Source organism: Anolis carolinensis, chromosome 4 (assembly GCF_035594765.1).
Source record: "Anolis carolinensis isolate JA03-04 chromosome 4, rAnoCar3.1.pri, whole genome shotgun sequence".
NCBI lineage: Eukaryota > Metazoa > Chordata > Lepidosauria > Squamata > Dactyloidae > Anolis > Anolis carolinensis.
In genome coordinates, this window is record NC_085844.1 from 5916727 (window position 1) to 6060905 (window position 144179).

Below are 144179 nucleotides of genomic sequence, written 5' to 3' on the forward strand. Positions count from 1 at the left end.
CGACTTAGACGAAGGGTTAGAAGGCACGATCATCAAGTTTGCAGACGACACAAAACTGGGAGGGATAGCTAACACTCCAGAAGACAGGAGCAGAATTCAAAACGATCTTGACAGACTAGAGAGATGGGCCAAAACTAACAAAATGAAGTTCAACAGGGACAAATGCAAGATACTTCACTTCGGCAGAAAAAATGGAAATCAAAGATACAGAATGGGGGACGCCTGGCTTGACAGCAGTGTGTGCGAAAAAGACCTTGGAGTCCTCGTGGACAACAAGTTAAACATGAGCCTACAATGTGATGTGGCAGCTAAAAACGCCAATGGGATTTTGGCCTGCATCAATAGGGGAATAACGTCTAGATCCAGGGAAGTCATGCTCCCCCTCTATTCTGCCTTGGTCAGACCACACCTGGAATCACACTGTGTCCAATTTTGGGCACCGCAGATGAAGGGAGATGTTGACAAGCTGGAATGTGTCCAGAGGAGGGAGACTAAAATGATTAAGGGTCTGGAGAACAAGCCCTATGAGGAGCGGCTTAAAGAGCTTGGCATGTTTAGCCTGCAGAAGAGAAGGCTGAGAGGAGACATGATAGCCATGTACAAATATGTGAGGGGAAGTCATAGGGAGGAGGGAGCAAGCTTATTTTCTGCTGCCCTGCAGACTAGGACACGGAACAATGGCTTCAAACTACAGGAAAGGAGATTCCACTTGAACATCAGGAAGAACTTCCTCACTGTGAGGGCTGTTCGGCAGTGGAACTCTCTCCCCCGGACTGTGGTGGAGGCTCCTTCTTTGGAAGCTTTTAAGCAGAGGCTGGATGGCCATCTGTCGGGGGTGCTTTGAATGCGATTTCCTGCTTCTTAGCGGGGGGTTGGACTAGATGGCCCATGAGGTCTCTTCCAACTCTACTATTCTATGATTCTATGATTCTATGATTCAAGCCATGACCCTGAGTTTGCAAGGCATTGAAAGCATGAAGATCTTGGATGGCCATCTGTCAGGAGGGCTTGGATTGCATCTTCCTGCATGGGAAAATGGTTTAACTGCATGGCTCTGGGGATCTCCTCCAACTCTACGAATTTATGATTCTCAGTCATAGCATTGCTACAAGTCAAACATGACAAGAAAATATTAAGAACAACAAAGTTGCGTGACTCAACGAAACCGAAGACCACAGATACCCAAAAGCTCTTTGAATTAGAGAACGACTTTTTTTTGTCCTCCAAATAGATGGGAGGTTTTACTGGCAGCGTAAAAGGAACTTAGTTATTGTCCAGTTCTTTTTTAAAAAACAACTTCTCTACCATCACAAGAAGAGAACCGATTCATTCCCCTTTGTGACATCTCAAGGAGAGCTTGGGCGGGCGGAGGAGGATAAACCCTGGGGGTGTGTCTCTTTGGTTTTAGATAATCTAATCCCTTTGAGACTCCAAGCAAACTTGTTTTTTCAGCAAAATATTGTCTCAGAACGTCACTTCAAGCTGCAAAAGGTAGAGACGGAGCCTTGCCTCTGTGTTGGCAGCAGCTGCAGTGACCGAGGGGCCAAACTGGAAACCTAAGATGGAGAAGAATTTGGCAAGAAGCAAGATGCTCTTCTCAGTATTGTTGGCTGCTATTTCGTATACCACATTTGGTAAGAAGCCTTCTCATTTTTGTCCCTTTTTCCTATTTTGTTCAAAGGATGATAGAAAAGAAAAACATAGGTCGATTGCATGGTGCTTCAAGCTATATGCAATACACCTGGCCAGTTCTGTCTTTTGGATGCATCTACACCAGGCATGGGCAAACTTTGTCCTTCCAGGTGTTTTGGACTACAACTCTCACAATTCCTAACAGCCTCAAGCCCCTTCCTTTTCTCCCTCATCCACTTAAGGAGCTGAGATTGTTAGGAATTATGGAAGTTGAAGTCCAAAACACATGGAGAGCTAAGGTTTGCCCATGCCTGATCAACACTGTGTAAGGAATGCAGTTTGGCACCACTTTAACTGCTATGGAGTCCTGGGATTTGTAGTTTGGGAAGGCACTGGACTTGTTGGCCAAAATAGAATGGCTAACCTCCTACAATGCCATGACAGTTAAAGGAATCTCAGAATGCATCCTTTCCACAGCATAGATGGATTCAGTTTGATCTTTTGAGGAGCTGGTCCCCAAAGGGATGTGTTTGCAAAGCAAGACTTAGAAATGAACAAATTGGATCAGACTCAGAATTAGAAGAGGGCTTGCTCACCTTTATAGACTCAAGGGATACCTAGTACACCCTGGTATTTGCAGTTGCATAAAAGACCTGCATTATATGACATGATAAGGCAATAACTCAATCTTTTTGCTTTAAAGGGAGATTGTATCTACCTGCATGAGATTAAATCGTCAAATGGTATTTGAATGGTATTTGTTAAGATAACGCTCAGTGGGTCTATTCTGATTAGGAGTATGGTGACAGCAGTATGTATGAAATGGATTTAGACACATTAATAGGCCACAAGCTCAATATGAGCAAACAGTGTGATGCAGTGAAAAAAGCCAACATGATTCTAGGCTGCATCAAGTGTTGAGACTGATGGAAGAAATAGTCCTACTCTGTTCTGCTTTGGTCAGTCTTTGGAGTAAACCTGTACCCAGTTCTTGGCTAAACAAGTCAAGAAGGATATTGAAAACCTGGAATGTGTCCAGAGAAAAGCAGCCAAAATGGCCAAAGGTCTGGAGACATGAATCCCTCTAAGGAGGGTCTTATGGAGATATCGGTTTAGCCTGGAGCAAAGAAGGTTCAGATATGAGAGCCGTGTTTAGCCTTCTGCTAAGCTTGTACAATGTGTTTTTATCAAGTATTGTTAATTGTTTTAAATGTGTTGTTGATTTTTAATGAATTTTGTTCTAGGCATTGAATTTTGCCAATTGTTGTAAGCCGCCTTGAGTCCCCTTGGGTGAGAAAGTCGAGGTAAAAATATTGTAAATAAATAAATAAATTCTGGAAGAGTATCATGTTGAAGATGGAAAAAGTTTGTTTTCTGCAGCTCTATAGAGACAGACATGGAGCAATGCATTGAAACTTCAGGAAAAGAGATTCCACCTGAATATTAGAACAAACCTCCTGATGATAAGAGCTTCTTCAGCAAAGGAAGTCCAGTGCAGTTTCCTTCTCTGAACATTTTGAAGCAGAGGCTGGATGGTCATCTGTCAGGAGGCCTTGGATTGCATCTTCCATGCATTGGCAGAAAGCAGTTTGACTGGGTGGTCCTTGGGGTCTCTTCCAACTCTAGACTTCTATGATTTTAGGAATATCAAGAGGATTTTTGCCAACATGTCTAAGGACATTGTTTGCAAAAATGTACACAATAGAAGCAATGCACATGAATGTTCAGATATAATAAGCCTATTTGGAAATGGTATGAATCTGGATAATTCTATATTTTGGATATAAACACAAGAAAGAATTCTGCACAACACTAATTTATGTAGATGAAACAATAATTTAAAGACAGTGTGATGGGCTTGGCGTGTGCAGAACTGCAGATAATAGCAAACCTAATGAAATGAAAGATTTCCAGAACTCTAGATCTTGAAGACCTAGAAAATGGATAGGTCATGAGAAACAGTGCCATGGATACAGTGTGTGTATGTCTCAAGCTGCAGAGGTCCTAGTAAAATTATAACTTCGAAATATCTCTCTCCCTGGGGGGTAAAGATGTTGCAATCCTGGCATTTATGGGAGTTTCCACCTGTGATTTTCCTCTGGCAGTTTGACAACTGTGGCTATGCAGGTGCTTTAGGAGCATGGAAACTATGAGGGTTGAATGAAAAGTAATGCCTCCACCTTCGTAACTCCTCATCAGATGGCAGTTCTGGTCCGCGGCAGGTCCTGGGTTGTTCAGTAGACTCTCCTCTACAGTTCCATTTGGAGGGAAGCCTTAGCATTGAACGGTTGTGTTGTTAAAGTGCGAAGTATGGAACCCTGTGCAGACGGTTGGTCAATGCGACTTAAGCAACGTGCAGGCATTGAATTCTTGACTGAGAGGGAAAAGGAAAGGGCCTGAGGCTGTTAGGAATGGTGGGAGCTTAAGTCCAAAACCCTATGAGGGCCCAGGTTTGCCTGTGCCTGGTCTAATGGAGCCCCCTCTAAGGCCATCCAGTCCAACCCAGTTCTGCATCTTGACAGATGGTCATCCAGCCTCTGCTTAAACACCTCCAGAGAAGGGGACTCTGCCACATGTGATATGCATGTTCACTTGGCTCACTTTGCAACCTGAGAAGCTTGGAAAAATGGAATAAGAAGAAGAAGAAAGAAGGAGGAGGAAATGAAATTTCGACAGCCTGGCCAATGGCTTGGAAACGCAATCCCATTCCAATTTACGTTAGTAGATTAATTTCGTATTGCAGTACATTAGTTGTCTATATTATATTTTATTATTATTATTTACAGCATTTATATTCCGCCCTTCTCACCCCGAAGGGGACTCAGGGCGGATCACAATGTACACATATAAGGCAAACATTCAATGCCTTTAACATAGAACAAAGACAAGACAAACATAGGCTCCGAGCTGGCCTCGAACTCATGACCTCTTGGTCAGAGTAATTTGTTGCAGCTGGCTGCAGCTGGCTGGCTGCTCATCAGCCTGCGCCACAGCCTGGTCTTTCAGGAAAAGCTTTAAAATCTAATGCAAAATTTATTTATTTATTTATTTGCAGTATTTATATTCCGCCCTTCTCACCTTGAAGGGGACTCAGGGCGGATTACAGAATACATGTTTGTGGCAAACATTCAATGCTGATATAGACTGACAGGATAGACAACAGTACAGATAGAGGTATATAGGCTTTTCCCATCTTTGGCGTCTTGGAGGTTGTGCTGTCGGTCCATCCTCCAGGCCTAAGAGCCCTGATCACAGATTTTCTCCTTTTGATCGAATCACCAACATTTTTATGTTACAGTAGAGCCTCACTTATCCAACATTCTGGATTATCCAACACATTTTTGTAGTCAATGTTTTCAATACATCATGATATTTTGGTGCTAAATTTGTAAATACAGTAATTACAACATAACATTACTGCCTATTGAACTACTTTTTCTGTCAAATTTGTTGTATAACATGATGTTTTGGTGCTTAATTTGTAAAATCATAACCTAATTTGATGTTTAATAGGCTTTTCCTTAATCCCTCCTTATTATCCAACATATTCGCTTATCCAACATTCTGCCTGCCCGTTTATGTTGGATAAGTGAGACTCTTCTGTATTTCTTTGTGGTGTCATTAAAATACCTCCCGGCTTAAACAGTACCTATTCATCTACTCACAGCAGTTTTCGATCTGCTAGGTGGACAGTGAGCTGGGATGAAGGTTGGGTGCTCACCCCCACCCAGAGTTTGAACTGCCAACCTTTTGATTGGCAAGATTTATTTTAGCTTGTGGTTAACCTGTGTGCTAAAGCCTGGCTAAGACAGCACCAAATGTTTTCAAACTGCCCCGAGTTCCCTCGGGGAGATAGGGCAGGGTACAAAAATAAAAATAAAATAAAATAACAACAACAACAACAACAACAATAGAACAGAATAGGAGACAGAAGGCCTGATCCTTTCAGCCCAGGAGCAAGCCATCAGAACAAATGCAATTAAGGCCAAGATCGAAAAATCAGCTGATGACCCAAAATGCAGACTGTGCAAGGAAGCTGATGAAACCATTGATCATATCCTCAGCTGCTGTAAGAAAATCGCACAGACAGACTACAACAGAGGCACAACTATGTGGCCCAAATGATTCATTGGAACTTATGCCTCAAGTCCCACCTCCCAGCAGTAAAGAACTGGTGGGATCACAAACCTGCAAAAGTATTGGAAAATGAACATGCAAAGATACTGTGGGACTTCCGAATCCAGACTGACAAAGTTCTGGAACATAACACACCAGACATCACAGTTGTGGAAAAGAAAAAGGTTTGGATCATTGATGTTGCCATCCCAGGTGACAGTCGCATTGAGGAAAAACAACAGGAAAAACTCAGCCGCTCTCAGGACCTCAAGATTGAACTTCAAAGACTCTGGCAGAAACCAGTGCAGGTGGTCCCGGTGGTGATGGGCACACTGGGTGCCGTGCCAAAAGATCTCAGCCGGCATTTGGAAACAATAGACATTGACAAAATTACGATCTGCCAACTGCAAAAGGCCACCCTGCTGGGATCTGCACGCATCATCCGAAAATACATCACACAGTCCTAGACACTTGGGAAGTGTTCGACTTGGGATTTTGTGATATGAAATCCAGCATGTCTATCTTGTTTGCTGTGTCATAATAAAATAATAATAGAACAAAACCAAATATAGTATGCTTTGTGATAATCTCTTCTTGCTTCTGTGGCAAAAAAGAGTATGGAGTCACAGTATAATTTTGGCCCCTTCTACACTGTCCTATAATCCAGATTATCAAAGCAGATAATCCACATTATCTGCTTTGAATCGGATTATATGAGTTCACTGCCATATAATCCAGTTCAAAAAAGATAATCGGGATTTTTTATGGCAGTGCAGAAGGGACCTCAGCTGCCTCCTATTCTTGTTGATTTATAGTCCTGGAGGGCTACAAACCGTAACGGCACCAGACCCTATCTAATTTTGGAGCTGGTCTATGTTAGTACTTGGATGGGAGATAGCCAACAAATATCAGTTGCTAAGGGCAATATTTCAAAGAAAAGAACTACCTCTGAACATTTATGGCCACAGAAAACCCAAATGTGAGAGGGTATGTATGCATGCAAAGGATCTGATCCTGGTCCCTTTTCTCCAAATGCTGCAGGCTAGATCTTCCAGAACATAATAAAAGGTGCATTTTTGAACTCTCACTCCCAGCTATGCTAGCTGAGGGTTTCTGGGAGTGGCAGTCCATCAAGAAGGACGTTCCCCAAGCTCCAAAGGACTGCCAAGGAACCCCAGGTGCTGTAGGCTGGCTTTATTTCAGAGGAAGGAATTCACAAACCTGAGTCCCTCATGCCTAAGAAAATGAATTCATGAGGTCATCATAAGTCGATAGGTGGCTTGAAGGCACATAATCAATCAATCAATCAATCAATCATCAATCAATTTTTATTAATATCTGAATTAGAAAACCTTAGAAAAATTGGTTTAAACCACAACGGATGTGGAATTGTAAAAGGCATGTATTAGTGTTTGCAGTATTTTGAAGGTCTTAAAACAGGATTGGGAAACATTTCATTTCCAGAGCTTTGACTACTTTGACCATCCTTTGGATGCCTTCCATCTTGTCCATATTCTTCTTGAATTGTGGAGCCCAAAACCAGACACTGTGTTATTCCAGGTCTAATGGTGGAGGCTCCTTCTTTGGAGGCTTTTAAGCAGAGGCTGGATGGCCATCTGTTGGGAGTGCTTTGAATGTGATTTTCCTGATTCTTGGCAGAATGGGGCTGGATTGGATGGCCCATGAGGTCTCTTCCAACTCTATGATTCTATGATAAAGCAGAAGAGAGGGGGACTTTATGACTTTTCTCAATTCGACACTGTCCTCCTATTGATGCAATCTAAGACTCAGGGCTGTTTCAGGTGAGGTCTTACCAAAGCAGAAGAGAGTGGGATTATGACTTCCCTCAATGTAGACATTATACTTGTATTATTGGAAGCTCCTTCTTTGGACACTTTTAAACATAACTGGATGTCCATCTGTTGGGGTTACTTTGATTGTGCTTTTCCTGAATGACAGGGGGTTAGACTGGATGGTCCATGTGGTCTCTTCCAACTCTATGATTCTATGATTCAGTGATTCAGCCTAGACTCACATTGACTTCTTTAGCTTCCGTATGACACTGTTGACTCATGTTCAACTTGTGGTCTGCTAAGACTTCTAGATTCTTCAACATGTACTGTGGCTGTTCATAGGGCTCCATGATTTCCAGACCTTTGGCCATTGTGGTTGCCTTTCGCCAGACACTTTCCAACTTCTGGAATTGTGCTGCCAGAACCGGACACAGTTATTCCAGGTGAAGTCTGACCAAAGCAGAAGAGAGTGGTACTTTGATTTTCCTTGTTCTCGAGACTAGACTCCTATTGATGAAACTCACTACATCAGTTCTAAGAGTAGAGCTTCTCCAACAAAAGCTTAAAGACTGGTCATGCTCATGAAAGCCATTTGCCTCCCCAACCCCTCTTTTTCTTACAGTTGAAGCTTTGCAGTGTTACTCGTGTAAAGAGCTGACTACAGCTTCGCAATGCATGACCATTGTCAACTGCTCGGCGGAGGATACCATGTGCAAGACCACCATGTACTCCCTTGAGGATGGTAAGTGTTCTGTCATGCGCTGGGCCTGTAGCTATTGTCTTTGTATAGGACGTATACTTTATGCCCAGCGGGAAGCCAGGGCGCCTCGAAAAGAGGTTCTTGAGGATTTTCCTGAAAAGGATAGTTCTTTGAGTCTTTAATGAGATAACAAAGTATTTATTGTTGAACAAATAATAAATCTTCAAGGAGTCAAATAACACTTCAAGGTTTCCTTAATAGACTGTTGGCCCTTTCAGTCTTGTCCCCAAGGGACAGGCGATTGGCTTTGGATAACTGTGAAAACCCTCTTATAACCTCTCCCAGGCTGTCTGTCATATGGGCCTAGCTGATGTGGGATCCACTACCGATTCCAAGTGCGTCTGGGTATCAAGTGGACCTACCAACCAAGGCTTGTAGATGTTTCAGCTGGGGTTCCATAGATCTGTGGTGCCGTTCTCTCTCTGAGGTTTCTTTGGAAACTTTAAGGCTGTTTCCCTCAGGAGCTGTGAGGCTGAGAGCTTACAGCCTTTGGGACCTTTTCCCCTGGAATTTCCGTTTCTGTTTTCTCGGATGTTCTATATTCCCGGATGTTATTGAGATATGAAGCTTTTCTACAGGACGAGCTGGTCTACGTCTTATAGCTTAGCTTCCTTAGTGAGACTAACTTAAAAAATGGCTCCTTCCCTCCCAGAGCCCTGAACAAGGGGCAGAACCAAACTCGATGATTGACAGGTGGCCTGTCCTATGATTGCAAACATTAGCAGCAAGAAAATAAAGTTGGAGCTTCTGGTACAGCCATACCAGCACAGTAAGAAACTTGGTGTCTGCACCGTTGACTTGGGTTGTAGATTGGGGAGGCATCAATATTCCTTCACAGATAAGCCACATACCTTGTAAAACTATGATTTCCACGGTTCTATAGCATTGAGTCATGGTAATCAAACTGTATTCATTCTACAGTGTAGATGCAACTTTATTTTATTTGTTTTTCCTCGCCAGTTGACATTTAATCCTTCTCCTCTCCACTCCTCTACTATTCCTCCTCCTCCTCTTTTTTCTTTCTGCAGTTTATCCTTTCCTGGGCGATTCCACCGTCACCCGGGCTTGTTCTACAAAATGCGAACCTTCCGATGTGGATGGCATTGGCACAACGCGCCCCGTGACCTGCTGCTTCACCGACCTCTGCAATTTTGATGGCGCGACCAGCATCCAAATGAGTTACATCCTGTTGGGAAGCTCCATAGCATCCTTCTTCATCCTACTTGGGTACCAATGGTGAGGCAGAAGGCCAAGGAGGCAGATATTGAAGTTTCTGATGTCATTTTGTCAAGTTATTTCAACACACAGTCCCCATTCCCTCCTAGAAAGCCATGTCTCCGCTTGGCTTTTCCTAATGTTTTGGACTTTTGTTTTGATCACCAGGGAAATAAACTGGCACAAAGCTAACCTTCTCACTAAGTAGAACAAGATGGCTGCTTCAGGATTCAAAGTGGGGCAAACTGTTTGTAGTAGACTTCATTTTATTTTCGCTACCAGTGATGGGAAGAAACGGTTGCAGGACTTTGTGCTTTGGGTGTCAAAATAGCATAGCTGGCTTTGATCCTGGGCGTCTTTATTTGGGAGGAGCTGCCTCAGGTGGGAGGATACCTTGGGTCAACCGTGCGTGAAAGAGAGCTGGAGTGATTTAGAATAACACAAACATAAAGTTGGAAGGAACGCCCAAGGGAGATCCAGTCCAACCCCGTTCTGTCAGGCAAGAAGACACAATCACTACTTGCTCTGAAAAAAAAAAGCAACTTTGCTTTCTCCAATCAGAAATGTCAACATTATACCATTTGGAGATGACACTACAGTAGTGGTAGCAATGTTAATGGGTTGTGAGTCCATTCTAGGTTTTAGTCCAGATTCTGCAAGATGCATCCTTGTGTAGTTTCAGCAAAATAAGATGCATATCTTGAATTTCTGAACCAACCATAAGTTCAAGCAAAGGAGGTTCCATACCTGGACTAAAAGCCAGAACGGATACGCTGTCCATCTGACATCAGACATACCAGCTACCAATGGGGGACAATGCTTGTTGCTTCTTTTGAACTCTGCATTTCACACCTGATTTTGAAGATTTATGTATATTTTGGAATTTGTGTGCCTATGAGCTACATTAACCATAGCCAAGGAAGAAGATTATATTGTCAGTCTACATGTCACAGGGATGGAGGATTAATAAAGCCAGTAAAACTTCCTTGGTTGTTTCATTGCATCTTACTTTTCTATGTGATGTCTGTCCTACAAATGGATACTAGGGTATAGTGGTGTGCATTTGTACAGAATTGCTGTTCATTCTATGTAGTTTTATTTGTGTCGTCTCATTTTTGTATTCATGTCCCACTAATGAAGATGGCCCACCTATATGACACAAATTTTCATCTGGCTTACAAAAAAAAAATAATTAAAATTTTTGGGCCATCTGTTGCAATGGAAGGGCTTCCGAGGCTCACCCCCCCCCCCCCCAAGTCGGTTTTTGGGCTAGAGGAGTGAAAATCACCACACATGGAGGGCATTTCGACCACTATTAGCCCACCAACTTTAAAAATGTTTGGGTCTTCCCCAGAGTATTATTGTTATTAACATTATTATTATTATTATTATTATTATTATCAAGACCCATTGATACATTATCAAGACCCATTGTAATTGGGAGGCACTGCTCTCCCAGACTCAGCTTAGGGTGCCAGAGTAACTTTTGTTCTTAATATTAATATAAATATTATTATCAAGACCCATTGGTACACATCAGATGTAATTGGGAGGCACTGCTCTTCCAGACTCAGCTTAGGGTGCCAGAGTAACTATCGTTGTTTATATTATTATTAACACCCATTGGTACACATCAGATGTAATTGGGAGGCACTGCTCTCCCAGACTCAGCTTTGGGTGCCAGAATAACTTTTGTTCTTAATATTAATATAAATATTATTATCAAGACCCATTGATACGCATCAGATGTAATTGGGAGGCACTATTCTCCCAGATTCAGCTTAGGGTACCAGAGTAACTATCGTTATTTATATTATTATTAACACCCATTAGTACATATCAGATGCCATTGGGAGGCACTGCTCTCCCAGACTCAGCTTAGGGTGCCAGAATAACTGCTGTTCTTAATATTAATATAAATTTTATTATCAAGACCCATTGATACACATCGGATGTAATTGGGAGGCACTGCTCTCTCAGACTCAGCTTAAGGTACGAGAGTAACTACAATTATTTATATTATTATTAACACCCATTGATACACATCAACTGTAATGGGAAAGCAGCCCTCTGTCAGTACCTGCTTGTTTGTTACGGGGCCGAAACGAAAGGAAAACGAAAGCAAGCATGATGATTGTGCGGCTTTTATTTTTGTATTGCCTCTAGTTTCCTATGAAAATGTTGTCATTCATTTTGTGTAGACGAACGGTTGAAACAAAACAATAGCACAAAGGAAATGAAGGAAGATTTTTCGCACACATCTCTACTAGGGTACCAGTCTGGAGCATGGATTTGGCTTCAGATAATTGAAGTAGTTTGTTTCTCAATCCAAGCAATGATAACGTAGGATGGGCTTAGAAAATGTAGACCTTATCCATATGAGATTATGACTTTTTATTGCAAAAATAACCACTAATTTATAAGTTTATTTATTCATTGCATTTATATAGCCTGCGTTTCTTCCAAATGGGATTCCAGATGGGTGCATATTAAATGCACAATAAAACATTTAACTTAGGATGCATTTACACTGTAGAATTAACGCAGTTTGATACTGGCACAATATAATATGACTAGCTTTGCCCGGCCACGCGTTGCTGTGGCTTATGGGAATCCTTTGTTGGCCAGGTGGAATAGCAGTGAACAGCCTTGCAGTTTCAAAGTCTGGCTATTTTCTGGAGTAGCTGGAGCTTGGATGAGGGGTTGGATGAGGGGTTGTGCTGCCAAGTTTAGTGTTTCTGGCATGTGTAGTTTTGTTGTTTTGTTGTTTTGTCCTAGGCCGAAATTTCATTACCCTTATATATATATATAGATTTTGTGAGCTGTAGTTTGGTGAGGCACTAGCACTCTTTGGCAAAACTACAGCTTCCAGAATTCCACGGCATTGATCCAGGCAGTGTCAAACTGCGTTAAATCAACACTGTAGATGCACTCACTGTCTTTTTTTTAAAGCCACGCCAAATACGTGCAAGCGGACTGGTAGGAACGTATTGTCTTTGCAAACAATCCCCACACCTTATGGGCAAAATATTAAACAAACAGAGACCTCACCCTGTCACACGGCCAAGTGATTGTCTGGAATGGCATTTTAATAGGAAAATACCAGCTTTATCCCCTTTGCAATGTTCACATTATTATGACGAAACAGGACACACCTTGAAGGGATCAACTGAAATCAACTCCTGGAGACGTGATACTGATTGGCTTTGTCAGAAGCCTCCGCCCACCTCTTTAGGACTTAAAATGTTTGAATGAAGGAGGAGATTATGAAATGCACCAGCGATGTGTGTTCGAATCCTCACTCAGCTGTAAAAATCCACTGTGTGGCCTTTGATGAGTCACACTCTCTCATCCTCTGAAGGACGCCATAGAAAAATGTGCGAAGAATAAATTAGGATAAGTTCATTCAGGGTCATCTTAAGTCAGAAATAACTTGAGGGCACATTTTTGAGTGATTTCACCTACTGCAGAAACTGAGTTTGGAAGCCTGGCATGTCTAGCTTTTCGGAAGCCCAAACTGAACACAGATGGAGTGGAAGGCAAAAGCAGAGGTTCATTCTCAATGGTTAAGGAGGATGTCAGTGGAGAAAGCACTCCAAAGTACCCACATACCGCAATTGCAAATAGAGAACATTTTTATTTGAATGTATTGTCAGAGACTTTCATGGCCAGAATCACTGGGTTGCTGTGAGTTTTCCAAAGCTGTATGGCCATGTTCCAGAAGCATTGTCTCCTGATGTTTCACCCACATCTATGGCAGGCATCCTCAGAAGTTGTGAGGTCTGTTGGAAACTAGGCAAGTGGGGTTTATATATCTGTGGAATGAAGTCTAGGGTGGGAGAAAGAACACGGCAAGTGTGAATGTTTACGGCAACTGTGAATGTTGCAATTGGCCAGCTTGATTAGCCTTTCAGCTTCAAAGCCTGTCTGCTTCCTGCCTGGGCGAATCCTTTGTTGGGAGTTGTTAGTTGACCCTGATTGTTTCCTGTCTGGAATTCCCCTGCTTTCTGAGTGTTCTTCTTTATTTACTATACAGATTTTAGAGTTTTTTAAATACTGTTAACCAGATTGTGTTCATTTTCATGGTTTCTTCCTTTCTGTTGAAACTGTCCACATGCTTGTGGATTTTAATGGTTTCTCTTTGTAGTCTGACATGGACATTCTATAGATATATAAATCTCACTTGCCTAGTTTCCAACAGACCTCACAACCTTTGAGGATGTCTGTCCTACAAATGGATACTAGGGTATAGTGGTGTGCATTTGTATAAAATTGCTGTTCATTCTATGTAGTTTTATTTGTGTTGTCTCATTTTTGTATTCATGTCCCGCTAGCGAAAATGGCCCACCTATATGACACAAATGTTCATCTGGCTTACAAAAAAAATGAAAATCTTTGGGCCATTGGCTGCAATGGAAGGGCTTCCGAGGCTCACCTTCCCCCGGTCGGTTTTTGGGCTAGAGGAGTGAAAATCACCACACATGGAGGGCATTTCGACGGCTTTTAGCCAACCAACTTTAAAAATGTTTGGGTCTTCCCCAGATTATTATTGTTATTAACATTATTATTATTATCATCATTATTATTATCAAGACCCATTGATACATTATCAAGACCCCTTGTAATGGGGAGGCACTGCTCTCCCAGACTCAGCTTAGGGTGCCAGAATAACTGCTGTTCTTAATATTAATATAAATATTATTATCAAGATCCATTGATACACATCAGATGTAATTGGGAGGCACTGCTCTCCCAGACTCAGCTTAGGGTACCAGAGTAACTATCATTATTTATATTAATATTATTATTAACACCCATTGATACACATCAGCTGTAATGGGAAAGCAGCCCTCTGTCAGTACCTGCTTATTGTTATGGGCAAAACAAAAGGAAAATGAAAGCAAGCATGATGATTGTGTGGCTTTTATTTTCGTATAGACTCACAATGGATAGATGTGGGTGAAACATCAGGATAGAATGCTTTTGGAACATGGCCATACAGCCTGGAAAACTCACAGCAACCCAATTTTTATTTTATTTGACAGTCATTTAAATAACCAGTGCTAGCTTGTGATAGATGGACAAACTGTCAGGCTAGAATCCGCATCCTGAGTGGCTCCGGACTCCATCAAATATCATCTCTGGTTGGCTCCTTTTATGGTAGGAAAGTCAATAAACTATCATTGGAGCATTTGAAGTGTTAGTCTATTTATCGATCCACCTCTAAGAGAGGTGTAATTTGAGAGGAATGAGGTGTGGTGATACCCAGTGAGTCCTTGATGGGTGTCAGCTCTGGTTAGCACAATAGAGTTAGTCCAATGTACACAATGGATACTCGGGGATGATGATCATCTCAATAGATAAAGTTGGCTTGTGCATGGGTGCCTGATCTGTCCCACAGATAGCCTTGATTTTATCAGTGGGAGCAGGAAACGGACCCCAGGAGTTCTGATGTACATGCATTGAGAAATTTTCCCTTGTCTCCCCTTGTGCATTATAATAACACTTTATTTATATTCTGCCCTATTTCCCCAAGGGGACTCAGGTGGATCATAATCATACATGGCAAACATTAAATGCTGTTTGGACAGACAGGACGGAACAGACAGAAAGGAGCTATGTTGTGTTTGAAGTCCAGCTTCGGTGCCTTGGAGGTTGTGCTCAGATTCAGCCACAGCGGGTGCGTTGCTCCATTCTCTATGATAAAGAGGCATCAGGACTTCCTTTTAGTCACTGGCATTTCTGGTCTTTTCTTTTATGGTGTTGTAAAATACCTCCCTCACGTATTAGGGGTACCTAATTTCTCTACTTATAGACCTAAGCAGTTTTCGAACTACTTAAGTAAACAGTGAGCTGGGCTTGACAGTCGGGTGCTCACCCTGACCGGGTTTCAAACTGGCCACCTCTCGGTTGGTAGATCTTATTACTGCTGGTGATTTACCAACTGTGCTAAAGCCCATCCCTATTCTCCAGCATGGAGAATAAAGATGTTGAGTACTAGGAAATCAATCATTTGTATAGTAGAATTAATGCAGTTTGACACCACTTTAACAGCATGACTCAATGTTATGAAATCATGGGATCTGTAGTTTTTTTAAAGTATTTAGCTTTCTGAGCCATAGACTGCTGGTACCTTGTTAAACCACAGCTTCAAGGATTCCACAGCATTGAGTCATGGCAGTTAAAGCAGAGTCAAACTGCATTCATCTACAACATAGATGCACTTTATATGCGGGTTGAATGAAAAGTAATGCCTCCACCTTCATAACTCCTCAACAGATGACAGTCCTGGTCTGCGGCAGGTATTGGCTTGTTCAGTACTCTCCTCTACAGTTCCATTTGGCGGGAAGCCTTAGCATTGAACGGTTGTGTTGTTAAAATGCGAAGTATGGAACCCTACGCAGACGGTCAGTCAATGCGACTTAAGCAACATGCAGTCACTGAATTCTTCACAGCAGAAGGTGTCACCCCAAAGGAGATCCATCAGAGAATGCAAGCTGTTTATGGTGATTGTGTTGATGTGCGTTGTTGAGTGAGTAAGTTTAAAGATGTTGAGGTGGAAACATCTGCTGTCAAGAATTCAATGACTGCATGTTGCTTAAGTCGCATTGACTGACCGTCTGCGCAAGGTTCCATACTTCGTACTTTAACAACACAACCATTCAATGCTAAGGTTTCCCGCCAAATGGAACTGTCGAGGAGACTCTACTGAACAAGCCAGGACCTGCCATAGACCATCTGTTGAGGAGTTATGAAGGTGGAGGCATTACTTTTCAGTCAACCCTTGTATCTTCACTTAAATTAAAGGAATTCTACCGGAACAGGTAAAGTAGAGTCTCACTTATCCAACATTTGCCTATCCAATGTTCTGGATTATCCAACGCAGTCTGCCTCCTGCCCAGATCCACAGCTTTCTCGAGGCAGCAAGGACGGAACATTTTACACATTTAATTTCCAAAAATGTTGTTACTATATGTTCATTTTATGCAATTCTATCTTTATTTGTAGTCAATTTGTTAGTAACCAAAGTTTTTGTAGCCAATGTTTTCAATACATTGCAATGTTTTGGTGCTACATTTGTAAATACAGTAATTACTACATAACGTTACTGTGTATTGAACTGCTTTTTCTGTCAATTTGTTGTAAAACATGATGTTTTGGTGCTTAATTTGTAAAATCATAACGTAATTTGACGTTTAATAGGCTTTTCCTTAATCCCGCCTTATTATCCAACATTTCCGCTTATCCAACGTTCTGCCGGCCCGTTTATGTTGGATAAGCGAAACTCTACTGTAATACAATAAGACACCCGGGGAATATGGTCCTAAATGGATATGACTGAAGCCATTATAATTAATTTTTGATTCCGGCAGAAGTGCAATACTGTAGTATGCTGCCCGACTTCTGGTATTGAACGTTGTTTTTATCTTTTGAAAATGATGCTTACCCCAGTATATTATGCATTGCTTTGTGGGATGCTGGTGGTGTAGAAACATGGTCAAGAAGAAATATCCTTAGTAATATTCAGCATAAGTGATGATCTAGGGTTCGAGGTCTAGACATTGTAGTCCTATTGATGTCGCATAGAATCGCACTCGCTTTTTCAGCTGCCGATAAAGTCCATAACAAGGACTTCTCATTCACAGGATTGTCATAAGGAAAAGCCAAATTGATAGCCATTAATGAGAACTCGGAGGTGTTTCATTCATAGGTGTTTCATTCACTTTGTATATTGTCTTTTATGACTGTTTTAACTTTAACGTTTTAGTTCATTGTATAACAGTGTAACAGCATCAATTGCCACTTGTAAGCCGCCCTGAGTCCCCTCAGGTGAGAAGGGTGGGGTACAAATAATTGAAATAAATAAATAAATAAATAAATAGGAGTAAGGAGCCGCGGTGGCACAATGAGTTAAACCCTTGTGCCAGCTGAACTGCTGACCTGAAGGTTGGGTTGCTGACGTGAGGGTTGCCAGGTCTAATCCATGTGATGGGGGCCGGGCTGTGGCGCAGGCTGGTTAGCAGTCAGCTGCAATAAATCACTCTCACCAAGGTCATGAGTTCGAGGCCAGCCCGTGTGGGTGTGAACACCCAACAATTAAAATGAAAAATAGATCCTGCTCATTGTTAGGTCGATCTATAATAATAATAATAATAATAATAATAATAATAATAATAATAATACTTTATTTATACCCTGCCACCATCTCCCCAACGGGGACCTGAAAGATAGTTGCATCTATCAAATAAGAAATTTAGGTACCACTTATATGTAGGGAGGCTAATTTACGACACCATAAAAATCATCCAGCTGCCGTTGGAATGAGGAAGTTGCCGTTGCAGTGGATGATGAAGCAGCTGCTCCCCCTGCGGCTGGAATCAAGCATACCCTCAGGAAGCTGGAGAAGGTTTAAATTGCCTCTGTGTCTGTCTCTGTTCTATGTTTATATGGCATTGAATGCTTGCCTTATGTGTGTACAATGTGATCTGCCCTGAGTCCCCTTCAGGGTGAGAAGGGTGAAATATAAATACTGTAAATACAGTAGAGTCTCACTTATCCAACATAAACGGGCTGGCAGAATGTTGGATAAGTGAATATGTTGGATAATAAGGAGGCATTAAGGAAAAGCCTATTAAACATCAAATTAGGTTATGATTTTACAAATCAAGCACCAGAACATGTTAGACAACAAATTTGGCAGAAAAAGTAGTTCTATACGCAGTAATGCTATGTAGTAATTATTGTATTTATGAATTTAGCACCAAAATATCACGATATATTGAAAACATTGACTCCAAAAATGCGTTGGATAATCCAGAATGTTGGATAAGCGAGTGTTGGATAAGTAAGACTCTACTGTAAATAACATCTCTGTAGACGGCTAATTCTCTCACACCAGAAGCAACTTGCAGTATGTTCTCAAGTCCCTCCTAACATGATAAATAAACATAGGAGTGCCACACGCCGAAGTTGACTTGACTGCAACTAAGCATAACAGAGAGTTAGAGAATGACTTAGAAAATGACAGCAGCAACCTGGGTAAAAGTGAAAAAGAAAATGTAGGAGGATGAAAAAGAAAACCACTTTGTTTTTCAGGTAATAGCACCTTATTCAAGAATTGGTAATGTTTATTTTTCACTACACAAACAGAACACAATGGCGTGGTGTCAGAATGGGAGAGGAGAAGCACAACAAAATGGAAAATAGAGCCCAACTTGGTTTTGTATTTCTTTTCCCACAAGAAATCTGAGATAAGACCGAGAAATCGTACTCCTCGGTGGCAAAATGGTTGCGAAACCGCAGGCCTGATCCACCGGTTTATTGGGACCCAGCGATTGGCTCCAATTATCCTAAATCTGTCTCCACTTGTGCTCCTCCAATCCTAACCCTCTGCAACCCGTATTAAATTATGTAAGCACTTGTATCATCAGTATACATCTGTTTTCCCTGCCCGTCTCCTCCCTTTGCATCACGTTTACTTGCTTTTAAAGCACTTTTTAAATTCAGCGTACAAGGGAACAATAAATAAATAACAATAAGGACGCAACTCTGGGTTTTGCTGCAAAATTAAACACAATTACATCCCCTGGGATGTGGCAATAAATAAATAAGTAACGTACAAAGATTTCAAGTGTTGTTGATGTTTAACACAAAAGGTTTATACAGTTGTCCTTCCACACTGGAGGGTGAAGCATTTGTGGATTTAATTATTTGCAAACTGATGTATTTATTTATTTCTTCCTCCATTGCTGTACTATACATGACTGAGAAAAGACGTGTTGATGGTTTTCATGTCTGGAATCACTGGGTTTGCTGTGAGTTTTCTGGGCTGTAATGGCCAGGTTCCAGAAGCATTCTCTCCTGACGTTTCGCCCACATCTATGGCAGGCATCCTCTGAGGTTGTGAGGTCTGTTGGAAACTAGGCAAGTGGGGTTTATATATCTGTGGAATAATGTCCAGGGTGGGCAAAATAACTCTTGCCCATTGAATGTTGCAATTGGTCACCTTGATTAACATTTAATGGCCTTGCAGATTGGCAGGAAGCAGCCAGGCTTTGAATCTGCAAGGCCATTCAAGGTGGCCAATTGCAACACTCACACTTGCCTCAAACAAACAAGAATTTTTTCTTCCACCCTGGACCTTACACGGATATATAAACCCCACTTGCCTAATTTCCAGCAAATGTCACAACCTCTGAGGATGCCTGCCATAGATGTGGGCGAAACATCAGGAGAGAATGCTTCTGGAACATGGCCATACAGCCCAGAAAATTCATAGCAACCCAGTGGAAAAAAGATAGGTTATCAGGTATTTGTAGAATGCCTCCAAGTTTGATTCTTTGGCGAAAATAAAATCATACTGGAGAGCCTATGAATACCTTAAAAAGTGTTTTATCAGGTTAAAACAATGGGGTTTGCAATTTTAATTCATTTTCAAAATTTTTCCCACTTCTGCACCCTTAACAAATGTGGAGGGACAAAGGTATTTCTACTCTAAGAGGTTAAACTTGTTTTAAAACAACTCAGTAATTGAATAGCAAAGACAAACAAACGTCCCTAAGTGCTTTGAGATCTCCCTGTCAGAAACTTCTCAGTACTACTGTCAATCAAACCAGACAAGTAATAGAATACGCCAAGACATGAAAATAACACATGAACAAGTGCGAAAGGTGCTCCTTTGGTACATTCAGTCAAATGAACATCAGATCCACAGCAGGGGTAGTATTGTTCCTTCATAAGCCTGTATAAGATAGATGGTTGGTGGTTTCTGTATCAGAAGTGTGTGCCCGCTCCAGGTTTTAGTCCGAACTTTATGGCTGCTATCCAAGGCCTTGAATATAGCTACTACATACATCATTGTGGCATTGTTTGTTTTCCCTGCATGTGAAAGGCCTATGGTCTAAGCATCGAATAAATTTGAAACTACTAAATACATCCACCACCTTGGGTGACTCCTTTTAAAGTTCAGACTAAAACCCAGAGCGGATTTAATGCCCTGATGAAACCCTTTTGGTTCCCACTCTGCATTTTGTGTTGGGATTGGATGGATACACCCCTGTTCCCATTTAAACGAACCTTCCCCACCCCCTCTAGACTTTGTTTTGATCAGGACAACACCTACCATCGTTCCCTTCCAATGATCAGGGAACAATGGGAGTTGCGATGCCAAAGATCTAGAGTCGAGGAAGGCCAATGTAAAGCAATAAAGAGGTAGCATAAAGGCATCAAGAGTAAGGGCAAGAGAGAGTTGGTCACTTTGGGAATATGTGGGCCTCATTCAGAAGTTGCTGGACTACAAGTCCCAACCATCAAAGCCAACAGTGAGGGATGCTAGGAGTTGTAGTCCAACAACACCTGGAAGGCTATAAAAAATCCCACTTGGTTATTATTAATTTGTTTGGATCTAGATGACCCTTCAAGTCCATCATAATAAGACTAAACTGCATCACTCTGTGACTTCTTCAGTGCTTTGGATTGGTGGTGACCCCTCAAATCAAGAGGATAAGTGAGGTTTCTCCTTCATAGAGCTGAGCCCAGATCTTCTCAGGTGTTGCCAGTGTGGTCTTCAGTCTTTTTGGAGATGCTCTTAACCATCCGTTTCTCTGGCTCTGGTGCTACCACAGTCAAAAGTATGGAGAAGGGTCACTTGTTGACGTCACGACGACTATCGTAAAGAAGAGGCATCATCAAGTATATTCCAAAACGGATCAAGTAAACAGAACACTAGTGGTCTTTGCTATCTAACAGGAGGTCGCTTTCTGCCCGGAGTCGTCGGCTGCTGGCTTCGATGTATTTCATCCAGTAGTGGACTTCTTCGGGAAGCTCTGGAGACTCCACCTGCAAACCAGGCGGAAGGGAGAGAAAATATGGAAATCTATGCATGATCTATATATCTATATCTATCTATATAAAAGGGTAATGAAATTTCGGCCTAGGACAAAACAACAAAACTACACATCCCAGAAACACTAAACTTGGCAGCACAATCCCTCATCCATGCCTCTACGTTCATACAACAAAAAGAAAAGAAAAAGAAAGTCCTAATTAGAGGGAGAAGAATAATTGTTTTTATCCAATTGCTGCCAGTTAAAAGGCTAAGCTCCGCCCACTTGGTCTCCTAGCAACCCACTCAGCCCAGGGGACAGGCAGAGTTAGGCCTCACTTAGGCCTCTTCCCCACTGCCTATAAAATACAGATTATCAGATTTGAACTGGATTATATGGTAGTGTAGACTCAAGGCCCTTCCACACAGCTATATAACCCATTTATAATCTTATATTATCTGCTTTGAACTGGATTATCTTGACTCCACACTGCCATATAATCCACTTCAGTGTGCAGTCGGACAAAACTGGACTTAATGTCAGGAGAAAACCTTTACCCTTTACCTTAACTACCACCAATTCCTCAATACTTTATTTCCCATACCACCAGACTTCGCCACAGCAACGCGTGGCCGGGCACAGCTAGTGTAGTATATATATCCATCTATATCTATACCTATACCTATATCTATCCATCTATATTTATTTATTTACAGTATTTATCTTCCGCCCTTCTCATCCCAAAGGGGACTCAGGGCAAACATTCAATGCCTTAACATAGAACAAAGACAGAAGACAAACGCAGGCTCCGAGCTGGCCTCGAACTCCTGACCTCTTGGTCACAGTGATTTGTTGCAGCTGGCTGCAGCTGGCTGCTCACCAGCCTGCACCACAGCCCGGTATATCTTATCTACCATATATACTCGAGTATAAGCCGACCCGAATATAAGCCGAGGCACCTAATTTTACCACAAAAAACCTGGGAAAACATTGACTCCAGTATAAGCCGAGGGTGGTAAATTTCAGAAATAAAAATAGATACCAATAAAATTACATTAATTGAGGCATCAGTAGGTTATATTTTTTTGAATATTTACATAAAGCTCAAATTTAAGGTAAGACTGTCCAACTCTGATCCAATCATTATTCTCATCTTCTTCAATGTAAATGTGCTTATGTGTCCTTTTAATAAAAGGAGCCCCAGTGGCGAAGTGCGTTAAAGCACTAGGCTGGAGACCGAAAGGTCCCAGGTTCAAACCCCGGGAGTGGTGTGAGCGCCCACTGTTAGCTCCAGCTCCTGCCAACCTAACAGTTCAAAAACATGGCAATGTGAGTAGATCAATAGGTACCGCTCCAGCGGGAAGGTAATAGCGCTCCATGTAGTCATGCCGGCCACATGACCTTGGAGGTGTCTACGGACAACGCCGGCTCTTTGGCTTAGAAATGGAGATGAGCACCAACCCCCAGAGTCAGACATGACTGGATTTAACGTCAGGGGAAACCTTTACCTTTACCTTTTATCCTTTTAATAATAATAGAGTAACATAATACATGTAATAATAATAATAATAATAATAATAATAATAATAATAATAATAATAATAAATACAGGAAAATACAGTTCAATACACAGCAATGTTATGGAGTAATTACTGTACAGGAGAATCTCACTTATCCAACATTTGCTTATCCAACGCATTTTTGTAGTCAATGTTTTCAATACATCGTGATATTTTAGAGCTAAATTCGTAAATACAGTAATTACTACATAACATTACTGCATATTGAACTACTTTTTCTGTCAAATTTGTTGTATAACATGATGGTTTGGTGCTTAATTAGTAAAATCATAACCTAATTTGGTGTTTAATAGGCTTCTCCTTAATCTCTCCTTATTATCCAACGTATTTGCTTATCCAACGTTCTGCTGGTCCGTTTATGTTGGATAAATGAGACTACTGCATTAACAAAGTTAGCACCAAAACATCATAATGTATTGAAAAGATTGACTACAAATACATTGACTACTAAAAGGCAGATTGCGTTCGAGGCCCGCTTGGAGCCTATGTTTGTTTGTCTTTGTTCTATGTTAAAAGGCATTGAATGTTTGCCTATATGTGTAATGTGATCCGCCCTGAGTCTCCTTCGGGGTGAGAAGGGCGGAATATATATGCTGTAAATAAATAAATAAGCAAATGTTGGATAAGTGAGACTCTACTGTATGTAAATAAACCTCCTCTGCCTAGTTTCCAACAGACTCACAACCTCTGAGGATGCTTGGCATAGATGTGGGTGAAACGTCAGGAGAGAATGCATCTGGAACATGGCTATACAGCCTGGAAAATTCACAGCAGCCCAGCTTAGAGTTGAAGCCCAAAGCACCTGGTGGGAGGGCTGAAGTTGGCCTGTGCCTGGTGCAGATGCACCTGAGTCTCCGTCTCCAGCATTACCTTCCTGCCGCAGAGCACCTGCACGGCCTTCTCCGGGGTGGCCCCCACCACGTGCTGCCGCACCAGCAAAACAGCGCAGATGAAGCCGTCCTTCCTGCTGACGAAGCGCTGCTCGAGGAAGAAGGCCCGCTCGTCCCAGCCCAGCACCTGGGTGCGGATCTGGAAGGGCTCCAGGAACTGCAAGGAGCGGCGGAAGCGGCAGGAGGAGGCGGCCAGGACGGTGTGGCCCCCGAGGGCCCGGATGGCCCGGAAGAGGCCGCAGCGGGTCAGGTGCACCGAGCGGGCCAGGTCCGCCTCGCGGGGGTAGCGCGCGTTGTTCATGTGCCGCAGGAAGTCCAGGTCGGAGAGCAGCACCCGGCTCTGGAAGCTCTGCTCCTGCAGCAGGTCAAACACCGTGGGCAGCACCCACCGGGCGTAGATGACCAGGACGGGCATCCGGAGAAAGTACCAGCCGTCCAGGAGGGCAAAGAAGGCGGCCGCGCCCCCCAAGAGCCAGGCCAGGGCCCCCATGGTGCAGTGGCAAAAGCAGGGCAAGGAAGGGTGCAAACGCAAAACTGGAACAAGAAATGCAAATGTACAATTAGAACAAGAAATGGTGCAGATGCAAAAATAGAACAAGAAATGGTGCAAATGCAAAACTGGAACAAGAAATGCAAATATACAATTAGAACAAGAAATGGTGCAGATGCAAAAATAGAACAAGAAATGGTGCTAATGCAAAACTGGAACAAGAAATGCAAACGTAAAAATAGAACAAGAAATGGTGCAGATGCAAAACTGGAACAAGAAATGCAAACGTAAAAATAGAACAAAACTGGTGCAAATACAAACAATGGAACCAGAAATGTAGAAGAAATGGTGCAAATGCAAAACTAGAACAAGAAATGCAAACGTAAAAATAGAACAATAAATGGTGCAGATGCCAAAATAGAACAGGAAATGGTGCAAATGCCCAAATAGGACAAGAAATGGTGCAAATACAAAACTAGATCAAGAAATGCAAACATAAAAATAGAACAATAAATGGTGCAGATGAAAAAATAGAACAAGAAATGGTGCAAATGCCCAAATAGGACAAGAAATGGTGCAAATGCTAAACTAGAACAAGAAATGCAAACGTAAAAATAGAACAATAAATGGCGCAGATGCCAAAATAGAACAAGAAATGGTGCAAATGCAAAAATAGGACATGAAATGGTGCAAATGCAAAACTAGAACAAGAAATGCAAACGTAAAAATGGAACAAGAAATGGTGCAAATGCAAAAACAGGACAAGAAATGGTGCAAAGGCCCAAATAGGACAAGAAATGGTGCAAATGCAAAACTAGAAATGTAAAAATAGAACAAAACTGGTGCAAATGCAAACAATGGAACAAGAAATGGTGCAAATGCCAAAACAGAATAAGAAATGGTGCAAATGTAAAAACAGAACAAGGCAAATGCAAAAAAAGAATAAGAAAAACAGAACAAGAAATCTAGCTAATGCCAAAACAGAACAAGAAATTATGCAAATGCCAAAACAGAACAAGAAATGATGCAAACACCAAAACAGAACAAGAATTCAACCAAATACCAAATAAAAACCCAAGAGAAAGATGGCTTTCCTTTGGTCCAGGCCTCAAAGAAGGCAGGAGGTCAAGCAGAGCAGCCTCCACTGCCGGCTTCCTCCTTGACAGCTTTGACAGGTCGGGAGAAGCCACTTTTGGAAGGCGGAGGGGAGCACAGAGGGAAGGAAACCCTGCTTCTTATCTGCTTGTCATTTTCTCCCCCTGCCTACTTGGTTTAATCCGGCTCTGAATAATCCTCCCCTTGCGTTGCATGGTTTTATGTAAGTCCTGCATCGCTGCCCAACAGCGCCATCTGCTGTCTCTCCTGGATGTTGCAGCGAAATATTTCCTTACCCTTCAACACAGTCATAAAGCTCTGAATATCAAGGCAGATAATCCATAATATCTGCTTTGGACTGGGTTATCTGAGTCCAAACTATCATGTAATCCATTTCAATGTGGATTTTATACAGCTGTGTGGAAGGGGCCTAGGATGCATTTAATATGTATCTAGGAAGAGTGTAAACAAATATGAATGTTGTATATTTATTTATTTATTTATTTATTTATTTTTCAAACTTATATGCCGCCACTCCCCTAGGGCTCGGAGCGGCTTACAAGAACCTGCTAAAATCAACAATTTAAAAAACATTTTAAAAACATCTTTTTTAAAAAAAATCATTAAACATCCTAAAAGCACCTTTTAAAACATCAGATGTTAGGAAGTATTGTATTGGTTCATACATATATGCAGATTTGTTTCATTGTTTAATGAATATGTAAATTGAAAACAAAAACATATTGATTGGTAGCATGCTCTACATTTTTTTATTATTTTGCTTCTTAAGTGTTCGGGTCTCAATTTTGAGAAAGAAATGGAATAGTAAAATAATACAATTAATACTAAATAATAATAATAATAATAATAATAATAATAATAATAATAATTTCTAGATATGAAATCCAGCATATCTATCTTGTTTGCTGTGTCATAATAAAATAATAATAATAATAATAATAATAATAATAATAATAATAATAATAATAATAATAATTACACTTTTACAATTATATTATAATATAATTTACAATTATATTATAATAATAACACTTGTGGGAAGTGTTCAACTTGTGATTTTGTGATACGAAATCCAGCATATCTATCTTGTTTGCTGTGTCATAATAAAATAATAATAATAATAATAATAATAATAATAATAATAATAATAATAATTACACTTTTACAATTATATTATAATATAATTTACAATTATATTATAATAATAACACTTGTGGGAAGTGTTCAACTTGTGATTTTGTGATACGAAATCCAGCATATCTATCTTGTTTGCTGTGTCATAATAAAATACTACTACTAATAATAATAATACTTTGAGTCTCAATTTTGAGAAAGAAATGGGATAGTACCTCTTGGGATGACCATGAGTCTCCATATGGTGAGATAAGGCAATATTTAAATAAACGTAATAATAATAATAATTAGAGTAGAGTCTGGCTTATCCAATCTTCGCTTATCCAATGTTCTGGATTATCCAACACAGTTGGCCTCCTACCCAGATCCACAGCTGTTTCTCTACGCAGCAAGGACTGAACTTTTTATGCATTCCACTTCCGAAAATGTTGTTATTGTAAGTTAATTTTATGCAATTCTATCTTTATTTGTAGTCAATATTTTAGTAGCCAATGTTTTTGTAGTCAATGTTTTCAATACATTGCGATGTTTTGGTGCTGAATTGGTAAATACAGCAATTACTACATAACATTACCATTTATTGAATTGCTTTTTCTATCATTTTGTTGTAAAATATGATGTTTTGGTGCTTAATTTGTAAAATCATAACATAATTTGACGTTTAACAGGCTTTTCCTTAATCCCTCCTTATTATCCAACCTTTTAGCTTATTCAACTTTCCGTCGGCCCGTTTATGTTGGATAAGCGAAACTCTACTGTATTATTGCAAAAATAATACTAATAATACTAACTCTACTACTACTACTACTACTACTACTACTGTTGTCGACCGCGTTTTAGGGGATCGGGCCCTTAAGGAGAGACCCGATCTGGTCCTGAGAGAACGGACCTTGGCGGAGCCAATAGGAAAATATGAGCCGCAATACAACCTGAAGCCGAAATGAAGAAGGTCCGCCAAAGTTGAAGGAAAATTCCGCCAAGGAGTCTTTATTGAGCGATTCAGCTGAAAAGGACTCTAGTAGTGATCATTCAGTCTACTAGGGTACCATATAACCAAAATAAAGCCATATTTATACAGTGTTTCAGTCTGACAGCCCCTTGAATTTCCCGCCCTGCTCCCCCGCCCATCTGATCGCGGATAGGCTAGAGGGTTGAACGAGGCGGGCTTTCGTTTCCCGCCTTGCTCTGCTGGCCCAATAGGGAGCTGCTTTTTGTCCCCACTCGAGCCAATCAGGGAGGAGAAGGCGGGAGTTATTGAAACAATGAAGTGACTGAGCAGGAAAGATCGGATTAATTCCTGCCCGGCCGAATTCTAAAGGGATTAATGACAGCAATCAAGGGTTCCTGTCACGTATACAGATTTCAGATATGCCTTGGGGTGTCAGAGGTGGAAGTAGGGATGGGTGGTGATGGGCTCAGCAGGGCGCCTTCCTGAGGTGTCCTGGATTTCCTTTTGGAGGAGATATGACAATGTTTGCCTTGAGGGCGAATCACCTCCGAATTTGGCGACTCAAGCCCTATATTGTCCATGCAATCTGAATTTGATTGGGTTAAGCTGTGGCAGATTATCCTTTTGTTTTTGGGAAGGGAGGCCTGGGTCATAGGATCTGGGGTTCATGTGGAGTTCAAAATATTTCCTATTTGATTTCATGATTTGACAATTATATGAAATAAAATGAAAAATAAAATAAAGTTGGAATATAAACCCAGCTGGGAAAAATACATATTTTCCGGGGATCCCAAAGAGTACAAATACATATAGGCAGATAGATGGATTTCAAGGAAATAAGGGAGAATCCATAGAGGTGGGTTACATTGCATAAAGGGGAATCATGAATGATATAAACAATTGAAAACATTTGATAAGAACGAAGTTCACAACATCTGGGGAACCCAATATGGAAATTCATAAAAGTGGAGTTTTAGCAGCATGATTTTACAATTCATGAAGTTAGCCCAACGATTAGAAATTCATACAACAGTGATTCATGAGGGTGTCCAGGTACATAGAATATGAAAATTGGTGGAAGGAATTCATAGAGATGGCATGGGGAAGAGGCACATGTGGGTTGCAGTCTTTGGAAGTATAAGATTTCATAAGTTCAGGGATAGGTCTGGGGAAGAGTGTTCTTCTCCTTCATAAAATTATGAAGGTATGAATGAAACGTGTAGGGCACCCGTCCAGGCACCCTCCTGGCAGCTGTAGAGAGGGAGAAGGTCCTTGGAGAACTATGTCTCCCCAGCGGGAGAGCGATCCCCCATCCCCAGTTCATAGAAAGGGACCAGGGATCTCCTAAAACCATCCCGCGGGTCGCGGGGAGAGGAAAGTCCGGGATAAGGCTGGAAGAGAGCAGTCTGGCTTGAAAAGAGCAGTCGGTTCCGTTTGACAGTCAGCTGATGAGGTGCCGAGAACTGGACTGATTTTGGTTCCGTTGGTGGTCCTCGAGTCAGGAGCCTTAGAAAGGGTTAGGACTAAAAGAAGAGCGTGCTAGGGGTAATTTTGATAAAGATATGAGCCAATTTGTATCGTCCGCTGTATTAACCTATGGCGGGGAAGCCTCAACCAGAGTTAAAAGGACGGACGGGTTAGATAGAGAGAGAGAGAGATTGCGTGCAAAAGAAGGAGTCAGGGAAAGACACAAAATAACCAGGTAGAGAGTGTTACTGTTAAAAATGAATGCTACTTTTATTGGGGGATTGGTTACATAGTTCAGGGAAGGGGAAAGTGAGAAAAAAAAAAGATCTTTTAATAATAGTCTGCTGCGGTCCCGCTCCGTTCCTTTTGGTGATGGATCTGCGGAACTCTCCGCTGCGGGTTCAAATCAATTTGAAAGCCGGGGTCACGGTCATCACTACTACTAATGGGCTTGGGACAAATGGAAGTGGGTTAGGATTCTGCTTTAGAAGAAAATAGATGGTTCCTGCTCTCCCTCAACAGGTTTGTCTGGAAGGTCTCACAAAAAAAGACCGTGGCAAAGAGAGAAGTGAATGAGAAGCCTGCCTTTCCACGGGAAGGTGTTCCAGTTTTAGATGTGGGTGAAACGTCAGAAGAGAATGCTTCTGGAACACGGCCATAAAGCCCGGAAAACTCACAGCAACCTAGACCTAGCTTTTTAATTTATTTAGGAGATAAAGACTGAATATATGTTGAATATTAACAATATAGGAGACCCCAGTGGCGCAATGGGTTAAACCTTTGTGCTGGCAGGGCTGCTGATTTGAAGGTTGGGTTGCTGACCTGAAGGTTGCCGGTTCAAATCCAAGCAGGGGAGAGCGTGGATGAGCTCTGTCAGCTCCAGCTCCATGCAGGGACATGAGAGAAGCCTCCCACAAGGATGGGAAAACATCAAACATCTGGGTGTCCCCTGAGGCAACATCCTTTCAGACGGCCAATTCTCTTGCACCAGAAGCTTGCAGTTTCTCAAGTCACTCCTGACATGAAAAACATACTATATAAACACTTCCTTTATTTTTCTGAAGTTTTCTTTTAGAAAAATTTAATATGTTTTTTAATAAATCGTACATACAATAATCACAGACAACATAATATAATACATATATACATAGTATTATCTACTGCTGTGCTGCCAACTACTAAAACTACCACTAGAAATAAGAAATACACACAGGTTAACAAACAAGCAAAGTTGATGCTCAACTTTCCTACTAATGATTATATATATGAGGGTTATCCAGAAAGTAGACTACGTTTTGGAATTAAAAATGAACAAAGTATAGGAGAAAACATTTACCATATGCAGTTGAAAGCCACACCCAAATACCACTTCTCAACATAGTCACCATTCAAATCTAGGCACTTATCATAGCGAGGAATGAGCTTGGAAACTCCTTCCCCACAAAACTCTGCTGCTTGCATCCTCAAACAGCCGGTCTCCCCTTCCTGCAGCTGTGCATTGTCGCCAAAACGCTGTTTGAGGACGCAGGCGGCAGAGTTTTGTGGGGAAGGAGTTTCCAAGCTCATTCATCGCTATGATAAGTGCCTAGATTTGAATGGCTATTATGTTGAGAAGTGATATTTGGGTGTGGCTTTCAACTGCATATGGTAAATGTTTTCTCCTATACTTTGTTCATTTTTAATTCCAAAACGTAATCTACTTTCTGGATAACCCTCGCATATAACGAGAGTGCATACTTCCCCTGTATGCATAATGCTTCAACCTTTCTTAAAACTACTCAGTGATTTTCCCTCCTATCAGAATAAATCTTTCTTCCTTTTCAGCCAGTTCCAGCATTTACATCATCCACTTTCCCAAGATAGTATTTTTCTGTATTTTTCCGCTCCTTTGCGTATAACAGTCTTGCTGGAGTAATGGGTATGTTGCCGCAATAATTGCATGTTCCAGCACTAATTGTATGTTGTAGCACTCTTCTATAACACTCCCCATAAAAACAACTCTGGCTTTTGTTCAGTTCCAGTCTTAAATATCTCTTGAATCAGACGGTGGATCCGTTGTTACCAATTTGGCCTTATCGATGGTCCACTATATATGATAAAATGCTAATTTCCAATATATATGATTAACCTCTTTATACAGTTTCTCTGGAGTCAAAGATCATCAATGTCTGTTCCTGGCATTTTTCTTGATCTCCCAGCCCAATTCTTGATACAGTTGGATCAATGCATTTTGGGCAAGCAATCCACCCAAGTGCTTCGAAGTCTCTGCAGTTTTTGCAATGGGAAAACTCTGGACGCCTCCAAAGCGAAACCTTACAATCCCGTCCAGAGAAGGGCCAGGGCCAAAGTGACCGCAACGGTCATGGTGGACACAATTGCACTGACTTCTGACCCTGCACCAACGTTGCACAGATCCGTGTAACAGCAATAGTCGGGGTGACGCTCGCCGAGCGAATCAGGATCAGAAGGTTTGCAGTCTTTGGAGCAGGACTTCTCCACGGAGACGTTTCCAAAGAACGGGTATCCTGAAATATAGTTATGAGACGCAAGTGTCAGAGAAAGTTGGAGATTAGAAGCCTATGTCTAAATGTATTGTGTTGTCTTTTTGGCAACTCCAACTCCATACAACTCCAATGATTCCGTAGCATCGAGTCATGGCAGTTAATGTTGAAGTGGGAATGATTGTATATAGAATTGTTTAAATGTAATTGAGTTATAGTGTTGCAATGTGAGCTGGAGATTGCGTCATGCACTGTCTGCTGTCCACTATGCGAGTGTGTAAAGAGTTAACTGTGTATTGCATCAGACAGCAGAGGTGGTTATAAATAGCTCCTTGTGTTATCGCTCTCTGCCTCTCTGCACTCTGTCTGTACATATCATCTTGAGAGTTATCCGTTTGTTAGTAAACCTTTTATAGATAGCCAAACAGGCTTCAGCTTTTTATTGGTGCCAGTGATTCTTTGTTGATCTTCCGCTGCATGTGTGTTTATCCAAACCGGGCGCTCTGACAGTTAAATCGGGGTCAAGCTTAATGGCTCATGAGTTTTCCCTTACCTGTATCCAAAGAGAGCACTGTGGTCCTGCAGGCGGTCATCTCCGCAGAGCAGTTTGTGATGGAGACACATTTTCCAAGGTCCGTGGCCCTCTTGCAGGTGTAGCACTTCAGAGCATGAGCTGAAATAGCCAAAAGGAATCGTGTTAAGAGCATTAACTCGAAATTTGCTGGCATCTCCTCTTCGGCACAACTGTCTCCACGTGAAAGGGATCTAGGAGCATTTTCGACATCGTACGGAGACAACATAAAGAAATTCATTGGTTAGATTCTTGTTGTTTCCCCCAAGCTGAACATGAGACTACATTGTGAATCAGCAACTCAAACAACCAACGTGATTGTAGGCTGTATCAATAGGAGTATGGTGCAATGAGTTAAACCTTTGAGCTGCTAAACTGCTGACCTGAAGGTTGGCAGTTTGAATCCGTGGGATGGGTGAGCTCCCGCTGTTAGCCCTAGCTCCTGCCAACCTTGCAGTTCAAAAACATGTAAATGTATATATATATATATATATATATATATATATATATATATATATATACACACACACACACACACACAGTAGAGTCTCACTTATCCAACATAAACTGGCTGGCAGAATGTTGGATAAGCGAATATGTTGGATAATAAGGAGGCATTAAGTAAAAGCCTATTAAACATCAAATTAGGTTATGATTTTACAAATTAAGCACCAAAACATCATGTTAGACAACAAATTTGGCAGAAAAAGTAGTTCAATGCGCAGTAATGCTATGTAGTAATTACTGTATTTATGAATTTAGCACCAAAATATCACGATATATTGAAAACATTGACTACAAAAATGCGTTGGATAATCCAGAACGTTTGATAAGTGAGTGTTGGATAAGTGAGACTCTACTGTATGTATATATATATATAATTGTAAATAGTGCTATGTAAAATTATACAAACATTCAGAACATTTTCCATTGGTAACACATGTTTACGTTCTTCCTCCTTTTTTTCCCTCTCTTCCCCGGGGAACAGTTTGCAAATTTCCTGTATTTATTACGATTGTTTGATCATGAGGATAATCTTGTTTAATTCCTTATAATTGTCTTTCCCCTTTATTCTGTAAATTAAGTTTTTCCATTTTGCCTCCCATGTCTTTCTGATTTGGCCTTTTCTATAGTAACTTTTTCTTTTGCTAATGTAGTCTTGGAGGAGCTCGTCTGCTAAATATTTATACCATGTTTTAATGTCCCATTTCTTTTGGTCCTTCCATCCTAGGGCGACTGAGGCTTTAAATGTGAGTAGATCAATAGGTACCGCCTCAGCAGGAGGGCAAAAAGACGCTCCATGCAGTCATGCTGGTCACACGACCAGGAGATGTCTATGGACAACGCAAGCTCCTCGGCTTGGAAATGGAGATGAGCAGCTCTCCCAGAGCCGGAAATGAAAGGAGAATCATAGAATCATTGAATTGGAAGAGACCTCGTGGGCCATCCAGTTCAATTCCCTGCCTAGAAGCAGGAAAATTGCATTCAAAGCACCTCCAACAGATGGCCATCCAGCCTCTGTTTAAAAGCCTCCAAAGAAGGAGCCTCCACCACGGCCCGGGGCAGAGAGTTCCACTGCTGAACAGCTCTCACAGTTAGGAAGTTCTTCCTAATGTTTAGGTGGAATCTCCTTTCTTTCCTGTAGTTTGAAGCCATTGCTCCATTGTGTCCTAGTCTCCAGGGCAGCAGAAAACAAACTTGCTCCCTCCTCCCTATGACTTCCCCTCACGTATTTGTACATGGCTATCATGTCTCCTCTCAGCCTTCTCTTCTGCAGGCTAAACATGCCCAGCTCTTTAAGCCGCTCCTCATAGGGCTTGTTCTCCAGACCCTTGATCCTTAGAGTCACCCTCCTTTGGACACATTAGAGTCAACATGCTGAGCATCCTTTATCCAGAATTCCAAAATCCAAAATTGACACCTTTGCTTTCTGGTGGTTCAGTGTCTACAAACTTTGTTTTAATGCACAAAGTTATTAAAAATATTATAGAAAATCCCCTTCTAGCTATGCCTATAAGATATAGAAGGAATAAATGTAATATTAAGATTAAAAGAGGGTTATTTAAAAAAGGATGATTTTGGGAAGATATGGGGAAAATTTATAGAGTTTGTATATGTAGAAGGTAAGGGGAACAAACCTGTAAAAGAAACAATGAAATTTTGGAAATAAATATTGTAATTGGCTGGTCTGGGGTGAAGGAATAGCACTAGGTGAAGGGTAACAAAACATAAATAATATGAGTATGTAATATAGTTCAAGAGTGAAAATACTATAGGAGCTATGATATACATAACTCTGTACTGCAAATTTGTTAAAGAATGTATAAGAAGTTTTAAGTACCAAATACAGTAGAGTCTCACTTATCCAACATAAACGGGCCGGCAGAATGTTGGATAAGCGAATATGTTGGATAATAAGGAGGGCTTAAGGAAAAGCCTATTAAACATCAAATTAGGTTATGATTTTACAAATGAAGCACCAAAACATCATGTTATACAACAAATTTGACAGAATAAGTAGTTCAATACACAGTAATGTTATGTTGTAATTACTGTATTTACAAATTTAGCACCAAAATCTCACAATGTATTGAAAACATTGACTACAAAAATGCGTTGGATAATCCAGAATGTTGGATAAGTGAGACTCTACTGTATGTAAAATTCAAAATTTTTCAATAATTTAAATTAAAAAAACTGAAAAAAGAAGATATATAAGGAAACAAAGGAATTTTGTGTTTATATTTGGTCCTCACCCTCAATATATCTCATCAAGTATATGCAAGTATTCCAAAATCAGGGGGAAAAAATCCAAAATATGCAAGGCTTCTGCTCCTAAGCAATTCATATAAGGGATGCTTACTATTAGAAGAATCAGAATAACGTAAACTTCCATGTGTCAGAGACCTCATTTATCCACTAACTGTAATGAAAAGTCTACTTCTGAGGTAGAACAGCTCAGAAGTAGATTTTTCACTGTGTTTGCTCCCAAGTGTGTAGAAATATTCCCGCATGAAAAAAACTTTACCGAGTTCCATAGATGCTAGAAAGGTCAGCAAAGCAGCTAGGATCACATTCATGGCTGGAGATCAAATGCTCGGGATGTCCTTCAGCAGTTCCTCTGTGTCTTCTCGAGATCTCCGAGGAGCCCTTCTTCTTGCTCCGAGAACTTGGCCACCTCCTTATGAAGCTGCTTAGTTGTTCCGAAGGCAATATCCCATCTTGCGCAAGGTCCCTCCTCCTGCCTCCTCCATCCGGTTCTTCTGCCTGCGGGGCAGAGAACAACGTCTAAGGGAGAACCAGGTCATGTCTACATACGTACACAAACACACGCAGATACCCTGAACCTGGTATCACCATCTTCGTGACGCATGGCCACTTCTGGAGTATTTAGCCCTTGACCCACTTTGGTCCACATTAAATAAAATAAAAGGAACCCCGGTGGCGAAGTGTGTTAAAGCACTGAGCTGCTAAACTTGCTGACCGAAAGGTCCCAGGTTCAAAGCCCGGGAGCGGAGTGAGCACCCGCTGTTAGCTCCAGCTTCTGCCAACCTAGCAGTTCGAAAACTTGCCAATGTGAGTAGATCAATAGGTACCGCTCTGGCAGGAAGGTAACGGCGCTCCATGCAGTCATGCCGGCCACATGACCTGGGAGGTGTCTACGGACAACGCCGGCTCTTCGGCTTAGAAATGGAGATGAGCACCAACCCCCAGAGTCAGACATGACTGGACTTAATGTCAGGGGAAACTTTTACCTTTACTAAATAAAATAAGGGGATACTTTGGAGGTAACGTTGGAGTATCCATGGGCTTTTGTTACCATCTGGACATCGAGATTGGGTCTGCTTTGATTGAATGCTTTGTTCACACCACCTCCATCATCATTTCCTTGCATTGATCGTGGGTTTGTCCTTATATCATTGCTGATAACGGTGTTCCCTGTAAGTGCGTGGTTGTTGCATCTGATGAGGTCAGAATGGGACACAAGAGAAGCTTCCCACAGGATGGTAAAACAACAAAACATCTGAGCGTCCCCTGGGCAATGTCCTAGCAGACGGCCAATTTTCTCACACCACAAACGACTTGCAGTCTCTCAAGTCGCTCCTGATACACACACACACACACACACACAAAAGGTCAGAATGGGGCAAGAAGTAGTACAAGTAAGTAGTACTTACTGATATACTTACTGATATACTTACTATAAGTGCCCCATTATACTTACTTCCTGACTTACTTACTTGCTTAGGCAATCCCTCGTAGCTTGAGGATGATGGTCCTCCAAGTGTAATGTCTTGACAGAGACAGACGCAGAGGCAATTTAACCTTCTCCTGAGGGGATGTTCGATTCTGGCCACGGGGGGGAGCAGCTGCTTCATCATTTGCTGTGACGGCACTTCCTCATTCCAACGCAATAAATTAATTAAATTTGCCTCCCCACTTTATAAGTGATACCTTATTTCCTGCTTGATAAATGCAACTATCTTTCAGGTTGCTAGGTCAGCAACGAGCAGGGGCTATTCTTTTTAATTGACGGGTGCTCACCCCGCCACGGGCTGGCCTCGAACTCATGACCTCATGGTCGGAGTGAATTATTGCAGCAGGCTGCTCACCAGCCTGCGCCACAGCCCGGCCCCAGATGAGTTTGCAATGGCAGGGAATACTTTTAGAGCCTTGTGTGGTAAAGCCCACAGCCCCATTTGATGAATCTTGCCCCTCTGTTATGAATGCATCAGAAATGCCTTGGATCTGGATCTGTGGTCGTCAAATATTGATCCTCCAAATATTTGAGACTTCAGCTCCTGGATCCCTTGATTTAGCCAATTTCTATAAGGGACAATATTTTACTACGTCACTGCATACAAGCCATACAATGGGACATGAGCATCCAGGATTCTTGTGGATACCAAAATCTGTGGATGAGCAAGTCCCATTATATACAATGGCATAGTCAAGCATTGTCCCTTTAATAAAATGGTAAAATCAAGGTTTATGTTTGGGATTTTTTCCCAAGCCTTTGAGGATTAAATCTGTGGATGGAGAATGCACAGATACAGAGGGACAACTATATGTGGATATATTTGTGGTGTCACAAATAGGCACTGGGATGTGTGTTTTGGACTAAATGGCCCTTGAGGTTTTGTTTCCCTCGTTGCTATACATTTATGACTCTGTAAAATATATGTTTTCAACTAAGCCACCCAGAAGGACTTTTAAAGCGCTGAAAGACGTGCTTCAATGGGATTGGCATGTTGAGTTTACGAAACTCTTAATGCGACACAGAAACCTCCTGAGGCCCCAACAGGGATGTATAGGTAACAGGTATGGTATTGTTTACTACCAGTTTCCTCAAAAATTGATTGCCTTCCAGAAAATCTACTCAACGACTTTTTTTCATGGAGCAAAGTGTCGAAAGTTTTGCCCCAAGGAATAAGGTTTGAAGACAAATGAGTCAAAGAGTGAAGAATAACTTCTTTTTCTTGTTGTGTGTCCTGTCTTCTAATGGAGGAGTCATTCATGTATATGTCTCTGTGTGTATATTATTTTTTAAAAACACAGCTGTTGGGTTGTTGTATATTTTCCAGGCTGTGTGGCTATGTTCCAGAAGTATTCTCTCCTGATGTTTCACCCACATCTATGGCAGGCATCCTCAGAGGTAGTGAGGAACCTCACTACCTCTGAGGATGCCTGCCATAGATGTGGGCGAAACGTCAGGAGAGAATACTTCTGGACATGGCCACACAGCCCGGAAAATATACAACAACCCTGTGATTCTGGCCATGAAAGTCTCCAACAACACATTGAACACAGCTGTTGTTTGGATGAATGTTAAGTCAGCTTGTGATAAGCCCAATAAAAGGATTCTATTGCTGTCTTTAGAGAAAATGGAACAATATTGCAACAATCCAGTGTGGAAATAGTAATACTATTACTAATACTTTATTTATATTCCACCCTATCTCCCCAAGGGGACTCAGGGCAGATCACACTACACGTACATGGCAAACATTCAATGCTGTTTTGGACAGACAGAACAGAATAGACAGAAAGGAGGTATGTTGTGTTTGAAGTCCAGCTTCAGTGCCTTGGAGGTTGCTCTTGGGTTCAGCCAGAGGGGGGTGCTGTTGCTCCATTCTGTATGACAAAGAGCCATCAGGACTTCCTCCTTCCATTTGGTCACCAGCATTTTATGGTGTCGTAAAACATCTCCCCCACTAAATTATTGGTGCCATTTTTCTCTACTTACAGCTTGAACTGCTTAGGTAAACAGTGAGCAGGGCTTGACGGTTAGGTGCTCACCCCAACCAGGCTTCAAACTGGCCACCTTTCGGTTGGTAGATCTTATTACTGTTGGTAATTTAGCAGCTGTGCTAAAGCCCATTCCTCTGCCATGGGTGCATCCCAAGTGGTGAAAGGACCAGAAAGTCCCAGGTTTTGTTCCCTGCTTTCTGATTTTATGCTGCGTTAAAATAAACTAACCTGGGAAGCTGGTATAAGTTTTTGATCATCCTGGGACCTGATCGAAAAATATTTTGGGATATACACAAATTATATGGGGTTGGATCTACAATGCCATATAGTTCCAACATCACAGGCGTTTTGTTCATCTCAGTTCAAACTATATTATATAGCAGTGTAGATCCAACTTTGGTCTCTAGAATAAAACTAGGTATTTCAGTTCTTTCAGATGCATTCTATAGGAGAACCACTGGATTGTATGGATTGCATCTTTGGCAGGAAAGGCTAAAGACTTTGTAAAACTACAACTCGTCTGATTCCATAGCATTGAGCCTCCGCATTTAAATTGGTGTCAAACCACATTAAATCTCCAGTGTTGATGCATGCCGGGTTGCACCTGTTATATATATCAGGTATCTTGAGTCTTTTGTCATACCAGTCCTGGTTTCTCACAGGGCCTCTTGCATTATTTGAGAGCTATAATTTCTCCAGCCCTGAGGGGCTGAAACTACAGCATTTATATAACCAAGAGCCCTTAGGACAAAGTTGTGAAACGGTGACCACCAAATCCAATTCACGGCAAAGAAATTTTGGTTAGACAGGCCAAGCAAGTATTTTTCCAAAGCAGAAGATACTACTAAACTGAAAACAAAGGTTTATTATTTTGGAAGAACCACCAAAAGATAGAGAAATAGAGATCTAAAGTTTCTCACTTGTGATGATATAAGGAAAGCATCATACAAGGGGTGCGTTTATGCCACAGCTTTCCAAATTGTGTCTCATGACACATTAGTATGTCATCTGCAGTGTGTAGGTGTGTCACGCAAATGTAATGAGAAATGCCAGAAATCTTGCAAACAATAGATATTTAAAAATATAAATGAAAAGAGTTCACGATATTCTTTTGTGTCCTCATACAATTTGTTATTGCATGGTATTGCATGTTATCTCTTATAAGGGATTGGTTTAATCTCTGGTTTCCTATTAAAACTGAATTACCGTGTTGCAAAATGATGCATGTCTAAAAAGTGTGTGATATACCTTGAATCTCTGATCTTCATTGTAGAATTAATGCCGTTTGCTCCACATTTACTACTATGAAACAATGAAGTTGGAGTTTTACTAAATGTTTCATATTATTTGCCCAAGAACTCTGGTGCATCACCAAACTACTACTCCCAGGAATCTTGCATAATCTTGCCTTAATGACCAGGTTTTGTAATGAAAGAACCGGACATATGATCCTTGTGACATTTGTAAAACAACCCTGATTTTCTGCAGAATAAATGAAACCATAGAAGCTCCTTTCGCTTCTTTGGATGACAAAACAGAGGGAATAAATGCCATTTGCAAGGAGGCTGCCTTCAGGTTGGGCGTTGCAGGAAGGCGGGAGGGACTGTATTTTTCCAAATTTATCATCCAAAAAGCCCTCTTACTTCTGGCCCACAATTTTCGGTGCGTATGCAACGGTTTTGCCCTCGGGTATTTTGTTTGCACCAGCATCAAAAACATCTTGAACCAGACAGAGTTGGAGTACAAAATAATTGCAATTTCGGGTGTTAGAGGGCTGCATACCTGCTTTACCTGCCCAGAAAATATTCATTTTTTGTCAATTAGGGGGACAAATTTGCCATGTTGAGTAGTATTTTATTGTGTTTTAACTTTTATGCATATGGCACAAATTTTGCATAGTTTTTTAATGTTTATATGCATATGTGTGTGTGTATGTATATGTGCATATGTATTTGCCTTGTTTTTAAATTCTGTTGTATTGTGTCATGTCATTGTTAGCTGCCTTGAGTCCTTATGGGGAGAAAGGCAGGACAAAATAATGATGATGATGATGATGATAATAATGATAATGATAATAATGATAATGATAATAATAATAATAATAATAATAATAATGTGTTGCCGAAGGCATTCATGGCTGGAATCACAGGCTGTGTGGCCATGTTCCAGAAGCATTCCCTCCTGACGTTTCTCCCACATCTATGGCAGGCATCCTCAGAGGTGGTGAGGTCTGTTAGAAACTAGGCAAGTGAGGTTTATATACCTGTGGATTAATGTCCAGGGTGGGAGAAAGAACTCTTGTCTGTTGGAGGCAAGTGTGAATGTTGCCAATGGTCAGCTTGATTAGCATTGAGTGGCCTTGCAGATTCAAAGCCTGTCTGCTTCCTGCCTGGTGGAATCCTTTGTTGGGAGGTGTTAGCTTGCCCTGATTGTTTCCTGACAGGAATTCCCCTATTTTCTGAATGTTGTTCTTTATTTACCAAATAAATAGACCTCACAATCTCTGAGGATGCCTGCCATAGATGTGGACGAAACACCAGGAGACGATGCTTCTGGAACATGGCCATATAGCCCGGAAAACTCACAGCAATCCGATGATGATGATGAGGATGATGATGTGTTTGGTCTCCTGTTGGGCAGTTTTAGCTTTTAAAAAGCCCCTCTTTTTACAATAAGAAACTACTTGGAAGTTATTTTCTAAATCAATTCATATTAGAAAGGGAAAAAAAGACCTCTCCCTGCATTGTTTTCTTTCCCTGGGGGAAAATGGTGAACAAAGGTTTGCACGACAACTCTCAGAATCTTGAAGCCATATTGAAGATGGAAGATTGACTGCAAGATGGAATGGTTTTGCTTACTGATCCTTAAAAATGTAGGATCCAAACTAATTGATTCCGATTATGGCAAAGGAGATAAATCAGGTAAATGCTAGGAAGAACCAGTAGGTATTTTGGAATTCAGTTTCCAGAATTCCTGACTGTTGGTCAAACTGAATGGGGCTTCTGGGAACTGAAGCCTCAGAACCTAGAGAACCAAAGGTTTAGAGCAGGCATGGGCAAACTTGGGCCCTCCAGGTGTTTTGGACTTCAACTCCCACAATTCCTAACAGCCGATAGGGAGTTGAAGTCCAAAACACCTGGAGGGCCCAAGTTTGCCCATGCCTGGTTCAGAGTCACTGAGCTACACCATAAGAATTACACTAGCAGTCCTGTGTGCATAAAGATTTTATTTATAGCTCACTTATACTTCTTTGCATCCACAAAGCTCAATCCAAACAAGTAAATGTCATTCAAGAAGGAGATGGACAAGATGGAAGGGGTCCAGAGAAGAGCAAGCAAAATGGTCAAAGGTATGGAAGCCATCCAAAGTGCTGAATAGGTGGTCTGAAAAATCAGCACCTTGGAGAGCTCCTACAAAGCCATGGTGGACAAGCCAGCTCATCATCCATGGTGAGTCAACCTGGTAGTTAATCCTATTGATGGAATTAGTTTCCTTTAGTTGGGACTAATAATATGATTCAGATTTCATTACACATATATTTCACCTGCTTTGGAGAACACAGAGAGGTACCCATATTGCACAGTTTAGAGCAATCTGATACCACTTTTGACAAGTCTGGTGATTTGTAATTTGATAAAGATTTTGGAAACATCCATTCTTCTCCCTTGAACTATAGTATTATCTCTGGCACAGAATTCTAAATATTTCATAAAACTACAAAACCCAGGATTCCATAGGTTGGAGACAAGGAGGTTGAAGGAGTATGGAAGAGTTCTGATTGGATAACATGGACACCAATATCTCATGAAAGAACCAGACCATACAATTTTGAGTTTTCAAACTGCAAAAGCTAAGCCTCCATTGATGGTTTCCTTACATAGACTCAAGAGTTTTCTCAGATGGTTAGTATATAATGGACCACAACCTGATAAAGGCAAATGCCCATTGGGAAAACCCAACAGTATGGTTGCAACTACACTTAAACTGTCATGGAAGAATGCCATGGAATGGTAGGAGTTGTAGTTTTGCAAGGTCTTTAGCGTTCTCTGCCAAAGTGGACTGTTGCCTAACCAAAGAACAACCCCAGGATTTCATAGCATTGAGCCAGACAGTTTAAAAGGTATCAATCTGAAAGCAACTTTAGATGAAAATCTGCATCATCCCATGGAATGGTCAGGTGCTTTTTCTTATATTGGTACACAAAGAAATGCCACCATTCTCTTATCTGTAGCTCTAAAGTGTATTTTGATATCATGTGACAGATCTGGAACTTTAAATATTGTGGTTTTGAATGCAATGCAGTTTTAATTGGAAATAATCTAGACTGAGTTTCTCTTCTGCAACGTTATGTGCTTCCCCCATCAATTGCCCCTCACAGTCAACTCCGGAGAAGGAGACTGGCCAAGCTGGTGAAAAGAGCCAAAGACGCTTGGGCTTTGTAGTTCGTGCCAAAGCCCTGGGCTCCGTTGACATTGCAGAGATCGGCAGCACAACAGGAGATGTTCCTCTTGCCCACAGTGAAGTCCTTGAAGTAGGGTTCACAGTCTGAAGAACACTCTTTGGAGATGACATTGAAGAGGCCCACCACACCTGGGAAGGAGATACGGAGAGGTGAGAAGCAGGGATGTTGGAGTGGCCTCCATTGTCCTTCTAAGATCAATTTGGATCCAAGAACCATGTGAAACCGGACAATGATCTGTCAAGATCCTATCTTTAGGTCTTGCCATGCTCTCTATTACTCTGCCATAGTCAAGATCTTATCCTAAGCTCCTGTTATGCTCTGTTGTTCTGCCATGTGCTTTTGCTATGTATATGTGCTACATTGGCTAATGTGGCCAAACATGCTTCTTTATTTTGTTGTATTCCATATATATTCAGCTATTGCTATATTCACTACATTGCATACACATTAATGTTCATATATTTCATAGGGAATTTGGACAATGAGGTCTTGCCATGCTCTCTATTACTCTGCCATAGTCAAGATCTTATCCTAAGCTCCTGTCATGCTCTGTTGTTCTGCCATGTGCTTTTGCTATGTATATGTGCTACATTGGCTAATGTGGCCAAACATGCTTCTTTATTTTGTCGTATTCCATATATATTCAGCTATTGCTATATTCACTACATTGCATACACATTAATGTTCATATATGTCATAGAGAATTGGTGTAATATGAGAAAACTGCTTATTAGGGAATGTATTGCTTGGTGGATGATGGCACAGCAAAACCTCCTTAGTGAGAAATGCAGGCCTATCTTGTTTGGGAGGAGTGATGGCTTTTGTTTTGGGGAAAAGAAAAAACTCAAGGGATTCATCTACATTCTGGAATGAATGCAGTTTGACACCACTTTAAATGCTGTGGATCGATGAGATGGGATCCTGTGAGTTGTAATTTGGCGAGGCACCGGCACTCTTTAGCAAAGAAGGTGAACAGCCTACACCTCCCATAGCTTTGAGCCATGGCAGTTAATGTGGTGTCAGGCTGCATTAATTCTACAGTGTAGATGCACCTCTGGACTTTGGAGACTAAGGTTTGAATCCTTTCCCAGTCACTGAACTCATTGGGTGACCTTGGACAAGTCTCTCTCATTCTCAGGTGAATGCAAAGGTGAGCCCTTGTTGAACGAATCTTGCCAAGAAAAGGTCATTTTAGTGTTACCACAAGTCAGAAACAATGACAACAACTACTGCATTTTAAAACTAATACAATCTGATAACAGAGAACAAGGGATGAAAGAAATACTGTAGATGAACATGCTTGGAAAACAACATTATAAACCTCAACCTACAACAGAGTCCAGAACCTTAAAAAGAAAAAAAGAATTGGATGAGTGGCATGCTCATGATTTTGTCTTACCAACCACGTCGGTCTTGCAGGCTTTTGCATTCCCCTCGCAATTTACCATTGCTTGGCAGTTGGCGTTGTTGACCTGGGTGTTGCATGTATAGCACCTCAATGAGCCGGCTGAAAGAGAAGAAAATGTTTTAATCTGAGAAGCAGGGAAGGGATTCTACTTTACAAGAGGAACAAAGATGCCTTTCTAGAAGACAACTAAGACATAAGAATAGAGTTGCTGGTTCAGGATTGCTCTAGCCTTTGAGGTTTCTGGACCAAAACCCGAGACCTAGGCTTGGACTCTGTTGATGTTATTGAAAGCTATGCATTTAATATTACTATTAGATGGATTTGGAATTGGTTGAGTGACCAAACCCAACAGATGCTTTTCAATGGCTCCTTCATCCTGCATAGAAGTGACTGTTTAGGTGCCACAGGGCTCTGTCCTGGGCCTTGAAATAATAATAAACTTATTATTTCAGGGCTATTCAACATCTTTGTCAAATGACTTGGATGACGGAATAGAAGGCAAACTGATCAAATTTGGACATGGCACCAAAGCAGGGGTTTAGTTAATATTTCAAAGGAAAGGATCAGGATCCAAAATGACCTTCACTGATTGGAGAACCGAACCAAAACTAACAAAATGAATTCCAATAAGGAGTCATGTTTGGTACTACACTGACAATCCTAGGGAGTGTTGTCTTTGAATAGTTGCCATTTATTTCCATGAACCTGAAAAGGATCAAGCTCTCTGGCTGTCAAATAAGGGACGTCAACTTGAAATAAGAGACATTTGGCTTCACTAGGTCCAAAATTTCTGGAAGACCAAAGTTTGAGAACTACCTGAAATATACTGTACAGTCTCATCTTTTCCAGATCATGGTCCATGTTAACCTGTGGCATTATTGACCCCCAATTGGAAGCTGCTGTGATTTTATTGATTATTATTTTAATGTAAATTTTTATGTTTGTGCAATAATGTACTTCTATTTTTTTATGTACTGTATGTCTGTACCATTGCTGTAAACTGCCCTGAGTCCCTTCTGGGAGATAGGGCGGTATATAAATAAAGTTTTTATTATTGTTGTTATTTTATTATGTCACGGCAAACAAGAAAGATATGCTGGATTTCATATCACAAAATGACAAGTCAAACACTTCCCAAGTGTCTAGGGCTGTGTGATGTATTTTTGGATGATGCGCGCAGATCCCAGTCGGGTGGCCTTTTGCAGTTGGCAGATCGTAATTTTGTCAATGTCTATTGTTTCCAAATGCCGGCTGAGATCTTTTGACACGGCACCCAGTGTGCCCATCACCACCGGGACCACCTGCACTGGTTTCTGCCAGAGTCTTTGAAGTTCAATCTTGAGGTCCTGATAGTGGCTGAGTTTTTCCTGTTGTTTTTCGTCAATGCGACTGTCACCTGGGATGGCGACATCAATGATCCAAACCTTTTTCTTTTCCACAACTGTGACGTCTGGTGTGTTGTGTTCCAGAACTTTGTCAGTCTGGATTCGGAAGTCCCACAGTATCTTTGCGTGCTCATTTTCCAATACTTTTGCAGGTTTGTGATCCCACCAGTTCTTTGCTGCTGGGAGGTGGTCCTTGAGGCATAAGTTCCAATGGATCAATTAATATTATTATTGTTATTATTATTATTATTTTATTATGACACAGCAAACAAGATAGATATGCTGGATTTCGTTTCACAAAATCACAAGTTGAACACTTCCCAAGTGTCTAGGACTGTGGGATGTATTTTCGGATGATGCGTGCAGATCCCAGTAGGGTGGCCTTTTGCAGTTGGCAGATCGTAATTTTGTCAATGTCTATTGTTTCCAAATGCTGTCTGGTTTATTATTATTATTATTATTATTATTATTATTATTATTATTATTATTATTATTATATAGATCAGGCAATTGCAAGTTGGGGAGGTGAAGGTCCCTCAAAAGGATTCCAGTTGGCCCTTTACATCACTGGGACCCACATGAAAGTGAAAAGTCTGTATAATAATAATATGGTAATAATATTTTGTTTCCTGTCTCTATTGCTATTTTTTACCCAAGAAAACACTCTTTAGGAATTTCTAGGTCTTCCAGCATGACTCTATGGCTGTCGTCTACTGGAAGCTGACCACAAAATCACACAGGAGACTCTAAAGATTCCCAGAGAAAGCATTTTAATCAAATTTGCGAATCACTAAATTGCAAAAACTGGAAACTGCCAAAGTGGAGGAACGACTATATTTGAATCTAAGACTGGGAAAAATAATAAGGGGACTGAGGTTACAAAGAGGTTAGAAGGGTCACATTGCACAACATGGCTGTAGGGCAACTGAGTTTTTATGGCGTGCTAAGAAGAAAAGGAAGGGGGTTCTATCTTATGCCTCGCCTTCTGGACATAGCTGCATGCGCATAGATGCCCAGATTGCAGCTCTGGAGGAACGACAACCCTTCCTTCCCTGTCGCTTCTTCCCTGGCACGTGCGAGTCCTCGGGGCCTGATTTCTATGCCCACTCTCCATTCTGTTTGGATTGGAGCTGACACCAAACGTTGCAAGCGTTTGAAGTTTGGCCACGTTTCAAATGCGAGATCTGCGCGATTTGGACTCGCTTGGCACCTCTCCTTTTGATTCTGGCAGGTGCCAGAGATGAAGTCTCTGGCTGTTAAATATTCTCACTCCAGACCATTGCATCTCAATTAGCGAAGGCTCGCTGCGTGCCGTCTTTCCGATGCTGTCAGGGATGCATTCGCGATTCATCTCAATTAGCAGGCACGGTCCAGCTTTACACCCCCCCCCCTTTATGCGTTGAGCATCAAACAACTGTCAAATGATGAATACTGTTGCATGCCAACTATAAAAGCCCATAAAATTCTGGATATCAAAAATCAAAGATGACTGTAAGTAACAGTCTCATTTGAAACGATTGAAGAAGATTCCAAAAATGAAAAGAATAGCCCATGAATGGCTGACAGATTTCCCAGATAAGGGAGGCAATTCTATATTGTGGTCTATCTTCCATAATTTCATCTGTATCAAAGGCAGTCTAGAATAGGTAAAGGTTTTCCCCTGACATTAAGTCTAGTCGTGTCTGACTCTGGAGGTTGGTGCTCATCTTTATTTCTAAGCTGAAGAGCCGGCGTTGTCCACAGACACCTCCAAGGTCATGTGGCCACTGGCATGATTCCATGGAGTGCCATTACCTTCCAGCCGGAGCGATACCTATTGATCTACTCACATTTGCATGTTTTTGAACTACTAGGTTGGCAAAAGCTGAGTCTAGAATACTCCAAGTTATTTGCAAAGATGTTGGCCAGTTTCTCAAAGCACATAGTTTCTCAAATCCACATCGACAGCCCTTAGCTATTATTCAGTTTTGTGTTTGGAGATCTTGATGTGTGTTTGTTGCACATTGGCCACAATGCTCATCGGGCACAACATGCAACAATCACAACAGCCCCATGTTGAATACAGATGTTGTGAAATGCTCAATTCTGTTTTCTGCAGACACAATCCCCAAAATTTTAGAATTATATTGCTGGAAGAGACCCCAAAGGCCATCCAATCCAACCTCTTTCTGCCTTGCAGGAAAAAGGAGATACTGACTAAATAGTAGGAAGAGCTTCACAAAGTCATTGAGTTGGAAGTGACCCCAAGGGCCATGCAGTTCAGTCCTCTGATATGCAGAAAGACATTATATAACAACAACAACAGCAACAACAACAACAACAACAACAACTTTATTTATATCCCAGGACTCGGGCCAGCTCACTCAAGGTGTGACACAAAATACAAAATACAACATCCAAGACTTCTGACAGATGACTATCCAGTGTCTCCTTTGCTCTCAGACAACGTATCCTACTATCAAATAGCTCTGACCATCAGGACATTCTTCCGAATGTTTCAGTTAAATATCTTTTCCTGCAGCTTGAATCCATTGCTCTTAGTCTCTAGAACAGCAGAAACCAAGCTTGCCCCCTCTTCAATATGGCATCACGTTAAATATTAAAACATGGTTTTCATGTCCCTGCTTCACCTTCTCTTTTCCAGGAAAAACATTCCCAGTTCCCTAAGCCACTTCGCACAGAGCTTGGCTTCCAGATGTTGGCCATTTTGGTTACCCTCGCCCCAAATGCCTTCCAGCTTAAAATAATAGAATCATAGAATAATAGAATGGGACGAGACCATATGGGCTATCTAGTCCAACCCCCTGCCATACAGGAAATGCACAAAATATCCCCGGCAGATGGCCATCCAGCCTCTGTTTAAAAGCTTTCAAGGAAGGAGCTTCCACCACACTCCAAGCCAGGGAGTTCCACTGCTGAAAAGCTCTTACATTCAGGACGTTTTTCCTAATATTCAAGTGGAATCCCTTTTCTGATAATTTGAACCCATGACTCTAATTCCTAGTTTCAAGGGCAGCAAAAAGAAAGCCTTGCTCCCTCTTCCTTATGGCACCCTTTCACATATTTATACATGGTTCTCATGTCTCCTCTCAACCTTCTCTTCTGCAGGCTAAAAATGCCCAGTTCTTTAAGACGCTCCTCATAGGAATTCATGGTCTTCAGACCTTTGATCCTTTTAGTTGCCCTCCTCTGGACACCTTCCAGCTTGTCAATATCTCTTTTGAACCGTGTTGCCAGAATTGGACACAGTATTCAAGGTAAAAAGGTCTGACAAAAGCCAAATAGAGAGGCAAGGCATCATGACTTCCGCTGGTCTAGACCAGTGGTTCTCATCCTGTGTGTCCCCAGGTGTTTTGGCCTACAACTTCCAGAAATCCCAGCCAGTTTACCAGCTGGTAGGATTTCTGGAAGCTGAAGGCCAAAACATCTGGGAATCCACAGGTTGAGGACCACTGGTCTAGACACTATCCCGCTTTGGACGCAGCCCAAAATCCCATTGGCTTTTTGAGCTGCTGCATCATACTCTTGACTCATATTTAGCTTGTTGGCCACGAAGACTCCAAGATCTTTTTCACATGGGCTTTTGTCAAGCCAGACATCACCCATCCTGCATCTGCCTAAGTGTAGTATCTTACATTTGCCTTTCTCTTCTTGACTTGAATTCTTATCCATCTCCTCTTGAATGGTGGTGGCCATTCTAGAACTAGACATAATGCTCCAGTTGAAGTCTGACCAAAGTAGGATAATACTTCCCTTAATCTAGACACTAGACTTCTATTGATGCAGCCTAGAATTGCATTGGCTCTTTTAGTGGCTGCATCACACTACTGACTCATGTTCAGCTAGTAGTCTGCAAAGATTTCTAGATGTGGGCGAAACGTCAGGAGAGAATACTTCTAGAACATGGCCATACAGCCCAGAAAACATGCAACCATTCCTAGATCCCTTTCACATGTACTACTATCAAGATGTCTCCCATCCTATAGCTTGGTTGGGCGGGAGATTCTGGAAAATATAGTAAAAAAAGGTAATTTCCCAAGTTCTACTATAGCTATTTTTATTCTTTAGCAGTCAATGGATCAAGATTGACTAGTCCCTTCACAACCCAGCTTCTCTTATGTCCACTAATGTCCCTCTGATGATCGTGGGACCAATGGAAAGTTATTCTCCGACCCCATGATCTCAAAACATTGGACAGAACAGTAGAGATAAGAGTCATATTAACATGAGAAATAGCTGGGAGGTCCTTCTCAGAGGAGACAAGCAACTTCTGCAAAAAGATGCCTGATGAAGCTGAGTTTCTTAAAGAGAATGCCACTAGAGGCAAAACATCTGAATGACTTACTTGGCTCTATGAAGAAGCTTCCAGCCAAGACACAGATCAGAAGAACCTTCATTGTTGTTAAATGCAAAGCTTATGCAGAAAATGGGGCATCCTTTCTTTTTGGCGTTGCTTTATAGGTCTTGGAACTGTCCCACCACGTGAGGTTGGGAGGATCTGCTGGAGAACCATACAATACCAATAGTAATACACAAACAAAGCCTCCACCTTTAATCCCAACAGTTGACCTTTCGGTGAGGGCAATTTAGCAGAATTAAGCAGATAAAGAATGAGGTGGGCCTCATTTTGGATGAGATATTGCTAAAACATTATCACTCATTTGCTCACCCGAACCAGCTCTCTCCAGTTGGGTGTATCTGGGTCCATTGGTTTCAATGCGTACAAATAATGACCCATTGCATTCCTTGCATATCTCAGCAGGGTGGAAGGAGGCACCTGGAGGCATCTAAGTCACCATGCATTAAGCTTTCTAGCTGAAAATTATTTCCTCAAGTTGAATTTCAAAAATAGAAACTTTAAGAGTGGAAAGTCCATGGCCTCATTGGTACCATGTGCTTGTCAAGACTAGGGGTCAAGAGCTTGAAAGTGACGGCTAAAGACCTTAGTTAACATGAGTTCACAGCCTTGAGCCATGGCAGTTAAAGTAGCATCAAGCTTTATTATTTATTTATTTACAGTATTTATATTCCGCCTTTCTCACCCTGAAGGGGACTCAGGGCGCATCACAATGTACACATACATGGCAAACATTCAATGCCATTAGACATACAGACAGAGAGAGACAAAGACACAGAGGCTTTTTAACTTTCTCCAGCTTCCAGGCTTCTTGAGGGTATACTCGATTCCGGCCACAGGGGGAGCTGCTGCTTCATCATCCACTGTGACACCAAGTCCTTTGATGGATTGCTTCCTCATTCCTTTTCTGCACGCTGCAGGGCGATTTTTATGGTGTTATAAATTAGTTTAATCAGCCTCCCCGCATAAGTGGTACCTAAATTTTCCTACTTGATAGATACAACTATCTTTTGGGTTGCTTAGGTCAACAATGACCTGGGCTATTTTTAAAAAATGGTCGGGTGCTCACTCTGACTCGGGCTGGCTTCAAACTCATGACCTTTCGGTCAGTGAAATTCACACTATTTCATCTGTCTACCAAGCTTTATAACTCCATATAAAACAGAGATCAGATTTTTTTTTTGAGAAAATCATGTTGATTTTTAATGATCACATTATTTTAGTGCTTATAGATTGCCTCTTAATTGATCTGCTCCAGTTTTTTCCCCCCTGGAGACTTGAATTCATTTAGATTAGCCAGACATTTTTATCCTACCCCTTTGACGCTTCTGTGCAACATGGTCATACAGCCCGAAAAACTCACAGCAACCCAAACAGGGTATAAACAAACATAATAAACATAATCATCCTACTAATAATAATCCTTAGGCAACTGACATTCTCTCAGCCTCAGAGGCAGGCAATGGCAACTCTTCTTTGGAACAAATCGTGCCAAGCAAATCCTAGAATAGGATTGCCATAAGTCAGAACCAACTGGAAGGCACATAATAACAACAAATTTTGCTGTTTGGGAGAAACGCCAGCCTCAGCATGTGCCTGCTGTGAGCAAACTGTGTGCTACCTACGCTTCTATTCCCATTACACCATAAGAGAGCGTATCCAGAAAATGAGATGTTGCTGAATAAATATTTGTGCTGCAGCCGTTCTAGTTATCTATAACATCATTAAATTGTTGAACTTAAACATTATTAAGTTGCTGGAAAAGTCTGTGGCTATGCTTTTTTATATGAAAGAGTTTAAAACCCAAATGGAGATGTATAGGATAGCAGTGGGAATGTTTCTTGTGGTGTTGTGTGTCTGTGTCTGTATGAGCCTTTAAGTCAGTGATGGCCAACCTATGACACGCATGTCAGCACTAACACGCCTAGCCATTTTTGCTGCCACATGCAGATTGATTGGATGATGATGTCTTTTGTGGCCAAATTCGGTGTGATTTGGTCCAGTGGTTTTGTTGTTTACTCCATGGGAATTATGCACATTACATTTACACACACACACACACACACACACACACACACACACACGTTATCATTATATCATTCTATTATTATATTATTATTGTAGTATATTATCATATTACAGTAGAGTCTCACTTATCCAACATTCGCTTATCCAACGTTCTGGATTATCCAACGCATTTTTGTAGTCAATGTTTTCAATACATCGTGATATTTTGGTGCTAAATTCATAAATACAGTAATTACTACATAGCATTATTTTGTATTGAACTACTTTTTCTGTCAAATTTGTTGTATAACATGATGTTTTGGTGCTTAATTTGTAAAATCATAATCTAATTTAATGTTTAATAGGCTTTTTCTTAATCTCTCCTTATTATCCAACATATTCGCTTATCCAGCGTTCTGCCAGCCCATTTATGTTGGATAAGCGAGACTCTACTGTATTAATATTATATCTATATATATAAAAGAGTGATGGCATCACGGCAGCGGACAAAACAACAAAAGTAAACACCCCACAACCTCGAAACTTGCCAGCACAACCCCTCATCCATGCCTCTAGGTTGATACAACAAAAAGAAAACAATAAAAATAAAGTCCTAATTAGAGGGAGAGGAATAATTGTTTTTATCCAATTGCTGCCAGTTAGAAGGCTAAGCTCTGTTCACTTGGTTGCCTAGCAACCCACTCAGCCCAGGGGACCCTTTACCTTAACTACCACCAATTCCTCAATACTTTATTTCCCATATCACCATACTTCGCCACAGCAACACGTGGCCGGGCACAGCTAGTTATTATTATATTATTCATTATTCATGACTACATTGAAACTACAATAGAGAGAAATCAGCATGGAAACTGCAAGAGGTACCATAGATTGTTGTACATGGAAATAATGGTAGTAAATAGTTTTTGATTTATTAAATACAGTTATATATTACAATTATACATTTTTGTTATTTAAACTATACATATTGTGAAATTATGTTTTTTTTTCTCGAAGTGACACACCACTCAAGTCATGCTAGGTTTTTTTGGTGAATTTTGGCACACCAAGCGCAAAAGGTTGCCCATCATTGCTTTAAGTCATCTGTCCACTTACGGTGACTGCCTGAAATTCATAGGATTTTCTTAGGCAAGGAATATGCACAAGTGGTTTTGTTTCTGAAATATTGCCTACAACACATGGTATGCTTTAGTAGTATTTTTGACTTTGGGGAAACCTCTTCTTTTTGGATTACCAGCATCTTGGGAGTGACAATCCAACAAAGGAATCCTTTCCCTTCACCTGGAAGTTCTAGCTTGCATCATTTGTGGAAACGTCACCAAGGTCAGATCTTGTGTATGTACCTTCTAGTTGGTTGTTGACTTATGGTGACTTCATGGATTTCAGGAGGTTAAGAAAGGAGAGGTGGCCAGTTCCTTTCTCAAAATAGACCCTAAAAAACAAAAAACAAAAAAGAAAAAAGAAAAAAAAGAAAAAAAGAAAATGGGTTCCCTGGAACTACAAAGACAAGTATCCACTATTACAGTAATACAGAAATCATTAAACCTAAATTTAGTTCAATACATCAATATGAAAACAGATACAAAAGGCGTTGTTAAACAATCAAACAAAGGACTGTTACATTCACAGTAGAAACAATATTTTTCTCTTGAAGGATGGATTTACTCCTCTTCTCATAAACAATAAATGTTCTTTAGTTCTTTGATTGTTCCACATGAGACCCCATTGACGTAGCGGACTAAAGCCTTGTGACTTGAGTGTTGGGTTGCTGATCTGAAAGCTGCCAGGTTCGAATCCCACCCGGGGAGAGTGCGGATGAGCTCCCTCTATCAGCTCCAGCTCCACATGAGGACATGAGAGAAGCCTCCCACAAGGATGGTAAAAACATCAAAAACACCCGGGCGTCCCCTGGGCAACATCCCTGCAGATGGCCAATTCTCTCACTCCAGAAGCGACTCAAGTTGCTCCTGACACGAAAAAAAAAAGTTCCACAAACACAAATTGAGTCCTCTTCTTATATATAATGATTGTTCTTGTTTCTTTATTATGGATAGTAGACTGCAAAACCACAACCGGTTTCAACTCAAGAGTCTTCATCAGGTGGATTGTAGTCCTTTTTGCAGTTTTTTTTTGGAGTTTTTTTTAAAAAATATGGATCCTATAGGAAACATATATAGTGGCTACCAGTTATTTACAATACATATAGTTACATGAGACATACACAACAAAGATAATGTAAAAGTCATACTCACAGAAAGATCTAAGTTTTAAACATGCATACTCTGCAAACAGTTTGATTCCAATGTGAGTATAAAGCTGAGTAACTAATTTCACTCTTAAATGGCAAGCACAATGGTCAGGTGGTTGTAAAGTAATGTAATTGCTGTTACTCCAGAGTCACATTTAAAGGAAGACTATAAATCTTTACAAGAAACAATCATAAGAGTTGGAATTGTTCAACCCCTTCGGATGTTCCGTTTGGAGTGTGAAAATCCAAAAAGATTCATGCTGTAGGAGCTTCGTCTAGAAATCTATGCCTTTTTTTTGGTACTTTACAAGCTTTGCTTGCTATGGCAGAGTGGCCTGAACAAGTTTTGATGATGCTTTCAAAGATTCATTGATTAAGGATAGATGTTTATTTGACAACAAAGAACCTACTGATACTAATAAGCAAGTTTCTTTTGAAGAATATGAAAAACTTAAATGCAGGGAAATACGTTTGGATCTACATGCATCCACTTTGGCTGAGTATATAAAAGCCAATAGAATACCCAGAGGTCTAAGGTTATTTAAACCCCCCGGGATGTTCACACTAGATACATCTTTCAATCAGAAATGGGTTGCTATTCTGAACAAAATAGACCCTACAATACCTGCGATTTGTTAGAGATCTCCCTTCAAAGCACACCAGGACTGACTCTGCTTAGCCTCCAAGATCAGTGAGAATTTGGTGTTCTTTTGGGCCATCTTTTGCCACTAAGAATTCATCAGGAATTATAAGTATCGAAAGTGCAACAATACCTAGCACTGGAGAGTCAGAGCGGGCAGTAGAAATAGGGTTAGATAGATAGTTTGAGTGACGCAAAGTATGGCTCTGTTTGTCCAAGCCTTCTGTGATGTAAACTGATATTCTTAGGGATGTTTTTCCTCACTTCTTCTTTCCCCATCAATCCTTTTCCTGCTCTTCTCTAGAAAGAAACCAGAGTCGATTGGCACCCCAAGGTATGTTCCTCTTGGAGAAGTTTTCTGAGCCATCGATGCCTTTGTACGTAAATCAGGATCTCCAACCACTGCACACAGAGGAGCATGACCAAGATGGGAAAAGATCTGAAAACCAAGCCCTAAGAAGGAAATAGCTACCATATATATTAATGTATAAGTCAACCACATGCACAAGTCAAAAGGAGATTTTCATGTCTAAATAATGGGTTTTGATATGACGAGGGTAATTCCATGGAGAGACTAAGGCACCAATACTATCCTTGCCCACTCTTGGCATTTCTTCACCCCAAAAGGCTAGAAAAACCACAGTGGAGAGAATAGAGGGAGTCATTTAAGTTCTTCCAGGATAGATTATGCTCTTGCCTTTTTGCCACTCTACCCAGAGAAAGGGATGGTTCCTTTTTAATAATGGAAATTACTTGTATTAATCTGTGAATAAGTCGACTAGTTTGGGAACAAAATTTCTAGGCTTATACATGAGTATATAGGGTATGTTTCACTGAGGACAAAGAAGACCGAGTAAGCATAAGAGAACCACCCTGAAATATTTCAAAGGCTATCATGCAGAAGTGACCTTGCTTAACTCACCCAATGATGCACAGGACTCACATCAACACAATCCCCATAAACCGCTTGCATTCTCTGATGAATCTCCTTTGGGGTGACGCCTTCTGCTCTCAAGAATTCAATGATTGCACGTTGCTTAAGTCGCATTGACTGACCGTCTGCGCAGGGTTCCATACTTCACACTTGAACAACACAACTGTTCAATGCTAAGACTTCCCACCAAATGGAACCATCTGCGCAAGGTTCCATACTTCGCACTTTAACAACACAACTGTTCAATGCTAAGACTTCCCACCAAATTGTGATGACTCATGGGCCTTGTAGTCCTGCTTATGACACTGTAATGCCTGATGATGAAGAAAACTTGGGTTTTTTACCTTCCCAGTCTGAACTGGAATCTTCCCAGCCAGATCTTTCCCAGGCAGATCTGGGAACCTTGCACCTGCAAGAGAGTTGTGACCCAGAAGTATGTCAAACAAATCCGGAGCCCACTTCTCCTGTGTTCTCCCGCCATGAGTTTTGTAAACAACAGAGAAGTTTGGAAGCTGCTTCGCGCAGGAGTGCGAGGATAGCAGCCAAGAATTCAGCCAATTAAGTCTGCTTTTTCGTGAGAATCCTTAAGGAGGCAAACATCTGGTCTCAAAGATTAGCTTTCGTTTCTGGTTCCCAGAGAACTGCTTCGGCGGGAAAGTTAGACTCTATATAGGTGATTTACCCGCGAAGTAACTTCGCGGAGTCAATTCGTCAACCTCCGGAGCGAGTTGTGTCTGGACAGCGCGCTCCGTTTCAAGCCTCGCTCCTGCTCAAGCCTTGCCCTGCTTTCCAGCCTTCGCTCCTGTTTCTGCCTTTGTTTACCTACGGACCTTGCTTGTTTCCCAGGACTAAACATTGCCTTGTATCACGGATTTTACCAAGTTTTTCCACGGACCTTGTTCTTGTTCCTTGTTACCTTGTTCCACGTTTTAAGCCTTGTTTCAAGTATCAAGTTATTTCCTAGCCTTGCTCAAGTTTATGGACTAAGGGACCTTGTCATCTCCCCTCACTTTGCCTGGCAAAGTGAGTGTTTCGGTTATTGGATTACAACTTTGAACCTTAATATTTCATATTAGACATCGCTTTTTTGGACTAATTTAGACCTTTCCTGAAAGGTCTGCTTTTGGACTATTTCATATACTTGCTTTTATTAACTTTATATATTCCTTCAATAAAGATATTAGATAGATTCTGGCCTCTGTGTTTGGTTATTGGTGCCTTTGCAGCCTGGGTCCTGACAGTTTGACTCCGCCACCCATAAGCACCAATTAACCAAGGCCAGAATGTCGACCGGAGCCGCGCCGGCTGGGCAGCCGCTCAGCTACACCATCAGCAAAGATGAAGTGGATCGCATCCGTGACAGACTCAACGCGCAGGATGGAGAAATAAAAGGATTGAGGGAGCGCGGAGTCCGCCTCCCGGCCATGGCGTTGCCAACTAAGTTTTCTGGAGAAGCTTCCAAGGTCCAAGTTTTCCGCCGCCAGTGCCAGGCTTACCTAGAGGCCCGTGCCGCCGAGTTTCCCCAAGAAGACATCAAGGTGGCGTGGGTTTACAGCCTTCTAGACGGACCAGCGGCCAGCTGGGCGACGGCCCTATTCGATCAAGCCTCTTCCCACCTAAGAACAGCGCAACGCTTCTTGGATCACCTTAAGGAGACCTGGGGAATCGAGGACAATTTGGAGGCAGCCGGCCATAAACTCCGGCGCCTCTTTCAAGGAGACAGACCCATGTCCCAGTACATAGCTGAGTTCCGAGTGCTGGCCCACAGCACCGGCTGGAACGATGTAGCCCTCAGGGGACAATTTCGGGAGGGTCTCAACATTGAAATGCTGGAAGAAATCTCCAAGGTGGACCCTCCCCAGTCCCTCGAAGCACTCATTGACCAATGTTTACGGGCTGAAGTCTTGATTGCCAACAGGAAACAATGGGTACGTGGTCAGAGCGGTAGAGCTGGGGCAAAACCCCCCGCTCCCGCCAGCGTCCAGCCGCGTCCAGTGTGGAGACCCCCACCACCAACCCCATACCCCAGAGGGAGCGAGGAGGTGCCGATGCAGTTGGGCAACGTGCGACCCAGGTTAGATGCCGCCGAGAAGGCCCGTCGCCAACGCTTAAATCTCTGCTGGTATTGCGGAAATGGGGGCCACTTCGCCAGAGAGTGTCCAGCCAAAGGGAAGCCCGCCGCCCGTCTTGCGGCGGCGTCCTCCACGGAGACGAAGGCGTCTGAGGCGGCTGGCACACAGCCGGCGGGGGAAGCCAACGACCGGGCGTAGAGAGGCTCGCCAACCCGGTCAGGAAACCCATTCAAGAGCCGCCAACCGGAGTCCTGTTCCTTCTAGTGGTCACCTTGTGGTCAGCAAAAAGGGGACCCGTCATGATCCACGCCATGATAGACTCCGGAGCCACCAACAACTTCATTGACAGAGAGTATGCCGACTCTCTGGGATTACAATATCATGACTTCAAGAATGCCCGTGTGGTGCAAGCCATAGACGGCCGCCCCCTCAAGACGGGGCCCGTAAGCCAGTGGTCAGAACCCACCAGGATGTGGATAAGGGAACATATGGAAGAGATTTCTTTCTTTGTTACCGAGGTTCCCCATTTCCCTGTGATTTTGGGAATCCCGTGGCTGACTCTCCACGACCCAAGCATCTCCTGGTCCAACAGAGAACTACAGTTTGCTTCAAAGTATTGCCAAAACCATTGCCTCGTAGCCAAGGTCTGCCATGCCACAGAGACCGAGCCCATCATCACCCTGCCCAAGAAGTACTCCGAGTATTGGGATGTATTCAATGAAAAAGAAGCCGAGAAATTACCCCCACATAGACCTTATGACTGTGCCATTGACTTGGTGGAGGGGGCCCCGATCCCGCGAGGGCACCTATACTCCCTGACTGAACCGGAGCAAGAAGCTCTCAGGGAATTCATAGAGACAAACCTTCGCAAGGGATTCATCAGACCCTCTCAATCCCCAGCCGCCTCCCCAGTGATGTTTGTGAAGAAGAAGTCAGGGGAATTACGCTTGGTGGTGGACTATAGAGCATTGAACAATATCACCAAGCGGAACAGTTATCCCCTGCCCTTAATCTCGGATCTACTGGACCGACTTCGAGGAGCCAAGGTCTACACCAAGCTGGATCTTCGAGGGGCTTATAATCTAGTTCGCATCAGAGAAGGGGACGAGTGGAAGACTGCCTTTCAGACTAAATTCGGATTATTCGAGTCCCGAGTTATGAATTATGGATTATGCGGAGCCCCCGCAACGTTCCAGCATTTTGTCAATGATATTTTTCAGGACTATCTAGATCGGTTCTTGATAATCTACCTGGACGATTTTTTGGTGTTTTCTAGATCACAATCAGAACATGAGAACCATGTCAAAATGGTGTTACAACGTTTGCGAGATCATGGACTTTATGCCAAGTTGGAAAAATGCGCTTTCGATCTACAAGAGGTAGATTTCCTTGGTTACCGTATCTCGCCTCTAGGGCTCTCCATGGATCCAGCCAAGGTTTCAGCAGTATTGGAATGGCGGGCGCCAACTAACAAGAAAGAGGTGCAGCGTTTCTTGGGGTTCGCGAACTATTACCGCAAGTTCATTCCAGATTTTGCCCGCTGGTCTGACCCAATCACTAGCTGCATCCGTGGAAAACAGCCCTTCCGCTGGACTGATCAAGCAGAGAAAGGGTTCCAGCAACTAAAGAAATTATTCACGTCCCAGCCAATTCTACAGCACCCAGATCCTGGAACCCCTTTTGTTGTGCAAGCGGACGCCTCGGATGTGGCAATTGGGGCTGTACTCTTACAACCGGTGGGAGACCACCTTCATCCCTGTGCCTTTTACTCCCGTCAACTAACCACACCAGAGAGAAATTACACCATTTGGGAAAAGGAACTACTGGCCATAAAGGCAGCCTTTGAAACTTGGAGACATTGGCTAGAAGGGGCCAAATTTCCCATTGAAGTCCACACTGATCATCGAAATCTAGAACATCTAAGAACTGCCCGCAAACTAAATCAGAGGCAGCAACGTTGGGCTTTATTCTTTGAACGTTTCAACTTCCAGATCCATTATGTGACCCCAGCCCAAACCAAGCAAGCAGACGCCCTGTCACGTAAACCGGAATACGCTGCAGGACGCAAGGAGACCTTTGAATCCCAACTACTACAACCCGAGAACTTTGCCACGCTCACAGTGGGGAACACCAAATCCACTCCCATTGGTTCAACTTCCTCTACTCCAGGACCCATCTGTGCTCAAGAAATCAGGGCTAGTCAGCAAGCAGATGCCTGGGCGCAGGACCAACTTCGTCAAGGTCTGCATTTTCCCTTTTCGCTTAAAGATGGACTGCTTTGCTATAGAAATCATGTTTATATCCCACCCGGACCGGGCAGGGAAAAAGCGCTTCGTCTGTGTCATGACTGCAAACCAGCAGGGCATTTCGGACTATTTAAAACCATGCATCTGATCCTAAGGGATTTTTGGTGGCCCAAGATCCGCAAAGATGTGGAAAAATATGTCAACACCTGCCCAGTATGCCAGCGCTCCAAGATAAGAAGGGAGAAACCCTCAGGGCTTCTACATCCCCTTCCTACCCCATCTCGCCCATGGGAAATAATTTCTGCGGATTTCATCACTGACCTACCACCTTCCTGTGGATTCACCACGATCCTAGAGGTGGTGGACCTTTTCACCAAGTTAGCCCATTTCATACCCTGTGAAGGTCTCCCCACGGCCAAAGAGACTGCAGATCTATTCCTTCAACATGTTTTCAGACTACATGGATTGCCCAAGAGTTTAGTCACAGACCGTGGATCTCAATTCACCTCTCGTTTTTGGAAGGCACTACAAAAACTATTGGGCATAGACTCTCGCTTATCTTCAGCTCATCATCCTCAAACAGATGGGCAAACGGAGCGCACCAATGCCACCTTGGAGCAGTATCTTCGCTGTTATGTAAACTACCAACAGGACAATTGGGCTTCTCTGTTACCACTGTCAGAGTTTGCTTATAACAATGGAGTTCAAGCTTCTACAAAAGAAACGCCGTTCTTTGCAAACTACGGCTTCCACCCACGTTTCTTTCCCCCTGTCATTGAAACTTCAGAAGTTCCCGCAGCAGAGGATTGGCTGCAGGAACTCACAGCGGTACAACAACTTTTGCTCCAGCAACTGGACCAAGCCAAGGAGGACTATAAACGCCACGCTGACAAACATCGCCAGCCGGGCCCCGAAATCAAGGTAGGAGATCGGGTTTTCCTGTCCACTCGCTTTCTGCCCTCCCACCGCCCTTGCCGGAAGTTAGATGCCCGTTTCATTGGCCCCTATCCAGTGGTGGCGCAATTAAACCCCGTGACTTTCAAACTCCAACTTCCGCGTTCAATGCGCATCCACCCAGTGTTTCACCGTTCCCTGCTCCTTCCGGCGGATGGTGTGCGTCCTGATACAGACCAACCGGCTCCCCCTCCTGTTTTGATGAATGGGGAGGAGGAGTTCGAGGTTGAGGACATTTTAGATTCTCGCTTTCACCGCCGCCGCCTGCAATATCTCATTGACTGGGTGGGTTTTGGCCCTGAGGAGCGCTCTTGGGAAGACGCCTCCACAGTTCACGCTCCTGATCTAACCCGTCGCTTTCATCAGACCTATCCCACCAAACCGCGGCCTCGCGCTTCGGGGAGAGAGTCCCAGTTTGGGAGGGGCCCTGAGGAGGGGGATAGTGTGATGACTCATGGGCCTTGTAGTCCTGCTTATGACACTGTAATGCCTGATGATGAAGAAAACTTGGGTTTTTTACCTTCCCAGTCTGAACTGGAATCTTCCCAGCCAGATCTTTCCCAGGCAGATCTGGGAACCTTGCACCTGCAAGAGAGTTGTGACCCAGAAGTGTCAGAACCCTGCTACTAGAGCCTGGATGTGGCTCTGAGTTTCAGGGTCACTGACATTGATAAGACACCTGCGTCCCAGGACTCGGAGGAGAAACGGCTGATGGACTTGGCGGGGAATTTGCGCGGGGTTTTACTGAGCGGGAAGAGACTGTTCAAATGAGGGGGAGGGTATATAAAGGAGGGTTGGCCGGAGCCTCCCATTCTTGGCTTTTCTGATGTTCATGTTTCCTACAGTAAAAGTTCCTGGTGATACCACAAAGAGTCTCGTGTGTTCATTCAGGAGCGGCTGTGGTGAGCTGACACTAAGCCAAGAATACGGACACCATCCCGCTGTAGCGGTGAGGTGTAACATGCAAGTGGAGGATGAAGAGCTCTTGGGCGCCGGAGGAGGAAGGTCGGAAAGGGCCACTCCCGAGACGGACGCTGAGTTCCACCAGCTGGCGGCCCTGGCGTCATCCACCGCTTATGCCCAGCCAAATGGGGTAACCCAGAGGCGCGGAGTGGTGCGGGGAGATAGCACCGGAGGAGAGGAAGGTTCACCTTCCCCAGGCCCGCAAAAGATGGTGTTTCTGGAGGAGAGGATGTCGGCGATGGAGACCACCCTGGCAGTGATGTCGAGGGCGATGGAGCGCCTGGCGGTTTTGGCGGAGCCGGAGCGAGGAAGGGAACTCCGGGCTAGCTCAATGTGGGACGTGAGCATGGGAAGCAGCCAGGGCTTTGCAGACCTCCCAGCACCGAAGGGAAGGGAAATGCGAAAGGAGCCCGGTGCCCGGCCCAAGATCCGAACGAGCCTGACGCGGGTGGAGGAGAGTGACGACGAAGGGGAAAAGCCTCCGAGAATCTCGGCTACACTCCCAACTGAGACCCTGGTGCCCCTGGCGAATGCCGGGCGTGGCACAGGACAAAGGGAAGCAGCAGCGGGGCCCACTGGCCCGCAAGGGGGCTTGCGACGGGCGGAGGATTGGGGATTGCCACCACAGGGACCCCTACCGAGACGAGAGGAACTAAGGATCGAGTTTGGGGGAGAGTCCTCTGAACTGGATTTTTTCCTGACCACGGTGAGGGGCTATATGGAGGACAATGCCCACACTTTTAGAACGGAATCCAGCCGGGTACGGGCCATTGGTGCAGTGTTGAAGCGGGGAGCGGCCAGCTGGTACGTTCAACTACACGCGCGGCGCGACCCATGTCTGGGGTCACTCCGACGCTTTATGGGGGCCCTGGAGACCCGTTTCCGAGATCCACTGGAGCAGATCCGGGCGAGGGAGGAGTTGAAGACCGTCTCCCAGGGGCAGAGGTCGGTGTCTGAGTATGCGGAGGAGTTCCAATGCCTCGCTGAAAAGGTGCCGGAATGGTCTGCAGTGACAAAGATAGAACTCTTCAAAGAGGGGCTCAGGCGGGAGATCCTCTCCTGGGCGGTGCATCGTGATGAGCCTGACACACTGCGCGGATGGATTCAGCTGGCGGGGCGCATCGAGACATCGCTGGCCCAGGCGAGGAGGCACCGAGGAGGGCTACAGCAGCGGCCGCAGATGAAAGAGGGGAGCCGGAAGGAGGGATCAACCCCAGCCGGGAGGAGAACGGAGCCGACAGGGAACGTGAGCACCAGCAGGAGGGGCTGCTTCGTGTGCGGCCGTTTGGGCCACAGGGCTGCCGAGTGCTGGCAGAGAAAAGGGGAAGGCGGAGGCCCGCCCAAACCAAGAGCCGTGGCAGGGAAACGCGCCGAGGAAGAACCACCGATGAGGCACCACTCGGGGGGGTTGGTAAGTCAGGACAAAGCCATGATAGTGGTCCCCATTCAGCTGGAAAGTGGCAGCAAACAAGCAACCTGCAAAGCATTTGTGGATTGTGGATGTTCCAGGAACATCATCTCCCCTGAATTAGCCGAGGGATTGGGATGCGAAAGAACGAACCTAGAATCCCCAATAGCTTTTTCGCAGTTGGACGGATCCACAGCATCGGGATCATTAGCTAAGTACAGTGCCGAAGATGTAAAGTGTAAGATAGGGAGTTGGGAAGGAAAGGTGTCATTTGTGATATCACAAATAGCCAGCTATAATGTTATACTAGGCATGCCATGGCTGGGGCAGGCCAACCCGCAAATCAACTGGGAGGATAAAAGCATGATCTTCAGGATGAAGTTGGAAGGAGGGAGCCAGGAAGTGGAAAGGGAGCCGGGGAAAAGGGGGGAGGAAGACTCTATCAGGATAGCAGAACTGGCAGATAAATTACCCCCAGAGTATCGGGATTTTGTGGACGTATTTGATGAGAAGGAAGCAGACAGTTTCCCACCGAAGCGGAGAGTTGAAGTGAAGATAGAGCTAGTCCCAGGAGCAGAGCTTCCTAAGGCAAAAATATACCCAATGTCGGCTAGGGAAAAGGAGGAACTGAGAAAATACATTGATAAAAACCTAGCGAGGGGTTTCATAGAGCCTTCAAATTCCCCTCTAGGGGCGCCTGTGTTGTTCAGGCGCAAAAAGGACCAAACGCTGAGGCTCTGCATTGACTACAGGGGCCTGAATGCAATCAGTTCTGGAAATAAATACCCCCTACCTTTAGTGAAGGACTTGATCGCCCAGTTATCGGAGGGACAGATATTCACTAAATTGGACTTAATTGAAGCGTACCATAAATTGCAGATTAAACCAGAGGACAGGTGGAAGACGGCCTTCTCCTGTGCATTCGGATTATTCAATTATCGTGTGCTCCCTTTCGGTTTGTGCGGCGGAGGCGCCGCGTTCATGCAATTAATCAACGAAGTGTTGCATCCATTGTTGTACAAAGGAGTCTTTGTTTTTTTAGATGACATATTGTTAGTATCTCGGACTAAGGAGCAACACATAGAACTAGTCAGGGAAGTCCTGCAAAAGTTGAGAGAAGCAAAACTGTATGCGAAGCTTGCCAAGTGCGAGTTCAATAAAGACCAGATAGACTTTCTGGGGTATAGGATTTCCTCCCAGGGAGTGGCGATGGACCCTGCGAAGGTAGAAGACGTGAGGGGGTGGGAAGCCCCCAAAACACGGAAGCAGCTGCAATCCTTCCTAGGGTTCGCAAACTTCTATAGAACATTTATCAAGGACTTTGCGCGCCTCACTTTGCCATTAACGGATTTGTTAAAGACTAAAGGCAGGGGAGAAACAGCCAAAGTGAAGGCCCCAGGGGCCAAACTGACCTGGACAATAGAATGCCAGGAAGCTTTCGAAGCCCTTAAAAAGCGTTTCACTGAGGAGCCTGTCCTACAGCACCCGGATATGTCTAAAGCCTTTGTATTACATTGCGATGCGTCAGACCGGGCATATGGGGCAGTTCTGCTACAGAAAGACGAGGGGGGGAACCTGAAGCCATGTGGCTATCTGTCAAAAAAGTTTAGCGATACAGAAAAAAACTGGCCGATTTGGGAGAGAGAAGCCTTAGCGATTCTAAAAGCACTAGAGTGCTGGAGACACTTCCTGGAAGGAAGTGGAACACCGTTTGAGGTGTGGACTGACCATAGAAATTTACAGTATCTAAGATCCCCTCGTAAACTATCAGCGAAGCAAATTAGATGGGCCCAATATTTCAGCCGTTTTGATTTCAGACTCAGATTCTTCCAGGGGAAACATAATATACTCGCTGACGCTCTCTCTCGGATGCCTCAGCACGGGGGAGGAATTCAGGAATCTGAAGGGAGTATTTTTCTTGATAAGCAATGGGGCCTGGCAGTACTAACTCGAGCACAAGCGGCCAAAGAAAACAAACGTACTGCCATTTCCACGGGGGGAGGAGAAATATGGGAGGAAGAGTTGAAGCGAGCGTATGGAATGGACAAATGGTTACAAACAAACAAAGAAAAGGGAGAATTGTGTGGGGATTTGGTGTTTGTAAATAAGAAATTGTATATTCCTGAATGTTTAAGACGAGAAATGTTAAGGAAGTACCATGATAACAAGGGTGCGGGTCATCTAGGCCCCACCAGGACTATTAAACTGTTGGCCAAACAATGCTGGTGGCCCGGAATGAGGAAAGACGCCAGGGGATACGTCACGCAGTGTGAATTATGTGCAGAGGGAAAAACACCACCGGGGAAGCCCCAGGGGCTATTGCAGAAGGTGGTGGAGCCCAGGAGGCCATGGGAATGCGTAGCCATGGATTTTGTAGGCGAACTACCCCCCAGCAGAGGCCACAGATACATTTGGACAATATTGGACCTATTCTCAAAACAGGCACACTTTGTGGCTCTGCCAAAACTTCCTTCAGCTGAAAAACTTGCTGATTTGTATGTGAAGCATGTATATCGCCTACATGGGTGTCCCGACAAGATAATTAGTGACCGGGGAGTCCAATTTACTGCAAAATTTTGGGGAAAATTCTTACAGCTGTTAGGAGCAGAAAGGAACCTGAGCTCGGCCTTTCATCCTGCGACCAACGGGGGGGTCGAACGTACCCAACAGACACTGTGCCAATTCTTAAGGATGTACACCAATTATAGACAGGATGATTGGGCGGACCTTCTTCCGTTTGCTGAGATGGCTTTTAACGGGGCCGTACATTCGGCCACAGGTCGTGCCCCATTCGAAATAGTATACGGACAGGAGGTGGCACCTTTCCCCAGGCTGCCCGAGTGGAAGGAAGGGGAGGGCCAGACCGACGAGGAATGGCCGGCCAAAATCAAGCAAGGGTGGCAAACCGTGGTAGAGGCATTGCGGGAAACACAAAAGAAGTACAAGCTCTTTGCGGATCGTAGGCGCCGAGAGGGGGACAAATTGGGCGAAGGAGATCTGGTTTGGCTGAGCACAAAAAACCTGAAATTGGGGTTCCCATCCAAGAAATTGGCTCCACGCTATATAGGGCCATTCAGGGTAGCAAAAAGAATAAACGAAGTGACCTATGAGCTGAGGCTACCAAAGGACCTAGGAAAGGTACACCCGGTATTCCATTGCAGCCTGTTAAAAAAGTATAAAGGAACTCTGGACAGCGGAGAACAATAGTTGTGTTTAATCTTTTCCTTCCAGGACGAAGGGGAGGAGGACGCCATGTCAGAACCCTGCTACTAGAGCCTGGATGTGGCTCTGAGTTTCAGGGTCACTGACATTGATAAGACACCTGCGTCCCAGGACTCGGAGGAGAAACGGCTGATGGACTTGGCGGGGAATTTGCGCGGGGTTTTACTGAGCGGGAAGAGACTGTTCAAATGAGGGGGAGGGTATATAAAGGAGGGTTGGCCGGAGCCTCCCATTCTTGGCTTTTCTGATGTTCATGTTTCCTACAGTAAAAGTTCCTGGTGATACCACAAAGAGTCTCGTGTGTTCATTCAGGAGCGGCTGTGGTGAGCTGACACAGAAGTATGTCAAACAAATCCGGAGCCCACTTCTCCTGTGTTCTCCCGCCATGAGTTTTGTAAACAACAGAGAAGTTTGGAAGCTGCTTCGCGCAGGAGTGCGAGGATAGCAGCCAAGAATTCAGCCAATTAAGTCTGCTTTTTCGTGAGAATCCTTAAGGAGGCAAACATCTGGTCTCAAAGATTAGCTTTCGTTTCTGGTTCCCAGAGAACTGCTTCGGCGGGAAAGTTAGACTCTATATAGGTGATTTACCCGCGAAGTAACTTCGCGGAGTCAATTCGTCAACCTCCGGAGCGAGTTGTGTCTGGACAGCGCGCTCCGTTTCAAGCCTCGCTCCTGCTCAAGCCTTGCCCTGCTTTCCAGCCTTCGCTCCTGTTTCTGCCTTTGTTTACCTACGGACCTTGCTTGTTTCCCAGGACTAAACATTGCCTTGTATCACGGATTTTACCAAGTTTTTCCACGGACCTTGTTCTTGTTCCTTGTTACCTTGTTCCACGTTTTAAGCCTTGTTTCAAGTATCAAGTTATTTCCTAGCCTTGCTCAAGTTTATGGACTAAGGGACCTTGTCATCTCCCCTCACTTTGCCTGGCAAAGTGAGTGTTTCGGTTATTGGATTACAACTTTGAACCTTAATATTTCATATTAGACATCGCTTTTTTGGACTAATTTAGACCTTTCCTGAAAGGTCTGCTTTTGGACTATTTCATATACTTGCTTTTATTAACTTTATATATTCCTTCAATAAAGATATTAGATAGATTCTGGCCTCTGTGTTTGGTTATTGGTGCCTTTGCAGCCTGGGTCCTGACACAAATAGAACCATCTGCGCAGGGTTCCATACTTCGCACTTTAACAACACAACCGTTCAATGCTAAGGCTTCCCGCCAAATGGAACCATCTGCGCAGGGTTCCATACTTCGTACTTTAACAACACAACTGTTCAATGCTAAGGCTTCCCGCCAAATAGAGCCATCTGTGTAGGGTTCCATACTTCGCACTTTAACAACACAACCGTTCAATGTTAAGGCTTCCCGCCAAATAGAACCATCTGCGCAGGGTTCCATACTTCGCACTTTAACAACACAACCGTTCAATGCTAAGGCTTCACGCCAAATAGAACCATCTGCGTAGGGTCCAATACTTCGCACTTTAACAACACAACCGTTCAATGCTAAGGCTTCCCGCCAAATAGAACCAACTCCGCAGGGTTCCATACTTCGCACTTGAACAATACAACCATTCAATGCTAAGACTTCCCATCGAACAGAACCATCTGCACAAGGTTCCATACTTCGCACTTTAACGACACAACCGTTCAATGCTAAGGCTTCCCTCCAAATGGAACCAACTGCGCAGGGTTCCATATTTCACACTTTAACAACACAACTGTTCAATGCTAAGGTTTCCCGCCAAATAGAACCATCTGTGCAAGGTTCCATACTTCGCACTTTAACAACACAACCGTTCAATGCTAAGGCTTCCCACCAATAGACTGTAGAGTCTATTGAACAAGCCAGTACCTGCCACATACCAGTACTCTCATCTGTTGAGGAGTTACAAAGGTGGGGGCATTACTTTTCCTTCAACCCTCTAATTTACAGCATTCCTTGGCAGTTTAAAGTGGTGTCGAACTGCTCTGATTTAGGTAAGGGTTGTGCAATAATCCCTTGTAGTCTAAAGATGGCACTGTTGCTGCACTAAATGTCCAAAGCGCTTCTCTTTCACTGTAGTTAATCTCTCCAATCTCTCCAGTAGCCTTTTCTTTTCTTTTTCAAATCTTTTGCAATTCTTAATATGCTCAGCCAAGAGGAACGTGCGCCTGCCTCCCTTCCCTCCCTCCCTCACAGGGTCAGGCGCTTCTACAAATCACTCCGTTTTATGCTTCTTTTGAGGTTTGCAGGGGCATGTTTTGAGAAGCCCTGGCTTTTTCTGCAGACAGCTCTTGCATATCCTGCAACATTGCAGAGATGAAAACCAGTCTCTGGGTTGGTGAGAAACATCAGAGTGTGGCCGAGGTGGCAAAAGTTATTAATCACTCTAATGTCAGAAAATTATATATATATATATATATATATATATATATATATATATATATATATATATATATATCCTATCTATCTATCTATCTATCTATCTATCTATCTATCTATCTATATAAAAGGGTAATGAAATTTCAGCCTGGGACAACACAACAAAACTACACATCCCAGAAACACTAAACTTGGCAGTACAACCCCTCATCCATGCCTCTACGTTCATACAACAAAAAGCTTCAGCTACTCCAGAAAACGGCCAGGCTTTGAGACTGCAAGGCTATTCACTGCTATTTCACCTGGACAACAAAGGATTCCCATCAGCCACAGCAACGCGTGGCTGGGCAAAGCTAGTATATATATATGATGAGAATGTATCCTTTTGATCACGTATCCACTAGAAGTGCATTTATAGACTGTAGAATTGATGCAGTTTGACACCACTTCACCTGAAATGGCATTTTGAGAGTTGGAGTTTGGCAAGGCACCAGCACTCTTTGGTAGAGAAAGTGGTGTCAAACTGCATTAATTTTACAGTATAGATGCATCCCAGGACTCCAAGACTTGGGCATTTGGGAGTTGTTCTGACAGTCCAGTAACATCAAAGCCAGTCATGAGGAACAAGCGTGTATCTAGCGAGCGTCTTTCATTGAACGTATTTTCTGGGTTTCCAAGCTCTTTCACAGTTCTTGTAGCCAATCCATTAATTACTTTATTTCTGTCACCGTTTCTCAAGTTTGTGACTCATTATGGGCACCTGACTGGCACACTCTGCCTCTGACATCAGCAGCATGTCTCTTTCTTGCATGCTTTCTGGCTTTTGCCATCACCATCGCTTTCTTTTCACCGTCCAACAACACATTCATCACAATGTGGATACATGTTATCCACTTCATTGGAAAATCGGGCCAAAGAGTGGCTTCATATCTCAGCATCAAGTGGAATTCCAAACTCTTTGGAGGTTTCAATCCAGTGGACAGACAGAAAGCATAAACCAGATCTGGAAGAAAGTCATGTCCAAGAGTGTATCTACTAGAGATGTGCACAAATTTTTTTCCTTCGTTTCCTTTGTGCTATCGTTTTGTGTTGAAAGTTCATCTACACAAAAGATAGATGACATTTTCATACAAAACTATAGATGACACGATAATGAAAGCAGCACAGCCACATGGTCTCCATGCCTGCAAACACTTCTTCATGTGTCAGAAAAGGAGGCAGGGAGGAGATGATCCTTTGTTAGGGATTCCTCTTTTTCAGAAGAGGAAGGGGAGCAGAAAAGTGTTCATGAATCTGAGGGTGAGTTGGAATCTGAGGAGGAGATTTTGCAAGCACCCACATTTCAGGAGAGGTGAAAGGAAACAGAGTAGAGACGTTCAGCTAGAATAGCTGCCAGAAATGCAGCTGAATAACTGAGAACTGTCCCAGCAGCTGTGAGGGGACTCAGGGCTATAAAGCAGAAGCAGGTGCAGCCAGCTTTTGCTGGTAACAAACTGACTCTAATGCCTAAGCCTTCGCTCCCCTTGTGCCTGCTTCGAGTCTGCATCTGGGAAACTGCTCTCAAGGATTTATTGCTGTTTCTTTGTCTGAAGTAAGACTGCTATTTGATTTGGGAATCTATAAGAGACTAAGAACTGTGCTTGCCCTAAGATTTCCTTGCTTCCTTTTGCATTATTCCAATGAGTGTGCTGTACTTTATGTTTTGCTGAAGTAAAGCAGTTTTCATTTACTTACCACTGTGTTTTAAGGCTGTTCTTGAAAGACAAAACAGGACAGTTCTACTGCCATGGGGCCACCACTGAGAAGGCCTGTCCCTCATCCCCACCAGATGGACCTGTGAGGCCAGAGGGGCCGAGAGCAGGACCTCCCTGGAAGATCTTAATCTATAAACTGTTTCATAGAGGGAGATACGTTTGGACAGGTAAGTTGGACCGGAGCCATTTAAGACTTTATAGGCTAAAACCAGCACTTTGAATCGTGATTGGTAGCTAATAGGCAGCCAGTGGAGTTGCCATAACGGAGGGGGGGGGGTTGTATGCTAGGCAGTATCAGTAGCTAAACTATTATTTAAGGGCACATTGGAACATCCAAGTTTTCAAGTCTTTCTGGAAGGCGGACAGGGTAGGGGCTAATGGAAGAGAGCTGGGGGGCCACCACCGAGAAAGCCCTCTCTCTCTTTCCCACCAACCATGCTTGTGAAGTGAGAGAAGGGCCTCCCCGGCAGATCTTAGAGCCTGCACTGGCATGTAGAGGGAGATACAATCATGAAGATAAGAAGGACCCGAACCATTTAGGGCTTTGTAAGTACAGTAATGACCTGCACTTTGAATTGGGACTGGAAACATATTGACATCCAGTGGAACTTCTTCAGTAGAGGCTTCATCAACTCCCTGTAGCTTGCTTCGGTTAACAATCTGGCTGCCGACCTTTGCACAAGTTGCAGTTACTGGGCCGTCTTCAGAGGCAGCCCCACGTAGAGTGCATTGCAGTAATCCAATCTAGATGTAACCAAGGCATGGAAAACTGTGGCCAAGTCTGGCTTCTCAAGGTAAGGTCGCAGCTGGCACACAAGTTTTAACTGTGCAAAAGCCCTCCTGGCCACTGTTGAACACCTGAGCTTCAAGAGTCAGCAATGAGTACAAGAGGACTCCCAGACAAGCTGAAGCTTAATCCAGACAAGACAGAGATCCTTCTGGTCAGTCGCGAGGTAGATCGGGGTATAGATTGGCTACCTCTGCTAGATGGGATTACACTCTCCCTGTGAAGCTGTGTCCTCAGGGAGACTGTAATCCCATCGAGCACAGGTAGCCAGTGGCTAGCAAGCTGAAGCTTGATCCAGACAAGACAGAAGTCCTTCTGGTCAGTCGCAAGGTTGATCGGGTATAGGGTGGCTAGTAGCCACCCTATACCCCAATCAACCTTGGATCAAGCTTCAGCTTGCTAGCCCTCATCCAGTCCATCACAGCGATCAAGCACTGGTCCAGGATCTGGGGGGCTTCCTTGGAATTAGGTGGAAAGGAGTAGTAGAGCTGAGTATCATCTGCATAACCACTGTGGCCCAATGCTATGGAATCATGAGTGTTGTAGTTTGATGATGCCCTAGCAGTATTTTGCAGATAAGGCTGAGGACCTTGCAAAGCCACAACCCCCAAGATTCCATTGAATTGGCCCATGGCAGTTTAAGAAGGGTGTCCAACTACATTAATTCTACAGTGTAGCTGCACCACAAGATTTGTACCAAAGTCTAGTGCAAAGACTAGATGCACATCCTAAGCATGAATGGCCTGAATGGAGGGATGGGGGTTATTCCATTAGAGACCATGTTTAATAGATCATATCCTGTTAATGCAGTGGCTCTCAAACTGTGGGTCCCCAGGTGTTTTATTTATTTACAGTATTTACAGTATTTATATTCCGCCCTTCTCACCCCGAAGGGGACTCAGGGCGGATCACATTATATACATATAGGGCAAACATTCAATGCCCATATACACATAGAACCGAGACAGACACAGACGCAGAGGCAATTTAACCTTCTCCTGAGGGGATATTCGATTCTGGCCACGGGGGGAGCAGCTGCTTCATCATCCACTCTGACGGCACTTCCTCATTCCAGGTCGTAAATTAGTTAAACTTGCCTCCCCACTTTTTTTTATAAGTGGTACCTTATTTTCTACTTGATAGATGCAACAATCTTTTGGGTTGCCAGGTCAGCAACGAGCAGGGGCTATTTTTAATTTTTAATTGACGGGTGCTCACCCCGCCATGGACTGGCCTTGAACTCATGACCTCATGGTCAGAGTGATTTATTGCAGCTGCTCAACAGCCTACGCCTCAGCCCAGCCCCGAATTTTAGGATTTCTGGGGGTTGAAGACCAAAACATCTGGGGACCCACAGGTTGAGAAATTTTGACATCTTCATGAGTTCCTTCATATGTGTTGTCGAAGGCTTTCATGGCCGAAATCACTGGGTTGTTGTGCATTTCCCGGGCTGTCTGGCTATGTTCCAGAAGCACTCTCTCCTGACGTTTTGCCCATATCTATGGCAGGCATCCTCAGAGGTTGTGAGTTATGTTGGAAAACTAAGCGAGGAAGATTTATATATCTGTGGAAGGTCCAGGGTGGGAGAATGAACTATTGTCTGTTGGGGGCCAATGTGAAATGTTCAGATTAATCACCTTAATTAGCATTAATGGCCTTAATTAATTAATTAATAAAAAAACCTCACAACCTCTGAGTATGTCTGCCATAGATGTGGGTGAAATGTCAGGAGAGAATGCTTCTGGAACATGGCCATACAGCCCGGAAAATGCACAACAATCCAGTTCCTTGATAGATGTTTGTGTAATTTTCCCCAGAAATAAAATAGGTTGCAAAATTGGTATCTAACCACTAGGTGGCACTGTTGGGCTTCCTTGCACAGCTCTAGTCCAGTGAATGGGAGAGAGGAGTTTGCTTGAAAGTCCTGGCAGGCTTTGCACATCAAAAAGGCATGGGACATTTTCCTCATTTTGCTAATTAGCAGAACTCTTTATACTTGGAGGGGGAACAAAAAAAAAGCCGAGACGGGATGCAAGGATTCTGTGTGCAGGATCTTATCAACCCTAATTGAGCGATGCATCCACTTCTCTTTACAGGGACGATTTTGCTGAACATGAAAAAGATGCCGGGAGAACATCTTTGCAACAATTGCAACAATTTCTAAAAGATCAGCAACCATTTCTGGTCCTGCGGTGGCCAGAGATGGCAGAAACGAAGCCAACTGTGAAGGCAACTATTGTGACACCGAGCTTTGGCTCTGCTTTATTGATTTTTGAATTATCACCTGCTATGAAAAAAAAGGATCGGGAGCTTCCCGAACATTTCAGCACTGCGGGGTTTATTAGCTTCGGAGTCAACCTTGTGATGGTATTTGTGGCTTCCAGGAATCTACTTTGGGTTTTAGTTTGGACTGTAAAAGACCAACCTCAGGCATCAAACCTAATAATCCATACACGTTCGGCATCTGAAATACCTTTTTTATCATTTAAACTAACAGACAATGCGTGCGCTGGAGAGACATGCTACTGCTGAATGCATGGGGATTAGAAAAGAGAGCCAATTCAGTCAAATGTGTACAGATTTTTGTTAGTGTAATAGTACTTGGGATCTCTAATGATAATTTTCCTCCGCCAACCATGGCTGGCTTGGTGAGCATTTCTTTGCAAATGATGGAGAAACTGGACACTCCAGGCCAATGGAGACTCCACCACGGACATCAGAAGAGCTGCAAGACCCAGAACAAGACATGAGAGTCAAGACAAAGATCCACCCAGAGGAAAGGTATTGTTACCAGACATCAAGGGAACCACTGATGGCAGAGGGAAGCTGATGAAGAAACACAACCTATGAGGGTTGAATGAAAAGTAATGCCTCCACCTTCGTAACTCCTCAACAGATGGCAGTCCTGGTCTGCGGCAGGTCCTGGCTGGTTCAATAGACTCTCCTCTACAGTTCCATTTGGCGGGAAGCCTTAGCATTGAACGGTTCATAGAATCATAGAATCATAGAATAGTAGAGTTGGAAGAGACCTCATGGGCCATCCAGTCCAACCCCATTTTGCCAAGAAGCATTCAAAGCACCCCCAACAGATGGCCATCCAGTCTCTGCTTAAAAGCCTCCAAAGAAGGAGCCTCCACCACAGTCCAGGGCAGAGAGTTCCACTGCCAAACAGCTCTCATGGTCAGGAAGTTCTTCCTGATGTTCAGGTGGAATCTCCTTTCCTGTAGTTTGAAGCCATTGTTCCATTGCGTCCTAGTCTTTAGGGCAGCAGAAAATAAGCTTGCTCCCTCCTCCCTATGACTTCCCCTCACATATTTGTACATGGCTATCATGTCTCCTCTCAGCCTTCTCTTCTGCAGGCTAAACATGCCCAGTTCTTTAAGCCGCTCCTCATAGGGCTTGTTCTCCAGACCTTTGATCATTTTAGTTGCCCTCCTCTGGACACTTTCCAGCTTGTCAACATCTCCCTTCAACTGTGGTGCCCAGAATTGGACACAGGGTGATTCCAGGTATGGTCTGACCAAGGCAGAATAGAGGTGAGCATGACTTCCCTGGATCTAGACGCTATTCCCCTATTGATGCAGGCCAGAATCCCGTTGGCTTTCTTAGCAGCCGCATCACATTGCTGGCTCATGTTTAACTTGTTGTCCACAAGGACTCCAAGGTCTTTTTCACATGTACTGCTGTCTAGCCAGGTTGTGTTGTTAAAGTGCGAAGTATGGAATCCTGCGCAGATGGGGAAGCCTTAGGATTGAACGGTTGTGTTGTTAAAGTGCAAAGTATGGAACCCTGCGCAGACAGTCAGTCAATGCGACTTAAGCAACGTGCAGTCACTGAATTCTTGACAGCAGAAGGAGATTCATCAGAGAATGCAAGCTGTTTATGGTGATTATGTTGATGTAAGTCTTATGCGTCATTGGGCGAGTGAGTTTAAAGATCTTCAGGTGGGAACATCTGACTTGTGTGACAAACAAAGAGTTGGATGCCCTGTGACAGCAACCACCAAGTTTCACAAGCAAAAGGTTGACAGATTGATTCAGGACGATCGTCGTATCACTCAGAGAGAAATTTCAAGTATAATCGGCATTTCACATTATTGCTTTGCTTGGTTATTGGAAGATCTGTGCACAATGGGTCCTGTGAGACGCTGGTCGCAGAAACAGAGTGTCGACTTCTTCTGTGATGGCTTCAGGAAACTTGTTCATAGTTGGCAGAAATGTATCCAATTGTCTGTTGATGATGTGGAAGAGTGAATAGTGGTAGTTAAAGAGCACATTCTAAGGGTTATTTCTGCATTTGATTTATTAAAATATTCCCATCCAAACCCAAGTAACAAAGGTGGAGGCATTACTTTTTATTCAACCTTCGTACAAACTATCTACAGATCCACCAAGAAAATCTAGCCCATGCTACGTTCAGCGAAGAACAAGAGGGATCCTCTCACCTCTGCAGGAGTCTACCTTATACTACAAGGCTGTGGACAAGTCTACATAGGGATCTCCAAACACAGCAGCATTGCCCAGGCGCAAATCAAGGAACATGAAAGGCCACTGCAGAGTAACTCAACCAGAGAAGTCAACCATAGCAGAGCACCTGATGAACCAACCTGGACACAGTATATTATCTGAGAACACAGAAAAGCTGGACCACTCCAACAACTATCATGTCAGACTACACAGAGAAGCCATTGAACTCCACAAGCATGTGGACAATTTTAACAGAAAGGAGGAAACCATGAAAATGAAGAAAATCAGGATCCCAGTATAAAAAAAGCCCTATAAAATCAGAACAGTAAATAAAGAATAATACTCTGAAAATAGGGGAATTCTAGACTGGAAACAACCAGGGTCAGCTAACATCTCCCAACAAAGGATTCCCCCAGGCAAGAAGCAGCCAGGCTTTGAATCTGCAAGGTCATTCAATGCTAATCAAGCTGGCCAACTGCAATATTCACACTTGCCTCAAACAGACAAGAGTTCTTTCTCCCAACCTGGACTTTTCATATATATAGAAACCCACTTGCCTAGTTGGACTGGGATTGGACTGGATGGCCTTTGAGGTCTCTTCCAACTTCCTAGGATTCCAATTTATGCCGGTTAGACTGGAGATTCCTTGTGGGAGGAGGTAAGGACAGCAAGCAGCTGCTTCCCGAAAACAGAATGATGCAAACACTAAGGGAACTGTTTGTAAATTAAGCACATAATATACGAGGAACTAGCCTGCAAATATAATCTATCAATTTTGATGTTAAATATTACACCAATAAATAAACAACAAAATAAACAAAGCGAACAACACTCAAGGAATACATAGAACACAACTTAAATAAGCAAACAGATGGGGTTCATTTGGAATTGCTGAATACCAAATGAAAACCACATACAAATAAGCAACAAATAACAGTTTATGGAAAGTCATTGTGAGGCTTGAATGTTGGAGAAGGACTCTTAGAGACTGGGGTCCAAATCCCTGATCAGCTAGGGAAACCCACTGGGTAAAGTTGGGATTGTCACACTCTCTCAGCTTCAGCAGAATCAAGGACAAACCTTCTTTGAATAACTCTAACACAATCCTGTGATACATTTCTGTAAATTGTGCATGGCTTGAAATCACTCAACAACAGCAACATTGAGTTCAAAATCAAAGCAAAATAGGTCATAAATGTATTCCTATTTCATATTCTCATCTGACTTGTTTTGCCAGGCATAGTCCTAATCTTTCTTACTTACTTACTTAGGTGATCCCTTGTAGTTCGAGGATGATGGTCTTCCAAGTGTAGTGTCTTGACGGTGGATGCGTAGGTGGCTGTGGAGACCTATTCTTGACCTGCATGTTCTTTCGCAGTGAAAACATTGGTTTTCAGACAGAAGATGGTCCTGGTTAGGGTTGGTTTGACACGCCTTTCTCTTGGCAGGTTTTTCCTTTTCACCCTCCATTCGTGCCTCTTCGAACTCCGCAGCACTGCTGGTCACAGCTGACCTCCAATTAGAGCGCTCAAGGGCCAGGGCTTCCCAGTTCTCAGTGTCTATGCCACCGTTTCTAAGGTTGGCTTTGAGCCCATCTTTAAATCTTTTCTGCCCACTAACATTACGTTTCCCCTTCTTGAGTTCGGAGTAGAGCAACTGCTTTGGGAAATGGTGATCTTTGGGCATTCGGACAACGTGGCCAGTCCAGCGGAGTTGATGGCGTAGGAGCATCGCTTTAATGCTGGTGGTCTTTGCTTCCTCAAGCAAGCTGACATTTGTCCACCTGTCTTCCCAAGAGATTTTCAGGATTTTTCAGAGGCAATGCTGATGGAATCGCTCCAGGAGTTGAGTGTGATGTCTATAGTCAGTCCACGTTTCACAGGCATATAACAGGTTTGGGAGGGGAATAGATTTATAAACAAGCACCTTGGTCTCCCTACAGATGTTTCAATCCTCAAGCACTACCAGTTTCATTTAGAGAAATGTTGCACTTGCAGAGGGTCCTAATCAGTACTTGTGAGTCTTCTGCTGACCCCATTCTTGGCCGGCTATTGAAATGTCCCAGTCTTCATCCCCCTCACCATTTGCTTCAATTGTAATCTGAGATCAAAATGTAAAATAATTTGTGAATCAGAAGATTCTCAGTACGTCGATGCAAAAGCATAGAATCATAGACTTGGAAGAGACCCTATGGGTCAGGCCCACAGCCAGGATTTTGGTTCGGGAGGGGCTGGGATTTTGGTTCGGGGTGGGGGGCTGAGTCTGGGTTGAGAGGATCTAACCTAGCAAACCTTTCATATCGTTATCCCAATACCCCCAATGCATATGGGATATATTGAGTATGGTGATCAGATCATGATATGAATAAACATAACAGTTTAAAAAATAAATCTAAGGCCTTCTCGCGGAACACCCTGAGAATTTTTGGGGGGGGGGGGGGCTGAAGCCCCTCAAGCCCCTCCCCCTGGCTACATGCCTGCTATGGGTTATCCAGTCTGACACCCTTCTGCTATGCAGAAAGACACAACAAAAACACTCCCAACAGATGGCAATCCAGCCTCTGCTTAAAAGCTTCTAGAGTAAGAGACTCCACTGGACTTCAATGCAGCTGCATATCCACAATAGAACAGTTCAGATTGTCAAGAAATTCTTCCAAATATTTAGATAAAGATTCATGGCTTCTAGACCTTTCAGCCTTTTACTTGTCCTTCTCTGGACACCTTTCAGGTTGTCCATATCCCGCAACCTGCTGTAGCCTCTCCAGTCTTAATCGTTCTACTTTCTCCATCTTGACCGCACCAACGTTGCTTGGCCAAATGTTTCCATTTGTGTCACGTTGAGAGACATGCCATTTGTTCATGGTAGTATCATTACTTATGATTCAGTTCTGCATGATTTGTGAAACCTATAAAAATAGGCAGGATAGAGGGCAATTGGGGAAAGGTGATTTGCGGTGAGTCCAGCTTTTTGGGCCAAGTTTTTGGGCCAATGAGCTTTGGAGCCTGTGCATTTTTAGCATAAAGAAAAGAGATAGAGAGCGGACATGATGGTTGTGTTTAAATATATGAAAGGATGTCACATTGAGAAGGGGGCAAGCTTGTTTTCAGGTGGAAAAAGGAGGGCTTGGATTGCATCTTCTTGTAGAAAGGGGTTGGATTGGATGGCCTTTGGAGTCTCTTCCAACATCCTGAATCTATGATTCTAGAGAAGCCCTTGGAAAGTATTTTGTTCAGCTAATTCTCCAAGCAGTTTCCCCACAATTAGTCCTGTTAAGTAGGATTTGAATATCAGTAGGTGAGTAGGCTGGACTGAAAACAGTGTTAGGGTTTGGCTAAAGTTATTATTTGTTTTCTGTTTGCCTTCCTGCTCATTTTCAGAGCTCATTCCAGCTCTGTGTTTCGTTTGAGAAATGCAGCAGGGCTGATATCTCAGTCTTAACTCAACAGTATAATCTCAGCAAGATCGCTTCCATGTTTTGAAAAACTCATTGTAGTCTCAGTTGAATAGGAGAGCATTTTCGCACATATGCTTTATCCCCACGTCAGATGCGCTGTTGCCACAGCGGTGGTGTCATATGGAAAGGAGGCTGGATCTCTGACACGATTAATTGTGCTTGTCACAGCAGGCATTAAATAAATGTTTCTTTGTTTGCAATATAATTACTAGTTGTATGCAGACATGGCGTGTGCCCGAGCTTTGATATTCCAGCTTCTCCGACTGAGCTCTGGCGCACATGCATGCGTAACTGGAGACGTTCAGCAATGAAAACATAACACCATTTGGCAGGTCCATTTTCGCTTCATATTCCTCAGATTTCTAATCTCCAAGGGATGCAAATGCCTAAGCAGGGAGGTTCCACGTCTGAAGGTCTGCCATGGACTCTGCAAGCGGAGAATTAAGAATGCTCATGGTGAGCCACAGGCCCCTTCTACACTGCCATATAATTCATACTATCGAAGCAGATAATCCACATTATCTGCTTTGAACTGGATGAGTCTACACTGTCATATAATCCAGTTCAAAGAGGATAATTTGGATTTTATATGGTAGTGTAGAAGTGGCCACAGGAAACCCTATCATAAGGCTTTCTGGGTGTGACGCCTCAGGGCAGCGTGAGCACTGGGAACCAGACACGGAGGCCAATAAACAATCTAATATCTTTATTAAAGAAATAAAGGAGACAACCAAAAATAAGCAGAGTATATAGTCCAGCAATAGTCCTTTCAGAAAAGGTCAAATATAGTCCAGTAATGTGAAAGTAGATGTCCAGAATTAGAGTTCAAAGTTTTAAATCCGATAACCGAAACACACTCAAACTTCTAGGCTGTTTGAGTGGGGATTACAGCAAGGTCTGTCAAAGAGTTCCAGGTTTCAAATCCGAGGCTAGGATACAAGGCAAGGCAAGTTAGTCGTGGTAGAGCTGAATCGCTGTCCAGGCTTGGCAGGGAGACGAGATGCAACGCCCGGTCTACTCAAGAGTAGCGCGTTGCAGAACTAGAGTCGATGTGAATTCCTCAACTGACACGTTGAACACCGCAAAGGTCAGTCGGCGCCCAGAACTTTTATGGGACTACAATCTCCACTCCAGCCAGGTGTCTGAACACTCTTAACCAAGGGAAAGTGGACTAAAGTCAACAACTTGCCAGATGCAATCCTCCTGGGAAACTCTCAAGGGAACTGGCTTAATTAACGCTTGCTCTCTCCGCTAATCTAGTGCTTTTTCTCTTATTCTGCTTCTCCGAGCGAGATGTTTCCCAAAACAATCTTCAGTCAAAAGGAGCGCTCTCTGGAGAACCGGGCTCTGGCTCAAGGCCCTTTTTAATTAACTGTGGGCTAAAACTGTCAACAGGGGACATCTGGAAGGGAGCAGAATCCTGAGGAAATTGCACAAACCCCATCTCTTCTTCGGTCTGATCCATAATGACGACGGGGTCATGACTAGAGGGTCTCTGAGACACTACACTGGGCCTATGAGTGTGTGCCTTGTCCAGGGTCTCCAAGTGGATTTTCATGCCTGAGCAGAGATTCAAACCATACTGTGGTCCCATCATACACAGATATGTTTGAGCAGGGGTTATGTATGTATCAAAATGGTTTCAGCTGAGACGTGTAGTCCATGGTTTCACTGCCATGCATAGGAAGCATGAAGCTGCCTCTTGCTCACCAACCTATCCCAAACATTCCTCAACTGGAGGTGAAAAAAAGGCCACCTTTACACTATTCAAGGATTGACATTTTGTTCCAAAAGTTCCTAATGATCTTTAATTTAAAGCTGCATTTTGGAACAGGTAGGCTTCCAGAACCTGGGGTCTATATAGTCAAGCCTCCATGTTCATAGAACCATAGAACCATAGAATCTTAGAATTGGAAGAGACCTCATGGGCCATCCAGTCCAAGCCCCTGCCAAGAAGCAGGTAATCGCATTCAAAGCACCCCCGACAGATGGCCATCCAGCCTCTGTATAAAAGCCTCCAAAGAAGGACCCTCGACCACACTTTGGGGTTAAGGTACAGGACTTTGTAAAAGCAAGAAACCATTAATACATTTTTTTTACTTGGAAGAACACCTCTCTGGGAATTTCTAGGTCTTCTAGCATGACCAACTTCTTCTAGAATCTGCACATAGAAGCAGATTGGAGGATCTAGAAGTTTCCAGAGAGGTGTTATTTCTAGAAAACTATGGGTCCTCCAGCATGCCTTGGAGGAACTGACCATAAAGTCACATGATATGGTCAAAGTTAGGGCAGCCTCACTTAGGTCATCTTGGCTTCTAGGGAGAGTTCAGGCTTGATTTGCTCCAGAATCCTTTAATGGCTTTTCTAGCAGCCCACAGTATCTACAAAACATTTCTCCAGCATCACATTTCAAATGATTTGGTGTTCTTCCTATCAGCTTTCTTCATTGTCCATTTTTTCACAACTAGACATAGAAAAGGGAAATACAATGGCACGGGCCATCCTAAATTTAGTATTCAGTAATAATTCTTGACATTACCTAGTTCCTTCATAGCTGCTCTTCCACGTCTATTTATAGTAATGCAAGGCACCATCTACATACCCTGTCATGTGCTACATTGTCAGTGTAGACTCATGTAATGCGGTTTGCACTGCGTTGAACTATGTTATATAAGTCTACACTGATCATATCATGCAGTTTCAATGCATGAGTGTAGATGGGACAACAGTCTCCTCCTGGTCCTTCTCCACCGCCTTCTTCTTCCTCTTCCTCTTCCTCTTCCTCTCCTCCTTCTCCTTCTCATTCTCTTATTACACAGCCCAACATTTTTTCCCTTGGCAGCCTAACTAATATATTGTTAGTATCATACACCCCACTTCATATCTCTAAAAAGAGACCCAAAGAGTCTATCAACTCTACGAACAATACAATGCAGCCACGTTACCAAGCTTTATTGTCTTTTCCAACAAGTCATACCATCTCATGATATACCCATAGTAAGCTAGCCCCAGACCACTCATTTTGGATAAACTACTTGCATTACTGAGCATCACAGACAAATATTAAGACCTTGAAACATTCCCCCCTTTATTTTCTCTTAACTTCTTCCACCTTTTTTCATCTTCTTTGCTAAAATTCAAAAAACAAAAACAAAAAACCAAATAGAAATCCTAGTTATTTCAGACTAAACCTGGGATAAAGGAAACATATGCTGTCTATCACTGACTTCTGAGTTGTGACATTGGGCACCTGTGCATGCCCATGGGATAATTAGCACATTCCCAGAACAAGAGAGCTTTAAAATCTATTGTTTTCTCTGGCACATAAACATACATAGTGTTATTGAAAATCAACCCCAACATTATGAATTATGAACGTAGCTTTATTGGCAAATAGCCCCATTGTTATTTCTGATTGCTATGAAATGCCATAGAAATTCCCCAGAATGGTACCTCACCTTGCCCTACTCAGTGGAAACTATCATAATCCTCACACAATGAACTGGGAAGAATGGAAGGAGGAGCACATAATGAATTTACATCAGAATTCCTGGGTCTTCTTCCTGTTATTTCCCGATACAATCGGGGCCATTTGTGGGAATGACTCTTCTCCCATGCTTCAAACCAGCCCTACTCTTCCTGCACCCATTGAAATGGTCATCATCTTCAAGCACCCCTTGTATACTTTGGAATAACCCTGTTGTCTCCAGTGAAGTCAACCCATTACACTCATCGTGGACTCATTTCCCAATACCCCAGTACATTCCTTTCTGATCACACCTGTCTTGTGGTCAAATCAGTAAATGGACGGAGACATTTTTAATTAAATAAAAAAGATTTTAAAATAAATAAAAATGTTCCAATGATAGTTTATTGAATTTCCCGTCATTATGAAGAGCGAACCAGAGATCATGTAAGACTGTTAAGGATTACTCTTCTTCAGAAGAGGAAGGGGAGCAGGAAAGTGTTCATGAATCTGAGGGTGAGTTGGAATCTGAGGGGGAGATTTTGCAAGTACCCACATTTCAGGAGAGGTGAAAGGAAACAGAGCAGAGATGCCGTTCAGCTAGAATAGCTTCCAGAAATGCAGCTGAGTAATTGGGAACTGCCCTAGAAGCTGTGAGGGGACTCAGGGCTATAAAGCAGAAGCAGGTGCAGCCAGCTCTTGCTGGTAACAAACTGACTCTAATGCCTAAGCCTTCGCTCCCCTTGTGCCTGCTTCGAGTCTGCATCTGGGAAACTGCTCCTAAGGATTTATTGCCATTTCTTTGTCTGAAGTAAGACTGTTATTTGATTTGGGAATTTATCAGAGACTAAGAACTGTGTTTGCCCTTAGACTTCCTTGTTTCCTCTTGCATTATTCCACTGAGTGTGCTGTTCTTTATGTTTTGCTAAAGTAAAGCAGTTTTCATTTACCTACCACTGTGTTTTAAGGCTGTTCTTGAAAGACAAAACAGGACACAGACACGAGTCCTAAGTCATTCAGGATGTTGATACCAGCTGGACCATTTCTAAACTAATCAGGGGCTGGTGCGGGTTTCTTGAATAGCTGTCAAATGAAATAAAAACACTCTGTATTTGCCATTGTGATATGTCAGTTCTCTGGAGCACTTTCTCTGTTGACATCATCTCTGGCCAATTAGAATAAACCTCTGATTTTGCCTTCAACCCATCTGTGTCTCATTCAGCTTTCTGGAAAGCTAGACGTGCTGGGCCTCTGAAGCTATGGTTCTTGTGGATGCTGAATTCACACAGCAGTAAGATCTCCATATCTGTGGGAGATGTGTTCCAAGACAAATGTGGTTATGTGAAACTGTGGATATGACTACACACCATTGAATTGCCTCATTTCTGGTCCCAGTACACCATAAGTTACATTGAAGGTGTATAGATATCTAGAGAGGCATCCTCTTTAGGCATTTTCTTCATCCTCGGTCCTCTATGGGAATGCCCAGGGGAAGTGTAACAAAAGGTCACCTGGCTGAACTAGCAAGTTTCTAGAGAGACCTACTATTATTGGGATCTTCCTGTAAATAAATAAAATGCAAGACAATCAGGAAAACCTGTGATCAGGCCAGAAAAGAATGGAGTAACTGAGTATTTGGAACTATTCGTGATCTAACAGTGTCTTCAAACGAAGATTTAAAAAGCCATTTTGCCATCTTTGCAGCAGGCACAGCTCCACTGTTCCATTTTCCTTTTCTCCCAGCCATTTCCCTTCCTTTGTCCTGCCCATGATTGACTCTAATTGTCATGATTGTCTCTGTAGGAAGCAGGGCATCCTGCTATGCATTTGCGCATTCAAAGGAGAAAGAAAAACCTCCTGATAGCCACAGTGCAGCACATCCACATTCTTCTTGTACGAGATTTCCTGCAAAATGTACTCAAAAGCCTGGGGTTGGAGGTTGCCGATAGACGTTGTGGGGAATGGATGTGTTCCTTCTCATTATCCACTGGTATATTATGACAATAGAAAAAGAGATGGGAAATTAAGCTATCAATATCAGTTCGTCAAATCTTAAGAGTTGGAAGAAACCTCAAGGTCCATCCAGTCTACCCTATTCTGCCACACAGAAAGACATGATCAAAGCACTCCCAGCAGATGACCATCCATCCTCTGCTTAAAAACCTCCAGAGAAGAAAACACCACATTCCAAGGCAGCATTCTACTATCAAATACCTCTTTATTCAGGAAGTTCTTCCTAAGGTTTAGGAATAAACTCTTTTCCTGCAGTTTGAATCTATTGTTCCACTGTGTCCTAGTCTCTAGAGAAGGAGAAAACAAGCTCACACCCTCTTCAATGGGGGATCCTTTGTGTCGCACCTCAGAATAGTTCACCTTGCTATAGACACCCAGTCACACACAGGAGAAAGTCTTTTCTAGTTTTATTGAGCAAAAGGAGATATAATTCAAAGCAGGCAGTAAAAAAGTCAATAGAAATCCAATAGTTCATAAGCCATAAGAATCCACAAGTCCATAAGCCAAAACAGTAGATGATAGATCCCAAAGAACAAAGGCCCAAAGGTTTCAAAGATTCAGGAACAGTCATCTTCTCTTAGGCATGAAGCAGGAACATCCACTCAGATGAAGCGAGAATTTGCTTTGACAAAAATCTATCTCAAAACACACACTTTTAAAAGCAACCCAAAAATGCATTTCTCTTTTTTGCGGAGGCCTCTCTCTTCCCTGCCAATCTTACACTCCTACGAGGCTGAACTCCCTTCCATAACAACCGTTCCACCCTAGATAATGATGGTGCCCCTTCAAGGTCCTTGTTATCTTGCACCTGAATCGGGGCTGAAGACACCGGGGCTTGAGACATCTCTTGCTCATTAATTCCCATGGGAATGTCATCCTGGCTGTTATCTATGGCCGGCTGGGTCGGCTGGGTCATTCTGCTCAAACTGCATTTCTCGAGCCTCTGAATCAGCCTGTATCATTCCCATTCCCATCCCATCATCCTGAAATTCATCCTGCATCCCATCATCTGGCTCTTGTATCTGAAACCCAGAATCCCCTTCTTCATCCTCACTCTGGCTATGCTGTGGCTGAGTCACAACACTTTGACATATTTAAAGGCAGCTATCAGATCTCTTCTCAGCCTTCATTTCTCCAAGCTAAACATGCCCTAAGGGTTATGTGGATTCATGGTTTCTAGAGCTTTGATTATTTTGGCCACCCTTCTCCAGACACATTCTAGCTTATCAATGTCCTTCTTGAATTTTGGTACGCCAACTGAACACAGTATTCTGGGTGAGGTCTGACCAAGGCAGAACAGAGTGAGACTATGACATCCCTCGATCTCAATATGATACTCCTATTGATACAGCCTTGAATCGTATTGACCTTTTTAGCTACTCTATCACACTGTTGACTCATGCCCAGCTTATGATCCACTAAAACTCCTAGATCCCTTTCAAGTGTAATTTTTTTTCAAGTAGGTGTCATCCATCCTATATCTGTGCATTTCATTTTTTTCTGCCAGAGTATAATACCATACATTTCTCCCTATTGAAATTCATTTTCTTAATTTTGGCCCAGCTCTCTAATCTGTTAAGGTCACTTTTAAGACCACCTTAAGACTGAGGTGAGGGACATGTTTTGGATTACGTTTCATTGAATTACAATGCCTATCATCCTAGCTGAGACAGGGAAAACTCTGCCATAAAAGTCCACTGAGTGCTAACTTCCCAATTACACTACTGCCATGGACTCGCCATGGGGCTGTCCTTAAAGATCGCTCTGGATGTTATGATTAGAGGCAATCAAACCATTAACTCCAATGGTTCACTACTAAGAAATCATGGGAGTTGTAGTTTGGTGAGACATCAGTCCTCTTTGGCAAAGATAAGAGACCTTGTCAAACTGCAACCCCTAGTATTATTGAGCCAAAATCTCTGCCAAATCTAACATTTCAATAAATGTATCAGCTTGAGATTTTATGTGTAACTTGTATCATTTATGCATTGTGTTAATTCTTATAAACTATATCAAATAAATGTATCAAAATGTATATTAAAGTTCATCTTCAGAAGTGTATTGTTTGCACTTGCATCCTATTTGGCCAAATCATAATAAACCTCAGTAGCTTTGCCTTCAACCCAGAATGCTTGTTCTAGGCTGATCTGGTTTAGTGGAAGCCCCCAAGGCACAGATCTCCTTATCCATGGTCCTAGCTGAAATATCAACTCTAGGATTCCAAAGCATTGAACCATGGCATCGGATATGGTATTTATTTATTTATTTACTAGCTGTGCACGGCCACACGTTGCTGTGGCGAAGTCTGGTGGTATGGGAAATAAAGTATTGAGGAATTGGTGGTAGTTAAGGTAAAGGGTAAAGGTTTTCTCCTGATATTAAGTCCAGTTGTGTCCGACTGCACACTGAAGTGGATTATATGGCAGTGTGGAGTCAAGATAATCCAGTGTAAAGCAGATAATATAAGGTTATAAATGGGTTATATAGCTGTGTGGAAGGGCCTTGAGTCTACACTGCCATATAATCCAGTTCAAAACTGATCATCTGTATTTTGTAGGCAGTGTGGAAGAGGCCTAAGTGAGGCCTAACTCTGCCTGTCCCCTGGGCTGAGTGGGTTGCTAGGAGACCAAGTGGGCAGAGCTTAGCCTTCTAACTTCTAAGTCGCCCCGAGTCCCCGTTGGGGAGATGGTGGCGGGGTATAAATAAAGTTTTATTATTATTTATTATTAACTGGCAGCAATGGGATAAAAACAATTATTCCTCTCCCTCTAATTAGGACTTTATTTTTCTTTACTTTTTGTTGTATGAACGTAGAGTCATGGATGAGGGGTTGTGCTGCCAAGTTTAGTGTTTCTGGGATGTGTAGTTTTATTGTTTTGTCCTAGGCCGAAATTTCATTACCTATATATATATATATATATATATATATATATATATATATATTTACAGTATTTATATTCCGCCCTTCTCAACCCGAAGGGGACTCAAGGTGGATCACATTGTACACGTATAAGGCAAGCATTCGATGCCATATAACATAGAACAGAGACAGAGACAGACGCAGAGGCAATTTAAACCTTCTCCAGTTTCCAGCTTCCTGAGGGTATGCTTGATTCCGGCCACAGGAGGAGCAGCTGCTTCATCATCCACTGCGATGGCAACTTCCTCATTCCAATGGCGGCTGGGTGATTTTTATGGTGTCGTAAATTAGCCTCCCCACACATATTTGTGGTACCTAATTTTCCTACTTGATAGATGCAACTATCTTTCGGGTTGCTTAGGACAACGAGCAGGGGCTATATTTTTATTTTCATTGTCGGGTGCTCACCCCGACACGGGCTGGCCTCGAACTCATGACCTTTTAGTCAGAGTGATTTATTGCGGCTGGCTGCTAACCAGTCTGCACCACACTAATTCTACATTGTAGATACACTTATTATTGTTTGTCATGGGTGCCTTCTTTAAATACTGCATCTCCATATAAACCTCCAAGTATATAATAATAATAATAATAATAATAATAATAATAATAATAATAATAATAATAATTTTTATTTTTATATCCCACCCCATCTCCCTGAAGGGACTCGGGGCGGCTCACATGGGGCCAAGCCCAACAATATACAATAAAATATAACAGTATAAAATACACAGTATAAAATACAACAATATAAAATACATAACAATCACAGTAGATATTGGAGCGGAATGGTGCTTTTTGGAGTGTTATCAGTTCTGAAAGCATTTTAATATATTCCCATGTTTATTTGCTTACCGCTTGTACTTATCTGTATTGTTATGAGATTTGTCTTTCACCCAAAGACTGGAGGATTTCATCGACAGTGCTACATTAATGAGTTATTTAAATTAATTAAACACCCCGATGCAAGTGGGAATCTTCTTTAAGGATTATCGAGGAGTGAGCCAACAGATTAGAACTGTTTGCCCGATGGTGAATGGAAGTCGAACAGAGCTTTCTCGGCTCTAAGACATCTAGCTGTTCAATCAAAGCCTTTGCAGAGGTTTAAGTAAATATCTCAAATGATTAAGAAATACTGGGGTTGAATGACAGCTTGGAAAGCAAAGTCCCTGAGCGAGTGATGGGCCCTTGAGCTCAAATTCACACATTATTAAAAATGAATCGTAAGTTAGGATTCAATCTTAGCGAAGAGTTTTGGGATAAAATACTTCAATCAGACAAGAAATTGATCACAAAAATATATAACAAATTGTTGGACTGAGCAACAGAGAAGGAAACCATAAAAGCTTGTATGACTAAATGGGCAGAAAATATACGTCGACCTATAAATTTAAATGAATGGGAAACAATGTGGAACAAAAAACTAAAATATAAGTACTCGACCGACCTTAAGGAAAACTGGCTAAAGATGTTCCATAGGTGGTACATGACACCTACAAAATTATCTATGATGTATGAAAACGTCCCAAAAAATTGCTGGAAATGTCATAACCAAGATGGAAGCTTTTTTCATATGTGGTGGACATGTAGTAAGGCCATCAGTTTCTGGAGTGAGATTCACGAAGAAATCCAGAAGATCTTTCAAAGGAAATTTCCCAAAAAGCCAGAATACTATCTGTTAGGTTTAACAGACAAAGACTTTAAAATGCCGCAAAATGAGGACATTTTATTTACTTATATGACATCAGCAGCCAGGATCATCTATGCAAAGTACTGGAAACTAGAAGAAATGCCCGACCTGGGTCAATGGAGAATTAAATTAATGGACATTAAGGATATGGACAAACTGACCTTTTTGATTAAAAAGAACTCAGGCAACCCTATAAAACAAACACTTTGGGACCAGGTAGAAAAATACTTTAGAAGACAGAATAAATAATTACCGGGAGAGGTACAGTGAAATAACAGTGAAATAACATTGTACAACAAAACTAGAAAAGAACCAAACCGCAAAGGATTGGAAGGAAGTCAAGACCAATATGGTTGTTTTTTTTTAATTTTTTTAATTTTTTTTAATTTTTTTATTTTTTTTCTCTTCCCCCTTTTGGGATTTTTTTTCTCCTTCTCTTTCTTATTCTTCACTTTCTATCCAATAATTGTTCTCACTCTTTCGATGTACTTTATTTCTATATATGCAAATAAAAATTATATTAAAAAAAAGACATCTAGCTGTTCAATCAAAGCCTTTGCAGAGGTTTAAGTAAACATCTCAAATGATTAAGACATACTGGGCTTGAATGACAGCTTGGAAAGCTAAGTCCCCAAGCGAGTGATGGGCCCTTGAGCTCAAATTCACACATTATTAAAAATGAATTGTAATTTTAGGGTAGAATTTGAACCAAGGTGGTGGTGCATTTCAATTGGGTTAACTAAAAATCTGTAGGAATTTGCAGACCTCCCCAATGCTTGCTATATTTCCCTTTGCAAATTTATCATGGAGGTGATGAAGCCATTGATATCTATGTGGTAGGCAGCAGTGGCCTGGTTTTACGTGGAGCATGAGCTTCCATTACAGACTGGCCCACATTTTGTATGAACTAACAGGTCTCTTCTGCCAACAGGAAGAAACAATCCTGACCCTCTTGACAGATGCCCATCCAGAATCTATCGAAAAAGAGAAGGAGAATCCAATGGATGCCCAGGCATCAACAGATTCCGTTATTTAACAGCTCTTACAGCAGGAAAGTTTTCCGAATGTTTAAATAGAATCACTCCTCTAATAATCTGAATGCATTGGTCCATGCCCACAACCTATATTTCACTATTAAAGAGCTCTTACCATCAGGAAATTCTTCCAAATGTTTAGGTGGAATTTCCTTTCCTGCAGTTTGAATTCATTGATCCTTGTCCTAGTTTCCAAAACAGCAGACAATAAGTTTGTGTCTTCCTCAATGTGACATCTTTTCAAATGGCTAGCATGTACCCTCTTAATCTTCTAGTTTCTAAGCTAAAACAGTGGATGTGGCTCTTAATGAGACATGTCACATTATCACAGGACATCTACATCCTACACCACTGGAGAAATTAAACTGCTTAGCTGGCATTGCACCATCTGACATGTGCTGGGAAGAAGCAGCCAACAATGGAAGGACCAAGGCAGTGACATCTCCGGCCCATCCCCTGTTTGGATATCATCCAGCACACCAATGCCTTAAATCAAGAAATAGCTTTCTAAGATCTACAGAGATACATAGAATCATAGAATCATAGAATAGTAGAGTTGGAAGAGACCTCAAGGGCCATCTAGTCCAACCCCCCGCTAAGAAGCAGGAAATCGCATTCAAAGCACCCCCGACAGATGGCCATCCAGCCTCTGCTTAAAAGCCTCCAAAGAAGGAGCCTCCACCACGGCCCGGGGGAGAGAGTTCGCAGGAACACTTCAGCAAGCAAGAGTCCAAAAGTGGCAGGCTAAAACCCAGAACCTTAATCAGTGGCTGACGCCAGAGGAGAGATTCCCCCCTGGGCACGCAGAAGACTGGGCAACTTGGAAGGCACTGAACAGACTGTGCTTAGGCACCACGAGATGCAGAGCTAACCTTAAGAAATTGGGCTACAAAGTGGAATCCACGACATGTGACTGTGGAGAAGAGCAAACCACAGACCACCTACTGCAATGCATTCTGAGCCCTGCTGCATGCACAATGGAGGACCTTCTTGCAGCAACACCAGAGGCACCAGTGGCCAGCTACTGGGCAAAAGACATTTAGCATTAATGACAAGTTTTTTTTTTCTTTAAAAAATCTCTATGTTTGCAAATCCATTACAACTTGTACCCTCGGTTCGCTTCTAACACGAGAAATAAATAAATTCTAAGCTAAACATAACAAGTTTCCTATGGTCCCATCTACACTGCCATATAATACTATTATGGTATATGGTCAGTGTAGACTTATAGTTTAACTGCACTGACCAAATTGTTGGGAATTGATGAGCCGCTAAGCTCTAATCACCCCCTTTATGAGGTAAATTCCCATTAAAATAGCAGAGTAAAATGCAGCAGTGAGACTTAAGCGTTGTGAGTCTTGAAAGCCTTTGTATATTCAGGACGGCAAAGGACCGCAAAGTTAGCTTCAAAGTTTAAAAGCATTTATAGAGGTTAAAAGAAATCCATTGTTGGATAGAAAAGGTTTGGAGCTAACTAGCTAATCTAATCTGATCTAATACACATAGACTGATCAAAATAACAAAGGTCTAGATAGCTACATCTTGGCTAGTAGAGGGACAAAGTGCGTCCTCTCTCTGGAACAAAGCAGGAAGCAGGAATGGCGACCAAACCTCGTGGGTCGCTTCTTCTCTAGGGCCATAAACATTCCAAAGGCCCAATTGGGGAAGTTATGTCAACCCTAGGAGAGATCACATTTCTAAAATATCAAAGCGTGGGGTTGACCTAAATAGGACAGGAAGGAGGAAACAATAGTAAAGCCTAATCAGAGCATGCATAGAACTGGGGAAGGTGTCCCTAACTCTTTTCTAGGCTTCCTGTCTAACCATAGAGACTTAAGCAGTATTCTGTGAATCTAGACTGATCAAATAATGCAGTTTCAAATGGCATTATATGGTATTAGTAGATGGGGTTGAAGGTGCTCCTCATGGGGATTCATGGTTTCTAGACCTTTGACCATTTTTAGTGGCCATCTCTGGACATGCTCCAGCTTGCCAATATCCTTCTTGAATTGCTTTGCCCAGCATTGTACACAGGGTTATTCCAGGTGAGTTCTGACCAAAACAAAACAGACCTCTATAGATGTAGCTTAGAATCTCATTGTCTATTTTATTTGATTCATGTTTGGTTTATGATCTGCTAAGACTCTGAGATCTCTTATACCTGGACTGTTTTCAAGCCAGATGTCACCATTCCTATATAGATTTTTTTTGTCTCTTCATCCCTCTATGGAATAAGGAGTAAGGGATGCCAGTTTGGAGGAAGAAGCCTGCTGCGGCACCTTTCATCAGCCGTCTCATTTTCTACATCTGACGGGAGCTGCAGAAAAATCGCTTTGCAAGGGGAGCCTTCTGCCTGCCTGTGTGTGAACAGGCCAATTACCTTCTGCCAGGAGAGATCATTTGCAACTTCTGAGACAATGTGCTGGAGGCTTCTGGCGTGATAATTAGAAATGGGGCTTTGGAGATTGGAGGGAGGGCAAAGAACACCGAGGCCTGGGCACTCGGCCATGGTACCAACAGGTGAGGAAGAAGGAGAAGGAAGGGACACCCATGAAGGACGTCAGCCTAATTAAAAGAAATATTTCAATTTTTCCAAAAGCTGTGGGCTTTTATTGGGCCTGATGGCCTATCCAATTATTCAGGATTAATTACATTGGTGAAAAGTTTCCAGCAGCCACAAGGAGCAGCTGGTGGGGAAGAAGACGAAAAAGGGGGAGATGAAGGACATTTGGGGTCTTCTCTGCTCAAATCTTTCAAATAATCTCCAAGGTGCTGGAAGTGAGCTCGTAATGATTCTAATTGATCCATTCAAAGAGTTAACCAAGTCTTATGGGATGTGAGTGGGAAAGATCCCAGAAACTCCCATCCTGGATGATTATAAGAGCGGGATGAGGAGGAGCAGTAGTTGGTAGTTTTCATGTGTCCCTTCACATTGCACAATGATAGCAGTCTTAGAATGTATCTACCCTCTAGAACAGACATGGCAAACCTTGGCTCTCCGGGTGTTTTGGACCACAACTCCCACAATTCCTAACAGCAAGTAGGCTGTTGGGAATTGAAGTCCAAAACATCGCAGTTTAATCACAATGTAATGTTATGGCTGAAAGTGATGAAATTTTGGGAGTTTTCATATGACAAGGGATGTAGCCTTCTTAGCCAAAGGGTTCTGGTGCTTCACCAAACTACATCTTTCAGGATTCCATAGAAGTGAGTCATGGTAGTTAAAGGTGTCAAACTGCATTCATTCTACAATGCTGATGCAGTCTGATTTTACTTTAATTGCCATGGTTCCATCCTATGGAATTTTAAAACTGTCATTGTGGAGAGGGATATTTAATATTCTCAGCTGGAATGTTCCAGAGAAGCACAAAATATTCTCTTTCCATTTCCTTTCTGACATTTTTTCAGGTATTTAAATATAGATATCATACCACCTCTTCCCCAAACGAAACATAAAGGTAAAGGTGAAGGTTTCCCCTGACTTTAAGTCCAGTCATGTCTGACTCTGGGGGTTGGTGCTCATCTCCATTTCTAAGCCGAAGAGCCGGCGTTGTCCGTAGACACCTCCAAGGTCATGTGGCCAGCATGACTGCATGGAGCGCCGTTACCTTCCCGCCGGAGTGGTACCTATTGATCTACTCACATTGGTATGTTTTCGAACTGCTAGGTTGGCAGGAGAAGCTAAACATACCCAACCTTTTTGATCACTCCTGATAAGGCTTTATTTTTCTTTACCTTTGATCATCTTGGCCACCTGTCTTTGGATACAATTTCAGCTTCTCAATATCTTGTGGTGTGTAGATCCGGATACAAAGTTATCCCAGGTGAGGTCTGGGAAAAATAGAATAGAATGGGACTGTCTCTTCCCTTGCTCTAGAGCAGGCATGGGCAAACTTTGTCCCTCCAGGTGTTTTGGGCTTCAACTCCTACAATTTTTAACAGCCAGTAGGCTGTTAGGAATTGTGGGACTTGAAATCCAAAACACCTGGAGGGACAAAGTTTGCCCATGCCTGCTCTAGCCACTTAGATGTCTATCCATTTTTGGGTAATGGCACAATGATCCATTACTTTGAGAGGTGAGTCTCAAAGTAATTTTGAGAGGTGAGTAATTTTGTCACTACATTCACAGAGGAATTCCCTAAGTATCACCACATTGCACACTGATATAGAAAGTCATAGAATGACATGATGAGAGGTGATCTCAAGGACCAATTACTCCAACCTCTTGTGCCAGACAGAAAGATGCAATTCCAAGCCTTCCTGAAAGATACCCATCCAGCCCCTGCTTCAAAACCTCTATAGAAGGAGGCTCCACCAGACTCCCAGGCAGAAGCAGCAGTTCTTGGTGTCAGGAAGTTCTTATCTTTAGGCGGAATCTCTTTTTCTGCGGCTTGAATCTGTTGCTCCATTGTGTTCTTGCCACTGGAGCAGTGGAAAACAAGCTTTCTCTGTCTTCCCTAAGACATCTTTTCAAAGATTCAAACCTGGCTATCATGATGCCTCTTAACCTTCTCTTCTCCAGGCTAAAAAACCCAGTTCCCTGATACGAATTAGTGGCTTCCAGACAATTGACCATTTTGGTCACCTTTCTTTGGACACATTCCTGCTTGTCCATATTTTTCTAGAACTGGACACAGGGTTATTACAGATGAGGTCTAACCAAATCAGAATAGAATGGGATTATGACTTCCCTCAAGTCAATTAGCTTCCACATCACGCAGTTGACTCATGCTCAATGTGCTCTACTAAGACCCATCTCCCTAAGCTGCTACTCATAGGGATTAATGTTTTTCATACTTTGGACCATTGTTGGCCCTCAAGTAAGGTTGCACCTGATTAGTACCTGGGTGGAAGACCACCAGGAAGATAAGCTAGAACATTAATGGAAGGGTAGGAAACGGATTCAAATTGCAGCAGAGCGGAATCTCCTTTTCTGGAGGTTTATAAACAAAGGCTGGATGGCAATCTATAAGGGATGCTTTTATTGTGTGTTCCTGCATGGCAGGGAGTTGAGGTTGATGTCCCTTGAGGTCTCTTCCAAATGTATGATTATAAGATTCTATAAAAGATCACTTTTCTAAATTTTGGAGAGTCACATTTACCTATCAGAGTGGACAACACTGTTCTAGATGGAGTAAGAAAATGACCCAGTGGATGGACCAAATGTTCCCAAATGCCGCACCACTAATTGTAGGCCAAGAGACTGGCTGAAATGTGTCTTATCTTTTGCAGGAAGGTGATGGTGCCAGGAACAGGGAAAAAGGGAAGAGAGTTATCGTGTACAAGCAGGATGCCAACAGTTTCCCTTGTTTTTAATTGCTTTGTTTATTCCTCCCCTATCTCTCCAACTTGAATGCCAATTGATTTTCCCATTGTCAAGAAGAACTCAATGCAAGCAGTTCGGGAGCCTTGGATCTTAAGCAGCTTTAATTCTCATACAAGGCCTTGGAACAGCGTTCGCGTTTAAAATGTTATCGGTCTCGCTGAAACACATAACAAGCTTGAAATGAACAGCGAGGCGGATCCTCGTTCCTCCTGCCGCCGTCTCCGTCCGCTCTCCTCTTTTGCAGATTTAATTTAAATTACAAATGCTCGTGATAAAAATTTGCACTCAATAGCACTTATATTATATGCGATTATTTCCAGCCCGCAAGAAAGGCGGAGGGGTTAGAAGGCATCTCTCTTCCTCCTCCATTCATTTCTTAAAGGCGCAAGGGCAAAATATGGAGGACGGGAAGCTGGTAGACCAGGGGTCCCCAAACTAAGGCCCAGGGGCCACATGCGGCCCATTGAAGCCATTTATCCGGCCCCCACGGTGGCGGCTCCCTCCTCCTCCACATGCCTTTCCCACCTCCTCCCTCGCCTGGTGTGTGCCTTCCAAAACTTTGCTTTTTTATAATAGTATTTTAATTATTATTTAATTAATTATTAATTATTAAGGGGTGCTTTACTAGTGCTTTTGGTGCACAAAGGCAGAAGGGGGTTGGACTAAATGGCCCAAGGAGTCTCTTTCAACCCTCTTTGTTGTTGTTGTTGTTGTTGTTGTTGTTGTTATTAACAGAAGGACACAGTATAACACAGCAAACGAGATGTATATGCTGGATTTCGTATCACAAAATCACAAGTTGAACACTTCCCAAGCATTTAGGCCTGTGTGATTTATTATTATTATTATTATTATTATTATTATTATTATTATTATTATTGACACAACAACATAGTCTGACACAGCAAACAAGTTAGATATGCTGGATTTCGTACCACAAAATCACAAGTTGAACACTTCTCAAGCATTTAGGACTGTGTGATGTATTTTTGGATGGTAAACACTTGGGAAGTTATTATTACTATTACTATTATTATTATTATCATCATCATCATCATCATCATCATCATCATCATTAACAACATTAAGGCTGGGTGGCCATCTGTCAGGGGTGCTTTGCTTGTGCTTTTGGTGCACAAAGGTAGAAGGGGGTTGGACTCAATGGCCCAAGGGGTCTCTTCCAATTCTCTTTATTATTTTTATTATGATTATGATTATTATTAACATTGAGACTGTATTTGTTCCCGTTTTGTTTTTTTACTTCAAAATAAGATATGTGCAGTGTGCATGGGAATTTGTTCATAGTTATTTAAAAAACTATAGTCCGGATCTCCAACGGTCTGAGGGACCGTGAACTGGCCCTCTGTTTAAAAAGTTTGGGGACCCCTGCCATGGAGTAAAGATTCCCCACTTTTTGAGACAGATAGAGAATGGACAGTTAGCCTTCCACACTTGCTGGGGCATAGGGCTCCCATGAAGGTGAAAAATTGAGAATAAAGAAGTTGCTTTTTCTTAACCCGAGAGAGCACTTCTCTAAGAAATTCTAGGTCTTCCGGCATAAAGGGCCTAGAGCTCCTCAGAGACGTGTTTTCTGCAGAAATCTTGAAGTCCTCCAGTGTGACCATAGAAATTGACCATAGAATAATCCTGGAGGACCAAGAAATGCACATAAAGGTGTTCTTGGTAGAAATCACCAGGTCCTCCAACATCACTGGAGAATGTTAACCATGGATTCACACTGGAGGACCTAGAGATTCATAGAAGGAACATTTTATTTGACAGAGCACCTTTCTAGAAATCTCTAGGTCTTCAAATACAACTATGTGATTGATTTATGGAAGCTGACCATAGAATTACATTGGTGGACATTAGAGATTTCTACAGAGGAATTCTCTAGAGAGGAATTCTGTCTAGGAATATCTAGATCTTCCAGTGAAAGTTGGCCATAGCGTCATACTGGAAGAATTAGGTATTCCCAAAAAGAACTTTTTTAAATTAAAGCAGGAAATAATCAAATCTTCAGAAGTCAAAACCACAAATGTGGTGGGATTGGTCATGGTTAACTTTAGGGATATGGGTCTTTCAGTGCTTCTTCTCATAAGCTCTAAACCAGACTTTCTCTAAAGGAAAATAAAGATTGAATTATGAGTCATTTCTAGAATTTTCCTACAAACTGGGACATGGAGGCATGGATTCTAAGTACAGGAAAAGAGGTTCCATCTGAATATTAGGAAGAACTTCCTGATGTTCAAAGCTGTTTGATGGTAGAATATGTTGCCCGGAAGTATGGTGGAGTCTCCTTCTCTGAAGGTCTTTAAACGGCTGGATGGCCGTTTTTCAGTAAGGCTTGGATAGTGTTTTCCTGTATGGCAGTGTTAACATAAACTGGGCCCCAAGAGGATGAACCCCAGAGTGTGTCACTCCATAGGGACGATCAGAGAGCCTGTGTTGACCCTTTCCTTTGTTTCAAGCCATCCTTCGTTGAAATTCTCTAGCATGTTGCACAAGCATTACACACCCAGACCTCAGTGAATGACCAAACATTAGTTAGCACAATCCCTTTAAAATACTTTGCGAAGACACACAGAACACATAATGGGCATTAGAAAGGGCACACGGCTTGTTGTGTGTTTTCCGGGCTGTATGGCCATGTTCCAGAATTATTCTCTCCTGATGTTTCACCCACATCTATGGCAGGCATCCTCAGAGGTTGTGAGGTATGGAGAAACTAAGCAAGGAAGGTTTATATATGTGTGGAAGTTCCTGGGTGAGGGGAAAGAACTCTTGTCTGTTGGAGGCCAGTGTGAATGTTGCAATTAATAGTGAAGGACAAGAGGGATCCTCTCACCTCTGCAGGAGTCTACCGGATACCATGCAGCTGTGGACAAGTCTACAGAGGGACCACCAAACGCAGCATTGCCCGAACACAAGTCAAGGAACATGAAAGGCACGTCAGACTCACTCAACCAGAGAAATCAGCCATAGCAGAGCACTTGACGAACCAATCTGGACACAGTATACTATGTGAGAACACAGAAATGCTCAACCACTCCAACAACTATCGTCTCAGATGACACAGAGAAGCCACTGAAATCCACAAGCATGTGGACAACTTCAACAGAAAAGAGAAAACTATGCAAATGAACAAATTCTGGTTACCAGTATTAAAAAAACTCCAAAATCAGAACAATAAATAAGGAGTAGCACTCTGGAAACAGAAGAATTCTAGACATGAATCAATCAGGGGCAGCTAACGACTCTGAACAAAGGATTCCCCCAGGCTAGAATGTGAAGCTGGGAAGGCCATTTAATGCTTACAAAGGTGCTTCATTTCTCCATACCTCACAACCTCTGAGGATGCCTGCCATAGATGTGGGCGAAATGTCAGGAGAGAATACTTCTGGAACATAGCCATACAGCCTGGAAAACACACAACAACCTTGTGATCCCAGCCATGAAAGCCTTTGACAACACAAGCCACATGGCTTTTCTGATATGAACTGATTTTATTCCTGGGAACTTTTCCTGGCCTCTATTGTTAAATCAGACCCTCTCCTTGGGGTCTCCATTGAATTCACAAACACCCTCTGGATCTAATCCAAGATTTTATCATTATGTTTTTGTATGTGATTTTTTATGACTTGTTTTTATTGTTGTTTGATCTGTTTTATTGCTTTGCTTTTATATGGTTGATGACTGGGCTTGGCCCCATGTAAACCGTCCCAAGTCCCTCCGGGGAGATGGAACGGGGTATAAAAATAAAATAAAACAAAATAATAATAATAATAATAATAATAATAATAATAATAATAATAATAATAATAATAACAACAACAACCCTGGTCACTCTTTTGTCTACTCAGCTGGCCACAATTGTATTGATAAAAACAGAGGCATTAAAACCCATTTAAACCTATTATCCTTTACCCAGCCATATCCTGGGTGGATCAATAGACAGACACAAGCCTTCAAATAGAACCAATGACAGTTTATTACATTTCTGATCATGACTTGAGCCAATCAGTGATGACAATGGATGGAGCTGTGATGTCTCAGGGACCCTTGCTCCATGACCCCACGGCCATCATAGATCAAACTGAGGAGGATATGGGTTTTTTTCCCATCTCAGCAAGATTCTGTTCCATTCCAGATGTTCCCTGTTGACATTTTGGTGCCAAAGCAAAGTACGGACGCCCTTGAAACAGAGCCTGGTTCCCCGGAAAGTGTTGTGTTTGATAGGAAGTCTTTTCTCAAAACACATCGCTCCCATAAGGAGTTTTTGAGATGAAGTGCAAGATTAGCGGAGAGAGAGGATTTTAATTAACCCATTTCCCTAGGGAAGCATCGGGGAGGCAGGCATGTTGACACAGCTACTTTCTCTGGGAACAATAGGGGAGTTAAAGACCTGTTGGGGGCAACTCTTGAACTTCCATAAAAGTTCTGCACTGAGCTCTCCCTATCGCGGTGTCAACGTGACTAATCCAAGAAGAACATCGTCTCTTGTTCCTGAGCTCCTTTCGGTGCGCTTACTCACGAGTAGACCGGGAGTTGCGTTTTCACTCCTGTTCGAGTTTGGACTGCGTTTCAGATCCACCACGAATTACCTTGCCTAGCCTCGAATCCTTGTCTGGACTTAACTTCAAGAATCTCCTGGTGAATCCTTGCTCTTTCCCCACTCAAACTTCCAAAGAGTTTGAGTGTGTTTCGGTTTTTGGATTGTAGACTTTGGACTCTAATACTGGACATATAACTTCATTTATTTGGACTATTTTTGATCTTTCCTATAAGGACAATTCCTTGACTATATACTCTGCATACTTTTGTTTTATTTTTTATTGCATTAATAAAGATATTAGATTGTTCATTGGCCTTTGTGTTGGTTTCCAGTGCTCACACAGCCTAGAGGCGTTACAGGAGCTCCTGGACCTATCAGAGAGTAGATCCAGGCCAGCAGCATTTTGGACCAATCAAAAGCCAGCTTGGCAAAGTACCCGTGTTTTGAATAGCTGTCAAAGTGATATAAATAAATCTGCATGTTCAAGCTTATGTCAGTCTTTGGAGCACTCACTCTGCTGACATCCTCTTTGGCCAAAGGAGAATAAAGCCTCTGATTTTTGCCTTCACCCATCTGTGTCTTATTTGATGTTTTGGGAGCTTGGGCTCTAACTGGAATTACTCAGCAGCAGAAAGGCATTGGACTAAGTGTACTTTGGGGTTTCTTCCAACTCTATATTTCTTTTTTATGAGTCTTCCTCTGTTTTCACTCTCTTCCTCTTCCCCCAACCCCTATATCCACTTCCCAATGATTCCAAGCTTTTGAGACCATCTTCTCCATATGCCTGCATGTTTCTCCTCCTTCTGAAGCATGGCTCTTTAAAACAATGATTGCCATGAGAAACAGCTTAAGGCAAGCGAGACATCGTTCCGTCCCAGCAATAATTTTTTAAATTGCACTTTGCAGCAAGGCGTACCAACCCTCGTAACGTTAACTTGCTTATAAAGGGAAAATTAAATCAGTTTTATCATGTGAAAGCAAAATTGTTGCATGCAAAATGTTTCGAAATATAGCTGAGCGTCAAACTGCCCTTTTAAGTGCTCGGTTTAAGGAGCTAAATAATCGATGAACATACTTGTAATGTAATAGCTGGTGGAATAAATTGAAGTATTTTTTTCCCAAAAACAAATCTATGTATCTTTCCCATCAAATTGCCAATTGCTTTCCAATCTAGCATCTTTACAATCAGTGAGAGTTTTTCTGTTGAAACTAATAAGGACAAGTTGATTTCCTTGGTATTTTCATAATCAGAGTGGAAAAGAATGAAGAGCATAAAAAGGAGATGGTGTTTCTTAAGAGGCAGGCATTTTCTTGTTTTATTTAGTGTGCAAGCATTATGTCTGAAAGCTGGTCTGTAATGTGCTTTTTAATGCGTGTCCCTTTCTTTTTGAGGAACAGGAGGTACTAGAGTTTGATGGTGGGGAAAAGGAAGAGAAAACTACTGCTATATCACATTAAATTTGAACCATAGGCATTCATATTGGAATCCCCCTTTAGCTATTTCCCCAGGAGTCTACATATATAGATCCATATATTGATCCTTACCAACAAACCACTTCTTTGAATTTTCATTTCTACCATGAGATGGACTTATATAGCGAATGGCTTTCAATTACTCCTTCCAAATGAAGGTTTCCCGGTCCCAGGGAAAGACAGAAGTGCAAGTTTCTGTACCAAAGTCTTCCCATTAGACACAGCATAAAGCTATAACCAAGTTCTCAGAGAATAATGGTGGTTCTCCATTGTACCTGCATAACAAAATTGCAGAATAATGGATTGACTGTGCTATTATTTATTTATTTGTTTACTTACAATATTTATATTCCGCCTTTCTTTCTCACCCTGAAGGGGACTCAGGGCGGATCATATTGTACACATACAAGGCAAACATTCAATGCCATATGAACATAGAGACAGAGACGGAGACAGACACAAAGGCAATTTAACCTTCTCCAGCTTCCAGCTTCCTGAGGGGATGCTCGATTCTGGCCATAGGTGGAACAGCTGCTTCATCATCCACTATGAAGCCAACTTCCTCATTCCTTTCCGCATGCTGGTGGCAGTTTTATGGTGTCATAAATTTAGTTAAATTAGCCTCCCCACATAGTGGTAACTAAATTTCCTACTTGATAGATACAACTATCTTTCGAGTTGCTTAGGTCAACGAAGAGCAGGGGCTAATTTTATTTTAATTGTCAGGTGCTCACTTCAACACAGGCTCGCCTCGAACTCATGACATCTTGGTCATGGTGATTTATTGCAGCTGGCTACTAACCAGCCTGCACCACAGCCCAGCCCAGGCGAATCACAATGCACATATACGTGGCAAACATCCAATGCCATTAGACGTATGACATATATAGACAGACACAGAGGCAGTTTAACATTCCAGCTTCCAGCTTCTTGAGGGTATGCTCGATCCTGGCCAAAGGAGGGGCTGCTGCTTCACTGTCCACTTGTGACACCGAGTCCTTGATGGAGTAGTTCCTCATTCTTCTGCATGCTGCTGGAAGGTTTTATGGTGTTGTAAATTAGTTAAATTGGCATCCCCGCATAAAGCGGAACCTACATTTCCTACTCGACAGATGCAACTGTCTTTTGGGCTGCATAGGTCAACAGCAAGCTAGACTATTAATGGTCGGGAGCTTACTCCGACCCAGGCTGGCTTCGAACTCATGACCTCTCAGTCAGTAGTGATTTATTGCAGCTGGCTACTAACCAGCTGGGCCACAGCCCAGTCCTTTGTATATGATATTGCACAACTGGATACATTTTGGTTTCATATTGAAGAATTGGATGCTTATGTGTGTGATGTCATGCAATTGGATGCATTCGTGTCTAATATTGCACAATTGGATAAAAGGTGCAAGGCTATTCTCATGATTCCATATCCTTGGTCATGCAATGAAGTGGTGTCAAACTGTATTGATTCTGAAATGTACCTTTAATTCCACAATGAGTCAAGGTAAAAAATAAACCTCATGCTTACTTAGAATATCTTCTGCCATTGTATGCTGTTATGTGCCTTTGAGCCAACATGATGTAGTGGCTTGAGTAGATTACAATTCCAGAGACCAGGGTTCAAATTCCTCCTCAGCCATGAAACTCACTGGATGATGTTGGGCAAGTCATACAACAGCGATTTCAGCTAGGACCATGGTTAAGAGGGTCTGTGCCTGGTGAGCATAAGCTAAACCAGATAGGCCAGGACAGAGAAACAAACTCACCAGGTTGAAGACAAGCCACAGAGGTTTATTATGATTTGGCCAACAAGGATGCAAATGTAGCAATTTGCTTCAAAATAAACAAGCAAAAACATACAGCTTATACAGTTCTGACAGCTATTTAAACCATCCACACCCTCCCTTGATTGGCTGGCCAGGATTTGCTCCAGTATTTGCTCCAGCCGCAGAGATGCCCTCTGTTAGGGTGCAGTCCATAAGGAAACAATGGCAAAGATATGCTGATGAGGTTTTGATTTGCTCAAAGGTTCCAGTTTTGTATGAGAATAAGATATGGAGTTCAGAAGACAAAGGTGCCAGACTCAAGAGACAAAGATGTTGATCTTAGGTAATAAAGGACTTGGCTGCCCATAAAGAAAGTTAATAAATGCACATATTTGAAGCCCAAGGTACTCTACTAAGACCCTCATAAACTGCTCCTCATAGGGATTAATAGTTTCTATACTTTTGACCATTTTGGCCCTCAAGTAAGGTTGCACCTGATTATTACCTGGATGGAAGACCACCAGGAAGGTCAACTTAACTAGGATATTGCTTGGGAAAAACTGAAATAATATATGCCTGTGTGTATCCCCGAGGCTTTTTTGATCTCTGAACTGTTGGGAAGTGAGACCATCAGGAAGAGACAATACCAGCATGAGAAGTTAATTCCATCATGTAAAGTTTCCAACTTCCCAAAGGGGTCTGGAGATGAGTAATTGTCAGCACACAGATCAATGCTGTGTACTTTTCATTGAACTGTATATTTACCTCTGAAGCACACCCAATGTGTAAACTAGACTTGGCAATTAATCCCATTATGAACTATTTTATATATTATCTCAAAATATTCTGTCTGTCCACCCCTTTTTCAGGGCAGACCTTCCAAACAACTCCAGCTTCAAACCCACAAATGAGAGTTGTTTATTTTCCCACTGCTGAGGAAACTATGACCAGGAGGATTTCCTAGCCAATGAATGCGTGGATCCTAGCTTGATAGTTTTTTCAATAAGGGGACGGCACAGATATTTTGAATGGCTGTGAATAAAATGTCCTGTGCTTTATGTCTGATCCGTTTGAGCGCAGACTCTGTATCTGACATTCTTTCAGGATGGAAAGTAATGAACATCAGTTCCTATTGCCTTCAAACCAGGTTTGCATGTTAATCTGGTTTTCAAAGTAGTGGGGCGCTCCGGGCAATGGACTTTGGTAAGTTACTGAATCTTGGCCTCAACTTCCCTGCCATACTGATTCAAGGATTATGGTCATTACAGTCTTCCTAAAATAATCTTTCCAATCTCAGCTAACCACCCAAGTGCACATTCCTCTTTTGTTGTGATTTACAACCTCTCTCTTTGCTGGGAGCTGAATGATGGCAAACAAGGTGTCAGTTTTTTTTGCAGAAGAGGAAAAGAGATGCAGGCCACCATCTGGTAAATGAACCTCTAGTGCAAAACTCAATAAAGAAGGAAAAAGAAGTGAGAGGGAAGAAATAATTAAAAGGGAAAGAAAAGATTTAGGAAGGCTGTAAGAGAATAGACTTGCAAGAGGAGCTTGGGGCTTTGCTGTTAGGTCTCAAGCGGGTTTGAGTTTCCCCCCAGGAACATAATAATAAAGCAAGTTTCAGATGGAAGTGAAGAGATGCAGAGCTGGTATTACTTTTGAAATAGTTAGGTTGGCAGATTAGCTGTCAGCTTGCTCATAATCTTAAGGATCTATAGCCTAAAATGCCCAGAGGTACCATTACATAGAGAAATTGCTGGAAGAGGGGGAAGTTTTGAAAAACAAAGTTTCTTGCACCAGAAAACCCATGCACCAAATATCAGAGACTGCACTACAAAGAGAGGTGTTGTGGTCTTCCATTGAGGTTGCATAGCAAAAATATGGACTATTGCATCAATTGCACTAGATATCCCTTGCGCTTGATGTTGCACAGTTGGATGCATGTCTGTATGATGTGGCACAGTTGGCTTTGTTTGATTTCAGTGTTGCACAATTGCATGCAACTATGTTTATTTTGAACAGAGACTTTTGATTTTGATGTTGCACAATTGGATGTGTTTGTGTTTGACCTTACCTAATCACATGCTTTTGTGTGTGATGTTGCACCATTGGATGAATTGCCTCTCTCTGAAGCTGATGTGTTCCATAGGCAAGGTGGAATTCGAACCCTGCTGTTTGGAGTTGTGGTCCAGTGCTCAAACTATTACATCGTGTTCACTCAAAGGTACATAAAAGGATATAACAAATATTCTGAGTACTAATAATACATTTTATTTATTCCCTGTCTCTCCCTATGATTCACAGCAGGTTACAAAATAATTAAAAATAGGCAGACAGATACCATTAAATACAACACCATTAAAATGGATATACCAAAATAAATAGGCATGAATTTTTAAATTTTGACCCATTATGTAATTAAAGATGTATATGCACTTGTTGAATAATAATAATAATAATAATAATAATAATAATAATAATAATAATAATAAGCAGTCAAAGAAGAAGAACATGCCCTGGCAGAATATGTAAAGCAAAGTGAAGAACCTGCTTTGATTGAAGTCAAAAATCAGAAACTCCTCAAAGCACAGCAGACAAAAAACCAGTACAAGAAAGCCACACTACAAACTAGAGCTGACAGCTGGCACAACAAAACATTGCATGAAAAGTTCCTTGACAAAATTGAAGGAAAAGCTGATAAGGAGAAGACCTGGCTCTGGCTCACGAATGGGACCCTGAAGAAGGAGACAGAAGGCCTGATCCTTGCAGCCCAGGAGCAAGACATCAGGACAAAGGCAATTCAGGCCAAGATCGAAAAATCAGCTGATGACCCAAAATGCAGACTGTGCAAGGAAACCGACGAAACCATTGATCATATCCTCAGCTGCTGTAAGAAAATTGCACAGACAGACTACAAACAGAGGCACAACTATGTGGCCCAAATGATTCATTGGAACTTATGCCTCAAGTACCACCTGCCAGCAGCAAAGAACTGGTGGGATCACAAACCTGCAAAAGTATTGGAAAATGAGCACGCAAAGATACTGTGGGACTTCTGAGTGAGGTAATAATACTAATAATAACAACAACAACAACAACAACAGATTGACAAAGTTCTGGAACACAACACACCAGACATCACAGTTGTGGAAAAGAAAAAGGTTTGCATCATTGATGTCGCCATCCCAGGTGACAGTCGCATTGACGAAAAACAACAGGAAAAACTCAGCCGCTATCAGGACCTCAAGATTGAACTTCAAAGACTCTGGCAGAAACCAGTGCAGGTGGTCCCGGTGGTGATGGGCACACTGGGTGCCGTGCCAAAAGATCTCAGCCGGCATTTGGAAACAATAGACATTGACAAAATTACAGTCTGCCAACTGCAAAAGGCCACCCTACTGGGATCTGCGCGCATCATCCGAAAATACATCACACAGTCCTAGATGCTTGGGAAGTGTTCGACTTGTGATTTTGTGATACGAAATCCAGCATATCTATCTTGTTTGCTGTGTCATAATAAAATAATAATAATAATAATAATAATAATAATAATAATAATAATAATAATAATAATTATTTAATTTCTTACCCAGCTCTCCTTGTGGCTCGAGGTGGGTCAAGTTTGAGACCACTTTAACTGTCATGGCTGAATGCTATGGAATCCTGAGAGTTGTAGTTTTACAAGGTCTTTAGAGTGCTGGTGCCTCACATACTCCAGATTCCACAGCATTGAGCCACGGCATTAAAATGATGCTACAATGCATTAATTCTACAGCGCAGATGCATCCTGGAACATTCCCCGCTAGTCATTGTCTTTGTCCATGGGATTTCATTTCTGGAGGTCAGTGAATCCTCTTTGCATTTTAGTCTGCATTTTAAAAGAACTATCCAAGATATTAAACCTATTTTGGGATCACAGTTCAGTGTGACCCCCAAACCACATGGGTTTAATGGCTCCTTTAAAGTCTGGAATAAAACCCAGAGTGGATTCACTGCCTACTGGTATGGAAGTTGGTACTTACTGCTGTCAGTAAGCTGGCAAAGTTGAAAAAACAGTAGCACTAACAAAAAGAACTAGGTTGGCAATAAAGGCCTGCTCATTTCTAATTGAGCCCTGGAGGTTCACTCACCATTATGAAAAGCAAGAATATAGATGGGAAGCTTCCATGAAAAGGTTGCTTCTGGATGTCGACAGGATGGCATCTGGACCCACGGGGTGCAGTGTCTCGATGTTTGCTATGAGGCGGCAGGGCTCATTCTAACCCCATTTGCCTTCAAAGTGATGACAACCTCTGCTGCGAGGACATCTTGCTAGTTAGCTGAGCCACATGGTGTGCTTTTCCGGCGATGACAGAAAGATTGGACTGAGACCAAAAGAGTCTCTGGTCCAATTCCCAGCTTGACCATCCTTCTAATTGTAGAAAGGGATAGAGGACTGCAAAGCATGGTTACAGATTTCCTTGATAGAAATTGTTCCTTGTTTTGGTTCATCTGCTGCTGAACCAATATATCTGTTATATCGATATAAACATACTTCAATTAACAAAGCCTCTGACAAAGAAGTTCTTTTTTAGAAGGTCTTTTTACAGATTTCTAACCAAGTCATCCTTTTCTTAGAAGTTTTTTTTTTTGTAGAATCAATATTAAAGAATGGTGAAGGAAGGCTGGAGGAAGACATAATTTCAGTCTTTCTATGTAGCAAAGTGGAGCTGGACTGGGTGGTCCTGGGCAGGGGCAGTCTAACCGCGAGGCAAATCAGGCACTTGCTTGTGGCGCTATCCTCTAGGGCAGGGGTCCCCAAACTAAGGCCCAGGGGCCAGATGCGGCCCTCCAAGGTCATTTACCTGGCCCCCGCCCTCAGTTTTATAATATAATATTTTTATATCAGTTTTAATAATATAATATATTGTATATACATATAATATTTATAATCATATTATGTTATACAATATAATACTAATAATAATACCATATAATAATATTAATTATATGTTATATATTATAGTTCAATATAGCAATATATAATGCTAATATTGTGCTATGCTAATAATATAATATATTGTATGTACATACAGCTGCTCTGAGTCCCCTACTGGGTGAGAAGGGAGGGATATAAATGTAGTAAATAAATGCAGTAAATAAATAATTAATTTTAGACTTAGGCTCGGCCAAAGTCTGAAATGACTTGAAGACACACAACAACAACAGTCCTAATTAACTTGACTTCCATTGAAATCCTGATAGGTTTATGTTGGTTAAAATTGTTTTCATTTTTAAATATTGTATTGTTCTTTCGTTGTTGTTGTTGCATTACAAATAAGACATGTGCAGTATGCATAGGAATTTGTTTGTATTTTTTTTCAAATGATAATTCGGCCCCTCAACAGTCTGAAGGATAGTGGACCGGCCCTCTGCTTTAAAAGTTTGAGGACCCCTGCTCTAGGGGGTGCAGTTGAGGCACTCACGGGTGCGCGCGCATGCGTGCATGCGTGTGTGCGCACCCCCGCCTCCTCTTGCTTTTGGCCTGGGCCTGCCTTCGGCCCATGGCCACCTTTTGCCCACGGCCACCTTCGGGGCCTGGCCCACCTTAACCCTATGGCAGGCATGCTCAGAGGTTCTGAGGTTGTTGGAAGCTAGGTAAGTCGGGTTTATATATCTGTGGAAAGCCCAGGGTGGGAGAAAGAGCTCTTGTCTGTTTGAGGCTAGTGTGAATATTGCAATCGGCCAGCTTGATTAGCATTTAATGGCTTTTCAGATTCAAAGCCTGGCTGCGTCCTCCCTGGGGGCATCCTTGGTTGGGAGGTGTTAGCTGGCCCTGATTGTTTCCTGTCTGGATTTCCCCTGTTTCCAGAGTGTTGTTCTTTATTTAGGCTTTTCCTTAATCCCTCCTTATTATCCAACATTTTTGCTTATCCAAACGTTTTTATTTCTCAGTGTTTTTTCAGGGGGGGGGGGCACCAAAATTCTGTTCGCCTACACTTTAAAATTACCTTGGGCTGGTCCTGGTCCTCGGAGTATCTTTCCATTCTATGATTCTATTTCTGAATCTTAATAATTCATCAGGAAGTTCATATTAGCCCTTAAGCAGACAGCCCTCGACATTCTGTGCTGATTTGAAACTGATGTCAAGTCAGCAGTGCGGATGCACCCTTAGAATCTCTAGTCCTCCAGTGTGTCTCAGTCATCAACCTATCCCACATTGAAGATTCCTAGTGCTATTTTCTAAGGAGGTATTCTCTTTAGTAATATTGAGTTCCTCCAGTGGAAATTACAGGACCTAGAGGTTCCTAGAGAAAACATTTTAAACCCAATCTGTGAAAAATTAAATCTACAAAAGTCAAAAGTGCAAATGTGGAGGGACATTTATTATCAATTTCTCTTGGAGAGGGACAGATAAAGGTAGCACTTGAGATGTAGTGGCCTTTGCAAGGCATTCCTGGCTTTTAGGTCCATGTGGTTTCCCGCTCCAAAGGATGTCGGGAATAGACCACATCTGGCCTGTATCAGCATTAAGTTTTCTTGCTTTCTCTCTGACCCTCAATTTTAAAGCTCGTGGAAGTTTAATGGCTCTCTATTCACAATGCGCCATCTGGATCCATCACCTCTGCAGCTTCTTCTCATTTAATCGTGGATAAATGCCACTAATGAGTTTTGAAAGGTGCCGACTCTGAGAGAATGTGGAATGAGTGTGGAGTGTTGGATGGGAAGATGGCTGGGAATCTCAATTGAGAGCCATTGCCTGGGAAGAGGAATACAAACACACGTATGCACAATATTCACAAGATGGGAAGAACTGAGCAGAATTCTTCATTCCTAAAATAAACCTGCTGCTGTGGCAGAATGCCAGGTTATGCTTCTGTGATGCACCGTGCTAGGTACTGAGCTTGGCAAAGTTCCATTTGAGTGGTTGACAAATCCTCGAATTCCTCACTTGGGGAATTTAGGGAGTTGTTGTTATTCCACTCCACAATGAATTTTTCCAAATTCTAGCAAGGTGAAAAGTTGAATGTAGAATTGCAGTAACCCGGGCTTTAGCACAGCAGGTTAACCACCAGCTTCAATAAATCCTACCAGTCAAAAGGTTGGCAGTTTGAAGCCCAGGTTGGTTGTGAGCATTCGGCCTTCAGCCCACCTCACTACCCACCTACAGCGGAGTGTAGATAAATAAGTACAATTTAAAGAGGGAGGTATTTTAATGGCACTATAAGGAAACACCAGAAAAATGCCAGCGAAGGAGGAAGTCTGTGAACAGGGCTCTTTTACATGGAGGATGGAGTGACAGCATGATTCTGACCATGCTTGATTCTGACCATGAGGGGCATGGTCGAAATTGAGCACAACCACCAGGACGTCGAAGATGGAAATACCTATATATCTCTATCTGTACTGTTGTCTGTCCTATTTGTGTCTAATGGCATTGAATGTTCACCATATACGAGGGCTATCTATAAAGTAGGTTACGTTTTGGATTTTACAAAGGACAAAGTATAGGAGAAATCATTTACCATATCCAGCTGAAAGACACATTCCAATACTACAATCTCATGTAATCTCCATTGAAATCTAGGCATGTTTCATATAGATAAAGGAGTTTGAAAAGGTCTGCCCCAGTAAATTTGCCGCCTCTCTCCTCGGTTTCCAACAATGGGGGCGTGGCTGGCAGTGCAACATTTTGGCTACGCTGCAGGAAGGGAGAAGGGGGAAGAGCTGAGGACACAAGCAGGGAATTTACTGGAGCAGTACTTTTCAAACTCATTTATCTATATGAGACGTGCCTAGATTTCAATGGGGATTACATGAGATTGTAGTATTGGAATGTGTCTTTCAGCTGCATATGGTAAATGATTTCTCCTATACTTTGTCCTTTTTAAAATCCAAAATGTAACCTACTTTGTGGATAGCCCTCGTATGTGTTCTGTGATCCGCTCTGAGTCCCCTTCGGGGTGAGAAGGGGAGATATATAAATATTGCAAATAAATAACTAAAACCTTACACTTTTGTTGGGCTAAGGGATGCAGGGCTCCTGGGGAGTCAGCAAATTAAAAATAACACACTTCTTTTTAATCCAAGAGAACTCCTACGTATCTAGGAGTCTCTAATTCCTCCAGCACAGTTCTGTTGTGAACTTCTACTGTAAGTTGATGGAAAGTTGCCCTGGAGAGCCATGAACTTGCACCAAAGGTCTGAGAAATTGATTATCCATGAATAATCCAGTCAGTAAAAGTTAAATTTGCAAATGGGGAATGCCAACTGTCATGCCATATCAACATTTGCATTTTTTTCGTGTCAGGAGCAATTTGAGACCCTGCAAGTCACTTCTGGTGTGAGAGAATTGGCCATCTGCAAGGACATTGCCCAGCAGATGCCCGGATGTTTTGATGTTCTACCATCCTTGTGGGAGGCTTCTCTCATGTCTCCATATTTGCATAACATCACATGTTATATATCTTTATGGTGCCTTATGAGTCGCTTCCAACATAGCTTCTAACATAAATACTTCCAGTGTATAAAGCTCGCAGCATCCTCAGCTCTGAGTTAGTGAAGAGGCAAAACATGTTGATTTTTGTTCAGGACATGCCATTTGGCTGGCTTCCTTCCTTCCTGCCTCCTTTGGTAAAAACACATAACAGGATGGAAATATTGATTTAGCAAAACAAAGTGGGATTAACACACTAATGAGTCTTTAAATGGAAGCACCTGCGTCGAGAGTCATTACCGGTATTAACATCCCTTTCAGTCCAGGACTGTGAAAAGTGCCTTCTGCAGGAAAGCTGTTTGTTTTTGAGTTTTTGTCCATTTAGGATTGAGATATCATGTATATTTGCATTCCATTTTGATTGGGCATGTGGAGTGTTTGAATTTTGCTTCTGCCACTGGAGGAAAAGAACTTGGCATCCAGAAAGGTGTAATCTCTAATTGTGATTAAAGGAAGTCAGTTCCTTGGGAGATAGATTAAAACAGAATAATGGAATCCTAGAGGTGAAAGGAACCCCAAAGACCATCCAGTCCTATCACATTCTGATATGCAGAAGGACACAATCTAGGCGATTTTAGGTAAGGAATTTCTTATTAATCATTGTTCTTAAAAAACTGGGACCCCAAAAGAACCCAAAACCTATGGCCAAGGGAATGCCAGGGAAGGTCCCAGTGGATGAACCTGTAGGTGACCACTCCTCCAGAAACTCAATCCAGCGAATCTCCACAAACGACATCTGCTCAGAATCTACAGTTGCACAAGCATGTACACACACATCAGGGGGGAACATGGGGCAAATCTCATCATCCTTTCAGGCAGCGGGCACAATCACCTAACAATACCTCAATGCATCCAACAATGAGCTAATTCCTAGGCAGACTGAAAGGCCACGGAGTTGTCCAACACCCTGCTCTTGTTTTTTCATGAGAATACATTCAGGTATGCCAACACCCTTGGCACCCATTGATTCACCAGCTCAGACTGATTGTTCCACCTGGGCTGGCAGGAAAACACCATTAGCACCCATTGATCTAAACTCTTCCCACATTCTTTTCTCCCATGTACCCACCAAAGGAAGACCCAAGAAACTGCCACAAGCTTCAAACTGAGCAATGACAGTTTATTAAAGTTCCCACCTGCAGATGGTGTGCCTCAACCAATCAGCGCATGGATCCTGGCATGCACCAGCCTACACCAATCAGTGCTCAGGGCTGCAAAAGTCTATTATTTGAATAGCTGTCAAACCTCTATACATCTCTATAGGTTTCTATTGCCTTGATGTCTGATTTGGGAGCACAGACTATCCTGACATCCACTTTGGCTGAAGTGAATAAAAGCCTCTGATCCTTGTCTTCATCCTGCCATGTATTTTTTCGAACTGGAGCTCAGGCTCACCGGGAACTCGAACCTGTGGTTCTTGCAGAGCTGAAATCTCATAATATCACCAGACCACATTGAAAACATGAATATCATCTCAATTGGGAAGTCATCAAAAAATATAATTCTAGGTTTTGACCCCAGGTTCCATTCAGTCATCCTCTTGCCAGGCAGGAAGACACATTCAAAGCCCTTCTGATAGATGGACATCCAACCTCTGATTAAAAAGAGTATAGAGAAAGAAACTCCAAGGTAGCAGGAGATTCCAAGTTGAACAGCTCTTATCTCAGGGAGCTTTTTCTTATGATGAGGTGGTATCTCTTTTCCTGCAATTTGCATCCGTTGCCCTGGAGGACCTAGATACCATATAAATCCACGAATAATAATAAAATCTTGCAAATGTGGAATGCCAACTGTCTCTCTGTTTTCACTGTATCTTTCTGTATATCACAGTTTGGGATTCAAGTGGCCAATAGAAATGAAAGGATGAATAGATGGGGTCTGTCCAAATGTTGTGAAACTGAAGTTCCCAAATGGCTCATACTGCCATCACCAATGGCAAATACATCCTTTGTAGGCATTTCCTAGATCCTCCAACTGATTATTGGGACAGGAGTCCCTCTTTTCAATAGGGCTCACTATTATCCATGGCTTTGTGCATCCAGCATAAAATCTAAGACCACATCCCCTGCTTCTTTGATGCTTCTCTAGCTCTTACAGGCTGCTATAGCTCTGCTGTGTTTGACCATTTCAGCCTCCTTCCTCCTTCGATCAGAGGAGGGGAAATCTGTTATTTAGGGGACTCCCTGCCATATTTCACCATTCCCTCCCTACGTCTGTCTGTCTTACACTTCCGCCCCTTTGCAGAACCCATAAAAACATTTAATTTACGAGGCAGGGATTACATCTAAGCCTTGGCTACCTGTGACTGGAGACAAGGAAATTGATTTCTTTGCTTCTTTCCTCCTTTCTCCTCCTCTGGGTTCTGATTTATAGCATTATTATTGCAGGCAGATATATATTTCACAATTACAGTTCCAATAACGTATTGATTTCTCTTTAGTCCCACCCTCTACGCTGTTTGAGTTTATTATTTTGACACATTGTCTTTTTAATGCGGGGATTTGCCGTCACATCATTCTTGGATGGGTTTCTTGAGTAATAAATAGAATCTTTTCATTGTTTACATTCCCATAAACTTCCAGAGAAGCACACATTACAATTGCGTGTTGCTCTCTGCTATTATAAATACCAAGTGCAGGTTGAGTATTCGAAATGCTTGAGACCAGGAATGTTCCGTATCTTGGATTTTTTTTCAGATTCCAAAATATTTGGATATATGGGTTGTTCCAGAAACATTATTTATTTATTTATTTATTTACAGTATTTATATTCCGCCCTTCTCACCCCGAAGGGGACTCAGGGCGGATTACAATGAACACATATATGGCAAACATTCAATGCCAACAGACAAACAACATTCAGTTTTAGACAGACACAGAGGCATTTTTAACATCTTTCCAGCTTCACGATTCCGGCCACAGTGGGAGCTGTTGCTTCACCGTCCATTGGTGGCTGTTCTTCCTCTTCTTTTCCTCTAGAGCAGTTTTATGGTGTTGTAGATTAGTTAAATTAGCCTCCCACATAAAGCGTACCTAAATTTTCCCTACTTGACAGATGCAACTGTCTTTCGGGGCTGCTAGGTCAACAGCAAGCCGGGGCTATTTTTTTTTAATGGTCGGAGGCTTAACCCGACCCGGGCTTCGAACTCATGACCTCTCGGTCAGTAGTGATTTATAGCAGCTGGTTACTAGCCAGCTGCGCCACAGCCCGGCCCTGACGTTTTGCCCACATCTATAGCAGACATCCTCGGAGGTTGTGAGGTACTTGCATATATGTTGTTGTTTGTCTTCGTGACCTCATGGACCATCCCTGCTTTTGAGGAGATCTGCATGGAGGAATGGGCCAACATACCAGCAACAGTGTGTGCCAACCTTGTGAGGACATGCAGAAAACATTTGACCTCTGTCAAACAAAGTATTGAATTAACTTTTGTTATGGACCAAATACGTATTTTCCACCGTAATTTGCAAATAAATTCGTGAAAAATCAGACAATGTGATTTTCTGGATGTGTTTTCTCACGTTGTCTCTCATAGTTGAGGTCTACCTATGATGTCAATTACAGGCCTTTCTCATCTTTTTAAGTGAAAGAACTTGTACAATTGGTATCTGACTAAATACTTTCCCACCATATGTATATGAAATATCCTGGAGATGGGTCCAAAGTCCCAACATGAAATTTATTTATGACTAGCATATTTACTTGGCCTTATTGGAGTGTCATTGAGACCGCTGCCTGTCTACTTTCTCTTTCTCCAGCTCTGAGAAGCAAAGTTAGTAGCAAAGTTAAGTGATAATAGAAACTTATCCTCACAATCTTGTGCAACATAGAAAACCTTTAGAAATCATAATAAATACAACTGAATTATCCAAGATCCTATGAAGACAATATTTTGCCAAGAATATTAGAGCAGTACAGAAATGGAAAAAACTTGCTGGCACATGAGGTTGAATTACTGAGACACAGTTAATGTCTTCAGGTTATCTTTAGAATAGTAAGACTCAGGAATAATAGCAAAATGATATAAGCACAACAGAAACTATTGTATAGACACATAGAAATTGATAATTTAAGATGAAGCAGGCACACCTCTCTCATGCGCCTAGGCCCAAGATTTATGGATCATGTAATTTAAATATTTATATTAAGATATTTTAATGCTTTGTCTTAGTGTTTAAATGTGGTATATGGCTATGTTTAATGGGTTTAATTATTTTAATTTATAGTTACATGTCAGTGTTTAGTTATTAAGATTTTTTATTATATGTATGTTGGTACTGAATTTTTGCCATTCATTTGTTGTAAACCACCTTGAGTCCTCACAGGGGTGAGAAAGGCGGTATATAAATATACTAAATAAATAAATACATAAATAAATAAATTGTGATGTCTTCATGGCAACACCCTGACAATGGTGGGGAGGCTCTCTTTTTGGCTCTTTTCTTCCTTCCTCTGTTTCTTTAATCCTTCCTTCCTTCCTTCCTTCCTTCCTTCCTTCCTTCCTTCCTTCCTTCCTTCCTTCCTTCTTCTTCTTCTTCTTCTTCTTCCCTTTTTCTCTCTTCCCTCCATTCCTTCATACCTTTTTTTCTCTCTTTTTACAATTTCTTTTCCTCCTCTGTCCTCATACTCTTCCTCTTTCCTCCCTCTCCCTTTTGTCCTAATTTCCCTCCTTTTTATGCTCCATTTCTTCCCCAGTGGGACACTTTGTCAGAGTAATTTACGCAGTGCAGCAGCAGTTGGATGGAATCAGTGGAACGCTGAACGAAGTGACATCAAGACTTTAGTAAAACTATATACAAAGTTTTACTGTAAGCAGTAATAAAGACAAAACAGACTTGAAGTCAATGGACACAGGACTTGACTTCTCAGCAGACAGCAGAACAGAACAGAACTAAACTGAAGCAATCAGTAATGCATACACACTTGTGTCTGGACACTCCCCAGTTCCAGCCACACATCAAGGTCATCACAGCTTCTTAGTAATTCACTCTTTACAGACTATAGTACACTCTGGATGATGCAATCAGTATGCAATACAAACCAAGACACAAATTGCATTTAAACACTATCAATACACAAATCCCACATTAACACACTTCACCTAGCCACAGCCAATCTGCTTTCATCCTTTTCTTTCTCTTCTTTGGGCCCCAAAAGGGTGCTTTTTTAAAGTTTGAATTTCCCAATTATTTTAAGTTGGATTATGAAGGGCATGTGTGCCATGTTTGGTACAGATACAACAAGTCATGGAAGAACTTTTGTGGTACAAATCAACATACATACGTACATACATACATACGTTGATTTTTATATATAAAGATATATAGACCTCCTTAAAATAATTTCATAAATAGCATTTTAAAGAATTTTGTTAAAAATTATGCACACTCATGCATCAGAAAGCAAAGATATAATCATCTCAGCCACCCATGTAGATGATTTCAGAAATCTGGATAAAGGTTTTATCAATTTGTATTCTTACGATTGTCCTTTTTTTCAATGTCCTTTCTGTCTCTGTCCCCGAAATGCTGAGAGAGACAGATTCTCCCTTACTCTTTATTTCTCTCCCTCTCCTCTCTCCCTTAATAGGTAATTCCAAATTATTTGGCCTCAGGAAATATGCACTCAGTTTTAATCTACATGCAAGATAAATTCTGGAAAGTTGCGAGAATCATGATGAGATTAAAAAAGAACGGATGATCAAAGGCACCACAGAAATAAGAACAAAAGCCCTTGCTAACCGTCATCTTTCCATTTAGCAAGTCGTTTGCTAATTAATTTCTCAGGCTTCTGCCAAAGAGACATTAACACCAATATATCATCATTAAAGACAGTGTAAATCAAGTTGCCTTTTTGCATTCAGGAGGGAAATAGCCGAGGAAGAAAAAGAAGGGAAGTAATTGTCCTTGTATGGCAACAGAGTTTGATAACAAATATTTTCTTTTGTATGGAGGTGCATTTCTACACATCATATGCAGATAATTCCATGTTAGGGAAACAAAGTACCTGTGGTCATGTCAAACTGCTGCTCTTTGTGCCAAAGCTGAACATGAGTTGAACATGTTCACTACCTGAACACGAGTCAACAGAGTGATGCATCAGCTTTGAAGAGCCAACGTGATTCTAGAATGCATAAGGAGGAGGGAAGTTTCTAGACTGTTTTCTGTTAGGTAAGGGCAAAGGTTTTCTCCTGACATTAAGTCCAGTCGTGTCTGACTCTGGGGGTTGGTGTTCATCTCCATTTCTAAGCTGAAGAGCCGTCATTTTCCGTAGACACCTCCAAGGTCATGTGGCAGACATATCTGCATGGAGTGCCATTACCTTCCTGCTGGAGCAATACCTATTGATCTACTCACATTTGTGTGTTTCTGAACTGCTAGGTTGGCAGAAGCTGGGGCTAATAGCGAGAGCTCACTCTGCTCCCCGGATTTGAACCACCGACATTTTGGTCAGCAAGTTCAGTAGCTCAGTGGTTTAACCTGCTGTACCACTGGAGGCTTCTTTGTTTTCTGTTAGTGTTGTGGTTCAGTCTGATGATGAAGAGGGATTTGGGTTTATGCAGGTTGACCAAGGAAATGTTGAAGGCTCTGAATTGTCAGAAATGCAGGCTGACCAAGAAAATGTTAAAGGCTTTGAAATGTCAGAGAGGCCACAGGCTAGCTGGGAAGCTGAAGTTAGTGATAAGGGTGACCTTTCACAAGATTTTGAACATCAACAAAGTCCAGGTGGCTCTGGCTCTGGCTCTGAGTCAGAGGAGTCTTCCTTAGATAGAGACACAAGGTTAAGGTTAAGGGTTCATCCCAGGGGTTCTGTGAGAATCGCTAGTAAACAGGTGGGAACCCAAGGTCAGAGGAATGCTTTCTTAGCTTGTAAGCATGATTAAATAGGGTGAAACAGGGAAAGATTTCAGACGAAGCAATGTTGGTTTTGGGAAGCTTAACTCCTGCCTTGTCTCTGCTCATGGAAAAAGATTCTTGCTTTTGTTCTGCCTAGATTCTGTGTTTGGATTGTATTTTGAAGTTCATGCTACCTTGTTTTCAGGACTGATTTGCTATATTAGAGATTTTGAACTATATTCTGCAGATTGCCTTTGGAATTGGATTACTGCTTTCTTTACCGCTTTTTATTAAGATTTTGCTATCTTTTATCAATGAACTGAAAAAACCAAGTCTGTTGTGGTGGAGTGTGTGTTAAGAGCAAGGTGAACCTGTGCTGAGGTGCAACAGTTAGGTCTTCTATTATAACCATTAGATCATCTACAAATCCTCTCAGTTTGAATATTTCATTCTTTAATCTTTCCTTCTCAGTTGTCTTCTTTAATAACACTTCAAATGCCCAGATGAATAACAATGGGGACAATGGGCATCCTTGTCTTGTGCCTTTTTGAATTTTAAATCCTTTAGGAAGTGCTCAATTTACTAAACTTTTGGACATCACTTTAACTGTCCTGACCCAATGCTGTGGAATCTTTGGAGTTGTTGTTTGGTGAAACACTAGCAATCTTAGGCAGAGAAGACTGAAGACTTTGTAAAACTACAACTATCAGGATTCCATTGCATTGAGTTGTGGTAGTTAAAGTGATATCAAACTGCATACATTCTGCAGTGTAGCTGTAGCCTTAAACTTAGAGGTCGAAAGACGTTTGTAAGAGACTCTTCCTTTCATGCAAAAAGGAAGAGAGAGCCATACTGAGTTCCGCTGCACAAATGTCCAATCAATTAGGTCCATCCAGCATGAAAGGTAACATCTTTTAAAAATTAATCTACCCAGATCCTTTAATCTCATGCAAAGATGCAAATTAAGTTGTAATTGCTTGCTAGCGGTAATGATGGGATGTTACCAGGGAGAAATGGGATGTTACCAGGGAGATGCGAATGGCTACCCATCAGTGGCCATTCACTCAGGTTGAAAGGAGAGACAGCATATGTTTGGGGTCCCCTGGAATAATTTTTCCTTCTACACTTCATTGATCTTAGTGTGCGTGCTCATCTCAATATCATCACTGTCTTTTGGAGGGTCCTCCTCCGACGTGGGAGAAGAAGAGGTGAATCCCCAAAATAGCCTCTGGTCAGAGTCAGTGATGGCCCACCAATTCTTCTCTGGAAGCAGAGCAATCCTATATAGATGATGAAGTCTACGCCAACTCATCCTTTAGAGCAGAGGTTCCCAGCCTTTGATCCTCTAGATGTTTTGGACTCTAGTTTCCAGAATTCCAAATAATTAGCCAAGCTTAGTGAGGATTTTGGGAGATGACGTTTCAAATCCCTGGCAGACCAAAGGTTGGGAAGCATTGCTTTACAGCATTGGTGACTAAAATGACAGAAACAAAAAGGCATGGTCTGTTCTAAAAGCAGAGCTGGCCCTAGGTATTTTTCAAGTGTAGGCGAACAGAATTTTGGTGCCCCCCCGCCAAAATACTAAAAAATAAAAGAGTTGGATAAGCGAAAATGCTGGATAACAAGGAGGTATTAAGGAAAAGCCTATTAAACATCAAATTACATCAAGATTTTACAAATTAAGCACCAAAACATCATGTTTTACAACAAATCAACAGAAAAAGCAGTGTCGACTGCGCCCTCGTATGTTTGGCGCCCGAAGCGACCGCTTAATTCGCCTCATTGTTGAACCGGCTCTGCCTAAAAGGATGTTTTGGGAGCTGCTTTGGGTCCCACTCGTGGGAGAAAAGATAGGTAATAATTTACTTCTATCTATCATCTATCTATCTATCTATCTATCTATCTATCTATCTATCTATCTATCATCTATCATATTTATATAAAAGTCAAAGTATATATATGTTTGTTATTTGCTTGTACCACAAAAGCAGTTGCTAGGTGAAGTGGTCCTCTGTAACATCACTGAATTGGAGTTGATAGCTTGTCATGGTCATCGGTTTGTTTGGCTTGGCTGCTTGGAAGAGATATTATTATTATTATTATTATTATTATTATTATTATTATTATTATTACTACTACTACTACTACTATTCCCCACTTTATCTCTCCTGCGGGAGACTCAAGATAAGAGCATCAACATGCAATTAAAAATGTACAAACATGCAAACTTTAAAACAGGATTAAATATAAACAATATAAAAAAAATCCCCAGTTAAAAACCATTAAAATATATTCAAAGTCAAAAACCACAGCCTGCCCTGAATTGATTTTAAAAACCTTTGTCTTTAAAAGCCTGTCTGCATAAAAAGGTCAAACTGACCTTCCCTTCTGGAGGAATGCATCATAGGGTTCTGTGATGATCTGTACAGGCTTGATGAAATGAGCAACAGCGGTGTTCTCTGGATGAGATAACTCTGGTATCAGATAACGTTGTATTTTGGTATTTGTGTCTTGGACTCGTGGGTTAGACCTGAACCCTACCCTTGTTTCTGCAATCCTGTTTTGGACTCTGCCACTCCTGTAATCTTGTCTTGGGTCTTGTTGTACCTTGGAACACTGGAATCCGAATCTTGGAATAGCTGCCTGGCTATTGACTTATGGACTTGGACTTTACTTCAACCTCTGAATTTCTGGCTTGACTTTGGAAATTTGACCCTTGAATTTTGGAACGGTATTCTAAGTTAGCTCTTGGCACCCGACTTTTGGAATGCAAATCTGGCTACTGTTTATTCTTGTTCCAACTGGCTTTGTAATACTCTTGGCATTAATTGGACTTTCTGATCTTGATTTGTGTTATTTCAACTGTGCACTGTGTTTCTGTTTTGCTTAGCCAGACTTTTGACAGACTCAAGGTTTTAGCTCTCTGTTTTAAGTAAATTTGACTATGGTTCATCCTATGTTCGTTGATTAAATTCTTTCCCAGTTTCCAGGTGAGAGTTGTCTGGAACACGACATAGGTGAAGGCTTGGCTGTTGCTAGTTTTCTTTCTTGTCAGGAGGGACTTCAGAAACTGCAAGCAGCTTCTTGTGTGAGAGAATTGACTGTCTACAAGGATGTTGCCCAGGGGACATTTGGATGTTTTGATGTTTTTACCATCATTGTGGGAGGCTTCTCTCATGTCCCCGCAAGGGGAGCTGGAGCTGATAGAGGAAGCTCATCCGCACTCTCCCCGGGTTGGATTTGAACTGGCAACTTTCAGGTCAGCAACCCACCTTCAAGTCAGCAGTCCTGCCAGCAGAAGAGTTTAACGCACTGTGTCACCAGGGCTCCTTGTTGCTAGGTGAAGTGGCCCTGACTTTTAGATTGCAAACCTGGCTACTGTTTATTCTTGCTCCAACTGGCTTTGTAATACTCTTGGCATTAATTGGGCTTTCTGACATTGATTTGATTAGGGTTGCTGTATGTCTTTCGGGCTGTGTGGCCATGTTCCAGAAGTATTCTCTCCTGACGTTTCGCCCACATCTACGGCAGGCATCCTCTGAGGTTGTGAGGTGAGAATGCCTGCCATAGATGTGGGCGAAACATCAGGAGAGAATACTTCTAGAACATGGCCACACAGCCCGAAAGACATACAACAACCCTGTGATCCCGGACATGAAAGCCTTCAACAACACCTTGATTTGATTATGTGATTTGATACAAGAATGATATTGATAGAAAAAAACCCTTAAATATAAATGTTTTCTTACAGTTTTAAATGTATATATTCATAGGACAGTATGCTGGCATTACTGAGTATTTTCTTTACAGTCCTGACTGGGTAATATCTTATTATGTAACACATAAAGCAAAACATACATAAATCTCAAATGAAAAACAGTCAAAGAATATGGTGTATCTGTAAACACAACTATACAACATACAACAAGTAATCCCGGGTACAATGCCTTGTTTCGGGGGATCCTTCTTCAGGTTGTGTATGTTTGTAATCAATCTTGGATTTGATTACCCCAACTGTGTGCTGTGTTTCTGTTTTGCTTAGCCAAACTTTTGACAGACTCAAGGTTTTAGTTCTCTTGGCTCATCCTGTGTTGTTGATTATATTCTTTCCTAGTTATCGGGTGAGCGTTGTCTGGAACATGACATAGATGAAGACTTGGCTGTTGCTAGGTGAAGTGGCTGTTAAGTTTTCAAATGCAACAGTTACTTACACTGGGCGAGCAAGAGAAGCCTTTAGGATTGCAATGGACTGCAGAGTCTCAATAAAAGTTCAAAAAAGTATTTATTCAGGTAAAAAGAACTCCATTGTAGATAGAAAGGCTTGGGAGCTGTCTAGTCTACGCTAGACTGGTTTCTAAGGAAAAATAAGAAAGGAAAAATAACAAACATCTAAATAGTTACATCTTGCCAGGAGAGATGGTAGGATGCTTCTTGTTAGCTTGAAGAACAAAGGGAGAAGTTAGGGTCCAGTTTATTGGGGCCATAAAATACATTCTGACCAATGAGAAGTTAGTGTCCCTGGAGAGTCACATTTCTGCTAACTTCAAAGTAAAGGATGTGACATATACAGGATAGAGTGAAACACAGTAAAGCCTGTTTAGGCATGCTTTGGAAATAGGGAAAGGATTCCCTCAATCTAACTCTATCATCTATCTAACTACATTTAGACTTGAGTAGTCCAGGATGATTCCCAACAGTGGCTCTCTGTGATATCATTAGGAAAGAAAAGTGACATGTGTATGAGGGGAGAAAGGAAGGAAATAGTTATGAAGACAGCTTGCCCACCATTTCCAGAGTGTTGCCATGGTGGCATTGTGAGATAGACCTACTCAGAGCTGGAGAAGGGAGAAAGTAGGCAGGCAGCAGTTCCAGCAACACTTGGGCAACTCCCATAACTTGCCATGGGAGATGAGGCACACAATTCCTCCATTGACTCAGGCAGCAAAATATCTTAGACCATCCTAACCACTAATGACACCCCTTCCAATCAAATTTGGCCAAAGTTCCCACCCTTCCATCTTGCTTAGACATTTTGTCTATATTTCTTTTTGTCTTTTCAGAAACAAAGGCACTCAGAGAGGGAATTTTGAATTCCAGGCTTCGGCGGCAAAAGAGAAAGACGAGGAGGCAGAGCATCAATTCAGATGCCGTGTTAGGCAACGTCTTCCCACCCTTTGCATTGGCATGTGGGGTACGGTCCAGTGATCTGAAAAAAATTAATTTCGTACTAATTGTTTTTTTTTTAGAGATTGCACCCTCCCAGCATCCCCCGCTGCTGTGGGTGAGCAATTGCCTTTCTCTGCCAGGAAATAATTTTGGCATTTCATTTGGGAAAAAAAGGAAAAGTAATTAACTGCATGGGTATGCTTAGTTGAGTAAGTCATTACAATCTTTGACTTATGCAGATGAGGCAGCCGAGTTCTAATTCAGATAGAGATAATGCGTCGAGATAGATTAAATTTTAATTTGTGCAGTCCAAGGCATGTTTTTGTGCAAACAAAAGATGCTTATGGGTTAATTCAAATGGCGTCTGTGCATAATCAGTTCTCTGTCTGAAAAGACAAAACGCGGAAGATCAGGGGCCAAAACTGGAGCGAGCCTTTGGTGCTTTTTTGTGGACTCTGAAGCTCCGAGGTTGTTTGATTTCCCTTTGTGCTTAAACAAGATTAACACTCATTCTATAGACACTGCGCGTGGTGATGTGCATGGAAGGGAATGCCGTGCAGGAAATGCCCAATCTTAATTATAAGATCTCTTTTCAATATTGGCAATTCGTGACCAGGGTCCATGGTATAGAAAAATGTAGTAAAGCTTTCAATTCATTTGTGGGTAATATTGAGCCTTTGGCAATAGATACTATAGTGCTCCAGGCACACTTGGTGTATTTCTGGGAATTATGACTAAAGTCCTCCATGCAACAACTAAAAAATATGGCAGTCAAGATCTTTCTTGTTTTAAGAAGGTAGTAAAATGTGAGTTAGGCAGTGCCACTGTAAGGTGGACTGGGAATGGGTTAATTGACCAAATCCAACGAGTGTTTCCCAATGGCTCCTCCTTCTTCTTCCTGGAGAGAAGTGACCAGTGCAAGGCCCAAAAGGCTATGTCCTGGGCTTTTCAGGGCTATTCAGTATGTGTATCAATGATTTGGATGATGAATGGTGCAAACATGATCCACATACCCTCTATACTTTCATCCAAGTCATAAATAGAGATGTTGAACAGTACTGGGCCCAGGAACCCTCTTTATGGCACTCCACTAGTCTCTTCTTTCCAGGATGAAGAGGAACCATTGAGGAGAAGCACCCTTTAAGTTTGGTTGCTTAGCCAATTACGGATCCACCTAATAGTAACCTTGCCTAGCCCACATTGGACTAGTTTGCTTGCAAGAAGGTCATGCAGGACTTTGTCAAAGGCCTTGTTGAAATCAAGATATACTACATCAAAAGCATTCCCTGCATTTACCAAGCTTGTAACTCTATCAAAAAAGAGATAAGATTAGTCCTGAATTTTATTAGGTCCCTTTTATTCTGGTATTTTAAGTGCTGACATTATTTTATGTTGCTGCTGCAGTTCCCCCCACCAATGAAGTCAACTGAATTGTACTTGGTGGTTGATTGATTTACTGCTGCATTAACTCTTGTTTTATTGTCTTACTGTGTTTTATTATTTTTTGCATATTGTTCAATGTATTTATGCTGTTGTTTTTGTAAATTGTGCTAGTTGGGGCTTGCTCCGTGAGAGCCGCCTTGAGTCCCTGTGGGGAGATGGTGGCGGGGTATAAATAAAGTTGTTGTTGTTATTATTATTATTATTATTATTATTATTATTATTATTATTATTATTATTCTGGCATGACTTGATTTTGAGAAATCCATGTCTTGAACAACTCCACAAACTACTGATATTGTTGATTTATTGTTGTAAATTTATGTGTTTTGATTTGTTTTTATATTGTGATGTTGGGCAAGGCCCCATGTGAGCCGCCCCGAGTCCCTACGGGGAGATGGGGCGGGATACAAGAATAAAATTATTATTATATTATTATAGTCTGACTGCTGTCATAAAGAGGAGTTTTTGCAGCCTGTTGTCTGGCAATGCACCCCTGTGTGTTTTAAACAGTGTGGCTTGCTGAAACTCCACAGCAGCCCTGCAAGATCTCCAGATTCCTTGTAGAAATGCCACTCTAAATTGCAAGACACCACTTTGGCTAAAGCTTCAAAGTCAAGGTCATGGCGGAACGGCTGTGGCTCTAATAAACACCTCCAGTCACTCCTGATGAATTCCAAATACATTGGAGTCCAGCTTAGAACACACTTCAAGCCCGATGCCCAGCGATTGCTGTTGACACTTCAAAGTGGCTGAAAGATTAAGGGGAGCAAAGAGATGAGCAATGGGGAGAGATTAGAAATTCTTCTCCAGGAAGATCCGGATGGCGGCAGAGGGGTTGGCATGGTCATTTGTAATCCCTCGCAGTACGCAAGGGTAATGGATGGATTTTTCAGGGACAAGAGTGGAGATAATGGTCTGGGACCAAAGTGTTGCTAGGAATCCTGGAAGATAGAGAGGACAAAGAGGGAGAGAGATGAATGAAGAATGAGAAGGAATCAAGTCTGTGTTGGCTCCCTTGGAACAGTTCATTATTTTGGTAGTTTATTGATAGATTGATTTTTGACATTAGCCATCTAATTCTCAATGAAAGTAATATACATTTGGGGAGGGAAAGAAAAAAGAAAAGTGAGAAAAGTAAGGAGAGAAAAGGACGACAGGTAGCCAGACATATAACTAAGACATAGTAGGGCAGACAGACCCCTCCTGCTCTAACTACGATGAAATTAAAAATAACACAATGAAACTTATTATTCTATTGAACACACGGCACTCTGGCACCATGAGATGCAGAGCCAACCTTAAGAAATGGGGCCACAAAGTGGAGTCCGTGACATGTGAGTATGTGGAAGAGTAAACCACAGACCACCTACCACATGCACAATGGAGGACCTCCTTATAGCAACACCAGAGGCACTCCAAGTGGCCAGCTACTGGTCAAAGCACATTTAGTATAATGCCAAGTTTTAAAAAAACTTTATTTGTGGTTTCAAATACATTACATTGTTGTTGAAAAAAACAAAAAAACAAAAAAACCCAAAACATTACAACTTGTACCCTCGGTTTGCTTCTGACACGAGAAATAAAGTTATTCTACCATTACAAATTCAATTGCTGTTGCTGGGGGAACATCAAGAGGAGTGGTGGTTCTCATGAAGCCCTTCCTTGATTTGAGTCTGGTGGGAGGAGGGTGATAGCCATGCAGTGGGTGGCTTTCACAATGATCGACCTTATTTCTCTCACTGTTAGCAGCAACTTCCTGTTGCACGTCAGGAGGGGCAATGCCAGCTAACTTGTAGAGTTTATTAACAGGTGTAGGTTTAAGGCATCCTGTGATGATTCTGCATGTTTCGTTCAGTGCTATGTCCACCTGCTTTGCATGGGCAGACTTGTGCCAAACAGGAAAGGCATACTCTGCAGTAGAGAAAGACAAGGCCAGGGCTGATGTTCTTATGACTTGTGGGTCTGCACCCCATGCACTACCAGTAAGTTTCCGCAGGATGTTGTTGCGTGCAGCTACTTTGTGCTTGGTGTTCATGCAGTGTTTCCTATATTTTAGTGTTCGGTCTAAGGTGACACCAAGATATTTAGGATGGAAACAGTGTTCGAGCTCTTGGCCTTCCCAAGTAACTTTCAGTTTCCTGTTGGCTTCACAGTTACGTAGATGGAAAACACACACTTGTGTCTTGGCAGGGTTAGGCTTCAGGTGGTTCTCTTTGTAGTTGCTGGAGAGATCTTTCAAGTTGGTTTTCAACTGTTTCAAAATCTTTTGCTTGTGTTGTTAGGCCAAGGTCGTCAGCATATATAAAGCTCTTTGTGAGTGATGGTTGTACAATGGACCTTAGTATCTTTCAGCTTTTAGTTCCATGACCTCCCTGAATGGATGTTCAAGTCCTGTTACATACAGTGGGATAGTAAAATGGTGTTCCTTATATAAAATGGCTAAATCAAGGTTTGTTTATGGGATTCTTAAAAAATATTTTCAAGCAGTGCATGGTGGAATCAATGGATGTGGAAACCATGCATATATAGGGCTGACTGCACATCATTAGATTTCTTATTGCTCCAATATTCCATAAATGGTTTCCAGTCTTTCAGAAAAGACTTCAACTGGTATATCCTTTAGGTTCTGGCCAGTTAATGATTTTTCATAGAATCATGGTTGAAAGAATCCACAAGAATCAATCAAACCTTGTTCTTTGGGGTCTCTTCTAAACCTGTGATTCTGTGATTGTATGACTCATATGGGGAGATGTGATCTTACATTGCACAACCAAATACTCCATGTAGTGAGCAGTTGATGCATCTCCAAAAACAATGGCACCACATGAACAAATCTGCTTCTGTAGTCCTGAACTGAATGATGAGGTTCTACATTGGGTGAAATATGCTCAGTCACGGCTGTCATGGATCCTTTGCATGCATAAGTCATCAATAGGACTCTAGCCTACCTGTTTCTGGGTCCAGTGAAGAATTGCTTGCATTCAGTTGAATCTCTCTGAGCTTTAAGGATGCAGGTGAGGCTTCAGGAAACATCCAGGTAAGCATGACCAAAACATGGAAAAGGTTACTTTTTTGGGACTGTCATTTCCCAAATCCCTCATCCAACATGGCCACATTAGCTGGGTTTTTGGGAAGCTGTAGTCCAAAAGATAGTATTTTCAAACTTTTCCCAAAAGTTACTTTCCCAACACCTTTGAAGTGCCAGGTGGAAAGAGTGTCTCCTATGTTTGGTACTTTTTAGAGATCATTAAATACATTTCCCCCCTTCTTGTCAGCCTATGGGTAATTTTAAGCAGTCTCATTTTTGCAAATTGTTATTTTCAGCCATTATTGTTTAATATTAATAATAATTAAATATTAATCCTGCCTTAATGTTTTTCTTAATGATGTGGAAGCTTGTCATAATATTGTATCTGTAGACATAAGTAACCTTGCCAAACCAGGGAGTTTTTTTTTTTTAAAAAAAATCATGCTAAATAATAATAGAATTGGGTAATGATGCTTATGCTAGATGATTTGATAATGAAATATTCATTGTACTAAAATATGTATTAAACCAAATGATTTTTCTTGAATATTTGTATTCATATTGTAGTGTGGTGAGAGTTAACTTCCAGAAGTTACTAAGATACAGGGCTGGTGCCCAGAAAACAAAACTTGTCTCTCTTGTGACTGTGATCAGTGTGAAGTTGGAAATACTGGTCTCTTTTTGATAGTTGTTGGAAAGGCCGCTGAGATCATGGGTGGGAAAACAAATGTTCAAATAATGGGATTTGTAGAGTCAACGTGAAGTTGTTTCTGCATTGGACTATGGCTCTGGAGACCAAGATTCGATTCCCTGCATGGCTATGGAAACCCATTGGTTTTTTTTTTCATGTCAGGAGTTACTTGAGAAGCTACAAGTCACTTCTGGTGTGAGAAAATTGACTGTCTGCAAGGACATTGCCCAGGAGACGCCCAGATGTTTGATGTTTTACCATCTTGTGGGAGGCTCCTCTCATGTCCCCGCATGGGAAGCTGAAGCTGGCAGATGGGAGCTCACCCTGCTCCCCAGATTCAAACCACTGAACTTTTGGTCAGCAGTCCTGCTGGCACCAGCGTTTAATCCATTGCGACACCAGGGGCTCCAACCCATTGGGTGAACTTGAGAGAGTGGCATTTCATTGGATCTGGATAAATGAAACCACAGACCCCAGATCTATGGATACGGGGTTCTTACTGTAAGTCATAAAACACAAATTCAAAGTTAAGTTTAAGCTTACTGATTTAACATGTCTAAGTTCTTACTGACTCTAACAAATGAACTCCTGTTTCTCATTCATAGTCTGAACTCTCATCACTCTAACTAATCTCTGACTCAAACCCAAACTAACTCTTTCTAATTGTCTATGCACTCAGCTTTTAAATCCAGTTCAATCAGCCAATCACCAGCCATTCCCAAATTCAATCAGTGGTTTCCAAACTTTTTCGGTCATGGAACTCTCCAGAAGACATTTATTTTTCACTGAACTCAACTTCATCACTGAACTCAACTCAGTTGCGTTCTTTTGGGAAGAGAGGGTGGGTTATAAATACAGTTGTTGTTGGTTGTTGGTTGTTGTTGTTGTTGTTGTTGTTGTTGTTATCCCTGATTTATTTCAACAAAATATCCTAGAATCCTAGACTTTGAAGAATATCCAAAAAGCTGCCCAGTCCAACCCTATTCTGCCATATAGGAATGCCCAATCAAAGCCCTCCTAATAGATGGACTTGATATTTTTGTGAATTATAATAAATAAATGACTACTTCGTAATAACTCATTTTGTAAAATGTTGAAATGTGTATCCAGTAGCTACTTAATGGACAGCAATAGCTGTTGCACATTACAGAGACTGTAAATCAAATAGCTGGCCTTGTGTGGTTTTATTTAAACATCCATTTTAAATTTAATATTTTAACGAAACCCAACAATGCTTTAATGGAACCATAAGGTTTCACGGAACACAGTTTGAGAACCACCACTCTCTTCCATCCCAAGATATATCTACCTTATTACATGTAATATACATCTCCTATATAATCATATATTCCCTCAATTTCCCTAATATACACAGCAACATTTTCTTTCAAAGCCCATATCCGCTTATCCAATGTTCTGGATTATCCAACGCATTTTGTAGTCAATTTTTTCAATACATTGTGATATTTTGGTGCTAAGTTCGTAAATACAGTAATTACTACGTAACATTACTGCCTATTGAACTACTTTTTCTGTCGAATTTGTTGTATGATGTTTTGGTGCTTAATTTGTAAAATCATAACCTAATTTGATGTCTAATAGGCTTCTCCTTAATCTCTCCTTATTATCCAACATATTCGCTGATCCAATGTTCTGCCAGCCCGTTTATGTTGGATAAGTGAGACTCTACTGTATTATTATTATTATGTTTATTAAACTGCCCAAATTTTGTGTCTCCGGGAGGGACATCATCCTGCAATACATGCAGGGCCAGGCTGTGGCGCAGGCTGGTTAGCAGCCAGCTGCAATAAATCACTCTGACCAAGAGTTCATGAGTTCGAGGCCAGCCCGTGTTGGGGTGAGCACCCGACAATTAAAAAATAAAATATAGCCCCTGCTCGTTGCTGACCTAAGCAACCCGAAAGATAGTTGCATCTATCAAGTAGGAAATTTAGGTGCCACTTATATGTGGGGAGACTAATTTACGACACCATAAAAATCACCCAGCCGCTGTTGGAATGAGGAAGTGCCGTCGCAGTGGACGATGAAGCAGCTGCTCCCCCTGTGGCCGGAATCAAGCATACCCTCAGGGAGCTAGAAGCTGGAGAAGGTTTAAATTGCCTCTGCGTCTGTCTCTGTCTCTGTTCTATGTTATATGGCATTGAATGTTTGCCTTATATGTGTACAATGTGGTCCGCCCTGAGTCCCCTTCGGGGTGAGAAGGGTGGAATATAAATACTGTAAATAAATAAATATCAACACAACATGTGCATGTATACATATCCACAAACATTCACTTTGTGTCTCAATCACAAAGATAAAATCAGGATGCAAATTAATAGCAACAACAACAATACACATTTGGGCATGCGTGCACTTCTGCATACACTTTGGCACCTGATATATGCAACCTTGAACTGAATGTGCCCTTTTTACATCAGGCAAAATTTTCCTAATCATTCCAAGAGGGAACTGGCTTATTCTTCAGATACTTGGCCCAAATGTCAATGTTTTGAGACTGGCAGGAGAAAAATAGATTCTGCTGTTGACTTCAACAAGCAGAAAGACCTTGACAGGACTTTTCATATTATTTATATCTATGGAAATGAGTCTGGGGAGAAATAAACAAAGGGTGGGGGGAGTCCCACAAAGAAAAATGAACCCAATTTAACATTTTCTCTGGGATTTCCTCATCGTCTTAGGCAGAAGGGAGGGAGCATGCATGAGGAGGGAGCTGCTCTGCTCTTGGGAGGCACAGATGGTCTTTTTCTCCTGGGAATCCCCCAAAAGTTGCTCTGACTTGCAAGGGAAATAATAATAGAAAAATGCTGCAAATCATCCATCAAAGAGAGTTGAGAAAAAAGAATACTGGAAACCAATTGAGGAACAGAAGGAAATAGTGTCACTTACATAAATAGCTTCTAATAAATCATTGGCAACGGGGAAGAAGCAGGATTCTGGTGCAGAGATAATGACAGCTGAAAGTATCTCAGTTCTTGTTTAAGTTTCTTCTGTGTCTGCACCATTGGATGAAGAATGCCTGCTGGGGGAGGAATCCAGAATGTACAGTCAACCCTACACATGGGAAGATTTCACTTTTGTGACCTGGACTATTTCAGGTTTAATTAATATCCACCACAATTATACAGTCAACTTCCATTGCCAGGTTGTGGCGCAGGCTGGTTAGTAGCCAGCTACAATAAATCACTCTGACTAAGAGGTCATGAGTTCGATGCCAGCCCGTGTTGGAGTGAGCACTCGACCATTAAAATAAAAAATAACCCTGCTCGTTGTTGACCTAAGCAACCCGAAATATAGTTGCATCTATCAAGTAGGAAATTTAGGTACCACTATGTGGGGAGGCTAAGTTAACTAATTTACGACACCATAAAAATCGTCCAGTAGCATTTGGAATGAGGAAGTCAGCAGCATAGTGGATGATGAAGCAACTGCTCCCCCGTGGCCAGAATCAAGCATACCCTCAGGAAGCTGGAAGCGGGAGAAGGTTAAATTGCCTCTGTGTCTGTCTCTATGTTCATATGGCATTGAATGTTTGCCTTATATGTGTACAATGTGATCCGCCCTGAGTCCCCTTCGGGGTGAGAAGGGTGGAATATAAAGACTGTAAATAAATAAATAAATTGGAAACCAGTTATAGGCTGCGCTGGAGTACTGAGGGTGCATCTATACTGTAGAATTAATGCAGTTTGATACCACTTTGATTGCTATGGCTCAATGCTTTGGAATTGTAGGTGGGAAAGAGTCTCACCAAACTACAACTCCCAGGATTCCATAGCATTGAGTCAAAGCAGTCAAACTGGTTTCAAACTGTATCCCTAGAGATGAGAACACTTATCTAGGTCCTCCAGCGCAATTCTGTGTCAACGTTCAGTAGAAGTTCACCATATAGTTACATTGAAAGACCTAGAAATTCCTAGAGAGGTGTTTTTTCATGTTGAAAAAGGCATTTAAAATAAAGTTATGGTTTCCCCACATTCATGCGGGTCTTGATTGTATTCTTTCCCTCTGGGTATGTGATCTCAGATAACTCTCACTTGAGGCCCAGTTCCATAACTGAATGTACACCTGAATGTGCAAATGAATGCATATTTCTCTAGCTTATTGAATTTTGGAAACATGGCCTTTATGCAGCCGTCACTGGAGGAGTATGGCTATCCCATCGGAATGAGAAATACGTTTTCTTTTTCATCGGATTGAAGTCTCCCCGAACTTTCTTCCACCCTTCTCAGAGCCATTCACCCAAAGGGGCTCTTCCAAATCCACTTTGAAATTTCCTTTCCAGACAGAAAGCCTCACATTAAGAAATAAGTGACCCTCCTGATTAATTTAAAACTGAAATTTAGCTGCAGGGAACATGGGCTGAAATTAAATTCTCGTCTCGCCCACCTCCCGGAGATGGGATTCTACGTGATTACGATGAATAACAATTTTAACAAGAGGTCCGTGACAGCCACAAACACACCGGGAAATGATAAACAAGGTGATTCCTTTATTGCTGCTCCTCGCACCTGCTCCCCGCCAAAAAGGCCATGGCTGCTGGCATCCGAGCGCCCATGCATAATCATCACACCAAGAAGCGCATGGAGCAATAGGGCCGTATAAAACAATGTGAAGCTTACAGGTTATGGGTCCCTGGCACCTCGCTGCTTATTTTCTTTATGCAGGAGAGAAGCGCAAGCTGGTTCTCATAAAACAAGCCAACCTTGCTCGACTAGTAAAACTGCGCATACACTTAACATCCCACAGCTGGGATCGTATTGGTGTGCCGCGCATGCATAAATTCCCCGACATTCTTTGCCTTGGCTGTGTCCAATTCAGTGGATGCATCTCTACTGTAGAATAAATGCAGTTTGATACTGCTTGAACCACCCTAACTCAATGCTATGGAATTCTGGGACTTGTAGTTTGGTGATGCATCAGCGCTCTTTGGCAGAGATGGCTAAAGGCCTTGTAAAACAACAAATAGTTGCATAACATTCCAAACGAATTTGCTGCACTTTATCTGTTATCTTGAATTTACAACTCATAACGCGCACTTTAGCTTATCTATTACTGTAACCTCATTGGTTTTAATTCTATGTTTTATTAATGCGTGTTTTTATATCATAGGTTAATGTTCAGATTTTATAATTGGTGCATGTTTTGTCTATTGATGTATTGTATACTGTTATCGTTTTTATTTGATATTTCTGTGAGTTCCCTTCGGAGGAGATGGAGGCGGGATATAAATAAACTAATTATTATTTATTATTATTATAACATTGAGCCAGGGCAGTTCAAGTGGTGTCAAAGCGCATCAGTGTTGATGCACCCAAAGGTTTGGAAGAGGAGATGGTACATGGATATACAGGCACATTGAATACAGAATCTCAGAGTTGAAGGAGACCGCAAGGGCCAGCCAGTCCAACCCATATGATTGTGCAGCCATTGCCTTGGTTCAGGGTGTGATGTTGGCATTGAGCAGAACACATATATGCACAATTAATGCATTGAGTCTCCGCATGAAAAGTTATGCTGTGCAACTCTGGCAAAGGATCTTGACCCATATATTTCTGATTTTAAGAAGAAAAAATATAGATGATGATGATGATGATTATTATTATTGATACAATGACATAGTATGACACAGCAAACAACATAGATATGCTGGATTTCATATCACAAAATCACAAGTCGAACACTTCCCAAGCATTTAGGACTGTGTGATGTATTTTCGGATGATGCATGCTGATCTCATTAGGGTGGCCTTTTGTAGTTGGCAGATCGTAATTTTGTCAATGTCTGTTGTTTCCTAATAGATGATGATGATGATTATTATTATTATTATTATTATTATTACAATACTTATATCTTTTCCTTCTCACCCATAGGGGACTCAGGGTGGCTTGCAATAAAACACAATATAAAAATATTACAGACAATTCAATCTATTAAAATTAAATGCATTAAACATTGATTGCCCCTGGTGGCACAGTGTGTTAAAGCGCTGAGCTGCTGAACTTGCAGACCAAAAGATCCCAGGTTCAAATCCCAGGAGCAGAATGAGCACCCGCTGTTAGCCCCAGCTCCTGCCAACTTAGCATTTCGAAAACATGCAAATGTGAGTAGATGAATAGGTACCGCTCCGGCGGGAAGGTAACGGCATTCCATGCAGTCATGCCAGCCACATGACCTGGAGATGTCTATGGACAACACCGGCTCTTCGGCTTAGAAATGGAGATGAGAACCAATCCCCAGAGTCAGACACGACTGGACTTAACATCAGGGGAAACCTTTACCTTTACCTAAACATTGATAAAAATATAAATATAAATACACAATTAGTGCATTTTGAGTCTGATAACTGATCTGTCATTGAGTTCTAGGATGGTAATAATTGATACTGCTGTTATTGATCGAAGGCCTGGTCCCACAAGATAAAATAGAATCATAGAACTGGATGAGACCACAAGGGCCATCCACTCCAAGCTCCTTCTATCACATAGGAAGACACAACCAAAATTCTCCTAACAGATGACCATCCAGTTTTCACTTAAAAACCTCCACTGGAGTTCCAGGCAGCATATTCCACTGTTGAATGGCTCTTATTATCACAAAGTTCATCCTAAGATTTAGGTGGACTCTCTCTGAACCATTGATCCATTGTGTCCCAGTCTCTAGAACAGCAGAAAACATGCTTGTCCCCTTCTCGATGTGGCATCCTTAAACATATTTAAACATAGCTCTCATGTCCTCTCTCAACCTTCTCTTCTTTAAGCTCAACATGTGTCAGGACCCAGGCTGCAGAGCACCAATAACCATGCGCAGAGACCAGAATCTATCTAATATCTTTATTAAGGAAATATATAAAGTCAATAAAAACAAGTGTAGAATATAGTTCAGAAGTAGACCTTTTAGGAAAGGTCAAATATAGTCCAGGAAAATAATGTCCAATATGTGATATTAAAGTCCAAAGTTATAATCCAATAACCGAAACACACACCTTGCCAAGCAAAGTGTGGGGAGAAGACAAGGTCCTTAAGTCCATAGAAACTTGGCAATTAGGCTGGAAAGCAAACTTGATACTTGGCTAGAACAAGACTTGAAACAAGGCAACAAGAGCAAAAACAAGGTCCGTGGTAAACGCGGGACAAGGCAAGGCTGGAAACTTGATCCGGGAAACAGGGAACTGGAGTACGAAGTCTACACACGATCTCACTCCTCCAGCTGACGAATTGACTCCGCAAAGTTTCCCTTGCGGCAAACACCTAAATAGGGTCTCGTTTCCCGCCAGAAGAACACTTTCCCTGGAGAACTAGAAGTGAAACTCAACTTAGTCCAGATGCAAGACTCCTTAGAATTTCCCAAGGGAAGCAGACTTAATCAGCTAATTGTTTGGCTGCGATTCTGGCGCTTCGGCGATTCGCCTCCCTAGCGCCTCTATCTTTATTATAATTGTCTTTACGAGAAAACGGGGGAGAATTCTGCCCAAGGCTTGTTTGGCTGACTTCTTGAGGGCAAACATCCTCCAGGTGCAAGGGCTCCGTTTCTGGCTGAATCGGTGGGAAACCCAAGTTTTCCTCTTCGTCTGTCACCATAGTACTAGGAATGGGACTACATGGCCCATGAGACATCACAACATGCTCATATCCCTAAGACATTTATCACAATCCGTTGATTATTTTGGTTGCCCTTCTCTGGACACCTTCCAACTTGTCCTTCTCCTTTGTGAGTTGTTTTGCCCAGAACTGAATTCGGGGTTATTCCAGGTGAAATCCAACCAAAACAGTCTATGTCTTCCCTTGATCTCTAGACATTAGATGCCTATTGAGGCAACAAAACATTGTGAGTTGGTTCAGTTGTGAAATTTTCCCATTGATATCGCCATGATATCGCCTCTTTTAATGGCCATGCTTTTTACTCTGTTGAAGCTGTGTTGTTGATCTATTGTGATTGTTATGTATTTTACATTGTTGTATTTTATATTGTGTATTTTATACTGTTGTATTTTATTGTATGTTGTTGGGCTTGGCCCCATATGAGCTGCCCCATCCCTTCGGGATATAAAAATAAATAACTTCTTCTTCTTCTTCTTCTTCTTCTTCTTCTTCTTCTTCTTCTTCTTCTTCCTCCTCCTCCTCTACTACTACTACTACTACTACTACTACTACTACTATTCTTCTTATTATTATTATTAACTTCATCTCTATCCCACTCTTCTCACCCCACAGGGGACTCAGAGCGGCTTACAATATACATTTAGGCAAAATTTCAGTGCCTCATTATACAAAGCAAATAAAACATAACATAAAATCAATAGAAACAATCAACATATAAATGCAATTTATAACCATTAACATTAAGATATTAAAACATAAAACAGCATCTAGATACACCCTACTAGCCCCCCCCCCCCCGGTCATGATCTTAAGGTCTTCTTTGGCTCCCTATGTGTGTATATTTACATTTTGATACTTTGATACCACTTGAATTGTTTTGGTTCAGTTTTATGGAATCCTGGGAGCTATAGTATTACGCATCAGCGCTTTTTGGCTAAGAAGACTACAGACCTTAAAAAAAATGGTTCCCAAGAACTGAAATATAGTCCATGGTTCACTATTACTACACTGTTACAATGAGAGCGACTGGTCGATTGAAACCATCATAAAGTGCCAAGGCAATGGGGATGTCGGGAGGGGAGAGGCTGATTACCCACGAAAGGTGTGACAACAAGCCTCCTGACTGCTGCTTCTCCTCCTTCTCCCTTCCCTTGAGCAGAGCCATTCCATGTGGCACTTGGAAGGGGAGTGCCTTGGTGTCTTTGTTTTTAAGCCTGTTCCTGGGGTTATTTGGGGTGCTGATTCAGAAAACTGCATTGGATAGACCACATCAGCTCTAACTTACTAAATATGGTTTTCTGTGGGCAAGCAGATGGCGACTACTGGATGCCATATGTTCTGTATCAGAAACTTGAGCGGATGTGGTCTATCCAATGCAATTTTCTGAATCAGCACCCCAAATAACCCAATCGAATCTAAAGTTGACCAAAAACTGATTCATAAGCCTTTTGGTACTAATGTTGGAAAATGGTCCCTGGTCAAGTGGTCCCTGGTTAAATAAAGGTCAGGAACCACTGTTCTAAAACTACAAATGACAGGATTCCATAGTCTTAAATCATGGCAGTTAAAGTGGTGTCAAACTGCAATCATTCTACAGGGTAGATATACCCCATATCCATTTCTAGATGGGATGATTTGCTTTGCAGAATCTTTTATTTTTAATTCCATGTGCGAGAAGTTGGCAAAAAGCGCCATTAATGGTTTGATGTTTCCCTATGAAAGTGAGACAGTGCTTGATTCCCATTTCTTTGTTTTCTCCCAACGTTTCTGCCATCTCACCTTTTTTGTCTTGCTTGGCTGATGGATGAGCTGCTAATATCTCTATAGAGCCTTTATCTCTTCTATTATTTGGGTGCCATTAATTTGAAGTAAGGAGAGCGGAAAGGAATATCCAAAAAGCTTGTCCAACAAAATAAATAATATTTAAAGGGGGGAGAACAACACCCATTTTCAAAGTGATGAATATGAAGTCTTCCTATTTTCTTTCTTTGGTTTACCACGAGAGGAATTATTTCTGCTTCTGGTTGGTTTCTCATGGTGTATTCATGAGGATGGATTTACTGCCATCATTAAGTTACCTACAGCCGATTCTTGGAAATTTATATCTCTGGAAGTATGCAGAAGTCAGGAGGGGCTGTTTGTGCAGTGGATATAAAAGAAGGGTTTCTCTTTTAGGAAATAGGGGTGCTTTCTAAGGCTGCCTTTATTTGTGTGCATCATGCACTTGTGGTTGTGTGTCATGGGTGGAGAAAATCACAGTCAGATGCTCCTGATGAAAAGTGGGTGGCTAATTTCTATCAGGGCTTTTGCTGGAGAGTGACATTAATTGAAACAAAGAGATGGTAATAGGAGGAGAAAGCAGTCTTGGGAGCAGTCCTGAGATGTCCTCATGCTTTCTCTTCTTGGACGTTAGCCAACAGTGCAATGTGGCAGCTAAAAAAGCCAATGCAATTCCAAGCTGCGTCAAAAGGAGTATAGCGTTTAGACCAGGCATGGGCAAACTTTGGCCCTCCAAGTGTTTTGGACTTCAACTCCCACAATTCCTAACAGCCTACTGGCTGAAGGCTTACTGGAGCATGTCTAGAGAAGACCAACCAAAGTGGTCAAACTTCTAGAAGCCATCAAGCCTTATGACAGTGGTTCTAAACCTGTGGACCCCAGATGTTTTTGGCCTACAACTCTTAAAAATCCCAGCCAGTTTACCAGCTGCTAGGATTTTTGGAAGTTGAAGGACAAAAACATCTGGGGACCCTAGGTTGAGAACCACTTCCTTATGAGGAAGGGAGCTGGGTTCGCTTACCTTGGAAGAGATAAAGTTGAGATGGGACAGGACAGCCATTTTCAACACTTAGAGAAAAGTCAAAGTATGTATGTGTATTGGTTTGTACTACAAAGACTCCTCCTGTTACACCCCTGGCAGCGAGAGCACTGAAAACCAACACAAGGCCAATAACAATATAATATCTTTATTAAAGCAAATAAAGTTCCAAAAGAAAATAAGAAGAAAAGTTGAGCAGGCAATTGACCTTTCAGGAAAGATCAAAATTAGTCCAATAAGTGAAAGTCTTATGTCCAATATTAAAGTCCAAAGTCCAGAAACCGAAACACACTTAACCTCAAATTGAGGATTAAGTGGGGAAAGGAGCAAGGTAGCACAGATGAGTCCTCTGAAGTGAATGTCCAAAACAAGATTTCAAGGCAAGGCACGAGCTAGATGTGCTGGAGCTGTAACACAGTCCAAACTTGGAAAGAAGGTAGATCGGCACCCTATCTATTCAGGAGTAAGCGCACCGTCCGGCCGCTTAGGATTCAGGAGCTAGAGACGATGATGTTTCTCAGTGGGAAGTAACACTGACACTGCAAAAGAAAGTTCCCAGCACAATTCTTTTATTGAAGTTCATAAGCTCCCCCAAACAGGTGCCTGACTCCCCAGTTCTTCCCAAGAGAACTGAGCCTGCCCCAGTCACTGCGCCAGGTGCCTGACTCCCTAATTCTTCCCAAAAGAACTAGGCTTAGCCATAGTCACCACGTTCCGCTAATCTGGCGCTTCTCCTCAAACTTTGTCTCTGTGATCTCTCTGTTTTCAAAAAGGCTCTGCGATCAAATGCCAACCTGTCCGGAGAATCTGGGAGAGCCGGCACTGTTTCAAGAGCATCCTTAATTGGTGCTGGCTCAGCAATGTCAATAGAAGGCATCTGGAAAGGAGTTGTATCTTGCTGACTTGGAATAAAACCAAAGTCTTCTTCATCCTGGTCAGCAATAGTCACAAGGTCAGGGGGCAAATGTGCCTGAGATATCACACCTCCATGACTTGATGGATCTGGGCCAAATTTTGCACTTACTCATGGCAGTGAAAAGAGTTGCAGCTTCTTTTTCCTTTGTACTGGCCCAACTGTTTACATGGGCCCAAAGCCAATAGATACAATCCTGACTTTGGTTAACATGGGCCAAGACAGAATTAAGTTGACCTGCATTATTCTGGTTGAGCTCTGTGGAGTGCTTGGCTACCATGGAATCAATCCAAAGCCTTTTCAAATTAAGTGGTCAGTGCTAATGTGCCTGTAGCCATACTTAATATGAGAACTCCCATTGGAGCATGGTTCTGTAGCTCCATCTTCTCGTCCCTTTGCTGGAATGTCCTAGTCTGAGTAAGGTGTGATATGGAAGCTATCAAAACCTGTAAGCATTTGCTTATGGTGGAGTGGAGAAGGCAATTCAGACCAGAAATAAAAGGCTGAACTCAGCTCAGTGGAGAAAGCATATGAGGTCAGGGTTTCCTTAGGGCTTTGTATCCACTCGTGTCCTATTGATTTCAATCCAGACTTCATGTATCTTGTATCCATATATACTCCAATCCTCAATCATATGGAAGCTGATGAAAGGGAAGTAGAGATACCATTTCATTTTTCCATGCCAAAATAAATAATTTCCTGGAGAAATTGTTTTTTCTGCAGTATTATCCCTGGTTTCAGACATTTTATGTGCACAAAATAGTAATTTCTGCAGAAAATACAGCTTGCTGTGCAGAAACCATATTTTCTCTGTAACCCCCTCCCAAGTTTTTTGGGACACCACTCATATGTTTATGTACAGAATAATCCCTAGTAAATTGCAAATATCTCACTACTGCTTTTTTCCTTCCAACTGAATTTTTCAAGTGTCAGGGAAATGAGTAGCAAGCAACACATAGTCTTTCCATCTCAAAGGAGAGGAGCATAAGAAAGATGGATAGCAGAGGAGATTTGGATGCCAAAGTAAGGAAGGCAAAAGAGGGACTGGAAATGGCATCTTGCATTTTTATGTACTCCGGCGCTCAATCGTTATGTTGGTGAATCATAACTTTTAATCGAAAATTATTCTTCCTCATCCACCTCCTCCCTCCCGCCTTCAGTTAGCGACGGCAAAGTTTGAAAAACACGGCTGTGGCATGCCCCAAGGGCTCTGCAACGCCGCCACAACATTACCTCCAATTTGTTATGAATTTTTAAAATCTCATTAGGAAGGGGTTGGAGATGATGGATGATTTCTGAGCCATTTGGGCTCCTGAAAGTCCGTGCCTGAAATCTATCAAAGAGGAGAGCGTCTGTCCTGTCTTATCTCTTGAGAAAATCCCTGGGACAAAATTCCAGGTGCCTCCGTCCTTCATTTGTGAGCAGTTTGTGAGCAAAAGCCAGTCCTGACAATAAATGATGTTCTTTGCTCTTGCAACCACAGACTTTCATACTTATGAGGAAAGATGGCAGAAGAACAGCAGGTGTGGCAGTTAGAGATCTGGGCAGAAGGGACTCAAAGCAGCTGACAATGCCCTAACATTGAAAATGAATTCTTCCTCCCCATTCATTTGCAATTTAGATAGCAATAATACACTGCTACTACCGCGTGAACATTAAGGTTGGGTTATCTATACAGCGCACACATTTCACCTGTTGCGTTTGTGATCCTCTGAACTTCAGTTTCCTGCTTTCTTCTCTCAAGCAGAAACCCTCCTCACAAATCAGGGAAAATTCTTGGAACTGCCTCTTGTAAAAGGAAGTTTTTCAAGCTTTGCTTCCAGAAAAAATAATTTTAGCTTCTTTGTATCAATGTACCTTTGGTCCTTCATTAGAGATGCAAATTGAATAATCGTATTGATGCGATTTCCCTAGATAAAAGAATCAAGATTTAAACCATGTTGCGAAAAGAGATTAAAGTACTGGCTGTTCTCTTGGAAAGAAATCTTTCCACACCTCAGAGAAAGAGCTCTAATCGAGTGCAGCAAGTAGAATAATAGATGGTTTTGATCTGGAAGAATACCACTGAGGACCTTGTCGAAGGCCATACTGATATCAAGATGTGCTATAGCCATAGCATTCCTTTTATCTACCTAATTTGTAACTCTTAAAGTATCAGGAGATAAGATTATTCTGGTATAATGTTTGAGAAACTCATGTTGACATTAGGTAAATACAGCATTCCTTTCTAATTGCTTACAAATATCTTTCCTGATATCGACAAGAGCAGTGGTTCTCAACCTGTGGGTTCCCAGATGTTTTGGCCTTCAACTCCCAGAAATCCTAACAGCTGGTAAACTGGCTGGGATTTCTGGGAGTTGTAGGCCAAAACACCTGGGGACCCATAGGTTGAGAACCACTGGACTAGATGGTCAATATTTGGGTCCTCTTTCCCCTCCCTTTTTGAAGATTTTCCCTCTTTCAGGCTGCCAGGATTTCTCCTTTTCTCTAGGAATTCTCAAAGGCGATTGACTGTGATCCTGACATTATTTCTATCAGCTTTTTCTGTACCTTTGGATGTAATTCGCCTGGCCCGGAGACCTGAATTCATTTAGATTAGCCAGATATTCTCACACTGCCTCTTTACCTATTCTTTGCTGCATTTCCTCTTCTGCTTCTTCTGCTTCATTTTCCATAGTGTAAATGCCATTTTCCTTTTGGAAGAAGACCAAAGCAAACAAAGTGTTCAGCAGTGCTGCCTTTTCCCCATCTTCTGTTAACATTTCCCTATGTGGCCTACCATTTCTTTGTTCATCCTTTGTACTTAATAATCAAAATGCCTTTTAAAGGTGTTTTTAACCTCTCTAGCAAGCCTGAGCACATTCTACTCTCTAGTTTTTCTGACTTTTTCCTTATGTGTGCCAGCCATTAATTTCAATTCCTCTCTGATAATTTGCTGTGCCAAGAGTTCAAGTTCATCTTGTTTATTTCTCATACTCTGTGCATTGACATAGAGGCATCTAAAGCAATGGCCAACCACTCTGAACAAGTATTTCCAAGAAAACTTTGGGAAAGGATTGGCATCATTTGGAATTGACTTAAAGGAACTAAGATCATCAGTGTGGCACAGTAATTTGCATTTTGTACACAAATCCAGAAGACCAAGCTTCAAATCCCAGTGTAGCCAAAGAAACCCAACTTGAACAAGTCACATTTTCTTGAGCTCAGAGGAAGACAACAACAAATATTCTCTGCATAAATCTTGGCAAGGAAATCCCATGATTGGTTCACTTTAAGTCAGAGTTGACTTGACGCCAAATAACAACCCCGACAACTGTTCCCCAGTTCTATTCTCAAGGACACTGAAAATGGCCTTCTGTTTCTGAGTGATATCAAGACTAGTATTAATGTGAGAGCTGTTTTCGCACCTTTGCAACCGGCATTCCGCAGGGTAGATGCTTGGAAATGCAACTTCTATGTTTATTTATCACTTATTAATTTTATTTGGGAAACCTTTATGCTATCTGCAAGGCAGAA

At 42.2% G+C, this 144179-nt stretch overlaps 5 protein-coding genes across 5 annotated transcripts; 2 read left to right on the forward strand and 3 right to left on the reverse strand.

Annotated features, from left to right (window-relative positions):
• The first annotated feature begins 1362 nt into the window (after positions 1 to 1362).
• Positions 1363 to 10501, forward strand: LOC100562566 (ly6/PLAUR domain-containing protein 2). The gene is made up of 3 exons (XM_003223931.4): positions 1363 to 1634; positions 8164 to 8283; positions 9330 to 10501. Exons 1-3 carry the CDS (start codon positions 1562 to 1564, stop codon positions 9539 to 9541), a joined length of 405 nt encoding a protein of 134 aa, XP_003223979.1. The 5' UTR covers positions 1363 to 1561; the 3' UTR covers positions 9542 to 10501.
• An 8122-nt stretch (positions 10502 to 18623) lies between these two features.
• them6 (thioesterase superfamily member 6) lies at positions 18624 to 25570 on the reverse strand. Its single transcript, XM_008115502.3, has 3 exons — positions 25365 to 25570; positions 23792 to 24345; positions 18624 to 21354 (listed from the first exon to the last, which is right to left on the reverse strand). Exons 2-3 carry the CDS (start codon positions 24299 to 24301, stop codon positions 21241 to 21243), a joined length of 624 nt encoding a protein of 207 aa, XP_008113709.1. The 5' UTR covers positions 24302 to 24345; positions 25365 to 25570; the 3' UTR covers positions 18624 to 21240.
• A 5710-nt stretch (positions 25571 to 31280) lies between these two features.
• LOC103279587 (secreted Ly-6/uPAR-related protein 1) lies at positions 31281 to 35119 on the reverse strand. The gene is made up of 3 exons (XM_008115507.2): positions 35068 to 35119; positions 32022 to 32141; positions 31281 to 31492 (listed from the first exon to the last, which is right to left on the reverse strand). The coding sequence occupies exons 1-3, from the start codon at positions 35117 to 35119 to the stop codon at positions 31281 to 31283; spliced, it is 384 nt and encodes a 127-aa protein (XP_008113714.2).
• A 6378-nt stretch (positions 35120 to 41497) lies between these two features.
• On the reverse strand, positions 41498 to 108074 carry psca (prostate stem cell antigen). The gene is made up of 4 exons (XM_062979944.1): positions 107804 to 108074; positions 49892 to 53363; positions 44153 to 44260; positions 41498 to 42881 (listed from the first exon to the last, which is right to left on the reverse strand). Exons 2-4 carry the CDS (start codon positions 49941 to 49943, stop codon positions 42670 to 42672), a joined length of 372 nt encoding a protein of 123 aa, XP_062836014.1. The 5' UTR covers positions 49944 to 53363; positions 107804 to 108074; the 3' UTR covers positions 41498 to 42669.
• On the forward strand, positions 61631 to 66961 carry LOC134298754 (uncharacterized). The gene is made up of 2 exons (XM_062979943.1): positions 61631 to 63399; positions 66628 to 66961. Exons 1-2 carry the CDS (start codon positions 61852 to 61854, stop codon positions 66667 to 66669), a joined length of 1590 nt encoding a protein of 529 aa, XP_062836013.1. The 5' UTR covers positions 61631 to 61851; the 3' UTR covers positions 66670 to 66961.
• Positions 108075 to 144179: the final 36105 nt, after the last annotated feature.

Bases quoted from the DNA above. Each gene is read 5' to 3' on its own strand.
- LOC103279587 (XM_008115507.2), bottom strand. From the start codon at position 35,119: ATGAATGTGATCCTAGCTGCTTTGCTGACCTTTCTAGCATCTATGGAA. The intron at 32,142-35,067 runs GTAAAGTTTTTT...TGGCTATTTCAG, and splicing joins TCTAGCATCTATGGAACTCG to CTCATGCTCTGAAGTGCTAC. The intron at 31,493-32,021 runs GTAAGGGAAAAC...ACTATATTTCAG, and splicing joins AGTGCTCTCTTTGGATACAG to GATACCCGTTCTTTGGAAAC.
- LOC100562566 (XM_003223931.4), top strand. From the start codon at position 1,562: ATGGAGAAGAATTTGGCAAGAAGCAAGATGCTCTTCTCAGTATTGTTG. The intron at 1,635-8,163 runs GTAAGAAGCCTT...TTTTTCTTACAG, and splicing joins TATTTCGTATACCACATTTG to TTGAAGCTTTGCAGTGTTAC. The intron at 8,284-9,329 runs GTAAGTGTTCTG...TTCTTTCTGCAG, and splicing joins CATGTACTCCCTTGAGGATG to TTTATCCTTTCCTGGGCGAT.
- them6 (XM_008115502.3), bottom strand. From the start codon at position 24,301: ATGGGGGCCCTGGCCTGGCTCTTGGGGGGCGCGGCCGCCTTCTTTGCC. The intron at 21,355-23,791 runs GTAATGCTGGAG...CCTGGTTTGCAG, and splicing joins AGGTGCTCTGCGGCAGGAAG to GTGGAGTCTCCAGAGCTTCC.
- LOC134298754 (XM_062979943.1), top strand. From the start codon at position 61,852: ATGTTCATGTTTCCTACAGTAAAAGTTCCTGGTGATACCACAAAGAGT. The intron at 63,400-66,627 runs GTAAGTCAGGAC...TTTTCCTTCCAG, and splicing joins GGCACCACTCGGGGGGGTTG to GACGAAGGGGAGGAGGACGC.
- psca (XM_062979944.1), bottom strand. From the start codon at position 49,943: ATGAAGGTTCTTCTGATCTGTGTCTTGGCTGGAAGCTTCTTCATAGAG. The intron at 44,261-49,891 runs GTAAGTCATTCA...CTTCTCTTTCAG, and splicing joins AAGCTTCTTCATAGAGCCAA to CCGGCTCATTGAGGTGCTAT. The intron at 42,882-44,152 runs GTAAGACAAAAT...TCTCCTTCCCAG, and splicing joins CTGCAAGACCGACGTGGTTG to GTGTGGTGGGCCTCTTCAAT.